Source organism: Dipodomys ordii, unplaced genomic scaffold, assembly GCF_000151885.1.
Source record: "Dipodomys ordii isolate 6190 unplaced genomic scaffold, Dord_2.0 Scaffold89, whole genome shotgun sequence".
Lineage (NCBI taxonomy): Eukaryota > Metazoa > Chordata > Mammalia > Rodentia > Heteromyidae > Dipodomys > Dipodomys ordii.
Window position 1 is genome coordinate 424,568 of NW_012267305.1, and position 144,179 is coordinate 568,746.

Genomic DNA, 144,179 nt, shown 5'->3' on the forward strand with positions numbered 1-144,179 from the left:
AAGGTTCACAATATGTCAAATTTTTCCTCTTCTATGGATAATGCTTATCTTCTAGTGAACAGAGGATACTTCAATGTGTATTTTACTTTTTATTTTATATAATAATGTTGTCTTCTTATGCATCCTAGTTTTCTCCTTCCAAATTATGGACATTTATTTCTGATCATTTTTGTCTATTCCTGTTTTGATGATTTGTTATTTCTTTCACATAGCTTAAGCATAGTTACAAATATCACACTTGAACATGATCTATGGATTTCTTTGCTCTGTAGCATGGCCATCTTTTTATATTTTTTAAATAAGTTTTTTTATTGTGAAAATACTGTACAGAGGGGTTACAATCACATGAGCAAGGTAATGAGTACTTTTCTTATCAAGCATTGTAGGCTCCTCCTTTGTTTTTCCCCTACCATCCCTTCTCTCCCACATCCTCAGCTATACTCCCCCCCCACTCCCTCCACCCACAGCCTAAATTGTAAAGTGTTTTTTTGACAAAGCATCTTGTTGCAATGGGTCAACCTATATCCCTATTTAAACAAGTTGTTTTTTTCCTTCCCTTCCACAAATTATAACAACATCAAATACAGTAAAAACAGGAGTTATACCGTGGGGGAGAGACATAAAAAGCAACAAAAAATCACGTGGTACCTTATAAATACATTAGAACAATAGCAAGAAAGAAGAAAACCACTGTGTCCTTATCTTGGGGTACATTTCGCTTAACATCATCTTATCTGACCTTTTCTGCTTGTCTCAGATATATTCTAGTTATTGAAAATAAAGGAAACCATGGGACCTATGCTTCTTTGGGCCTGGCTTATTTAACTTAATATAATTTTTTCCAAGTCTTTCCATTTCCTAACAAATGGGGCAATATCATTCTTTCTGATGGAGGCATAATAATTCCATCGTGTATATATACCACATTTTCTTGATCCATTCATCTATTGAGGGGCATCTGGGTTAGTTCCATAGCTTAGCTATGGTAAATAATGCTGCAAAAACATAGTTGTGCTGGTAGCTTTAATATGGTCTTATTTGTGATCATTTGGGTAAATGCCCAAAAGTGGGATTGCTGGGTCATAGGACAGCTCTATATGGAGTCTTTTGAGGAACCTCCATACTACTTTCCACAGTGGTTGAACAAGTTTACACTCCCACCAACAATGTAGTAAGGTTCCCTTCTGTCCACATCCCCTCCAGCATCTGTTGTTATTGGAGTTCTTGATTCTAACTATTGTAACTGGGGTGAGGTGGTATCTCAATGTTGTTTTGATTTGCATTTCTTTTATGGCTAGGGAGGTTGAGCATTTCTGCATGTGTCTATTGGCCATCCTTCTTTCCTCTTCAGAGAAGTTTCTCTTTAAGTCTTTAGCCCACTTATTTATTGGACAGTTGTTTCTTTGAGGATTTGTTGTTGGGGGATTTAATTTTTTGAGTTCCAGGTATATTTTAGATATGAGACCTTTGTCCGTTGTATGGCTAGTGAAGATCTTCTCCCTATCTGTGGGCTTTCTATTGATCTTGCTAGCTATGTCCTTTGCCATGCAGAAGCTCTGCAACTTCTAGCATGGCCATCTTTTTCACTCAGAATTGTCACTCATGCAGTCATGTTTCCTGAGCATGTATCATATCTATATTGTACATATATTTCTACAGTTTGGACTTAATATCCTTTCTTGGTGGTGCTAGGGCTTCAGTGCAAAGCCTCACCCTTGGTAAGCAGGCACTCTACAACTTGAGGCATACCTCCAGCCCATTAGTTTTTACTTTAGTTGTTTTCTGATAGGCTCTCATGTGGTTTCCTCATGTCAACTTTGGGCCATTATCCTTTTACCTACACCTGACACATTGCTGGAATTAGAAGTGCATGTGATCATACCCAGTTTATCCGTTAAGAAAATGTCTAACATTTTCCCCTGTGATGTTCTCAAACTCTACTCCTCCTATTTCTACTTCCAAAGTAACTAAGATTACAGACATGACCCACACTGGAGTTTTATATTATGTGCCAAGTTCCTCTGTTTCTATGGAGTAACCATGAATTCATATATAGTGATTATTTGAGAATTAATCTTTTCACTCCAGCATAAAACATTAAGGACTGTAAAGGCACTGTGGATAAAGAACATATATCATGTTTACTGCCCATTACTTATATTCAGAGTTCTCTGACTATATGCTGTATTTTCTTATTTGGTATGGCTTTCTGACCTTTACCATCGTTGTCCATTCCTATAAAATACCTAACAGCTCTTGTATAGCTCATGAATCAAGAATGTGGTACTACATACATTAGGTAAAGTCTGAGACTTTTCTGATTTTGTGAAACAAAACCTGTAGAATATGGGAAATTTCCCTGTGTGATGTGGACATCTCATGGTGTCAGAAGTCCATCTTCCCTAGTGTCATAGTGTTTTCATACATGCATGCCAGGTTCTTGAAGAAAGCCTATAATAGAATCTAGGAACTACTTTATGAGAACAGGATTCCTTTAGAAGGAATTTTCTTTTTAATATTTTCATCAATCAGAATCGTTTCTCAGACTGTATATACTTTACATTTTGCTCCCACATAAGTTTTCCTTTAAAAAGTTTTATATCTATGAGTCCCTCTAAAATTTAACCTACTGATAGGATTGAAAAAGAATATCAGTTGGCTGGAGTCAGTAATAGCTCAGATTCAAAGAAGTTACACAATGTAGAGGTAGGAAGGACATATATCTTCATTGGTTGATTTTTTTTTCACCCCATGACTTGGGTAACTTGATTGGTTGTTTTGTTCACCCTGTGACTTGGGTGAATCTGTAGCATTTTAGAGTCTATAAAACAGCTCAGCATATAGGTAATACCTAATCACTAATTTTAATATTGGTATAATTTGCTGACAGGATATTCTCTGCCAGGAGTTTAGCCTTGGATTTTTTCTTTATGTTTGGACTCCTGTCTAAAGGAGGTGAATTTGTTCTTGACTATTTCTTCATGGGGAAACATTGTATTCTTCATAACCCATACTGTATTATTCATTATTTTCTAACCCTCAGAAAATAGTCCATATACTCAGGTATTTTGCTCTCATGATGAGAAACAATCCCCAAAATTCTATAAAGAGACTCCAGGTCTAGAAATTTCTATCAGTTCATCAAGGCTAACTATTAAAGATCTAACAAAGAGTTTAGGGGGAAAACACACAAAAAGACATTGAGCAACCATTTTAAGATCTGAGATAACAGGAAGTAACAGGTTTAAAGGAGTTGCACAAGTTATGTGCTCTTACAGACTGTGCACCTTTTCTTGCTGCAGTCTTCAAAATGGATACATGATGGTAGTGAATTTTGGTGGCATTGATAAGCTGGGGAAAGGGGGCTTTCAATTAATAACAGTGATTACATAGTAGAGAAGTTAAATAGTTGACTAAATACAGTTGACTAAAATATTTTTTTACCTCTTCCTCTTCTTTCCATTTGTTTTTTTACCCCTTTGTCCTTCCCCTTTTCCTCTACTGTGTATCTCACAGGTCTTTCAAAGTTGGTACCTAAGAAGATGATAATCATACAAATGTTTCGCTTCTACACAATCAGACTGGGACTTCTCTTCCTGATTAATTTTCTTCCTGGAACTGCAGGCCAGGGAGAATCAAGACGTCAAGAACCCGGGGACTTTGTGAAGCAAGACATTGGCGGGTAAGAAGACTTCATCCATGGGTCTAACGGGTTCTGTGATAAATGCCTCATATAAGAATTTAAGATTGTTTTGCCCAGAGGAACCAGAGAACTCTGGTCTCTGATATTTACACATTATATTGTCATTAGGGGAAAAAAACCCATCCCTTCAGACTCTCCAAGTGAAAGAAAATCTCAAAATTCTTAGGCAACTTCTTAGCCTATGCTTGACTTTCTCTCTGTGATATTTTCATAGCAGGTCTTGCCGACCTATGGCAATCAATCTTATATCCAATCTCTTTACATCTCCAACGTGTCCATTCTTGTTGGCTCTGGATCATTAGTATTTAAATATGATTGAGAAATTATTATCTGGAACTTAAATGTATTCCCTTGACTTTATTTTCCTTACTTCTTGGAGTAATGGTCTTCTATATTGTCTGTACTTGCCTTTCATCCATTCCTATACCTACTGTGGCTCAGTTTCAACCCTGTGATTCTAAGGCTACTTCTGTGGCCGAGATAGCCAACATTAGTGTCTGCTAAAATAAACAATTGCCTATCCCTTTTTTAGTAGCACATAAGAGCATTCAATGTCACTGGGTTCTCCCTCACCTTTCTTATTTTATTAGTCATAAGGCTTGAAGTCAGGGCCTAGGCACTGTCCCTGAGCTCTTCAGTTCAAGGCTAGCACTTTACCACTTTGAGGCACAGGTCCACTCCTGGTTTTCTGGTGGTTTATTGGAGGTAAGACTCTCATGGACTTTCCTGCTCCAGCTGGCTTTGAACCCCAATCCTCAGATCTCAGCCTCCTGAGTAGCTAAGATTACAGGCATGAATTACTAAAGCCTGGCCTCAGCTTGATTTTATAATCGTTCATATAGTGAAATACACATATAATATATGTATATACTGTATGTCTCTCTTTGACCTCAAAGGAATGCTTCCCAAATACGTAGATTAGATTCTCTAAGAAGAGCATGACACAAGATTCCTGAGCAGATTACTTCATTATAATGAAATAAGGGCAGCAAAATAAGGAAACAGGGAAAGTAAAGCAAAGGAAACATTTTACTTGGGGTGAAGTCACGGTTTCATCCCATAGGGAAATAGCAAGCATAAATAGCCCGAGAGAATAGTCCTACCTAGAAACAAGGAACCCAGGCTTTGCATGTATCTCAGTTTCTCCTGTCCTTTTTGAAGCTACAGATTCAACATGGTTTCCCTGGGCCAGTAAAGAAGATCTACTTTACATTTCTTTATCTTCCTGCCACCAAACCTGGTGTTCCTCAGCATTCTTAAACTTCTTTTAAACAAAGGTCTTAGTTCATCTAGGGAATCAAATTGCTAGAATCGAACCCCTGGGCTTAGAATATTTCAGTATTATACATGATATTATATTTCTTGGGAGTGTCTTTTTTGTTTTAGATTTGGTTATTGTCTCATATCCCTAGAAGCATGTATCATGAAGCAAAATAAAATGGTTTGTTCTGATATTACAACTTGAACTTAGGGCTTTGTGCTCACAGCTCATGTTATACTACTTGAGGCACACCTTCAGTTTCAGCATTTTGCTGGTTAATTGGAGATAAGAGTCTCATGAGATCTCATGCCTGGGATGGCTTTGAGCTGTGATCCTCAGATCTCAGCCTATTGAGTAAACTAGGACTATAGGCATGAGCCACCAGCACTAATTCCAAGCAGAATTTATTCTGAATTATAAAAATACTCAATGTCCTAACTCCATTTTTATCAGTATTTTTACAATTATCTCCAAGATTGAGGTCTTCAGAACTAGACACATAGATTATTAGAATCTTGGCATATGCATCCCTTTTTGTTCTTTCTCCCACTGGAGAAAAATCAAACCAATTTTATGTTATTAATTCCTCATGTATCTGATTTCATGGGTCATGATAGATATGCCAAATAAGCTAGCACTTTTAAATAAATGAACCTTCATTCAAGGATTGCAGCTTTTTTATTTTAACTGTGAAAAAGTTTTCTAAAATACATTTATTTTCTTATAATTCTAAATGAGTATTTTGAACAGAATAGACTTTTCTCTTGATGCTTTTTGACTCAGAAAGAACATTCATTGTATTTATTTTACATCTGCTCTTTTATTTTTATCTCCATCCTCAGTGTTAGTTGTCACCTTTCCTGTTTACATTGTTTTTATTTTACATCCTGTTAGTGCTTAGAAAAACAGATAGATGAGCATGTTAGCAATTATGTTAAGAAGGAAGCCAAGAAAATCCTGCCTGCAAAAGCAGAGTGAACTATCTGGTTTTAGTACAAGGGCATAATGACTGCATACTTCTCAAATTAGAAACATTTTCTTCCAAGTTTTATAATTCATGCTTTGGAGCAATGAGATTACTAAAAAATTGGCTCAGAATGTGAGGATTGGCACTCTATTTGTATTTACTTGAAAATTAAGGGACAAATTTGACTCAAATTTATAGTGTATGAAAAGGATTTACTGGCTCTGAGGATAGTGGCTAGCAGTCTGTATTTTATGAAATGCTATGGATGATTCTAACGTAAACGTCTTTGGTCAGTACTTTGGAGACACAGTATAGTTAGAAATAAGAGACAGCCGGGTGCTGGTGGCTCACGCCTGTAATCCTAGCTACTCAGGAGGCTGAGATCTGAGGATCGCGGTTCAAAGCCAGCCCGGGCAGGAGAGACCGTGAGACTCCTATCTCCAATAAACCACCAGAAAACCGGAAGTGGCGCTGTAGCTCAAGTGGTAGAGTGCTCGCCTTGAGCTGAAGAGCTGAGGGACAGCGCCCAGGCCCAGAGTTCAAGCCCCACGACCTACAAAAAAAATGAAAGAAGAGACACTGGAACTTTAGAAGGCTATACCTAGAAAAACCCAAAGACAAGAACTCTGAGCTCTCATTTTGTATTTGTGAAAGAACTAAGGTCCAGAAGGCAAACTGATTTTCCTTTAACTTCCATTTCCTGCATTTCTCTTTTCTTTTCATTTTCCCCTACATTCTTCTGTTATACTAAAAGAAAGGATTTGGATCAGAAAATTAATAGCAGAGCTAGGTCTACAGTACCATTCTTTGATTTCTTGTCTTGTATTCTTGAGGAAATTCTACATTTCTTCCATTTCTGTTTCTCTGTCCTTTTTTGTTATAAAAAATACAAACTGTATATGTGAATAGTGCTTAAATTCAACTATAATGAAACTGTATTTTTCTGGATGCAAATGACTAGAGCTCAGCAATTTTCTAATGGATTGACACATAAATGTCAACGTGTCAAATAAGTGCCAAATGAATCCTTTACCAAGGTTCTGCGATTTGTTGCATCAGTAGGATTCTAAAATAATAGAAATGCTACGTTTCAATTAAGTTTGGTAATTTAAGAAGAGATCTACCATGAAGATATGGTGTAGGTATAGGGGACTCTCAAGAAATAGAGCAAAAACCTAAGGCAAGAATGTTTTTGTACTAGATGTTCAGACCTTTAGGGGAGGAAACAGCTAGGCAGAGGAAATTTTATATGTTGAGAGATCAGGAATTACATGCCTAGACTTTTCCCTCTTTCCTCTGAGTTTCAGCCAAGGTGGCCATCGTCAAGTTAAGGATAGATGTCATGGGAGTCCTGTGAATATAATTCACGCATTTCAGTCTTTTAAGAAAACACAGGATGGAGACCAGTAGAGAATGTATATGGAAGAGCAAATGAAACATTTAAGAATGAAATAAAAACTATGAGTTTGGGAGTTATAGGACTATGTTCCACTTTTTTGACATCAAATTTATTTGGTGGTAGCCAGGGTAGTAGCTAATGTTAACTGATGAGGAGATAGCTGAGGATTCCTTGCTTCTTTTTAATGTTGTTGTTGTTATTATAAAGGTGTAACAGTACATAAGTCTGGTAAAGAGTACATTTCTTTTTGATCCATATAACCCCTTCCCTCACTCTCTCCTAGTTCCTTCTTTCTTTGTCAGACCCACAGCATGACATGGTATCACTCTACCAAAAGGCTAAGATATTCATCTTGGAATTTATTTGCTTTGTCCTCTTTATCTCATAATAAACTGGTACCTATGCTATGCATGTATTAATTGCAATTTGAAGTCTAAGTATTAGAAACCTAAACACCTCTATTTCCATGCAATAATAATCAAATCAAAGCATTGTTACTGTTCACTTTGGAACGTCAAACTTTAATTTTCAGAATCAAATGTGGGACCTGAGAGACTGTGAGCTTCTAAGTTCCCACTAGGCAGTCGGAATCCCTGTTGGATTATGCTTAATCGTTAAGGGAAGAATTTGTAATAAACTGCATTTCTACCACAGAGCATAGCTTGAAGGGTGGGCTGAAGCCCAGTATGTCTTGTTTAAACTTTGTGTTTATATTGCTCTTGCTATGTGTGAAGCACTGTTCTAAGTGTTTTATATATGGTAATTAGTGTATAATCCTTATAAAATACCCACTAGCTCGGAGATACTATTATCTTTGTTTTAATGATAGAATATGGAGAAGTGTTTAACTCTTGTTTCCTGGATAAAGAGCAGGGAATGCTTCTCTACTTTTCCTTATTTCTCTTGTTGTACTAAAATAAATCCTGGTTAAAACTTAAAATAAAAGAAAGACTATGGAGGCATAGAGAGTCCAGGCAATATCCCAGACCTTCCATAGACAGGCAGTAGAAGAGCAAGGACTGAAACTCAGACTCTAGCAACAGTGTCCATGCTCTTAACCAGTGTAGTATAGCACCGTGTATATATTACTGCCAATAGTAGGGCTAAAAATCTCACTTGGCTTTGTTCCTAGTTGTGGGCTACAGGGTGTTTTAATTTTTTGTTTTATTTTTAGAGGCCACTTTTATTCCCGGCATATTAATCTCTTCAGCTTCAAAGCAGACACACAACATGAAGTTCCTCTCATGCTTTGGATCTCTTCTTTCCCTTTATGCTTTTAAGTCTCTGTCTTCTTTTGATTACATTTTATTATATTTAATTAATTCATTACTCTGTGTGTGTGTGTGTGTGTGTGTGTGTGTGTGTGTGTGTGTGTGTGTGTGTAAGTGTGGGTGCCAGTCCTACGGATTTAACGCAGGGCATTGGCGCTGTCCCTGACCTTTTTAGCTCAAGTCTAGTGCTCTACCACTTTGAGCAACAGCTCTACTTCTGTGATTAACTGGAAATAAGAGGTTACTTCCCTGGCTGGCTTCAAACCAGAATCCTCAGATGTCAGCCTATTGCAGTAGCTAGGATTCAAAGTGCAAGCCACAAGCATCCAGCTACTGTATTGGGTTTTGGAGCTCTGAATACTAACTGTATCAGTCAGCTGATTGGATAGCCTATGTTAAGATGGCCAAGCACAATTTTCTTGTAAGGCCTGGAAGAAGAAGAAATATGTTTACCCTTTTGAAGTTGGAAAGTAGAATTTACAATATAGGACAAGGCTTCACATATGAGGCCAGGATAAAGTCTGGGACTCATTGCACCATGTCAAGAGGCAAGGTTTATTACTTATTGTTCATGTCAAATTAGATCACTTGGTTCAGGTGACCACTTCCAGGACTCTCCATTGTAAGTACATTTGCCACCAGAATTGTTTCAGAGCCTTTGAACTGGTAGCTAGCTCACCACTTGGATCATACCTGGGGGTATGGAGCAAATAGCAAATAATGATAGAAGAGAGACTAGAATTGTAGTTCTTCATTTATTCTTTTATGTCAAAAATCTTCCCCCCCAAGACAGTATTATAAATGGTCCTCAGGCTCACTTATGTAAGCCCACTTAGCAGAAATATTTGTGATATAGGGCTCATAAATGAGTATTGTGGTTAAAAATCATTCAAATGCATTATGAAAAATAGACCTAGGTAGTCTTGCTTGGAAAACTAGGCAGGAAAGACTTCGTCTTTATTTTAACTCAGCAAATAAACTTAAATGTGAACAGGTGGGCAGCAGGATGAGTGGGTGTGTCTCAAGATGAGAAAAGAGCAGCTGTCCTTTTGGGATGGATTATGTGCTAGTCACTTTTTGTTGCTGTGAAAAAAAATACATGAGAAAACAAGTTTGAGAAGGAATGATTTATTTTGGCTCACACTTTCAGAGGTTTGAGTCTATAGGCACTTGGCTCTGTTTCTCCTGAGTCTGTTCATGATGAGACAAAATATGGTAGGGAGTGTGTAGTAGAGCAAAGAAAGGGAAGAGAGAGTCTTCATTAGTCCATCCTCATGATGCAGTCACCTCTCTGTATAGCTGCTAGCTGGCACAGAAGCCTTCAATAGATTAGTCCTTTGGGGATCAGACCCAAACCATTTATGAGAAAGACTGCACTTGGAGAATAAAAAACATGGGAAGTACTGGGCAATAGAGAAATCTCATTTGGCTCTGATACACAAGTGAAGCAGTTTAATTTTTAGCTGTAAAAAATGTATTTGTAACATATGCATGTTCTACTAAGGAGTTAGAATTTTATTTGGTAGGCCCTGAAGAGTTATGGATGGCTTTGGAGCAGAACAGAGATATGATCAGTCCAGTAATTTAGAATTTTCATTATGAAAAAATCTATTTCCCCCTACGAGATAGATATGCATTATTAGGGGAAATGGCTTCCTTTTAATGAAGTAAATTCCTCTTCTTTTCGGGTTGCTTATGAACTGCATCGGTGACTGTTTTCCCTCCACATAAACACACCAAGATCTTTCATGAGGTTGGCTTAAGGCTGTTATTGCTAGCATCCTATACTTAATCTTTACATGGTCAGTGAACTGTATTTTCAGATGTTTTGGGAGAAATTAGGGAAAAACCTCATTTGCAGAGCAATTTTGTGTTTTCTTAATTACATTTCTTCTGTAAGCTTTCTCAGGTAAGGTATTATTATGCCGACTTTATACGTAAGCAAATATATCACTCTCTAAGTAGCAGAGCTAGAACTAACGCTCTAGTCATTTGACTAAGCCTGTGAATTTACTACTAATCCATTTTGGGGGCTAGAAAAATGGCTAAACTTCCTCATTTTCACTTGTTTCTTTTATTAATGTGTATTAATTTTACAAAGAGTTTTCACAGTTGTATTTCACATTCGCACACATTGCACATTGTTCACATCAACTTCCTCTATTGTTCTTTGCTTTCCCTATTCTTTCACACCTGTATTTTTCAGCAGCTTTCAATAGTTTGCATTGTGTCATCTTCATAGACAATTTATTCATGAATAGACACAAGTTATTTTCATATTGGTTATCCCTCACTTCTGTCTCTCCTTCCTCTTGTACACACCCCCCAATAGTCAGTCACAGTCATGCATAGTGCCTGCATAAGAGAGAAAACATGGGAGATTTTCCTTCTGAACCTTAATTTACCACAATCATCTCTGGTTCCATCCATTTTCCTGTGAGGACATAATTCATTTGTCATCACGACTGGCTCAGTATTGTGGTATAACTATTCCATTCGTACGAATCTCATTAATGTAAGAAACATATGAATTGGAATGATTCCTTTCTCTCATTGGTATTCGTGTCTTAGACCTGTCATTTGTAAAAAAAAAAAAAAAAGAGAGAAAGAATCATGTGTGCTCTCTAATGTCCTCAATAATCCTGACATACTATATTTTTTTCTATTTTCCAAAATTCCCTTTGATAGGCACCGAGTATAGATAGGACTTATGCACTTTAGTTATTGCAAACTGGTTAAACTCACTTTCAGTTGTATAAAAACCATAGAAAAATGTATTAAGAATACCTTAGAAACAATATTTACCATTAGCTTCTTATGTGTCATCTGATTCTTATGTGTCAACAAAACTATAGGACATGGAAATATATTCTTATGGAAGTTAACACCAATAGCACAGTGTATTAATCTTATGCTTAGAGACCATTGATCTTAATTTTAGCTTTTTCCATTAACTTTTAGATTGATTACAGAATTATGTACACTGGCTTTGGATAAATCTACCCAAAACAGATTATCTCTAAATCTCTGTGGTTTTACATATTTCATAATATTCTAGTAATGCAATGTTTCCCACTCAATTCATAGACCTTTTACCCAGGAATTGAGTTAGACTAACAAGGTTCAAGATCCCTCATGATAAAAGTCAAGGAATGAGAAAAGGTTTGCACAAAATCAACTTATTTCCTTCAATTCTCAGCTCAAGCCATGTCATAGATTCCCAATACTGGTGGATTGAGTTCTCACTTGATACTGTGTCTGTGTTTTTCTCTTCAGTATACTGTCTAAGCTTTCCATATGGCTTTTGGGGAGTGGGATTGTCAAAATTTTTCTTGTTAGAATTTGTGCTTAAATAAAGTACTTGCACACAGAAACTATTTTTAAAATATGAGTACGACTTGAATTCTTCCAGATATAATGCACTAATTTTGGCAATTTCAAAAATAGTTTAGTATTATGATAGTGTATCAGTAGAGTTGAGCAGGATACATTGTACACATATGTGGAAATGTCACAATGAAATATCTCTTGTAGAACTAATGTATGCTAATAAAAATGTACCAAAAATAGATTCCTGGGAAACCCTACCAAGTACTTCTTTTTTTTTTTAAAGTATAAGATACATACCTGCGTCTAATAAGGTGATTACTAAAGAGTAGACTGTTCAGAAAGGCGTTTGGAAGGAATCCAAAACAGAGAAATAGAAGGTAGCTGAGGAATACTAGTAAACCAGAAATTGGGATTATAGTCCTATGCCTGTACTGGTGATATGACTGTGGCAGAGATTTTTGGCTTTGAGTTTGTTTTGTCAGATATAAAATGCAAGGGGTATTTCATTGGCCTGAACTATGGTTTGGAATCTCCATGAATTGATGTATTGAGTCATGTAATTATTTCCTATTAAGAATCATTTTCCTTTTATTTTCCATGGCTCACACCAGACTCTCTCCCAAGCATGCCCCAGATATTCCTGATGACAGCACTGACAACATCACTATCTTCACCAGAATCTTGGATCGCCTTCTGGATGGCTATGACAACAGACTGCGACCAGGGCTTGGAGGTCAGTTAGTCTCTTAACATCCTTTTCCTTGACATTTTCATCTAAAACTCGTGAGGTGCCCTCAGTAGTGTATTTGTCAACCACGAAGGTTTGAGTAGAGGTTTTCTTTTCCTTTATGAGCATTGGAAATTAGTTTTAATCCTTCATGGCAGTGGTAAACTTTCCAGTCCAGTTTTTGAAAGTTCTGGATTTCACCTAGAGAAGTGCATCTTTAAAGTTCAAGCAAATCCATTTCTAGATCAAAATACTTAATCCTAGCCTGGATAATAAGAGTGGTCCAGGGAGAGCAGGGAAATTTTTTTACTCTCAAAAGCATGGGCACTTGTCAGTTTGACACTGTAAGTGGAGCAATCTGCTGGGTAAGTGGGATCTTATTGACTATCAGCTTAGTATAAGCAGCAATATGATCAGAATCCAACAAATGCATTATAAAATGTTATGGCCTGTGTTGAAATTGAAAGTATGTAAACGTTTGTATGTGTTTATTTTCCCAAACCATTGGAGAATTAGGTACATATATTGTATGCTTTGTTCCTAAATAGGTCATTGTTTATCTCCACAAAATTATTTTATAAAATGATACAATTAGGAATGCATGAAATGGAACCTAATTTGTATTCCAAATTCAAATTTTTCTCACTCTCCCAAAAGTGTCCTTTGAGGCAAATTTACTTGATTTAGACTTCAAAAAAGTAGTATGCATTATATTTGTTCCCATGCCAATTTAACCTATAATCTCGTGTCTTTACTTAATATTTCTTTTCCCTCATCCTTCCTATCTTCCTCTCTTCCTTCCCTCCTTTCCTTCCTCCCTGTCCCTCACTCCTGTGTATATTCATTATATTTAGATACATGAATGCATATATTAAATATGTGGAAAAATATGCATCTTTACATGTATATATTTGTATGTGAAATCAGTCTCTATAGATACTGCAAATACCAACCCAACATAATAGTTTTCACTGATATATTTTTTAATCCTATACTACACCAAAATGTTTGAGATTACATTCATATCACTACAATAAATACATTTACTAAGTAAGTAAAGCGAAGGAAATATTTTTAGTTTTTTTTATTGTTTTAGAGCAATCCTATATGATGGTTGCTTTTATATAGATAATGGATTGGAATAGAGAAATATTGGAGGAAGAACCCAATCACAAATTAATTTAATTTGTAAAGAATGAAGATGTGGGCTGATGGAAAGGACAGAGTTTGGTGATTCATGAGCTTATAGTATTAGCGAAAGGACAAGAGGAAAGGATTACTTGTACTTCTGCACTGTGTGACTGCATGGTGCATTTTCTAATGTAGGGAACACCGTAGGAGGAATAGTGCTATTTTGTTTTGTTTCTTTTGCAGTTGTAATTGTGGTGAAATGTTAAAAGCAAGAGATGGAAATTAATTCATTTGTACATCTGTAGAAGTTCAGTACTTATGAAAACATGAGTGGAGACTTTTGCTTCTGGCTATCATGAAGTTATAGTCACCATGCTTATTGTCGTTTCCTAAATATCAACCAAGAAATAAACAAAGCTATTTTTTTAATATTTTATCAGAAACTGAACATAGTTTAGTGACCCTTAAAATAAATTAAACAAACAAAAGAAGGCATATAATTGCACATCATTTACTGCCTGCTAATAAAGAAAAAACCCTAGGAAGAGGTAATAATGCTCGATAGGAAATGTACTCATTATCTTACTCATGTGACTGTAACCCCTGTGTGCAGTATTTTTACAATAAAAATATATACAATAAAAGAAAAAACCCTATGAAAGTGGAATAGTGCAAATGCTAAACCCATAGAAAACAGAAAAGAGGAAACAGTAACAACATATTGACAACACAAATAAAACACTATGAGTAAGCTTGTAGGTGTAAATTCAACCATATACTCATCTTATTACATATAATCATTTTGCTATACTCCGGATCTGAAGTGTCCCCAAATGTGATTGGGAAATGGTGGAAACTTTGGAGGTGGAACCTTATGGAAAGATGTCATATCATTGGGTTAGTTTACCATTAGAGGGAATTGTGGGACCCCAATTATTTCCTATGTCCTCCTCTTTGCTTGCTGGCTCACTGTGAGGTGAATGCTTTGTTCTAGTATAAGCTCTTGCCATGATGTACTGCCTCACAATAGCCTCCTGAGCAAAATGAAACCAAGCCAAGTGACCATGAACTGAAACTTCGAACATGTGAGCCAAATTAGTGTTTCTTCCTTTTAGGTTGCTTTATCTCCAGCATTTATTACAGCAATTAAATGCTTACTTACATACCCATATCAAAAGGCAAAACTATTCAGACTGGATTTCAAATCCCATCAGGACAAAATTGCTCACTGAGAGAAATACATTTTAAAGATAAAGGCATAAGTATGTTAAAAGTAAATAAGGGGAAATATGTATCATGCTAATGTCAATCAGAAAGTATATACACAAGGATAAAGAATACTGTTGAGAGTAAAAATTATTCCATAATAATAAAAGGACCAACTCTTTTTTTACATTATTAGTAAGTTTTTTATTAGTAAGTTTTTTAAATTGTGAAAATACCATGCAGAGGGATTACAATTCCATGAGCAAGGTAATGAGTACATTTCTTATCAAGCATTGTTGCCTCCTCCAGGACCAACTCTTCAAGAAGACACAACAACCCTAAATGCTTACGCACCAATTGCCAGAGCGTGTAAACAAATAAAAACAGAACAAAAAGGGAAAGGAGTAATCTGCAATTGCAGTTACAGAATTCAGCAATCCTTCTCAGTAATAGAACAAGTAGAAAGGAAATAAAGGAAATAGAAAAATGAGCCACATTAATGACCAATTTGATCTACTTGGAATAGAATGTGTGTGTATGTGTGTGTGTGTGTGTGTGTGTGTGTGTGTGTGTGTGCGTATAAATGATTTTACCACCAACAGTGGAATACTCATCAAGTTGTACCTGGAGCATTTTCCAAGATGGATCATATTGTGGCTCAGAAGATAGCAAAAGAATTCATGAAGTACAAGATATGTTCTACAGCCGCAGCAACTAAATTACAAATCAATGTCAGAAATATAGTTAGATAATCTCCAAGTAGTTGAGGACTTAATAATATGCTTTTATGTGACCTATGAGTCAAAGAAGAAATCAAAAGGAAAATTTAAAACAATTTCCACTAAATGAAATAAGAAATAACATATAACACTAAATTGCCATACTAAAAATGATTAACCTCAAAATTAAATTAGTTAAGATATTGGTTTTGTTATTAATCTACACATTCAAATAAAATTTTTAACAACATTGTTTTTATTAACGTGGAGATTGGAATGCAAGGCCTCATACTTGCTCAGATGGTACTCTGCCACTTGAGCCATGTCCCCAGTCTAGCCTTTTTGCTTGTTAATAATATATATATAATAGATATAGATATATACCTATAAACATGTGTTCTATACACACATACGTGCATAAATGGATTGATAGATTGATATATATGGTTAATTGATTTTTCCACCAAGATTTTAATGGCAATTCATTGGTGAAAAATACTATTATAATGAATGATATTTTACTTAGATAAGGAAGTTCATTGGGGTAGAGGGAAAGTAGGAGAAAAATGAGGGAATGGGCAACAAGTTTGACAAGAATTGTATTTATTACCTTACTTATGTAACTGTAACCCCTCTATTCATCACCTTGGCAATAAAAAAAGAAATTTCAAACTTATATTCTTACCCCTCTAGCTGAAATATTCCTAGCTTTGTCTGCCTTTAAATATCCATTTTAGAATCTCTAAGTGGTTTTTTAAAATTATTTTTACTTTATTTATTTATATTAAATTCACTCAAAATTATCTACCTTTTTGATAGACCATGTGATCCTTCAAAACTTGTATACACAGTGTAATGTTTGGATGAGCACAAACTTATTCTTATTCTCAAATATTTGTCATTACTTTCTGCTGAAAACGCTCCAAATTCTTTCTTATACATTTTGGTAGTTACCCTGCTGTGCAACACCACAACCTCTATATCTGTCCTATATAACTATAACAATAGCCACTGATCAAACTTTCCCTGTACCTCCCTTCCCATGCCCTCTCAAAGTCCTAGTAACTTCTGTTCTCATTTTCTATGAGATTAACTGTTTTAGATTCCACTTGTGAGTAAGATCATGTGGCATTTGTAATTCTGTGCCTGACTTACTTCATTTAAGCTAAGGTTTTCCATTTCCATGCAAGTTTCTGAAAATCATAGGCTTTCATTTCCTTTATGACTGAATAGTATGTCATTGGGTATGTGTTCCACATATTATCTATTCATCATTGATGGACACAGGCTAATACAATTTCTTCACAAATGTGAATAGTGATGAAGTAAACATGGGTGTGCAGCATTTCTAAATGCTGATTTTTTTCTTTATATTCTGTATGATTATTGAATCACATGTCAGCCAGTTTTGAGGCTGTGCTAATTTACGTGTCTAGCAGCTGTTCAGGACAGAAGGGTTTTTCTTTCTCCATATCCTGGCCAGCGTGTGATCTATCTGTAGTCTTTTTAATAATAGCCATTCATTTTATGTGTGCACCAGTCCTGGGGCTTGAATTCAGGGCCTCGGTACTGTCCCTTAGGTTTTCATGCTCAAGGCTAGCACTCTATCAATTGAGCTACAGTTCCACTTCAGCTTTTTCATGCTTAATTGGAGATAAGTCTCACAGACTTTTCTTGCCCTGTTTGGCATGAAACCACAATCCTCAGATCTCAACCTCCTACACAGCTAGTTTTACAGGTGTGAACAATACTAATAGCCATTCTTTTTATGGTGAAGTGATATCTCATTGTGGTTTTGATTTGTATTTTCTTGATGATTAGTGGTGTTGAACCTTTCTTCATGTGCTTGTTGGACATTTGTTTCTTTTTAAGAGAATGTCTATATTGCCTATTTAAAAATTGTGTTATTTAGGTTTTTGCTATTAAGCTAGTCCCTTATATATTGTAGATGTTAATTCCTTGTCACATTTATTGTTTACAAATATTTTCTTCCATTCTATAAGGATTTTTCAGTTTTTTGGTGTGTTGAGGCTAATGGATTTATATAACCTCATTTTTAATGTTTTTCCTTTTGTTTCCTGTGCTTTGGGCTCTTGTCCAAAAAAAAAAAAACACCTTGTCTATTCCAATGTCCTGGAGCTTTATAGTTCTGTTCTTACATTTAAATCTTTGATTTTTGAGTTGTGTTTTATAACTGCTGAGAGAAGGAGTCAGATTTCATTCTTCACATGTGATTATCCCATTTTACCAGCAATGTTTATTGAAAAGACAGTCGTTCCTCCAGTGTGTGTTCTCTCAATTTTTGTTGCAAATCAGCTGGCGGTAGTTGCATAGGCTTACTAATGTGGCTCTGTGCTTCCACAAGTCTATGAGTCAGTTTTTCCAGAAAAACACTACTTAAAAACATAATATTTAAATATCATCTTATGGTAAAAACACTGAAATGAATTGAATATCCAAAAAATGTACCTTAATTTAATAAAGACCATAAAAAAACAAGACCCTAGTGAATGCCATACTAATTGAAGAAAAGCTGAAAGTTTCCTAAGCTCTGGCAAGCTTTTGCTTTCTAATGTACTTTGCTAGTATATTAGTATATTTCCTACTCAATGTACTTTACCAGTATATTTCATAGTCAATATACTAACTTTGATCAGTTTGTGTAAATTGTTTGGAGTACTCATGAGTTTTTGGTTTATATGAATTTTTTTTTGGGGGTCTGGTTGTGGAGCCTGAACTCTGGGCCTGGGCGCTGTCCCTCAGCTCTTCAGCTCAAGGCTAGTGCTCTACCACTTGAGCCACAGCGCCACTTCCGGCTTTTTTTGTTTTGCTTATGTGGTGCTGAGGAATCGAACCCAGGGCCTCTGGCATGCAAGGCAAGCGCTCTACCACTGAGCCACCTTCCCAGCCCCTGGTTTATATGAATTTTAGGACTTTTAAAAGTAGTTCTTTGAAAATGTGTGTGTGTGTGTGTGTGTGTGTGAGAGAGAGAGAGAGAGAGAGAGAGAGAGAGAGAGAGAGAGAGAGAAAGGAAAAGAGGAAGAGAGAGAGATCTTTTTTTCACTAACTACTCCCACATGGACTTCCATATTGAATAAAATTAGTGAAAGTGAAAGTGAACTTACTTAGCTCATTCCAGGTCTTTGAAAGTTTTTTAATTCTTTATGTTTTTTTATGTTAATGCACATTCCTTCTATGCCTAATTTGTTGAGACTTTGTATCATAACTTTGAGAAGATGTTGAATTTTATCAAATGCTTTTGCTTAGAAATGAAAGCTGATTGAAAAAATGCCAGCACACCTCAACCAAGTATTCAGCTAACATGACATTATCCCTCAGAGATAAGTGTGCCATGATTCCCTCCCCACAATGAGAAATGATCTATGATTTTAAGGAAATATTTTCTGGACTTCATGAGTATTAGGGAATCCATACCACTACATGACTCTGTCACTGTAATCTGGAGTTCCTCTCTGTTTCTTTTTCATGAGGGAATTACTCCAATCTGAATCCATCTGAAGGGGAATGAAAACACATTTGTGATGTTGAATTGGGTCTATAGAAAACAGATCACTTACTGAAGATGCTCATTAGAAAAGTGGGAAACCACTTTCCATCCCTTTGAGACACATTATTCTCTGTTTTTAAAAATTATTTTCCTTACCACACTTTATAAAACCTTTATAAGGCTAGCTCATAGAAATTATAATGCATCATGCCCTAGAGATCTTAAATTACAAAACTGATATCTCTGTAGGAGTTTGGCTAAGTGCTTTTTTTCTTCATTAGTTTGCTATTCCTGAAAAGTTCAGCTCCTTATATATTGTTGTTTTCCTGGTCTCACTGAATTTGCTAAGGACTAATAAGCATCACAAAAATCATATACAGGCAGTAAGTAATTCTAGATGCGTATTTTATGTTGACTTAGGAAAACATTAATCATCAACATGGAATTTTAAAGTTCTGAGAAGATAGGGTAGTTGTTGAGTAAAAGATGTATTGGCAATGGATATGCTTGCCTGTTTGCTATTTTTTCTATCATACTGTTATAAAGGTTCAGCTTAAATTATATACAGTCCAACCTGGATATTTGTTATGAGTGTTTGGAGAAGTGTATCATTGGTTGAGATAGAGTCTCATGGACTTCTCATTCTTGGGCTGGTCTCAAACTCTCATCCCTGCTCTCTGTTTTCTAAGTAGCTAGAGTCATTGCAAGCTTCAGCTAACATATTGAGCTTGTACTCTCTTAGCCAATTCAATAGTTTGTCTATTATTTATTTTGGCTCTTTAAACATACAGATTCACATTATCTTCATTTAGAATAGAAGAGGAAATAGGCATCTTTGCTTTTTCCCTAATTGCAGTAAAAAAAAAAAAGGTTTAATATTTTCTTGTCAACTTTGGTCAAATCCCAGAGTTGGGATTTCTATCCCTTTATTTAATGACCTACAATTGAACTTATTTTCCAATTCTTTCATGTTTCAGTTTAAAAGTTCCAAAAGGCTAAATGTATTGCCTTATTGCTGTACTTGGTGTCTTCGTATGCAATGGCCGAGTGCTCTGAAATGGAGCGGGGCACTTGAGGTTTACTTATCAAAAAGTACACTCTATATATCTCTGCGCAGATACCATCAGGTCGTGACTGCAGCACTCCCTGTATTGGAAGAACATTCCAGTTGAAGTGCTTACTAAATCATGAGATATCTTTGCCTACAATTTTAACTCCTGAAGGAAGTTCCAACTTTTTCTGGACCAGCCTCTTTCCTGAGGGAATAATCTATTAAACATCATTGATAACTATCTAGCTCCGGCTTGAACAACTATATAAAAGGTGTAGTGTTTCCACTTTAAGCCTTCCTAAAACAGCCTGACAGCTCTATCCATGCTTGGTCAGATTTAATTATAAAGGAATTGATTTATTTCGTTGCCCTTCTAACTTTAACTCTCCTACACAATGCACTTGCTGTTCAGTCTTTCACCCATGGTAGTTGTTTATCATATTTTTTAGAGATTTTACTTATAATAAGTGACAAAGACTGCGATGTTTGTATTCCTTCTTGACAGAAAACAGTTTGATTTAGTTTTATCTTGCTTTTGAGACCTGGTGTTGGCTCAGAACTGACTATGTAGCCTATCTTGACCTCACCTTTACAATTTTCCTGCTTCTGCCTTCCCAAAGCTGTAATTACATGTAATTACATGCCTGTAATTCCTGGTCAGTTATTTTAAAATTCTTTCTTTCTCATGTTTATTTCTCTTTTGTCTGTCCATCTCTCCCTTTCATTGTAACTCGAACTCAGGGCCTCGTGTTCTTGCTTAACTTGCTTGCTTATGGCTGGTGCTAACTTGAGGCATGTTTTCAGCCTGGCATGTTGATGATTAATTAGAGGTGGAATCTCCAGGATTTTTTTTAACCTGGGCTCATCTCAGCCTCCTGAGTAGCTAAGATTACAAGCTTGCTTTAATTTTGGTCAAATGGTTTTATAGTTGCTTCCCCATCACCTCCATTCAAAAGCAAGTATTTTGAAGATTACTGTCAGTTCTTACATTGATGATCCATGACAGATCCAGCAAGTCATGTTCACCCGTTCCTAACCACAAGACAGTGTCTCAGCATAGTGTTGTGTACCCCTCCCCAAACAGACTCATACCCCAGGCTTTTGTAGCCTCTTTTAAGGAGATCACCAACTTATTTCTAGTCTCTTTTTTTTAACTGAGAAAATTTAATTTGTTTGACTGTACATTTTTTTCAGACCCAGAACTCTAATTTCAATATTGTTTATACCTTTGCTTATGTTTCATAACATAAAATGTTGTTCAAAACAACTAAATACTTGCATTTGCTCAACAATATTGTGTGTTCGAAGTAGAGGGGATTTGAAATATGAAGTTGCCCATGCCATTTTATCACAATTTCCTAAAGGTTCTCAAGAATAACAGTCTTTCCTAATCGATTATGTCTCTGGAAAATGTATTTAAATCTTAGAATTATAAGAAAATCAACTCCCTTTTTCTACACATTAAAAAAAAACACAAACCAAAAGAAATAAAACCTAAGGCATGATTAACTTGAAGTATGGCTGGCTTATCCTAGAGTCTTCAAAGTTTTACAGTAGTGATATTTCCTCTAATTAATGTTAAGCTTAGGTGAAGAAATCAGTAGGCTCTGGAAAAATACTAGCACAGCCTTATAACCTTTTGGAATATTTCCGCTGTTTGAAGGTTTCATTGCGTATCTCCTGGCTCTTGGCTTGTTCGGCTTCAGTCATTGCTTCTTGAGTGGGGAAGACACTGCAGTAAGCCACCGAGTTATTTTTGGTAATTGCTTCTGCACTGCAACAACTTTCTTCTCTAATGATTAAAATAATGTTACACAGTTGCTCCAAGTAAATCCTATTAGCTTTTGGGAAGTCTGTATGTCTGCTCAAAAGGCTGTTCTTTGAGGTTTTTTATTTCCTACATACATGTTACTGACCTGTCTTTCTATATGATGGCTAATTCCACACATCTTCCCACTTTCTCTAGAGCTAAAAATCCAAATATTTCCTTTGCCATCTGGTGAGCATCAGTTTCACAAGGGAAAAAAAGGTCACTAGAAATGTATAAGGGCAAAACTACTTTAGGAAGTTGCTTCTATAGACCTATATTAATCTCACAGTGAGCATCAAGCATGCCAGCCATTTCTGAGAGAAATAAAAAAACTATTTGAGATATTTTCCCCATGTAATATGCCTTAATATTACTTTTCCACCTACTTATTTAGTACATTAGTGCTTATTTCTTGTTTCAGCCACAGAGTCATCTCTTTCTTATTTGGTGATTCTGGTCTACTCTGGATATATAGAATTTTTTTTGAATCGAGCTTTATAGAATTCTGTATCGAAATTCATCACATTCTAGATAAATAAGTTTCAAGGAGGCAAGTGAGTTTTTTTAGCGCATATTAATTGCACCAAACTAACAATTTAAAAAATGGACAAGTGAGTTGAACAAACCATTATCAAATAGAATAAACACAAATGGCCAGTAAATATGTGGAGAAATGTGCATCCTAGGTGACATTAGTGTTTTAATGAAGGCCACGGAGCTTGTCAATAGGCCTGTTATCACTTATACTAAGACTCTCCAAAATCAGATTCACTTATTTCTTTACTACATTCTGGCAGCATTGATTAAGGAGAGCATTAATAGTCATAGGGAAAAAGAAAAGGGACAGGTTGCAGTAAGAGAAAATCTAGACTAAATGAAAGAGAAATGATGTGCAGATTCAGCTGGTAAACAGTAGGTATTATTCAAGCCACTCCATTTTATTCATGTACACATTCAGCACACACATTATATTCTTATAAATACAATACTAGGGAGAAAGACCACAATCATGAAGACTCCAACTTTTGAACTCTACTATAGCTCAATTTTAGAAGGAATCATCGCTTTCAAGCTATAACAAATCCTCAAGTTATCTGAGTATTAATGAGACCTCATTAAGACTTGATTTTGTGAGAGGCATTGTGTTATAAGCATATAATAATTGTACTTTTCACTTGAAGTATTCAAAGGAAATGAGCTGCTTATTAGAGTTTTGCTGAATGTCCCAGGTCTTAGACTTTGGATATAATAGCATAATCAACACCATCCTAGAACTCAGGCTTACAAAATGCCAAAAGTTGTGAAGTGAATCCAAAGAGTCTACAAAAGAAAATGAAACCAGGACTTCTGGCCTACTCTTGTAATTTCTGTTTCCACAGCTATCTGTTTTTATTCTTCCAGTGAGTTTATACTATTTGGGAGGAGGAATCCATACATACACAGAATATCATATTCCCCAAGTATCCATGTACAAATGGAGTGGATATAAAGTCGAGAAAAGAATATGAATTCTCATTTCTGTAAGAGTTTGTCCAGAAGTCACAGCAGCCCATTTCCTAACTCTATGTAGCTGGCAGTCACATAACTAGTTACCTGAGAGCTCGTTTTCAGAAACCCAGCCCCACTCAATTCCAAATGAGAATGATAACCTATTCTCCCAAATTCCTCACAGTCATTTATTCCCAATCCTGGAAGTGAGAAGACATAAAAGTTACCCAGAGCCCTATTTCTCAAAGCATCACTATTCTGGGGAAAAATGGTACTGTAAGGTATTTAAATAGTCCACCATGGCTTATAGTGAAAGATATACAGTTGGCCTCTGTGTTATTAATTTCAAGATACTATGTCTTATAGAATTGTAGCACCCTTATCACAAAATGTATTTCAGATAGTACGAGACACGCATGAACCAGGGGACAGTGAATGGAAGGCAGGGAATGTAGTCAAAACCACATCAAAACAGTAGAGTCCTTGTTCACATATTTCAAGGTAAACTAAAATATATACTATACACACACACACACACACACACACACACACACACACACATGTACACCTTATATGACCAATAACATCAACACAACACACAATGATCACTTGCTAATTATCCCCTTTAGAATAATAAACAGAAATAATGCAGGCCTTGGTCCATATGCTGTCCATCAATAGGAGTCTCAATGAGAGCTAAGGATGTAGGTCCTCATACATATGTACACATAATGCATAGAGGACCTCTGAGGCCAAAAGACAGACAGAAAAACAAAGAAAGAACAGGCAGGAAAAAGAAAATACAGAAAAGTAAAACAAGACAAATATACAGAGAAAAAGAAAAACAGAAAGAAAAGAAACAGAAAGAGAAAAAGGGAGATAAGCTGGAAGAGTCACAGAGAGAAAGAAAAACAGAGGGAAAGACAAGGCATAGAGAATGAAAGGAACACAGAAGGAGGAAAGACAGAGATAGAAAGAAGTACAAAAAGACAGAGAGCGAAAGGAAGAAACATGGAGAAAAAGAAAAGGTAACTATCAGATGAAAGCCAGATGGGAAGAGAGACAGAAAAACAGAGAAAGAAAAAAAGACAGAAAAAGATGGGCAGAAAGAAAAACTAGAAATATAGAAAGAAAGACAGAAAAAGAAAGAATGACATGAAGAAAGCAATGCACAAAGAAACAGCAAGAGACACACACACAAAATGAAGAAAGACAATCAGAAGAGAAAGAAATGCATATTGAAAATAAAAAAAGACACAGAGACAGAAAGACAGAGAAATAAAAAGACAAAAGACTAAAAAGGCCACACAGAAATACACAGCAAGATATATAGAAATAAACAAATACACAAAGATACAAAGACAGGCTGAAAAGAAAACAAAACAAACAATGAAAGAAACAAAAGAATATGTAAGACAGAAAGACACAGAAAGACAAAAAAGAAAGTCACAAACAGAAAGTTACATAAAAAGAGAAAGATATACATGCATGCTTACATAAAAAGAAAAAATATACAGACAGAAAGAGAAGCCAAACAGCATACAGATAGACAGTGGGAAAAAACAAGCAAACACAGACATGCAGACAAAAAGACAAAAAGAGAGGGCACACAAATAAAAAGAGACACAAAGATATACATACAGATAGACAAATGACAGACACACTGACAAAAGACAAAAAGATGGATACGTGAAAAGACAACTAATAGAAAGAAAAAATAGAAAGACAAAAAGTCATACAGACAGGCAGAGATAATCAGAAAGAGACAGATACAGATAGAAACAGAAAGAAACATAAGATAAAAAGGCATGCAGGCACAGGTAGAAAAAAACAGAAAGAAAAATAAAATAAGAAGACATACAGACACACAGAAAGACAATGCCAGAAGGACAGAAAATTAGGAAGAATGATAAAAGTCAAGAAAGCAAACAGAAAGTCATGAAGAAGAAAGGAAGTAAGGAAAGTTGGAAGGAAAGAAGGAAGAAAGGAAGACTGAGGGAAAGACAGAACAACACATGGGCAGAAAAAGAGGAAGGCAGGAAAGACTGACAAAAGACAAAAATAAAGGAGCAATTGAAAGACAGCTAGCAAGATAGACAAGTAGAGAAACAGAAAAGCCAACAGAAGGACAGAAAGTAGGAAGACAGAAAGAATAGAAAGAAAAATGAATGGACAGAAAAACAAAAAGCCATATATGGAGTGCATACATAGAGAAACAGGAAAAAAAAAACCAAGGCCGAAAAGAAAGGAAAACATTCAAACAGAAAAGCATGAAACTAGGAAGAAAGAAATATAGAAACAATAACACAAAGCTAGAAGGAAAACCAACAGAAAGACATTTGCAAAAGGAAAAAAATTATTCACCTTTCCTTTCAGAGGGTTGCAATGGAAAGAAATTAAATTCCCAGAGCAAACATTCCAATGAGCACGTGCAGGCAATGGTGAGTGAAAGCGTGTGTTTCATTCATTTCTATCTATTGAAAAGGCTATGACCAAGGGCTAAACTTTGGATTATAGTGCTTGCTCATTTTAGTTGAATTCACTGAACTTCACATTAAAGTAAATGAAATTTCACATTTCCAATTATCCCTTAACACAAAGTAACTCGAGTGCTGAGTGTGTACTGTCCCGCAGCCCAGAACCTTAGATTGCCATGTGAATTCTGCTCCCTTGGTTTTAGGAGTGACTCTGGTAGTCTAGCCACTGAGGTCCTATTAAGTAGCAGCTATAGCTAATATCACTGGACACTGAACACTGAACCTGATCTATCATCATCCCCCCTTTAAATCCTGAGAATAGTTCTGATGTAGGTAGTAATTATCCCAATTTTCCAGATGAAAAAACATGCAGAGGAGTTAAGTAACCAAAAAAATACACAGAGAGTAGCAGCAGTGGGTACATCAAACTTAGTCATGATTTTAACCACTGGACTGTAGTTTTTCAGGGCACTACTGTGTATCTGTGTATGTGTTCAGGCACTTAAGGCTGCTAGATTTCTTAGCCAGAACATAAGCCTATACACTGAAGTAGTTCCAGTATAGACTTTAGAGAATTGTTAAACAGCCCAATGTTTACTTGTGCTTCTAGTAATAAGCCAGATGCCTAAGGATGGTTAACACAAATTCAGAACAGTCTCTTCCTTTTGCTGCCAGGATACAAGTACAAGCTCCTTCTCCAAACCTGATTTCAGGAACGATTTCTGGCTCATCTGCTGACAAGAGCACTACTGCCCTGTTTATCTTAGCATTACTCATTCTTGTTTTGCTAGTCCTTGTCATTCTTGCTTTTGGTTTTTTTTTTATAATTTATTCCTGCTGTTGTTATTGCTTGCTTTCTATGTCATTTCCTGTTATTACATCCCAAACTCAAGTCTTTCCATCTAACCCAGGACTCTGGTATAGCCACTTCTTTTTCTAGCTGCAATAATTCTATTTGTTCTCAGAATTAGAACAATTTCTTTCCACTATACTTTGAACTTGTATTGTCAGGATCTGGGCTCAGTATGACAATAGGAAATGGAGGGAATGTTGCAGGGAGGCGTCCGTGCTCACTACTCATTTAGTATTACCACAGTGCAAGCCTACCAGTTAACTCTCCTGCCCTACTATGTCCACCAATTTTCTAGACTTTCTTCACTAACTCTCTACCATTTCTTTTTCCTGCAGATGGTTGGAAATCTGTGGAACCATATTACAATAAGCAGTTCTATGTCTGAAATGTACTGCTTAGAATACTGGATCCCAGTGCAATGTTGTTCTCTTCCATTAATGGAACATTATGTGTATGCTGTTTTATGTACTTGGAGGTGGGACAGTTGCACATCATTATGCCATACTGTAGATATAAGGGCATTTGCTTCACCAGCTAATGCGCTTCACGGTGTGTGAGGGTGTACCAACTCAGGGATTATATTATGGGATGTGAAGGATATTCTCAGCTCACTGAAGGACCAAAACAGCTCCAAGGGACAGTAGTCTCTAGACAAGATCCTAGCTATTTAACATACATCTCTAATCTCAGAGACATGTTATTTGATGATTAACCTTGGGAGTAAATTGGGTCTTGGTGAAGTGATTATTAAATGAAACAGTCTCTTTTGAAAATGGAATGCTTATGAATGGCGGCAGTGGCTTGATTATATGGAACACATTAGCATATTAATAAGAGTATAATATAGTAGGCCCTAGGGATCATTCTGGAAGTTGGGAAATCAATGTTCACATGAGAAATTACCAAGAACATAGAATATATTTGAACTAGAATTCAGGGATAAGTATCATGACTATGTCATAGTGTGCAGTGTATAAAATATAGGTAAGTGTTCCCTACTTTTCCATGAATTAAAATACAGCAAATGCATCCTCACCAGACATCAAATCTGCTGGCAGCTTGATCTTGGACTTCACATCCTCCAGAACTGTTAGCAATAATTTCCTATTATTTCTGACATACCCAGGCTAAGGTATTTTGTTACAAGTACATATGGGTGAAATGTCAGTTTCCAACTTGGCAAATATGTGTTAAGATTCATCAATTAGTATAAAAAATGTTTAGTGAGCACCATTGGTGAACTCCAAGCCCCTGCTGTCTGGACTGAAGATGCACAGACACACAGACACAGAAGAACAAGGATGCCCTTTAGAGGCTTTTGTGTAAGGTAGGGAGTGAAACACGGAGACGTATAGGAAAATAATAGGACTGTTCAGCACGTGTTATCAGTTATCTCCAAATCTCAATCAATCCAACCAAAGTCTATTTCTCAGTCATATTAAGTCTCCTGAGGTTCTAGACAATTCTCAAGGGTACTTGTTCTCTCATCATTCTGGACTGAAAATATCACCCAATGAATGCTTTCATGATCACTAAGGCATAGAGAGTCTTGTAGTACACATGAATTGTTCCAGCCATGACTTCTTCCCACAAGGGTAACCAGTCACCCAAACCTTCTCTATTTTAGGTGGGTAGGGGAATGAGAACATTCTAGGTTCCAAGAAGTAGAAGACAGTTGGATTTCATATGTGTAACCCATTTAGTGCTTTTAAGAAGTCATTGTGAGAACACAGCAGGTGTGAGTGTCAGGCATGTCTAAATCTTGTTGCTTAGGGATTCTGCTGTCATTCTCCATGCTGTCTAAAAGGACAGAGCCAGGACTGGGAGGATGGCTAAAGTGGTGCAGTGCCTGTCTGGGAAGCAGAGGCCCTGAGTTCAAACCCTAGTACCACGGAAAATAAATTAGAAAAAAAAGATTTTATAGCTAGTCTTAGCACTCTCTGTGAAGGAATAGTACAGATGAGAAGTTTTTGAAGAGGTTTTCCTGTGACTCACCAGTAGCATGTGGGCTGAAATTTAGATTACTGCGTTGGACTCTCTGACCTATGGCAACATTCTTTCATGACACATTGCTTTTCTGCTTTATCCCACTCAGATACAGTGACTGAAGTGAAGACTGACATCTATGTGACCAGTTTTGGCCCCGTGTCAGACACAGACATGGTAAGTAGAAGGACTGTATTGGGATAAAACTGACCCACAAAGAAAGTTGGGGTTTTCTGCAGCAGAATCTTGTAGTTGTGTTCTAAGAAAACATTGTGTGCCGTATGAATTCCTTACTCCCACTACTTTATATTTGATAAGTGCATCTTGTCCTTGCTCTGCCAATCTGTAGTAATCACATACCCTCCCTTCCACAACACATCATTAAACCCTTAGCTTGGCTCCCTATCTGTTATTAAAGCCTGTTTGACCACTCCTTTCACACTTCACAAGCATCACACCGATAGGCCAAGAGAAGAAAGCATTGTGGTGGGGTTTCTTGCTCAAGTATCCAAGGGTGTTTTTATCCAAGAAGTCTGTTCATGGCAGTTGTGCTCCATTCACTGAGAATATAGACTGGCAAGAATGATGCAAAGAGTTCGCGTTGGAACTACTTCTGGAAGCTTGTCCATTATAAATATGTGCAGGGAGAGAGCTTCAGGCAAGACTGGAGCTTTGAGGCTATTTGCACAGATTATCCCTTCTCTCACTATTTTCTTTTGATTCCAAAGCAAAGAATGCAATGGAAAGTTGGGATAGGGATGTTCACCCTAGTAGAGCACCTATCAATAACTACTGAATATCAGATACTCGATGTAATCAGGTAGCAAAGCAAAGACGCTATTGTCTGCTTTGTATGTCTGGGACTTATTAGATGCTTAGCAATTTTTGGTTGAATTAGTTACTCTGTGTTGAGAATAAACTTCTCAATTTCTGGGAGAAGAAATTCAAAGAGTATGGAATGTGTTTGTTCATGACTTACGTCTTTTTTGGATGTCTGTTTTCAGTGGCCAGTGTATGGCTGGGAATGCGAATGGGATGATGAAAGTGCACAATTGTTGTTTTTAATTTTTTTTTAATTGTAAAGATACTGTACAGAGGGGTTACAGTTACATGAGTAAGGTAATGAGTACATTTCCTATCAAGCGTTATTACCTCCTCCTTTGTTTTACCCCTATCATCCCTTCCCTCTCCACCTCCCTAACGCTCCCCTATCCCCACACCACAGTTGTAAAGTTAGTTTTCAACATAGTATCTTGTACCTCTCATTGTTACAATGGGTCAACCTCTATGCTTCTTTCAGCATTTTGTTATTTCCCTTCCCCTCCCCAAATTAGAAAAATGTATATGTAAGATACAGGGCACTGATGTCAAATGCAGTGAAAACAAGGGGTATATGTGGGGGAAGAACATAGAAGAGAAACAAAATAATTACATAGTACAACTTTTTTTCTTGCTTGCTATTGGTTTTGTATCTAAAACACAATTGTTTTTTTAGAATGATTTAGCTAATGTTTTTTATGGATTTTTTTTTTTTTGGTCGGTCGTGGAGCTTGAACTCTGGGCCTGGGCGCTGTCCCTATGCTCTTCAGCTCAAGGCGAGAGCTCTACTGCTTGAGCCATAGCACCACTTCCTGTTTTCTAGTGGTGTATTTGAGATAAGCGTCTTACGGTCTCTCCTGCCCGGGCTGGCTTTGAACCATGATCCTCAGATCTCAGCCTCCTGAGTAGCTCGGATTACAAACATGAGCCACCGGGGCCCAGCTTAGCTAATGGTTTTTGAAGAATGGACAGGAAGGTGAGACATGGCAGCTGAAAGTTGATTTAGGCATGTTGATTTTACATTCAAGGTAAGGTTTAGTAGTCAGTGGAAGAAGAAAGCTATTTCTGAAGAAAAGGAAGTCATCAGTAGGTGAATGGTTGAAAGGCCTGGCAGGGGGAAGGGAGAGGGCTGAACTTTACTTTTAAGTGTAGAATAAATAGGATACAATAGATTCCCTGTGAACTCCTTGAGGGCAGGTAGGTACTAAGACTTCTCGGCTTGTCATGGCATGTAGGGAGAGCTCAGTAAGGGGCATTTTTGATGTATGAGAAATAGAAAGGTTTCTCTACTTCTCCTTCTCTCTCTGTCTCTTCAGTTGTACTGGAGATTAAACCCAAGGCCTCATGTTGCTAGGCAAATACTTTACCACTTGAGCTGTGCTTCTTAAGAGAGCCGGAAGAAAGCTCTTGTAAAGGCAGGAAGGAGGGCTGTATATCTGACTGTCTTCTTTAAACCTATCTACTGTTTCAAAGCCAGGCCTACATTACAGCTATGATTACTTCTTAGGAGGCCAGTGCTACACACACATGGCTCACAGACCCCGATATACAGACAGCTGACAGTCATGGAGAATAGTCAGTCATTAGAGATAATCAGCTCTTTCCTTATATTGCTGGGCATTAATGATGGATTAGGATTGTTATGCTACCAAAACTATATTCTTTGCACACACAGACACATACATATACACAAAACACACTCATTTTCACGGACCTACCAATATTTAGAAATATATTCAGACAAATGTACACATACTCAAGTGTATGTGGAGCGCACGCAGCCTGCATGCTATCTCGCATGTTCTTTGACACAGACACATGATTATGTCCCTAAACCCAAGGATACCAATGAAACACACAGTCCCTATCCCAACCAGCTCTTCTCCTTGCTCTGGAAGATGTTTTTCAGAATCTCAAATTTCTCTGTTTTTCTTGGAAGATTCATGTTTCACTTGCTTGTTTGTATATTATTCCCTCATGCTTAAGCAACAGAAAAGATCTTTCTTGATAGGGATAGAACATTTTTGTCAAATAACTTTCATGTTATTTTTAGCTGCATTTCTCTCCATTTGCAAGGCAGAATAGCTACAATTACCGTGGCTGAAAAACACATTTCTGGTGTTTTTAAGTTTCTTCCTCCTGTTCTTAGTAATTTGGAGCAATTGACCCCAGGGTCAGGGATGACTTTGGATGAAGACTCATTTGAGACATAGATTGCTTAGAAAAGTAGATGAAAATTAAGGCTTGCTGGGTATTGATTCATTTCTAACCAAAGTAGGAATTTTAGTGCAAAATACTTTTCTAAGAAAATAGTTTTTCTTTAACAAAGTAGGAAAAATGTAAGACCAGGTTGAGCAATGATTCAGGACTACCATAATCCTTTTCACTTGTTGCTTTCACTGGTGAAAAACTGACCCTCACAGACACAGCTCTTTGGTTGAACAAGAAAGAAAATCAAAATTATAAAGTAGATCTATGTTGTTCAATTTAGTACCAATTTTTGGCACATGATACATTCCCAAATATTGGTTAATTTCAAGAATGAGTGAAAGGAGGAGAAAACAATGCTTGTTAAGAAATGTACTCATTGTCTTGCCCATGTAATTGTAACCCCTCTATATGGTATTTTCACAATAAAAAAGAATGAGTGAGATATAATAAATTAAATGTCAGAGACAAATTGATTTACAGATCTTCAAAGGCAGAAAGCATGTCAGATACATCTCCACATCTCCAGCTCCTAGAGGCAAATCTGACACAGGCCTTTGCTCGGTCTGTATTTGTTGGGTGATGGGAAATGCTAGTGGCAACTCCTTCAGATATATTCCAGTTTGAGTGAATGGAGACCAAAGGGCCTTCTATAACTACTGACTTCTAAGTGAGCCAAGACAGTTTTTTGGTCAATGCATGAAATGCTAGTAGCGACATTTCAACAAGATGGAAGTTGTGAAAGATTTTGTATGAATGTAGTTTTGTTTCCATTTTCTAAATTTGGTCTCTTTGTCCATCCCTTACTAGTGAAAATAAGGCTGTTGGTGAGGGGGATTATTTTTTGTAGTCTTCCAAGAGCCATTGCGCTACCATGGGGGAAACTGGATGAGGACAGAAAACTAAGAAACTTTGAATGACAATTTTAGTTCTTGTTAACCCTGCCCTGTGTTTGGAAATACTTTAAGTGCTCCAGTTATGCCAAGGTATCAAGTGCCCCCCAGAAACTGTCAACAGAGAAACTTCCCAAGGAAAAGAGTGGACAACTAAGTACTGATACCAGCAGATAATGCAATAAAAGAATTAACTACCTAGCTTAATGAGAAGAATAAAATGGATACATGGGAAATGAGAACCCATAAAAGACATTATAGTCATAATTCTTTGTAACAGATTCAGGAACCGTACATTCTGGTCTGAAAATTGCTTATGAAAATCATGCAAAAACAGCCAAGCCCTATACACAAAAGTATGTGCTAATTAAAAAGGAAATACCACAGGGACCCCTCTCCTGGTGGCAATGTATTTAAAGCTATTCGATGTTTTCTCTCTAGGGCTGGGGAGAGTGTTTTTCTCAATGTGAAAGCCTCTGTTTCTGACTGTCTGGGGCATAGAATGGATTGGTATATTTTGAAATCTTCATAGGCTGTCAGGTTTCTCTTGTATTTCCAGTTGTAATATAGCAAGGGGTCCATATACATGGGTTTCTTCCAGATACTTTCATACAACAGAGAAAGGACATAGAAACAGTGTGAATAAGAGTAGCTGCATTTGAAAGAATGGTATGAATAATGATGAGTCTCCTAAATGAAGAATGATGGAGCTAAAGCAAAGGGCTGACAGAAGCAGAGATGCCCAAAACAGAGGGAGGGGCCTGCAAAAGAGAAAATCACGTGATAACACAGTTGTCAGTTATGCTGCCCCCCCCACTAAAACACTTAAGACTTGCATGTCTTTTCTGAGATTTCCTTTGACATACTTAGTATTGTTGGAGAGTTGAAGCCATTAAGCTCTAAGTCTAAGGCAGAAATACTTCACCACCAGCTAAGTGTCTTCTTTGCCCTGTGTTACAGATGTATTCAGTGCCTTTCCCAGGAGGCAGGCTTAGGCGTATTAACTGGAAGATTTGATTTAAATGCCTCACAAAACAACAGAATTCATTTGTCAAGTTAGAGGCAATCATCCTTGGAAAGTACACAAGGGCTCAATTTGCAAGGAAGGAATTGATTATATTTCTAGGATGGTCAGGTCAAAATCTGATTACATTTGGCCAAAGGTCATAGGATAATACTTATACACCAAATAGTCTCTGCAAGATTTTCTCTAGTAAATTTTTTTCTTTTTCTTTTTCTTTTTTTGTGCCCTAAGAATTGAACTCAGGGCTTGGGTGCTGTCCATGAACCTTTTGGCTCAAGGCTAGTGCTCTACCACTTGAGCCCCAGCTCCACTTCTGGCTTTTTTGGGTGGTTGATTGGAGATGAGTTTCCTAACCTTTCCTGCCCAATCTAGCTTATAGAATATAGTTGTATCATTAATCCTTAGCTATACAAGTAGCTGATTTTGAGTTTTCTCTCCTTTTTCATGCTGGGGCTTAATACATGCCATGCACATGTTCTATCACTGAGCTAACCCTGCCCCTTATGGGTTCCTTTCCCCCACTTCCCCCCACCATTTTCTTTTTTTTATTTCTTTTTTATTTTTATTTATTTATTTTTAAATTTTATTTATTTATTTATTTTTTTATTGTGAGAATACCGTACCGAGGAGTTACAATTGCATGGGCAAAATAATGAGTACATTTCTTTTTTTTTTTTGTCTTTTCTTTTTGTTACTGGGGATCGAACCCAGGACGTTGCACTTGCTAGGCAAGTGCTTTGCCACTGAGCTACATCCCAGCCCACGAGTACATTTCTTATCAAGCATTGTTGCCTCCTCTTTGTTTCCCCTTCCCATCCCTTCCCAAACTACCCCCCACCCGATCCTCCCTCCATCCCCCACCAAAGTTGTAAAGCTCGTTTTTCAACATAATGACTTGTACATCTCATTGTTGCAATGGGTCCACCTGTATCCCTAGTTAAACGATTTGTTTTTTCCCTTCCCCTCCACAAATTATACCAACATCAAATACAGTGAAAGCATGGAGGAGGGATGTACAAAGCAACAAAGAAATCATCTTATAAATATGTTAGAAACAGTTGCAAGCAAGAAAAAAAACATTTGAGTCCTTATCTTGGGCTTCATTTTGCCTAACACCAACTTATCCGACCTTTTCTGCTTGTCTCAGACATATACTAGTTATTGCAAATAAGGGAAACCATGGGACCTATGTTTCTTTGGGCCTGGCTTACCTCACTTAATATAATTTTTTTCTAAGTCTTTCCATTACTAACAACCCCCCCCCATTTTCTTACCTTTTATAAAGACACGTTTTATATGTTTCAATTTGCTTGTAATTATTTTGCTTTTTACATTCTTGTTCTATTATATTTTTCAGAGATTACCTTAATCGTTGTAATATACACTTGACCTTGTCTAATGCGACTTGGCACCTCCACACTAATTCCAAATAATACATGAATGCATTATGTATTATGTATCACTCAAATGTTCTTCCTCCGTCTTTCCATTTAGATCAGTCTAAGTACTTATTCCATATTATTTTTTAATTTGTAGAGACCCATTATCTGTTTAGTTGATCCATACCCGTGTTAGTAGTTACGCTTGCAAATACTTGCTAGCATCACTTTCAACTACATAAACAAATTTTCTTGCCAGTGCTTTTTTTGAGGAATCATTCAATCATTTACTTTTTCAGTAATGTCTGGAGAGGCTCTATTTCATATTTGGTAGCATTTTAAATACCAAAGTTATCACAATAAACAGAAAAAAGTCCATGCTCGGCTTCCAGGCTAGAGAAACAAAACCCCTCTGTGTGTGTGTGTGTGTGTGTGTGTGTGTGTGTGTGTGTATGTCTTATAAAGAAGAAAACCAATCCAGTGTTATGGGAGTAAGAAATATGATATAGTGATCAGACAGTGTCCCTTCATTTAGTGACTTTACAATGGAACCTAGCCATTTCGAGTGTCACCCAGCTAGCTATGAGGAAATTGAGGGTAAGAATCAGGAGACATTACTGGGAAATTATGTGTTTTTGTAGCACTTAAATGATCATCTATTTAGCTATAGAATTCTGAGTTGACAGTTATTTTCATCTTAACATTTTTGAGATGCATTCTCACTGGGTTTTTGGTTTCTATTGTTACTTTAAAGAAGTCTGCTATTAATCAGATTTATCCTACTTTTTTATATTTGTTCATAATCTTTCTCTTTGGTACTTTTGGGTCATCTCTATTCTGGCTTGGCTTAGACTTATTCTAATATGTTGAGCTTGCAAGTCATTATGGTTACTGAAGTTGAAATGCATATATTTCATAATTTCTGTTACAGTTCATCTATTGACACGTCTATTGTTGTTCCACCTCCACATTCTCTATTCTCTCACATTTAAAATCTTCATAGATGTATTCCAAAGCTTTTCCTGTCATCCTTCATAAAAGGATGAGACTTAGCTTCTCTCAAACTGTCTATCATTTACTTGTCTGAAATGTAAACTGAGCAATTTTTCCTTATGTTAGTATAGTCCAAGTAATTAATCTCTCTCTAGTAATGTCTAGTTCACTATCAATAATTTATTTCCAGTGGATCTCTTTTTTTCAGATGTGCTTTTTATGTCTGTTTTTAACTGTTGAGTTTTTAATTGCATGTTTTCCATCATCTCTATTTGATAATTGTGTTCCTGGCGGGAGTTTAATCTGACTGTATGTTGTGTCAGCTTTCTCCATAACAATTTCTTTTGTTATTGTGGATTGTGAGCCTATTTTCAGCAAGCATTTATTTGTGGTTATGGCCTTTCGGGGTGTTTCTGTGTTTGTTTTTGCAACTTAATTTTGTGATCTCCCCTGACAGAGACAGAATTTTTTATGTGAATTTCTTAGTTTGACAAATCAGGCAGACAAGGTACATTTGGACATCAATCTTCCATACAATAAGGCTCAGCTTTACTAAATCTTGTTAGAAATGTTTTCCCTTTCCTGACTCCCCCTTCCTTCTTGAACTTTTGTGTTGTGGGATGAGTTTGTCTAGTTAATTTTATCTAGTGCCCCTTTTTCCTGAGGCTGTACCCTTTCAGGATCTTGGCTTTATGTGGGAGTCTAGTTCCAGTCTCTCAGCTGGCAGTGACCTGGTTTACACCTGATGTCCTGGTTATTTATAAAGTCTTCTCTCTCTAAAGTATTCCACTTTAGACAATAAATTATAAGATCTTTCAATCTTTAGACATGAATTTTGTTGGTATGCTAGAGGAATAGGAAAGCCAGACTAGCTAATTTATAGTAGGAGAAGTGTTTGGAGAAGCTCTCATAAAAGAACACAAGAGATTATGACAGGAAAGAGTTTGTTCTGGATATGATCAGATGCCATTGGAGGATTTTAAACCAAATGATTTGAAGTAATTTCTGTCTACATCTTTATTTTTAATTATTTTTTATTATTTATAAGTAGTTGTACAAAGGGATTACCATTCAACATGTTAATTTATGAGTACAAAGTGATTTTGTTGTGATGTTTTCACATATGCATATAATTTGCTTCGGTAAAGTTTGCCCCCTCTATTAAGAATTTTTACCCCTTTTCTCCACATCCCTTGTATTTGGCAGTTCTTTGGAGGTTTCATTATTGGGTTGTTATACATACGCATAACATACTTTGATTATCTTCAGCTCTCCTTCACTTTCCTCTAATCACTCTCACTAATTCCTCCCTCCTCTAGACCCTTTTTTTACATTCATGTCTTTTTCCTTCTTCTCTTCCTCCTTCTTTACCTCCTTCTCCTCCTCTGGTCTAGATTCTACATAATGTATTTTCTTTTAGTGGACTACTGTTCTCTTCTTTGCACCTGCTTTTTCTGGACCCAAAGAGCTTTTCATTTTTGCATAATACAGTGGTCAGCAAGGATTTGAAGCAAGTCTATCAGTTCTATGATTCTAGGACTCTGTCCCTTAATATTGTAAGTTACATGTTAACTTGAGCCACTAAGGTTGTTATCCATATCAGAAAAATTCTAGGTTTGAGGATCATGTTTGGGAAAGAAAAGCCCCACACTCACAGTTTTAACCTATTGCTGCTGCCGCTTCCAAGTATAATCCCCAAGTTTCTGTCTGCTTTCAGTCACTTCCCTCTGCTTTCAAGTAATATACACAAAATGTTTCAGATTGTGTAGTTTATGGCGTCAGGACGATGTGCTATCACAGAAATGCAGATGTTATTTTTTCTAATTTATGTTTAGATTAGCAGTAAATATGAAAATTTTCTTTTTGTGAATAATTTTATCTAATTAATTTTATATTTATGTTTCTTTTCATCTAATGTATCAGTAAGATTTAATTACATATTGAGGACAATAAAATCTTACTTCAACAAACATTTGTGTAAAATGTAAGACATGTTTGCTGTTATATTGTCCTTTGATAGTCATGTGACATCATTGGGCATTAAAGACAAATCTCTTGTCTTTTCTTTTGTTGTTGTTGGTTGTGGGGTTTGAAGTCAGGGCCAGGTATCTGTCCCTGAGCTCTTTTGTTTAAGGCTAGTGCTATACCACTTGAGCCACAGTGCCACTTCCAGGTTTTGAATAGTTAATTGGAAATAAGAGTCACATGGGGACTTTTCTGCCTAGGCTGGTTGTGAACCATGATCCTCAGATCTCAGCCTCCTGAGTAGCTGGGATTACAGGCATGAGCCACTGGCACCCAGTGGGGTTTGTTATTAATAGATAATTCACAGCATTAAGAAGGGAGCTTCTGCTTTATGAAGCAAAATCTTGGGCTGTCTTGGATTATTTGTGGGGAAGTTTTGGCAGTGCCCTTTCTAATAATAGTGCTATCGAATATATTTTCTTCTTACTTATTATTAAGAAGGTGATTTTTTTCAGTTATAATCATTGCCCTTACTCATGTCCTTCTACATACCAATGTACTGCATGCTAATTAATACTTGCTAGGAGAACTGTGAAACATTAATAGAACCCTTCTGAACCATTATTCTCTCTATTTTGTCCCTAGGAGTATACCATTGATGTATTTTTTCGTCAGACATGGCATGATGAAAGACTGAAATTTGATGGACCCATGAAGATACTTCCACTCAACAATCTCCTGGCTAGCAAAATCTGGACTCCAGACACCTTCTTTCACAATGGCAAGAAATCGGTGGCTCATAATATGACCACACCTAATAAGCTTCTCAGACTTGTGGACAACGGGACTCTCCTCTACACAATGAGGTCAGAGATTGGTGGTCCCTATCTAGAGTATATTGAGGGCAGGACTATTATTTGAAGCAGCAAGTTTTATGGTAGCTGCTGACAATTCCTTTAAGTTTATATGATTATAAATTTTTGTGTAAGTTTGTACTTGTATACACACATATTTATGTACATACATACATTACTTCAATTCATATATTACTTCAATGCTTTATAATATTCTTTTAGGCTTATAGATTTGTACATTACATACATTTTTACATATAAATTATATAAATATAAAACATTGTTTTAAGTATAAATTTGTTTATGTATGCATTTATATATTATTTGCACTTATATATTATTTCAAGAGTACTTATATACATGCATATGAACATGTATACAATTACACACATATATACACTTAACACATTTTTACTCATATAGACATATTATGGAAATGCACACACATATTTATGAACAGATAGTTATACATTTGAACACTTTGTAACACCCACTGACATATATTCATGTTGTGTAAACATGTGCATACTCAAAGATACACATAGACCAATACAGTGGCACATACATTTTCAAGAATACTTAAAAATACAAACTTACAATGCTTTGTTCATCAAAATAGGATTTGAATTTTTATTTCAAAAGGTGAACTTTTAACATCATTTTGGGGCTTGGCGGCATGGCTCAGGTGGTATGATGCCTGCTAATGAGCGTAAAGCATGTTTGAATTTGAGTCCTGTCTCAGACTAAAAACAACAAGAATAAGAACAAAGGAACAGCGCAAATTTTGGAATTGTTAGTATGTACAGATAAATTGAAACCATAAGAATGAGTGTGAACAGTTCTAGAAAGGGTGGAATAAAAAGAAAATCCAGTCATGCATGCACTGCTATCATTAAGACAGAGGAGGACACAAAGGAACTAAAGAATGAAACAGAATATAAAACCAGGGAGATACAAAGGGGACTACTATTGCATGTCCCAGTTTACCTCCTTTTGGGCACATGCTTATATGGTACTTCTATAAAGTCTTAAAGTTATGCATGGACAGACTTGTTCGGTTAATCAAAGGTGAGCATAAATAGCATGTGTCAGTTATAAGGGAGGATGAGTCTTTAAGAGCCAGTATCTGATTTACCATGTTGCCTTCCTCTGGCCGTGACAATCCCATTGGCTATCAACTCAATTGACAAACACCAAGGGAATTAGCAAATCACACCTCTAAGGATGTATGTGAGGGCATTTACAGAAAATTTAACTAAGAAGAAAGGCTTACTGCGAATACTGTCCCAGAAGCTGGGAATCCGGGGAATGGAACACTCGCACAGCACAGGCATTCTCTCTCTCTGCTTCCTGGTAGCCATGATGTGACAAGATCTTTGATTCATCATTTCGTGACTCTTACTATGGTTACACAAAAATGAGCTCCCTGGCTCACCAAGTTCACATGGCAGATAATGTGCTGTAAGACATTGAGAATTTAGGATTATTTCTTACTGCATGCAAATTTAGGTTTAAAGATTCATATGTCATATGACTAATAAAAATCATTTGTCTTGATTGCTATACCAATGGATTAGTTTAAAAAATGAGAATGAGAAATAGTAATACTAATATAGCATAATTAGTACATAATTAACATCAACATAGTATTTACAATGTTCAAGACACTATTCAATTATTCTATTTTGTTGCCTTCATAACAAGTTCATGAGAAAGCTTACACAGTAAAAAAAAAAAAAGAAAAAGAAAAAGAAAAACCCTGTTTAATATAAAAGATCTATGGGCAAAAGTAAAGTTTGCCTTTGTTTTCAGGGAAGAGACTACTGTATATTTTCCAGATAGCAGAAAAGAGCAGCTAGTAGAAATATAAAGGTTAAATACATAAGCAGAAATATTGTTTGTTAACAGTAATTTTCCAGATTAAAAAAATAAATGATGACATCAAAATTTGTTAGAATTTTACTTATAAAGAAAGAGGGACATCTGTTATTGTGCTGCATGAAAGGAAGTAATGTGGAAAGTACATAATATAAAAAGGAAAATATGGAAAGAATAGAGCACTAGTAGGAGAATAATCAGAAGAGTACTATGCATTTATTTAAGTACTGACTGAAATAGAAGATGTGGAGAGGTGGCAGTTCACATAGTTGTGTAAAAAATAGACTAGACTAAGTTGAAACAGAAGAAAGGATTGTGGAATGAGATGGATGCAGGAACTGAATGATGAAGAAGTTATATTGGTGGTAAAAGACAGTAAGCAATGGTAAAGAAGTTAAGAGAGAGTGATGGGCAAGACAATTAATAGAAGAGAAAGAATAGAAGTTAAATAAGAGAAACAGTACATAGGGGAAACTGAGTAATAAAAGAGAAAAGGTAGAGGATAGGTTTGAGTTTGGGAGTAACATTACATAAAGGCGGGGAATGGGAGAGGATAGATGATACTGAAACATGAAAAAGAAGAGATGAACACACATGCCCAATGGGACAGAGGATGAAGCTGAGCAAATGATTAGTCATTTGAAAATACAGCTGAATGAATAGCAAGATGATAATAATTGAGCTCTATTTTTTAGTCTGAAGTTAAATGATGCAGGAGTCTATGTAGAATGCCCTTGTGCTTATTTTGCAAAATAACTATAGAGGAAGTACAGAAGTATAGAAGCTTGATGAAATCATTGTTTCCTCTGCACAATTAAGTTCATCTTGGATCCAAGAAGGTGGGTCATCAAAACTCCAGGATAAAAGCATGACTCTTATGGTACCACAAGTGTTACATCTAGTGACTTTTTCCAAATCACAGTTTCCCTTATCCATTGTGATAGTACTGTAGCTGTTTCTTCTCTTTCTGGAACCTGAAAAGGCACAAATTGGATAAAGTCTACAGAACACATAATTTTTCAGTAAGTGTCATTCTGTAACATCTCTATTATTACTTGGATCCTCAGATCTTATCTGGATCCAATGGAAAATTGCAAAACATTGCTGCCTAGAAAATTCTGACACTTACATGGGTATGTAACTAGGGTAGTTAAGAAAGGACAGAGGAAGCTTAATGCAACTATTGATCATTTTCAACTTTTTTGAAACTAATCAATTGATATAGCAATCATGTCATATGCAGTAAGAAACCATCCTAAATTCTCAATGTCTTACAGCAGTAAATATTATTTCTCCCTCACATTTTCTGGTATCTGAGCATGGAATAATGATGTCAAGACCATGTCACATCATGGCAATCAGGAAGTAGAGAAGGAGAGTGCCTGTGCTGGGGGCATGTCCTTTTCCCTGGCTCATAGTAAGTCTTTCTCCTTAGTTAACTAAGCCTGGTCTTGCCCCATCATGTGACCTCAGAATAGCCATAGAAATGCAGGCTAACACACATTACCTGTTGCTTGCCTCAGCAGTACAAATACTAAACTTGGAATACTACATGGCAGATTAAAAGAGCCCATCCCAAGACATAAAGTATGACAGTACTGATGGGAATATAGATAAACTTGTATTGTGTGTTTGATTTATTGTACATGAATGTTGAATGATATATGATATATAAAAGTCCCATTGACTATCTGACTAGGAGGAACAAATATTCATTAAATTTCATCACATTGACTCATTAAACACACAAGCAGTTATCATGTTTAAGATCCTGGGATGTGTGCTGAGCCTAGGAGATAAGACACAGCTCATCCTCTTAATGACCTATGACATGTGCAAATCACATGTAGCTGTTTAATAGTATAAAATACATTGAATTGAGGAAGGTGCAAAATATGATAGAATCACAAGCAGCAAGCAGAATTACAGAAGAGCATCCAAGAAAACTGCATATCTTATCTCTTGAATATTGATGGAAATGTTTGTAACTGTAAAACAAACAAGGGATGAGCTGACCAGGGATGTGGCTGAGATACAGCAGAATATTCCCAGCATAGGAAATGACGGGTATACAGATATGCATTCACAAATTGACTTAATCCATCAGAAAATTTCTGGCCCTTGTAAGCCATGATATAGGGATATCTGCCAGGGACCATGAAATGACCAATGCAGATATGCACAATAAATTCCAAAGGAAATCACCTTTAAACATAGACCTAATAGATGTATAGAAGTGAATTAGATTTCAAAAGAGGAAGAGAATAGGATAGCAGGAATGTACGCCTGAGGAATAAGGGAGGGAGGGTGTGATAACTCATGCAGGTTTAAATTAAGGCCAGTGTAATGACTAGAGAACAGTACAGGGAAGCAGTCTTACTCAAGGAGCATTTTTTAAAGCTATGTCAACATGGAAATGATGGGATTTGTTAAAGAGCTGATTTCCAAAAAAGGATGCAAATGTATTTGCAGTTTAGATCACACTGGGAGCAGTACATAGATCCTGTAGATGGAAGGAAAACTCTATATAAGGTGCCAAGACAAGAACTGGAATACTAAACAAATGCTAATCATATAATTAATTGCATATGTAACTACTATGTGCTGAACACCTTCCATGTGCCAGACATTTGTGTAAACCATCCATAATTTTTACAATAGCTAGATACAGGTGTATAATAGATACAGGTGTATAATATATACAGGTGTGTAATAGATACAGGTGTGTAATAGATGTAATAGATACAGGTGTGTAATAGATACAGGTGTATAATGCCTCTATCTATTGTCCTCATGGAACTGATCCAGAAGATGTAGAGTCACAAATAAAAATAGTTTACGATGAATAAGTACAAGTTGTTCTAACTTTAAGATCTTGGTGATTTTCCCTTAAATAAAATTTTGAAGAAGTATGGAATATATTCAAGAAATTGCATTGATGGTAGTTAGTTAGTTAGTGCCTGATTAGAAATTGGTGTGGTTCAGGATGTTTTCTGGTTGGGTCCTGTGTGAAAGATGACTCAAACGTTAACATTTACATTAAATGAGGAAGAGCACTAATAAGGAAAGCAGTGGAAATATCACTAAATAGCTTGCTTATTTGGAAGGATTTCTGTATGAAAAATTGTTGGTAATCTGGAAACCATCCAGAACACATTTATCTTGTAGCTACATGGAAGCGTTATTGCTCTTTAAAACTGAGCAAGTCGATGAGCTCCTCTTGTGCTAACACAAATGTCTGGGCTGTCAAAAGTCTAAGAGTTCAAATGTGATGGATGATTGTTGATTATTGCTCAGGCCTCCATTTTCCACACAGATGTTCTTCATTGACAAGTGTCGCATTTCCAAGTAGTTTTTTAAATGACTCAATCTCTTTTCATCCTGGGACTGTGTACTACTCAGCACATGGTTTCCAAGACCACTGTACTTGTGTGCATTGTGTGAGCAGAAGAGGAAGGAGGATTGGTCGAGGTGGAGGTTTTGATAGGGCAAGTTTTGGGGGTATACGCATTTTATTCACTTAGGTTTGACTAAATCAGGTTATATGTGTATGCTTTCTGACCAGGCAAGTTGGGAGAAAAACTATTGTTATATGTCAAGAAAAAAAAAGGGAAAATGGAGTCATTAGCAATTCCAGTTTTGTTTTGCATTGTTTTTAATTGAGTAGACAGTGTGGTTGTATTTTTGGTGGATCAGCTGAAGGAAGTATACAAGTTAGTGAACCACTGCATAGTTTGTGGAATAACAAGGGCCTGAGCAATGGTGCTGGAAACGTAGATTAGGGAAGGAAGAATCAGTGTGACAGAGGCTGTCAAATGTACTTGGTGTCCAACTAGATTAGCATTGAGAAAAGAGCATTGAAATCCAGGAGACATTAGCTCCTGTCTGTGTAATCCTAGCTGCTCAGGAGACAGATCTGAGGGTTATGGTCCTCAACCATCCTAGGCAGGAAAGTCCATGAGAGTTTTATATCCAAATAATTACTAAAAAAAAGCCAAAAGTGGTGCCATCATTCACGTGGTAGAGCACTAATTAGCCTTCAGTAAAATAGCTCAGGGTCAGTGCCTAGGTCTTGATTTCAAGCCCACCCCCTAAGTCCAAGCCTCAGGATTGGCACAAAGAAAGAAAGAAAAAAAGAGCATTGAGAACATTCTTGATACACATGAGTAGATTATGGTTCTTATTAACAAAAACTTTCTCTGCATTGGAGAATAGATATTTTTTGCTGAGGAAGAAGATGGTTAGAAAATTTGGCTTGAGGATTTGCAATGTGTCAGACACTGTATGAGGTGCATCACATGCATTTGTTTCATTGAATGTTCATATCACTGAAATCAGATGAATCAGGATCATTTGGTATTTCTGAAGATCTTTGTAGGGAAATAATGTGATAAAGTCTGGGAATTGCATGACATGTACTGGCACATCCTACTCTCTGGAGGTTTCTGTTTTGACCTTAATATATGCATGGTTCTTGTATATATATATATATATATATATACCAAAATTTCAATAGAACGTATCACACCACTAGTAGAAGAGTTTATCTGAGAACTAAATTTCAACTAAAGTCAACATTTTCTTTACACTACAGCACAACACTAGCTCTAAGGGGATGTTTGAGCTATTAACAGTTAAAATCAAGGCTAAAAGCTAGGTGCCAGTGGTTCACGTTGTAATCCTAGCTAATCAGGAGACTGAAATCTCAGAATCAGGGTTCAAAGCCAGCCGCCCAAGGCAAGACCATGAGCCTCTTATCTCCAGCAAACCATAGAAAACTGGAAATGGTGCTGTGGCTCAAGTGGTAGAGCACTTGCCTTGAGCTGAAGAGCTGAGGGACAGCGCCCAGGCTGTTCCTCAATCTCTATGACAGACAAAACAAACAAAAAACAACAACAAAAAAACAAGGCTAGAAACTAGGAGAATGTCGATGCATGAGGTTGTGTTAAACTGAATACCTGGCACCAAGTGTCTTCTACACATTGTGCTGCCAGGTGATAGTGTCCTCTATTTAGCTGAAAATCAAAAGAAATACATTGCATCCTTAAGAGGAAACTGATATTTTGGACCAATGAAGAGAAAGTTTTGATCAGATTGAGACTCTGATTTCTTCTTTTATTCTTTGATTGTATGATTGGATCAATTTTGCTAATGTACTTAGAGTGTTCCAAAGACAGATCATTTGCTAGATAAATTCTGCATGCTGCCTCCGTCCTCCCACCCCTCCCCTAACTTTCACAATAAAACGCCTCTCTTCTTAGTTTAGATGCAAAGAGCTTTCACTTGAGATTTGATTATAGAGAGTGCCCCTGAAATGACCAGGAACTGGAGAAAGCATTTGAACGAGATTGTTAGTTGTACAGAATTTAATGTAATGAGACCAACGGAGCATTGATAGCTTTCTTTCACAGTCCTTTTTGTTGTAATGGCTTTTTGCTGTAGGGGATTCTACCTGCATTTCTTCACTATTGAACTAGCGGGTGAGTCATACAGCCTGAAGTGCAGGAGGCTCTCTCTAATGAACAGAAGACTACAGAAGAAAGAGTAGCACATTTGGGGCTTTAGGGAAAGTCAGAATAAAGTGGCCAGGGAGAAATATAAGCCCTCAGTCAGTCACCAGTTCCTCTGTGTGCTCACAAGAGGACAGTAACCCCTTGGTTCCATTAGTTTACATCCCAGGACAAAAACCAGGACATACTATCCACTGTATTCTAAGGCATGATGGGAGTTTCACACAAAGCTAACAATGGAGTGTTCATAATTAAAGGATTCACTCACACACAACACCATGAACCTAGCATGGGAGGGCTTCACATACAAACAGACGTTTGAACTGGAGGAAGGAAAGGGGAAATTAGTCCTGGGAGATATTCTCATGTTTATTCCATTTTTATTCCAGTTTCAAGTGGGAAACAGTCTTGAAGTAATTAGTGCCTTTCTCCTCAAAAGCAAGAAGCTGCACTCTAGGCAGATCAAATCCGTTAAAAAGCCCATTTGAAGGTGATGAGGATATAGAGATCTATAGAACAGTCCTTCTTGTTACATAGCTCCCAACTACCAAAGAGGCTAATTCCAGACAGATTAGAGACTCTGCGCTGTGGTGCAATGAACATTAGAACTAGCCCCAGAGCTCACCGTCACGATTAGCAGTAGAACCCCGGGTAAGACATTTCCTTTCTGGATCTCAGTTTCTAAACGGGAGTGAAAATACTTCCTCTGTCCTGTCATAAGTTCATCGCAGTCCTCTGCGGAATGAAGATACTGAGATACTGTGTGGTAAGGACTAGGTAGGGTGTTTGTCCAAAGTGTGCTACATTCTGTGGCTTGGAGGAGCACATGGATGCTGCAAGACAGAAAGCATCATGGCGTAGGTTGCTATTGGGCAACACTGGAATTTGAGCTCAGGCTCCTTTGCTTTGTAGGTAGGTGCTCTTCCTACTATTTTAACCTCCAGCCCTTGTTTGCTTGAACTATTTTTTTTTGTCGGTCATGGGGCTCGAACTCTGGGCCTGGGCGCTGTCCCTCAGCTCTTCAGCTCAAGGCGAGCGCTCTACCACTTGAGCCACAGCACCACTTCCGATTTTCTAGTGGTTTATTGGAGATACGAGTTTCATGGACTTTCCTGGCCGGGCTGGCTTTGAACCATGATCCTCAGATCTCAGCCTCCTGAGTAGCTAGGATTACAGGCGTGAGCCACTGGCACCCAGCTTGAGCTATTTTTTAAGGTAAGGTTTCATATTTTTCACAAGTTTAGCCTTACACTTAGATTCTCCTACCTGCCTATAGCCTCCAAGATAGCTAGCATTATAGAATACCACCCCTGCCTTATTTGTTGAGATAATTCTTGCTAACTTTTGCCCATACTGGACTCAAACTGCAGTTCTCCCAATCTTCTGCCTCCTGAGGAGCTGCTATGGTAGGTATGAGCCATTATACCCAGCCAGCTTAGGCAATATTTTAACAAAGACTTGAAAGAAATGTGTTATGCCTTCAAAGAGGAAAGGAGTTTCAGATAGGTGGGGGCAGGGGGAGAGACAGACATATGAGAGCTTTCTTTTGTGAAAAGTATTTTTTGTAATAAGTCTTTACAGTATGGACTGAGAGTAGGAAAAAGTGCAAGTGTTAGAAATGTGCATGGGGCCACACCTCTGAGGTAATTGCTGAAATTCTGCCGTGCTCCCTCCAAAGGCTAAACTCAGCAGTAAATGGTGACCTTCCTTCCTGTGTACTGAACCTCTTGTCTATAGCTTGAGGATTTAATGGGAAGCGCTCAGACAACTGGGATTCCTGTGACTAATGCACAGATTGCTTGTGCTGTTTGGCAGTGGTGTATTTCAAATGACTCATCTTGTACTGATAATGGCTATTAGTGATTTATTATTCTTTCTTTTTCACTCTAAATCCCAGATCCTGACCTTTACTCTGTGATTATAGAAATAGCCTGCCTGGCAACTCAGCTGCCTCTGAAATAGTGTTGTCTGTACTTTGGACTTTAGAAAGAACATTCCTCAGAGTGCACAACAGATTATTCCATCTACAAAGTTTCAGGAGACAGGATATCCCCACCAGCAAAGTCCTAAAATGCTAAGCATGGTACAAATAAGAGTTTAGTAGGACTGCTATGATAAACTAGAAAAATGGTCAGGAAATAGTGTAGTAAGAATAATCCCTGGTAGGTGTGCTCATTCTGAAAATGGACTTAGGTATTTCCAAAGATGAGATGAGGGCATCATATATACAAGTCAGTAATTAGTCACTTGTCTTCATTATTAAGGAGATAGAAAAATTATTTACCCAGTGGCTTTCAGTTAATAGCAAGAATGCTTAACCCATTGTGATACTATAGCATACTCACTGGATTAAGTGTCTTAACCTATCATGTTCAGTCTATAATTTATCCCTCAGCCTCACATCTCCTTCCAGCTTTGAGATTCTGATACACATGCCTTCTGCACAGTATAGAAGCAGTATTCCCCATTGGTCATACAGGCTGGAGGAAAAGGATGAGATACTGAATGTCACTCATATCTTGGGAGTTTGTGGATAGACTGAATCACAGTCCTTAGATTCCTTATCTGATGAATCTACCATCACTCCCTTAATATCATTCAGTCTTGGGGCTTTAATTAACATCTCCTTAATCCTCCTAACTTGTATCATTCTACTCTTTGCATCTATGAGTTTGGCTTGTCTACACTCCACATATAGAACAGCATGTAGTATTTGTCTTCATGTGCATGGCTTATTTCAGTTAATCTGATTCTTCCAGTTTTCTTCCAGTTCCTATGTTATGACTGCTTAAGGTTCAACAGTGTACGTGGATAGCCTTTTTTTCTATTGTTAGTTGATGACAGTAATGTTGACTCCCTAGTGGTGCTAGTGGTGCATGTGTCCTTCTGGCTACTGATTTCATGTCCTTTTAGGTACACCTATCTCTGGGATTGCTAGATTATACAGCAGTTTTAGTTTGAATTTGTTGAGTAACTATTATTTTTCATAATGACTCTACCAATTTACATCTCCATCAACAGTATACAAACATTCTCTTTCTCTCCAACTTTGCAAATACTTGGTATATATTTCTTTTTGGTACTAGCCACTCTACATCCTGGTGCAACAATTTGAAGATCATATATCATACAAAATTTAAAAAGGAAATAGCCATCCCAACAGGCATGATGTGCTTGTTGTGGTGTTAATTTGCATAGTATTGATGATTAGTGTGGTTGAAAACTTTCTCATAGACCTGTTGGCCATTCATATGACTTTCTTGGAGCAATGTCTATTCAGGCCCTTTGCATGTTTTTAAATTTTGCTCTTTTCTGGCCATTGGATTGTTCGACTTCTTTGCCTATTTGAATATCAACTCCTTGTCAGTCGTATGATGTACAGATATTTTATCCCAATCTGCATGTTTTCTTTATGCTGTTGATAGTCTCCTTTCCTGCTTAGAAGCTTTTTAAATCAGTGTAATCCTATTTGTCTTTTATTGCTTCTACTTGCTTGTGCTTTTGGGATCATTTCAAAATCTTTTAACCTATAATTTCTTCCTATAGTTGCACAGTTTTAGGTATTAAAAGGTAGCTTTTGACCATTGTTGAGATAACTTTTGCATGTGGTATGAGGTAAGGACCTAGTTTCATGCTGTAGATGGAGATATACTTAGCTTTCAAACATTAATTGAAGAGATTGTCCTTTCCCTATTGTGTCTTCTTGGCATGGTTATAAAATTCTAATTGGCTATAAAACAGTGAATTTATTTCTGAGCTCTTTCTTCTGTTCATTTGGCCCCTATGTCTATTTTTATGCTAGTGATATGCTCTTTTATTACTACAATTTTGGTAGTATATTTGAAGCCAGGTAGTATGATGTCGCCAGCTTTGTTCTTTATTGAGACAAGATCTCACTTACTATTCAGCTTAGAAAAGCCTTGAAGTCACAATTTTCTACCTCTACCTCCTGAGAGCATATGCAATCAGCACTACATCCTACTCACGTTAAAAAACATGTTTGTTTTATTTTTTGTCAATTCTGAGTCTTGAACTGAGATCCTGGGTGCTGACCATGAGCATTTTTCATTCAAGGCGAGCATTTTTCCAGTTGAGCCACGGCTCCACTTTCAGTTTTCTGGTGATTCATTGGAGACAAGAGTCTCCATGGACTTTCCTGCCCAGGGTGGCTTCAAACTGCGATCCTCAGATCTCAGCCTCCTGAATAGCTAGGGTGACAGGCAAGAACCACTCGTGCCAGGATCCTACTCACCCTTTTAAAACATACAATTAAATGATTTTTAATGAATGCACAATTTTATAACCATCACCAAAATCTTATCTTGAAACATTCTAGTCAAAATCTCAAAAAATGCAGCTCCATGCCCATAGCAGTTACCCTTTTTTGCTTTCCTTTTTTGGGTTTGCTAAAATCTCTAATAAATGTTCCATACAGAGAGAAGATACCCTTGCCTTACCTTCAGGGTATGTCTCATTTGTGCCTATGATGCTACATGTGACATTTTTGTAGGCTTTTTATACCTTGAGAAAGTTACCATTTATTCCTAAAGTTTGGAATCATGATCATTGTTGACTTTTACCTCCCTATTTCTATCCTTGCACTCTTTTAATTTATTGTCTCCACAGCTGCCACAATAATTCTGAGGTATCAATCAAGTCATGCTTTTTTTTTTTTTTGTTGGTCATGGGACTTGAACTCTGGGCCTGGGTGCTGTCCCTCAGCTCTTCAGCTCAAGGTGAGCGCTCTACCACTTGAGCCACAGCACCACTTGCGGTTTTCTGAATGACTTATTGGAGATAAGAGTCTCACAGACTTTCCTGCCAGAGCTGGCTTTGAACCGCGATCTTCAGATCTCAGCTGAGGATTACAGGCATGAGCCACCAATGCTAGGATTCAAGTGATGTGCATAGTGAACCTTTTGCAAAACCTCCATACTTCACCCAGTGAAAGTTGAAATGTCCTACAAGACCTTTCACACTTGGTCCAGGTCCACATTTTCTTCTTATAGCTCCTTTTCTAGTTTTTTCTTTTTTGTTTAATATTATTTTTATTATTATTTTATATTGCAAGTTTACATATTTGTTCACTGAATAGGTACACAAATGTGTGTGGGAACATGACTGCTTACACACCATAGTGAACACGTACATATGTGTGTAAGCGTGCAAATGCATTCATGCTCATGCTGGTGAGCTAAGAGGACAAGGGGCCTGTATATTGTGCTATATATTATGCTGTGAATGGAGAGAGAAAAGTCTCAGGCCCAAGTGAAAGTCAATGGGGCTTGAGGATGTGGAGTCGTGAAGGTTTAAGAGTAAGAGATGCCCAAGTCTGGGGAATATGTAGAAGGCAGCTCTGAGGAATGGAACTGGAGAAGTCAGGGCTCATTGCTAAAGATGCAAACTAGGTCTCTTCAGTTCTGTTTACACATTTGCCTCCGGGCTTTTCCATTTGCTACTCCTTCTCCTTCCATGGTCTTTCTTCTGATTTCCCCAAAATTGATTTTCTTATATCTTCAAGCCATTGTTTAGCTATTACCTACTTAGTGCCATATTCCATGAATATCTTTTTTGAACATTTTAATTCCTTTCTCTTCTCTCCCTCTTAATATAGTTTACAATTCATTTGTTTAGTTCATTTTTGTCTTTCCCTAGCAAATGCAAGCTCTAAGTAGGCAACAATATTAGTTTCCCAATTTTCCCCATTGTTTAGAACAATACTTGGCTACATAGTAGGTTCTCAAGAAATACACATTGAATACAGCAGTGAGTCAAGCAACCTAGTCAGCTCTGTCCCAGACATGTTCAGTGACACTGGGAAAATGTCTTCCTTTCTCAGGAAAAATTAGAGGGGATAAAAGTACTTGCTTTCTGCAAGATTCACCCCACCCTAAAGGTGTATGAAGAAATTAGATTCCCACTAGGCATGGTGGTATACATTTGTAATCTCAGCACTCAGGAGGCTGAGACAGAAGGATAACGAGTTGAGGCCAGCTTGAGTTACATAGTGAGACCTCATCTGAGAAAAAAAGCAACAAAATGATTAAAAAAAAAAGTGGAAACCATATGTCTGAAGGGATAATTTAAGCTCTGTGCATTACTGAATTATATTAAAGTAGCATATTTCTTGGAACCCAGAAATACCTAACTGCTATCTATCCTAACCCACAGTTCCTCTATGTGAGCTTCTAGGAGATGTATGTGTCATCCTTCATTTGCTACTCACCGAGTAGTTCCACTGTGCTAGGTGTTTCACAAGCTCATGGGACACATCCTCAAGAACACAAGGTGAAAAGCTCAAATCTTATACTAAGGGAATGAAGACATTAGTTGGTGAATATTTTTTAAGTAGATGGTATCAGCAAGAGTATGACAAGGTTTCTTACCCACAGAGTGTGTAGGAAACTGAGGCAAGTTTCATTTGAAGATGCTAATGAGGCAGAGATTTGAAAGCAGTAAAGTATTAGTCATCCAGATATTTGGAAGAAGATCACTCTGGGCAGAGAACACAGCAAGCACAAAAGGCATGATGTCAGAGTGCTTGGCGTGTTGAAAACACTGCAATGGAGTGAGCATAGCCGGGAGGACACAGGAAGGAATCAGCAAGAGATGGACAGACCACAAGGTCAGGCAGATGCCAGAAGGATTTAGCCTTCTGTGTGAGACGGGGACATCAGTAGAAGGCTTTGTACACAGAATATACTCCCATCAGAGACCAAGTCACTAGGCTGTGAAAGTAATATACTACTAACTTGTTACTGTGGTGGGATTCAAAACAAGTACAACCATGTATTTAATAGCCACGGATAAGATGATGATTTTAAAAACATAAGATGATAGGGGTATGGCCTAGCATGGTAATAGTTACATTTCTATGTTTATGGAAATCTAATGTTTATATTTTATTCTAATATTTATTTTATATTTTAATATTTATGTTTCCATATAAAATGCGTCATATTTATTTCACATAAATATAAAACATTTCTTTCATATACTAGAATACATAAATTCATATAGATATGTAAATATCTAAAATATATAAATATAAAATTATATTTATATAAAAGTAAGATTCTAGATTTAAAAATAATACTTATATTGATATTTTTACATAAATATAACAATATAAGGTGACAAGGGTGTGACCTAGCATGGTAACTTTATGGTAATAAGGGAACAGTGTGTGAACAGGGCCAGAGAGGATTACCACATATATTACTGTCTGCATCTTCCTCCTCTAAGGAGAAGGTTTCCTGGATCATCTCTTGTTCTCTACCAGGTCTTCATTAGGAAGCAAAGTAAACAATTCTTGGATGGACTCAAGTACTGTCATCTAAATGTCATGTTTTGAGTGGTCGCCAATCTTGTTTAGGAAAGCACTCTGGTCATATTTTAGGAAAAATATAAACCTGGCTTAATAGAGATCCTGAAGGTTCTGATTCTGCCCAAGCTTTCTCTTACCCTCTGCCATTATTTTCTGCATACAAAAGCACAATTATAAATTACAATTTACTCTGGTAAATAAAGCAATTGACTTATTTTTTTTCTGATTTGTGCCTCCCACCCTGTAAATCATGTTAGTTGTTAGATGAATACATTTTTAAATTGTATTTCTCTTTAAGTCATTGTGAACAGGGTTATCATTCCATGTGTCAGTTGATGAGTATAATGTATCTTGATCGAGGTCATCCCTTCCATTGTTCTCCCCATCTTTCCTAGCTCCACCAACCTCTTCTCTGGTTTCATATGTTATACATTGAGTATTACAACTGTATTCTATCCCTTCCTCACTCCATCCAGCTACCCCTCCTTCCCTTGAACCCCTCATTTCACAATACCACTTTCCTGGCGTTCATTTGATTAGACTTTATGTTAGTCTTTCTAAGAAATTATACCATTTGAATGCTCCCCTGAAAATACCGTAGTGTGGTTACTACGTCTCTGTACACATGCATACAACACTGTATGTGGTTACTTGTGTATTTATAAATTAGATCTAGCATCTGTATATGAGAGAAAACATGTGTGTTTTGTCTCTCTGGACCTGACATCTGCACTCAACCTGTTTTTGCAGATACATTGATTTTGCAAATAATGCAAGATCGTTCTTCAGATGGATCAGTAAAATTCCATTAAATATATACATATATATAATGGATATATAGATAGCTATATACATACATGCGTATATATCACATTTTCTTGATCCAAGAATAAATAAAAGCTGAATGGATGGATGGATGGGTTATGGGAGACAGGGCTTATTATCTGTTTTTGTGCTACCATTGTGGATTAAACTCAAGGCATGACACTCTGGCTCAGCTTTTGTACTCCTAGCTGACACTCTGCTCCTTCATCCACACCTCCAGTTCCAATTTATGCTCTTTATTTTTGAGATGATAGCTCAGGTGGTAAAGTGCTAGCTGTGAGCAGTAAAACTTAGCAAGTGCAAATCTCTGACTTTAAATCCCAGAAATGGCCAAAAGAGATATTTATGACTGTAGTATTCATAGCTTTGTGAGATCTGGCTTCAGCTTCATTTCCCATCACTTCCTTGAAGTCTTTTGCCCAGCCTTTATTTATGTCTTTTCTCTGAATCACAAAATGTTATAGTAGGCCATCCTTGTGCATACCTTTGTGTTTTTGCACATGTCATATTCTTTTCAATAAGTTTCTTTGCTGTATCCTGCATACCCTTTCACTTTCTATGATAACCTCAATCATAATGCTTCCCCATTCTGTGTTCTGTATTGACACAAGAGCTTAACTTGGTTCAGATTGTGTGTGTGTGTGTACATGTGCTTTATTCCTCCTAGACAGAACACTCATCCAAGTGTGTGCCCTTCAGCAAACGCTTACCCATCTCTTGTTTTCAGGACGCCCAGCTAAGCAATAAAGAGGTTAGAGCTACACGATAAGTGTCCTTGAAGCATTAATCTCTTACAAAAATTCCCAGATGCCATAGATAAAAGCTCCATTCTGAAATCAGCCTGCAATCGCCCACCAATATGACCTTTATTCTTAAAGCATAAATGAGGTTTCATCATACAGAGAACCAGACATAAGAGAAGTGTATTTCACAGAGAAACCTGCTTCTTGTGTTGGATTCTGAAAAGATTCCATGAGGGTTTAATAAAGAAAATTGTGTTCCCTCCATCCACTTGCATTATTATTTCCAAGATACTGCCTCTTATGAGTAATGTCAAGGGGAAATTACTTTATGTCTATCTAGTAGTCTTTGAAGCATGTGGAGAATAAGACCACAACAGATAGATTATAAAGGCAGGATACAAAAGTAGTGATTTCTGATTATGAATTGAGTCATAATAACTTTGTTATCTGCCTTTCCAGCCACTTCTTGCCCATCCCACCTAAGCACAGAGCAGAGAGGACAAAGCAGATGTGTATGAGGGCAGGGTACTTTATGGACCAATTGTGCTGTGCTCTTCCATTGTTTTTTTAGATGCTACTGCTCTCTGACCTCCTGTTACACTGACTTACTTGTTTTTAACTTCCCTTTATCCTTTAACTTTATTTTGATTTTTAAAACACCTTCAAGCATCTTCTGCAACAGAAAACATCCCGATGGTATCCAAGCTAATATACTCAACCTACTGCTGTGCATTGAGACATTGCTGAATTTATAAACGTTACATTTCCCCTCCTAGAATAGTAATCCCTGCTCTCACAGGGATTATGGCTCATGTGAGTATAGATATTTCTTCTCAGTATTTTCTCACAACTACCTTAGGCATAGGAAATAGTCAGTGATAATCATAGATAATTAAAGCATCTTGAACACAGCTAAAAGATTCTCAAGGAGCTGAAGAGAGAGTTACATTCCCATGAATTGCAGATAGCTGTTCTAGCAAGAACTTTGCATTTGCCCTGCAGTCTTCTAGGCTGTATGCCTCTGAGCAAATCACTTTAACTGTGGATCCTTGTATCTGAAATAGGAATGATAAGTATGCTTGAAATGTGTTCCTCACAGAGTCACCATGGGGAGCAAATTGAGTAAATAGCACACCTTTAGTTCCAGGCAAGGAAGATCTCCATATCATAAATGTTAGGAGCAGATCTGAAAGCGATTAGTGAATATGAATGTACTGTAGAAGATGTAACATGCTGTGAACATCTCATGGGTGGTTAGCAATGATCATTGTAATATTAGTTATTGCACATTGAAAGTCCTCTGTCCTAGACACATGGATATCTGTAATCTGATTTTGACAATGAATATCTCCTGGTACATCACATATATCAACCAGACAGTAGCACTGTTAGTGGAAGTGGAAGTGTGACTCAAGTGGCACAGCACCAGCCTTGAGTGGAAAAAGCTAATCAAGTGTATGAAGTTCAGCCGGTTGCCAGTGGCTCACGCCTGTTATCCTAGCTACTCCGAAGGCTGAGATCTGAGGATCATGGTTCAAAGCTAGCCTTGGCAGGAAAGTCTGTGAGACCCTTATCTCCAATAAGCCACTCAGAAAACAGCAAGTGGTGCTGTGGCTCAAGTAGTAGAGCACTTGCCTTGAGCTGAAGAGCTGAGGGACAGTGCCCAGGCCCAGAGTTCAAGCCCTATGGCCGACAAAAAAGAGTATGAAGTTCAAGGCCAGGACTGTCACACTGCCTAAGAGTGCAGCAGTGGTTTTTGCAGTATTTAGCTGTTAAGAAAATGGTGATGCTGCACACGGGACTCCTAAGAAGCCTTTATGTGTTTATTGCCTCAACATGAAGTGCGACATAGTCTACCTGATATTCTGTCACAGTACAATTTCTGATCTCTATTAATTACTTGGGTCCTAAAAAGGTTCAAGGTGTGGCAAATCATGTCCTTTCCAGATTTCTGTTGATGAATCCATGCCTAATCTTTCCTACTTGTTGCTTATATATAGAATGTAGGAGTTCTTCAGATTTGATCTTTGAGGTTGCTGGTACCCTGCATTTCCTTTGTGATTTGTAGTGGTTAGGTAGCTGAGAGAATGGGGAGAGAGACAGAAAAAGACAGAGAGAGACAGAGACAGAGACACAGAGAGACACAGAGGGAGACAGAGAAAGAATTTTCTCCAAAAGACAGCTCTTTCAACAAAGCTGTAGCTGTAGTTTCTGTGAGGAGCAGAGTCATCTTTTGTGTTTGTTCATTATCAAGGTAAAGATACTCATCCTACATATCTCTCCCTCTTCGGTTTAGTCCTTAAATTGGTTAACTCACATAATAGCCTGCTGAGAAGAATACTTTCAGAATTAATTAAACCGTGATCAGGAGTGAATGAGTCAGAACCTGGTGCTTCCAGGCTTCCTGGAGGGTGGCTAAGAAGTACCATTAGTCTACATAAATTATATTTGCTTTTTGAAAAATGGTAAGGTGGAGTTCATATCTGATTTGAAAGTATGATTGCTGAATGTTTCTTTCAAAGGTTGTCCAGTTCATTTTACCCTTTCTTTGTGTTCATAGAGACTTGACTCACAATAAAATAAATCAAACAAGATTTCATGTTATTCTTAGGATAACTCTATTGCTGCTGAGTCAGAACTGACCCTCCTGTTCAATAACACTTTCTTTTGGCTTAATTTTACTTTCTACTCTCCTTTCTTCTAGGTTGACAATACATGCCGAGTGTCCAATGCATTTGGAGGATTTTCCCATGGATGTGCATGCCTGCCCACTGAAGTTTGGAAGCTGTATGTATATTTTCCAGTATTGTTTGATGATCCCCCAAAACAACAGATATATATATATATATATATATATATATATATATATATACTGTATATACGATTATATAACATATATATAATTTATACATATAAATATATATAGATATAGATTCCCAGAGGTTTCTAAAGTTGCAAGCTTTAATCTCAGCTAGTATAATAGTGAGGCAGAGGAATGAGAGGGAAACTTACCCTTTAGTTGAGTTATTTTTCTAAGCAGAAAACTTATTTCGTGGTTTCAGATTAATTTCTCTTTCATTAAATTTCTCTGTCATTAGTCTGATGAGGATAGAAAAAGATGAACTGGTAGACTGTACCATATGAATTTCTTAAGGACATATCTCTTAAAGAGAATAAGTTTACATTTTTGAGCTGTCCATCTTACATAAATCTTTTTTTGGGGGGGGGTCCGGTTGTGGGGCCTGAACTTTGGGACTGGGCGCTGTCCCTCAGCTCTTCAGCTCAAGGCTAGTGCTCTACCACTTGAGCCACAGCACCACTTCCAGCTTTTTTCTTTTTGCTTATGTGGTGCTGAGGAATCGAACCCAGGGCCTTGAGCGTGCAAGGCAAGCACTCTACCACTGAGCCACCTTCCCAGCCCCAATAAATCTTAACATACTTCTCAACAGTAGGTGGTAGACAGAACGAGAGTCTAGATTTGCACATTTTTAGAGCATTGTTTTTCCCAATTGCTGAGAGAAGAGAGTAGATTTGTAGTCCATCTTCAAATGACTTTAGAAAAATCAGAATTGAGTAGAATTTGAGAGTTTATGACGATAAGAAGTTCATAATAGGTTATATAGTGAGTCACTCATAAGAGAAGTGTATCAAGATCTATGTTGATAACATCTTTAGGTTTAAGTTTGTACTTTGAAACAGAACGTACACTTGAAAAGTTTCAAATAATTATGTGAGGTATATTTATTTAATAGTTTGTCAGATATTTACAAACCATCTCGACTGTGCCAACTCCTACAGCAGTAGCTTGGAATACACCATCAATAAAACAAAATTTTTTTGCACCTGATGGGCTTTTATTGTACAGAAGAAAGCAGTGGTGAAAGACAAAATGAAAAATAAAGTATAGATTATAAAGTGAGAAGTACATTGGGAAAGGAATAAAATACTGAGGAAAAAGAAGAATCTGTGGGTTGGGAATGTTAGTTAGTGGTAGAGTGCTTGCCTAGAATGCATGAGGCTCTAGGCTCAATTCCTTGGTACCACATAAAAAATCAATCAATCAATCAATCAATCAATATTTTTAAAAAGAATAAGTCATGCATGGTCAGAGGCTATACATTGCCATTAGAATTGAAAAAATGGAAGGACGAAGGATACCCTATTTATTAGAAAAGAGATAGGGATGAGTATCATAGGGAGATAGGTACATAACATTACCAAAATATAGTTAGATAAGAATGCATTTTTGTGCTGTTGCATACTAGTGTGACTATAGTTAATACATTAAAGATAATTGCAACCGAAAATTGATATCTACAAAGAAGAAAATATCTTATTGAAAATATCTTATGAAAAAGATAATATCTAAATTTTATATTTCACAGATAATAACAAGAAAGAGGCAGGATTAGCTACCTGAATAGGTAAATAGATAATAGCATAACTGAAGCACAGGAGACAAAATACAGAAAAGAGTAAGAAACAGGTGGAACACATGAGAAGAGATTATCATGGGTAATTTTGCAGGAGAACAGGCTGTGAATGGAGGTAAAGCTATCATTAGCAAAGTAAGGGCAGTCCTTTTGAAAGTAAGTAATGAAAATTATTAATCCAAAGCCACATGAAAAACACAAATACCAAACAGGATAAATACAAAGCAAACAATGCTCATTCTACAGTATGGAAATATTAAGGTACCGTCTTGAAGAATAATAAAGCTAGAAAATTAACAAGCAAATCATATCCATTATCAGTTATCCACACTGATTTTGAAAGCTATAGTAATTCAGGCAAGATAATATTGTGGTATAATGTTGGACTTAACTGAAGGGAGGAAGAGAGAGAAAGGGATAGAAGAAGAGAGGGGGAGAGAAATAGAAAGATTGCTTATATCACACACAAAAAATAAATTCTACATCGAAACAATAAAACTTTTACAAGAAAATATAAAACGTATCTTCACAGTCTTAGAAGAGGTAGAGATCACTTGATCAGATTATAGAATATCACTAACCACAATGTTAAAAAAAAGAAAAGTTCTAGTATTATCTATAAAACCTCTTAAAAATTCAGAAGAACTACTCAGAAAACATAACAGAAAAAGGGCTACAGTCTTAAAGATATAATGTATAAAATAGTTTCCTAACCCTATGTGTGTTTGTTTGTGTTTATATCTTTCTGTCTTTCTCTCTCTCATGCAATCACTGCAAACACATCGCTGACTGATTACAATAGTAAACAAATGCAAATTAAAATACAAAGTGTACCATTAGAACACACCAAAATGCAAACTATAGAAAATGTTCATAAAGACTACAGATTTGTACAAAATTGGGGGGGGGAGGAATTGTTTGTTGCCACCTATGAATAGTGAACATATGCATGACGTATGTTTATCTTCTAACTACAGTCTTGAGTATATACTCAAATGTAAGTGTTTATTATTTACCAAAACACAAATGATGTCTTTTGCAGAGCAAGCTGTCATAGGCCTATACTGAAACTACCCAAATGGTAGGACAGTTTAAAAATGTGTGACATGTTCCCACAATTAAATTTCATACCACAGTGACAATAATACTCAGCAACTACCAGAACGAGATCACACTGATGATGCTGAGCAAAAGCCAGATATCTAAGTATATATAGAACGTGATTCAACTTCTCTCACATGTGAAAGCAGGCAAAATTAACCTGTGGTGTTAGAAGTCTACTAATTTATGCATCAGAGCAATTGGTCCTGAAATTCTCCATATATTAAATTACAGAATTTATAAATAAGGCGTTGAGATTCCCAGGTATTATTATCTTTTCTAAATTTCCAAAGATTGTACAAGAGGTTAAAATTTCACATGTCCATCTACATGTCCAGTACTTCTTAATCAGTTACCCCTTCCATCATTTTCTCCATGCTGTGTGTTTGTTTTCCCTGGACTCATTTTACATTTCCCACTTCCTTTACCACACAGGGACATTGAGTATGCTAGCTATATTCCTCCTCTGTTACCTTTCATTCATTTATCTCCTTCCACTCCCTTGCTCCCTTGTCAAACTTGTTTTTGGCTTCTTGATACTGTATTCATTTTGTTACACTATAAATTGTTTGAAAGGCTTAATCCATGGAGATTCACTTCTGCAATACACAGGTCACAGATCAAAATTAGAAGTGTAAACATTTTATTTTACTTCCAAAACCTGTTACTACTTTGAAGGATATTCTTAGGGTTTATATATGACATACTGTATGGACATAGTCTATGTATAATTCCATTTTATATTATGCATAGACTTATTCATATAGATCTTCCAAAAATGATTTATCATTAGAACATAAGGGTAAATCAGCACAAACTTACTTTAAGCAAAATGAACTGCTGTGATTGTCACCAGTTAAATCTCACGTATTCTCTTCTTTTGATACCTGAACATTTCTAAACTTTTGACCCAGTATGACAATTTTTCTGCTATTGCTGTCAGCTTGACATCATTAGATTCCTTTAAATTACTAACATCTATCTATCTATCTGCCTATCTATTTATCTATCTATCTATTGCCAAAATTTAATTCTTGTAAGCCAAATAACATGTTTTTATTCCTTTTGCTTATTTTGCAATTACTTTTCTCAAGACTTGCTGCTTAAGAATATATTGTAAATGTAAATTTCCCAATGTAATATCAGGGAGGAATTTATGCATAAAATTCCCATAAGGAATTCAGTCAAGAATACAATGTATATTTTATAAAACTAAGAAGCATAACAGAAGGGATGGGTATGAATGTTGAAAGGGGTAGCATTGATCAAAGATGCATTGCATTCACCAACTGTTTTGTTAAATGGCAACTCCTTTTTACAATTACTTGATGATGATGATGATGATGATGATAACGAAATGCTACTTACGGTGTGGTTACCATTGGGAAAATATGGTTATTGGAGTTGGTTACATGGAGTGTAAGAGTGATGTTCAAAAAGAGACCTACGCTGGATATTTAATGTAACTAGCCTTTGTATAGATGGTATTTAAAGCCATAAGCCTGGATGAGATCACAAAGGAAATGACTGTACATGTAGAAGAGGACCAGAGAGGCTACAGAAAAGAGAAAAATTCAATAAATGGAAGGATAAGGCAGGTGAATTTAAGGGAACACTGTCTCAGAAACCAAATTTAGTACACCAAGAAAAACACAATCGAAATAATTTTGTGGACAGTTAATGTGAACCTTAAAATATCCAACAAGAAGTAATTCTGATGCTGTTGTAGGACATCTGAAAATTTACTCCTGTATAAAAATAATGAGATGGTTTCCAAAAATTGTCACAATAAACTTGTTTAAAGCTCTGGACACCAACCACAGAATCAAAACAATCTGAGGCCTACCATTCAAGGAAGTAAAACTGCACAGTCTTTTACACATGCTCCTTTTCTTCATTCTGTGGAAGCTTTGAATGTTTGTAATGATTAAGAGTAAATCTTGGGGCTGGGAAGGTGGCTCAGTGGTACAGTGCTTGCCTTGCATGCATGAAGCCCTGGGTTCAATTCCTTAACACCACATAAGCAGAAAAAACCAGAAGTGTTGTTGTGACTTAAGTGGTAGAGCTTGAGCCGAAGAGCTGAGGGACAGTGCCTAGGCCCAGAGTTCAATCCCCATGACCGACAATAAAAAGAATTAATCTTTCAAGAAAGTATGACAATTAAGAAGTTATATTTACCTTAATAGGGGTCCCCAAACCTGTGAAGGAAGAATGATATAACCAAAACAAGAAAGAGGAGAAGAGGGGAAGTATGCAGTCAAGAATCCAGTGTGTATCCTACAAAATTAAGACAAGTGAGGCAAGGCATAGGCTTAGGAGAGATGAGTGAGAATGTTGGAAAGAGTGATATTGATCAAGATGTAGTCTATTCATAAACTGTAGTCTATTCATAAATGACCACTCCTTTGTACAACTACTGAAAGATATTTTGTAGCAAAAGAAAAGAAACAAGCAAGTCAACAATTGTAATTTCAATATTCTACTTTCTATAATGGATGCTAGAACTAGGTGGACAATCAACACTGAAAAAGAAGACTTGATCAACTCTATGAAGTAATTAAAGCTAACAGACACCCATACAGCACTCCACCCAATGACATCAGAGTGAACATTATTCTCAAGGTCATATAGAACATTTTCTGTATGGATCATGTATTAGTCTTAATTGTCTTTGACTCTATATTCATTAAGTGTGAGTCAACTAATCTGGTAAAAATGTAACCCATTGCTGACAATATAAAATCAAAGATAATGCTTACAGGTGGATGCTATTGTAGCTGAATTATGCTTACTTCAGATTTTCCTGAGGTTTATCATATACCAAGGCCCAGGAAATGGAGTCATTTGACAACACAACTAAAGACAAGGACATATTTGTAGCTTTATTGTATAGTATCTATTCAAGGAGCTTTTACTGGATGGATGGATGGATAGATGGATGGATGGTTGGATAGAACACTTCAGTTAAATATAGATGTGAACCCAGAACTCTTTGGGAATTAGAAGTTGTATTTAAATTTCATTCAAGTTTGGTATCATGGGTGATCAACCTTCCTTCTTGACTTTTCTCTACCTTAGATGCCTATACAACAGCTGAAGTGCTTTACTCTTGGACTCTTGGAAAGAATAAGTCTGTGGAAGTGGCACAGGATGGCTCTCGCCTGAATCAGTATGACCTGTTGGGCCACGTTGTTGGGACAGAGATAATCCGGTCCAGTACAGGTATTTATTGACTTTATTTATCAAACATTTATGGAACCTCTACTCCATGCCAATCACTGCTCTGAGTGTTTGTAACTTATTTAATCTGCAAAACATGGTTTGTGACAAATGATTATTCTAATGAGGAAAGGGAGACATACAGAAGGACATTGATATGGTCCTCCAGCCCATCGTAGTTCTGCAATTATAGAGGCAAAATACGAACTCAGGAAGATTAGCTCCGAGTCCCTCTTAACTAGTGTCCTGCTGCCTCCTGAAGAATGAGGAAGAAGGTCAAGGGGGGAAAACAGAGAGGCCACAGTGGTAGGAAAGCTCAGCTTTGATCATAAAGGTTTCATTCCTTAGTTCCTCCAGAGTTGAATGTAGCAAATTAATGACTCCAGTAGAGTCAAACAGCTAGGAGGTCAAGAGAATAGTTGTGGAATTATTTTCCTAAATACATCACTTACCGCAGGACAAACATCATTGGGCAAAACTCCAGGTTTTCTGGGGGTTACAGTTACATGAGTAAGGTAATGAGTACATTTCCTATCGAGCATTGTTACCCCCTCCTTTGTTTTTCCCCTACTATCCCTTCCCTCCCCACCTCCTCAACTCCTCCCCCCACCCAAGTTGTAAAGTTCGTTTTCAACATAGTGTCTTGTACATCTACAAAACTGCAGGTTTTCTTAATAAGCAATTCTTGGATAGTGAACGAATGGAATTAGAAACAAATGAAGTAAAACAAATGGACTGGAAACTATGTTCTGTAGCCCTAAGTTTTGTCTACTTACTAACTACCAGTTCCAGGAGCCTGAGGAAAGAAGTACCTTGAAATCTCAACTAAGTGTGATGCACATTTGGCAAAAATGGAATACACACTTAGTTGGCTATTGTTGGAAACTTATTTTCAGGCATCACTCGTTTCTGTGAATTCACAATTAGAAATAAAATAGGACACTCTAATTTTTTGTTTCATTCTTTCGACATTGGTTGTTATTTCAGAACGTCACTACCTATTGTCTTGTCTGCCCTGTGCTCCTCGACTCCAGGACCAAAGGGTGTAGCTTAAAAAGGTAGTATTTGGCAGACAAAAAGGATTTCAAAATCTGGAATTAGATAAGGTAAAAGACTCCTCTTGTCAAAGACCAGGTGTGAGAGAGAACATGACCCAAAATGGCACAGTGTAATAGCACAGCCAGAGAGGGCTTGGCCACGGCTCAATTCACTTGTGTCCCTTTCACATGCACAAACTGCCATCCACTTTTGAGATGACTCATGAGTTGTCCAAGCAGCCCTAGACCCCGCTTCCTTTGGTTAAACCACGATTCCAGCTTTTGTAAGGGTAAATGCACATTCATAACAAGAAAATTAAAAGGACACATAGAGCTCAATATTGCAAATTCAAATACGGTCAACCCTCTGTATCTGTGAGCTCTGTAGTCACAAATTTTCTTGTAGCTTAAAAATAGTAAGTTTTGCTGGATGCTGGTGGCTCACACCTATAATCCTAACTACTCTGGAGGCAAAGATCTGAGAATCGCGGTTCAAAGTCACACTGGTCAGGAAAGTCTGTGAGACTCTTATCTCCAATTAACCACTAGAAAACCACAAGTGGCACTGTGGGTCAATTGGTAGAGCGCTAGCCTTGAGCTGAAGAGTGCAGGCACAGTGCCCAAGCCGAGTTCAAACCCCACAACTGACCAAAAATAAAAAAGTAGGGCTGCGAAGGTAGCTCAGTAGTAGAGCGCTTACCTTTCATGCCTAAGGCTCTGGGTTCGATTCCTCAGCACCACATAAGCAAAAAGGAAAAAAAAGCCGGAAGTGGCACTGTGGCTCAAGTGGTAGAGCGCTTGCCTTGAGCTGAAGAGCTGAGGGACAGCGCCCAGGCCCAGAGTTCAAGCCCCACGACCGACCAAAAATAAATAAATAAATAAAATAAAAAAGTAAGCTTTATCTCTATTGACCATATAAAGACACTTTTGTCACTTTTCTAAACAATATTGCATGAGAATATTTACACAACACTACATTATAAATTATAATATATTGTTATATGTTATAATATTATTATTATAAATAATGTAGTATTATTATAAATAATGTAGTAATTATTTAAAATATAGGGAAGATGTGCATAGATTCTCTGCAAATATTGCACAATTTTACCCATGGGATCTGAGTATCCACACTTTCTAAAATGTTTTTCTTAGGATTTCAGTGTATTAACTAATTGTTGTACTGTTTGGTATGTAAGAAGATTCCTTTTGCATTTTGTATAAGTATTTTATATAAATGCAGCCATACCATCAATACAGTTTTTTGTTTTCTTGTCTTTTTTTTCTTTTCTTTTTTTTTCTTTTTTTGGTCGTGAGGCTTGAACTCTGGGCCTGGGCATTGTTCCTTAGCTCTTTAGCTCAAGGTGAGCACTCTACCACTAGAGCCACAGCACCACTTCCAGTTTTCTGGTGGTTAGTTGGAGATAAGAGTCTCATGGACTTTCCTTCCCTGGCTGGCTTTGAGCTGTGATCCTCAGATCTCAGCCTCCTGAGTAACTAGGATTCCAAGCCTGAGCCACCAGCACTGGGCTATCAATACAGTTTTACACATTGATTTTTACTTACATTACATACATATTTTCATGTGACTAACATGATCCAAATAAGATATTCAAAAAATCTAGCAACATGGTTAACAATTACCATAAAGACATTCTTTATTATCTATTTTGATTTTTTAAAGTAGAAGTAGAAAAATGATGATCCCATTTCCAAGGCCAGAGAATTTTTGACAATAACATTTCATATGCCGTCAGTGAAAACTGTTTTTCATTGTGAAACTCAACAAAATAATATTTTCATATTTAATGGCCTCATGTACATAGATTCAAATATATTTAAACAATTATCTAACATATATCATATATGTTAATGCTATAAATGGTACCGTGATGTCCCATTTTCTTTTTTTTAATTATCTTTAAGTAGTAGTACAGAGTAGTTGTCACTCAACAATTCAGTAATAACACAGTGAATCTTGATCAATGTCACCCATTTCAACATTCTCACCCACCCCTCAACCCACCTCTTCCCTCACTTTTCTTAATTATTTAGGATATGCATTGAGGTTTTAGATTTAACAAAGCAGTTTATGTATATAATGCATCTTGATCTGTATCATCCTTTCAACACATTAACCTTTGATTTAGCCTTTCTCTACTATTTTGGTCCTCTGTAATTATCAGCCTGTGATACAGACAGGATAATTGAGATTGCTCTTTCAGAATATTGATACATTTTAATAAAGTTAACACATGTTAACAAACTGATAATCTGTAAAGCTGAACAAGTCACATTCCCATTGTTAGTGTAGGAGCATGCCAGTTTCCACTTGCTTTGGTAATGCTGGTAATATGAATAGGATTGCATTTCCATGGAAGAGATGTAGAAATTTTAACCCAAGTTCCTTAGAATATGACCTTCTTTGGAAATGGCATCAGTATAAATACTGGTGAAGATGAGGTCATATGAAGTAAGGTGATCGCCTAACTCAATATGAACACTGTTCTTATGAAAAGGGAAACTTTGAAAGAAAGATACAGAAGCAAACAGATACAAAAATAGAGACAGAGTCAGAGACACAGAAAAAGAGAGACACAGAGACAAAGACACAGACAGTCAGAGAAGGATTTTCCTGCATATTATACAAGGAGCCTAGAACTGTTGAAACCACAGTTTCAGACTTCTGATCACCAAACACCTGAGGTAATTATTATTGTGTTGCCCCATCCAATTACTTCGTTATGGCAGTACTTTGCTGTGCTATGTTATGATTGTTAGCAAACCACAGTATCAGGATATTGTAATTTTAAAACTTTATGATAAGGCAATTAATCTATGTACATGGTGTGAAATGAATAGTGATCAGTTTTTGAGCATTTCATAGGTCCTAAGCTGTATTGTATGGACATGAGTCAAGTCAGGTTTATTGATAAAGAAATAATGGATAAAACAGATTACCTCAGGTGATTGACCCTATACTTATACAATTGTGGTTGTACTGATTTTTTCCCTTAAGGCGTCACTTAAATTCTCCCTATTCTGAATAACAGTGCACAACTCATTTCATTTACCTCTTACCTTTTCTCTCTCCACTAGGCTCATGTGAAGTCTTCCTAGCACCATATCATAGTTACCTGTCAATTCTTTTGCTTCCAATCTTCATCTCCTTCTTGCTTCTGATATCTAAGGGCTAAAAGTTTGTTTTCCACTAACAAAACAGATTAAAATGTATGTTTTGTTCTTGGGAGAGCTAGAATAATGGCTCTTCAAAGATGTCCACATCCTTAATCCTAGAACCTCTTGGTGTGTAAGTTTATATGGCAGAGGCGGATTGAGGTCACAGATGGAATCAGTTCCTTATCGGCTGACTTCAACTTGTAGTACTTAGCCTGGATTTTCCTGGTAAGCCCAGTGTAATCATACAGGGGAAGCAGGAAGATAAGAGCCAGAGAGTAAGTGATTAGAAGGTACTTTGCTACTAGCTTCAAAGAAGAGAAATGGAGTCTAAGCCATAAAATGCAAGAGCCTGCCTGCTCCCTAAACTTACTAGGAAAAAATGCAGCTTTGTCACCGATGTACTCAGGTGTCAAAGCCTCATACTACAAAATTAGTATGCATGATTTCTTTAGGTATCATTTAATTTTTTTTTCTGTGCTAGTTAGTATTTGGGTTGGAACTCAGAGCCTCTCAGTTTTGCTTGGCTTTTTCACTCAAGGCTGTGCTGTACTGTTTTACTTACTCATTAAAAATTGTAATATAGAACCTTAGTTTTACCACATTGAATCTCATTTTAAGTCTGCTAACCTACAGAAGAGTAAGGGTTTAGCTTTGTTTAAAGTAGCATCTTTTTTTAAAAAAATTTTTTGTGAACATACTGTACAGAGGGGTTACAATTACATGGGCAAGATAATGAGTACATATCTTATCAAGCATTGCAGCCTCCTCCTTTGTTTCCCCTTCCCATCCCTTCCCAGCCCCCCCTCCCCCGCACCAAAGTTGTGAAGTTCATTTTCAACATGACAACCTGTACTTCTCATTGTTGCAACAGGTCCACCTGTATCCTTAAACGACTTGTTTTTCCCCATCTCTTCCACAAATTATACTGACATCAAATATAGTGAAAGCAGGGGTTATACTGTGTGGGAGGGACATACAAAGCAACAAAGAAATAATCTTATAAATGCGTTAGAAACAAATGCATGAAAGAAAAAAACATTTAAATACATATCTAAGGGTTCATTTTCCTAACATCACATTATCTGATCTTTCTGCTTGACTCATACATATACTAGATATTGCAAATAAGGGAAACCATGGGACCTATGTTGCTTTGGGCTTGGCTTACTTCACTTAATATAATTTTTTCCAAGCCTTTCCATTTCCTAACAAATGGGGCAATGTCATTCTTTCTGATGGAGGCATAGAATTCCATTGTGTATATATACCACATTTTCTTGATCCATTCATCTACTGAGGGGCATCTGGGTTGGTTCCATATCTTAGTAAACAAAACAAAACAAGAAACTGTTTGGCAGTATCAATTAAATGCCAGCCAATCTATAACTAATAATTAATGTCACCCAGGATGACATAGGGTTTAAAAATGAATATATATGTTAAATGGTGAAAAACATTAAAGTAGATCCAAAATGAAAACAAAATATAAGAATGGATGGTAGGTCATCATTTATTTATCCCTAGAATATCTTATAGCAATAAAAACAAACAAAATACTTCTATATACAAGAAACATGAACATTATAGACAAAATATTTTGTAAAATGCGATAGACATGGAAGATTTTATCAATAAATTTACCAAGCAATAATAACCAAAATTTACTTCTGAGTGGATAGAATAACAATTAAAGAGAAAATAGTTGTGCTGAGAGTGCTGAATGTTGTGGCTCTTTGCATTTTTTATCTAAATAGTGGATGAATGAGCGTTTTCACATTAACAAAGTTTATTGAAGTGCATATACATAATGAGCATACTGTTCTCTATGTTTACCATTATTAAATACAAGAGTATTAGTAAGTAAAAACCTGGAGAGATACATCAACAAAGCCTTTAAAGTTTTCAGGAACTTACTGAACAAATAAAACCATTTCAATAAAAAAAGTAATAAAGTAACATCTTTACAATAAAATAAAAAGTACCTCAAAGAAACTACTATAGTTCTATACTCAAATTTAAGACTCTAAACTTTTTCTGTAGATGGATTTTAAAAGTTGAAATCAGAAGGGAACATTTCTGTTAGTTTGAATATGTTTTGTCCTTTGTTGGGATTATATTTCTTTCCTAGGCACCCAACTTGCAACTTATAATTTCCTAGTATCTTATAGAAAGACCCCCTGGCTTGCTATCTTTGGCCAGGAAAGTACAAATGTCACTATGGTCATTAGTGTGGAGGTAAGGATAGCGACTGCTTCATGTGCACACCTTCAGCTACCTTCAGTTCCAGTCTCACCTCAAGTTTTGAGACTCGCTCAATTTGCAGCCTCCAATCTGGGTTCTCTTTGAGTTGTATCAACAAGATTCTTTCTGTTCCCAGCACCCTGTCTGTCTCCAATCTGTGCTGGCATGGAGGCCAAGGCCTGGAGTTTCCTCATTGTCTTCCTCCAGGACACCATGTACATTCAGTCGAAGGTTCTATGGAGAACTTTCTGTGCGGGCAACTCTCCTGATTTCTTCTCTTATAACTTCATATTCTCACAATCCCTAATTGGAGTCTCAACAGGAAACAGAGCTAAATGTGTGTGCTTCGTCTACTGTCATGCACAGGAACAACTCCTGCCATTTTTTTTGGTTAGTCATGGGGTTTGAACTCTAGGCTTGGGTGCTGTTCCTCAGCTCTTTAGCTCAAGGAGAGCACTCTACCACTTGAGCCACAGCACTACTTCTGGTTTTCTGGTGGTTTATTGGGGATAAGAGTCTCATGGACTTTCCTGCCCCGGCTGGCTTTAAACCACGATCCTCAGATCTCAGCCTCCTGAGTAGCTAAGATTACAGGAATGAGTCACCAGTGCCCACCTCCTCCTGCCATTTTGCCTGTAAATTTTTTACTACTAGGTTGTCTCTATTTTTTTAAATACTTTATTAGCATCTATTAGTTATACAAAGGTTCATTGTGATATTTACTAACATATATGCAATGTAACCTTGATCAAGCTCACCCTCTCTAATAGTCGTCCTTTTTCTCCTCTCCTACTTTTTTTTTTACAAGATTTGTTCTATTTTCATGCATGTATTAAAAATACTTCCACCATATTCATCCTCTTTATTTTCTGGTTATTTATATTTGGTACATATTAATTGTCCATAGGAGTTTCACAATAACATTTCACACATACATGTGTTATATTTTATTCACCTTAATCCCCTCATCTGCTTTTTGTTTCCTGTTCCCAGCCACTCCTATTAGTCAACAGCTTTCAGTGATTTTCTTTATACCATCTTCATACATAGGCACAAAATATAACATATTCCTCCATCATTCTTTTTCTCTATCTCTTGCCTCCACATCCTCCTGATCATCGTACAGATACAATTATGTGTTTGTGTGTGTGCATGCATGTATATATAATAACTAAAGCAAGAGTAAGTGGGAGCATGGCACAAGTGATACAGCCCTTGATGAGCAAGTATCAGGATTTGACTTCAAATTCCAATGCCAACAAAAAGAAAGAGATCTAGGAAGAAAGGAAAGAAAAAAGAGAAAAAGACATAGAAAAGAAGAAAGAGAAAGATTTTCTTCAAAATTGGTGGGGAGCTATTGACACCACTCCGTCTTTTCAACGTTGTCTCCATTTTTCCTCATTAGATAAATTATTGCATTAATCTTCAGCAAAGATCATTTATATCTAGTATCTTAACATTTGTCTTTGGTAGAAATTTGATAATTTGCTGAAGCAGCAGCTTTATTATAATTGCCTTTGTATGGAAAGCAGAGGCAAGAAAAGACAAAGCACAAAATGGGAGACAGAGATGAAAGCAACATAAAGAAAAACCACAGAGGTAGAAACAAAAATGGTACAAAAGGCATCATGAGAAAATAACAGAGAGATGGACAAATACTCAAAAATGGATTTAAGAAACTATATTCACTTATTTAGCATAATGAGTTAATTTATGAAGCTACTTAAAAAATCCTCTTGGGGTTTCACAACCCTAGAAACTAGTTGAGAATGTTTTACATAGTATACTCAAATATTTCACACTTGACACAGATGGAGCTTAATAGGCTGGAGAGCAAAAGCAATAGGAAAATTCCCCAAACCACTTAAAAGGTTGTCTTTCATAAGAAGAAGCAGCACAAAAGGAGACAGAAATGGAGGAAAGGAGGGAGGGAATATAACAGTCCACTTTAGAAAAGCATATTCACTTATAAAATATTAATTTGCTAAACTATTCTGCATTTGTGTGACCCATAGATAATGACTAATTTGTGAATCCATATACATTCTGTTTGATATGGTACCCTTGAATGTTTCACACACAACACAGATGGTCCTTAACAAGTTTAATAAGCTGGAACACATGGGTAGAAATAGGACAGGAAAAGTTGGGGAAAAATCGTTCAATCTCATTAAATCTTCTCACTTTAGCAGAGAAGGTGTGGAGAGGCAGAAGATATTAGCATTATATTTTCAAATACCTCCTATTCACCTAATTGATTTTGTTAAGCTTTTCAACTACATAGACAGTTGTGGGAGGTATGGCTCAAGTAGTAGAACACCTGCCTAGCAAGCACAGGGCCCAGTACCACACAAAAGAGACTCTCTAGAGTATGAAGATGAAAAGGTGGCAGTTCATTGTCCTTTTTACACTTTTCATTGGACCCAGTAAAAAGGAATGGAACATCCCCCTCAACATGGTGAAAAGGCTTCAGCTCTCACTGTGTAGAATTTCCTTTGCCTCTTTGAAAGAGAAGCAGCAGCACAGAGAGAGAAGGAAAGGCTGGCAAGGGAGAGGATTGAAGAACATATAATTGGTTATTTTAAAATGATTGATTTCATAACTTTTCGAAAAGTACATTTTCTTTCCTTTTTAGATTCACAGACTGTAGCTGATTCACAAATAATATTTTAAATACTTAATATCCCACATAATCAGAGATAGGTTTGGTAATAATGAGTTCATGAGTATGACACTAAAATAGAGAAGGGTGAATATTGCCCAAGCTAATCACATTCTGGTTCTCAGGAAAAATCAATCTTAAAATCTTCAATTCTTTATCAGTGTGAAGAGAAAGTTGAAAAAAGGAAAAGGACAGAAGTAAAAATAGATATAGATGAGAGAGAAAAGAGGTATAGGGGAGAGAGAAGGAGAAATGGAATGAGGAAGGAAGAAAGAGAGAAAGAGAAGAAAAGATGATGCTGTGTATTTAGAATTTTGGAGATTTAAAACAGGATACTGGTGGCTCACTCCGATAATACTAGTGAATTTCGAAGCTGAGACCTGGAAGAGTGGTTTGAAGGTACCCCAGGCAGAAAAGGTCTCCAGAATTCTTGTTTCTAATTGACTAGCAAAACGCCAGGCTTGGAGATATGAGTCAAGTGGTTGAGTGACAGCCATGGACAAGCAAGCTGAACAAGACTATGAAGCACGGAAAGCATTTTGAACATAATAATTATAGTTCAGGCAATCTAGAGCTCATTCTTTTGGTTGGTTGTGGGGCTTGAACTCTGAGCCTGGGCACTGTCCCTCATCTCTTTAGTTCAAGGCGAGAGCTCTCCCACTTGAGCCACAGTGCCACTTTTGGTTTTTCTGATGGTTAAGTGGAGATCAGAGTCTCACAAACTTTCCTGCCTGGGCTGGCTTTGAACCACGATCCTCAGATCTCAGCCTCCTGAGTAGCTAGGATTACAGGTGTGTGCCACTAGCACCTGCATAGAGCTATTTTGTTTTAATGTTTGGATTTTTTTGGGTCCGGTCCTGGGGCCTGAACTCTGGGCCTGGGCGCTGTCCCTCAGCTCTTCAGCTCAAGGCTAGCGCTCTACGACTTGAGCCACTGCGCTACTTCCTGCTTTTTTCTTTTTTGCTTATGTGGTGCTGAGGAATCGAACTCAGGGCCTCATGCATGCAAAGCAAGCGCCCTATCACTGAGCCACCTTCCCAGCCCTAAAATGTTTTTTTTTTTATTGTAAAAATAGCAAACAGAGGGGTTACAGTTCCATGAGCAAGGTAATGAGCACATTTCCTATGGAGCATTGTTACCTCCTCCTTTGCTTTTCCCCTACCATCCCTTCCCTCCCCATCTCCCCAACTCCTCCCTCCCCCACCCCACGTCTGAAGTTGTAAAGTTTGTTTTCAACATAACATCTTGTACATCTCATTGTTACAGTGGGTCAACCTGTATCTCTGTTTAAGCTTCTTTTGAAATGGAAAAATCTATTAGCTTTGGAGAATATAAAGTGGGAAGAGAAAAGCCTTAATCCAGACATGTTTGGGGATGTGCTATTCTATCCCCAGGTAGTGATGTTCAATAGGTAGTTGAGTATATATATCTACAGGTGAGTAGAGAATTCCAGGGCAATATAACAAATTACTACAAGTTGGGTAGCTGAAATCAATGGAACTTTATTGTTCTGGAAGCTAGAAATCTGACGTCAACACATGGCAAGTGTTATTTCTGTCTAGAACTCTGAGAATCTGTTTATGATTCTTCCCAGCTTGGTGGTGGCTAGCAATCCTTAGTGATACTTGGCTTGGAGGTACCTCGTGAGTCTGTGCCTCTGCTATCCATAGTGTTGTCCCTCTGTATGTCTCTCTCAACTTAGAAGACTATCAACCATATTGATTTTCTTTTTTTCTTTTTTTAAAATTTATTTATTTATTTTTTATTTGTGAACATACTGTACAGAGGGGTTACAATTACATGGGCAGGATAATGCGTAAATTTCTTACCAAGCATTGCAGCCTCCTCCTTTGGTTTACCCTTCACATCCCTTCCCAGCCTCCCCCCTCCCCCCCAATCCCAACCCTTCTCCTTCCCCCCCTTTCCCCCTCCCCGACCGACGTTGTAAAGCTCGTTTTGGACATGACAACTTATACTTCTCATTGTTGCATCAGGTCCACCTGTATCCTTAAACAACTGTTTTTTCCCCCTCTCCTCCACAAGTTATACTGACATCAAATATAGTGAAAGCAGGGGTTATACAAAGAGATAGTCTTATAAATGCGTTAAAAACACATGCATGAAAGAAAAAACATTAAAATACATGTCTAAGGGTTCATTTTCCTGACATCACATTATCTGACCTTTTCAACTTGACTCATACATATACTAGATATTGCAAATAAGGGAAACCATGGGACCTATGTTTCTTTGGTCCTGGCTTACTTCACTTAATATAATTTTTTCCAAGTTTTTCCATTTCCTAACAAATGGGGCAATGTCATTCTTTCTGATGGAGGCATAGTATTCCATTGTGTATATATACCACATTTTCTTGATCCATTCATCTACTGAGGGGCATCTGGGTTGGTTCCATATCTTAAATATGGTAAATAATGCTGCAATGAACATAGTTGTGCTGGTAGCTTTAGTGTGGTCTTGTTTGTAAACATTTGGGTAAATGCCCAAGAGTGGGATTGCTGGGTCATAGGGGAGCTCTATGTGGAGTCTTTTGAGGAACCTCCATACTGCAAATGGGACTGCATAAAGTTGCAGAGCTTCTGCAGGGCAAATGACATAGCTAGCAAGATCAATAGAAAGCCCACGGATTGGGAGAAGATCTTTACTAGCCATACAACAGACAAGGGTCTCATATCTAAAATATACTTGGAACTCAAAAAATTAAACCCCCCAACAACAAATCCTCAAAGAAACAACTGCCCAATAAACAAGTGGGCGAAAGACTTAAAGAGAAACTTCTCTGAAGAAGAAAGAAGGATGGCCAATAGACACATGAAGAAATGTTCAACATCCCTAGCCATAAAAGAAATGCAAATCAAAACAACATTGAGATACCACCTCACTCCAGTTAGAACGGCAAAAAATCAAGAACTCTAACAACAACAGATGCTGGAGGGGATGTGGACAAAAAGGAACCTTACTTCATTGTTGGTGGGAATGTAAACTTGTTCAACCACTTTGGAAAGCAGTATGGAGGTTCCTCATATTGATTTTCTGTTCACCTTGTTTTAGTAAGGTTTCTGTTAACTATATCTGAAACAACCCTATTTTCAAATGAAATCTACGGTATCTTTTGAAGAGACACAGTTTAACCCATAGCAGTCAGAAAGACCAGGCAGAAGGTACAGATTAGGGAACCATCAAAGTTTAAGATATTGAAGACTGGGGCTTGATTGGAATACCGAGAGAAGGGAGGGAGGGAGAGAGGAAAGGAGGAAGTGAGAGAGAAGTATAAATCCTATATCCTGATGTGTGTCAAGTTTTCGAAATTCAAGGAACCATAACTGGAGACCAGAGAGGTCAGGGAGTTAGAAGGGGTAATTTTGGTTCCAACCAAAGAAGTCTAGTGGAATAAAAGGTAAGGGGATAAAGAAGCAGCCATGGAGCCCAACCTGTCTGGTTTGAATTTGAGAAACAACTTCCTTCCTGGGCAACCTAGCCCTGTGAAAGCTGTGAAGTCTCTCTGAATATCAATTTCTTCCCCTCTCTTATGAGGTTGTTGTGAGAATCAAGTTATCTTGAATATTTTTATTATCTTTAAATAGTTGTACAAAGGAGTTGCCATTTAACCAAGCAGTTTATCAATTCAGTCCTTCTTCGTCCATGTCACCCCTTTCCACATTCTCACCCATCCCTCCGATCCCACCCCTTCCCTCACTTTTCTTAATTTTGGTGTTAGGTATTGAATTTCTTCTTACCATTTAACAAAGCAGTTTATGCCTACAACACATCTATCTTGATCTGCGTCAGCCTTTCAATATATTCCTCCCCGAACCACCCCTTGTTTTTCTCAGTTCTGTAGCTTATAGTATGCATTTTTGCCTGCGATCTCTCCCCTTCCCCCTTCATTCTTCTACCCATCTCCTGTTGGCCCTGCCCTCTCCTCTTACAAGTACCCACTTCCTGGTTTTTATTTTGTTGGGCTTTGACTAAGTCTTTCTAAAGAATTATACCACTAAAGCATTCCGAACAGTCTATTCTACTTCAGTTAATTCATTTGTAACTTGGATACCTCCCAGAGTATTTATTTATACAAATGAAATATATATTTTTAATTTCATAACCTATAACAGTGTTTTAGAAGACAATAATTTCTCATTGTTTACAGGAAGAATGTGAATTTATTTGAATAAACTTGTATCAAACTTGCTCTAAGAAAGCTGTACTTGTACATCATCAGCTTGTTTTTTCACAATGAAAACATACCATTTTATGATGGTTAAAGACTTCTAGTTACTTGGGCTTGGGAGGCACTGGGGTGTTATATATTGACTACAAAATTGAAGAGCTTTGTTAACTGAATTGGGGCCCAATTTGTTTGAATGATACATATGTGACTATATGCCATCTAATTTTACTTTGTCTTAAGGAGAATATGTCGTCATGACAACTCACTTTCATCTGAAGCGAAAAATTGGCTACTTTGTGATCCAGACCTATTTGCCATGCATCATGACTGTCATTCTTTCACAAGTATCTTTCTGGCTCAACCGAGAATCTGTCCCTGCCCGCACGGTCTTTGGTAAGTATTGCTTCATATAGCATGGAGAGAGACATTTTCCAATTTTATTGTTGGCAGTGGCCACCTTTCTTATGAAAGAAAGACCATTGAGTTCTCCTCCTCTTCCTCCTGCTCTTCTTTTCTTTCTTCTTCTTGGAAGTATTGGGCTTTCAACTGAGGGCCTCATAATTGCTTAGCAGATGGTCTGCCACTTGAGCCATGTTTCCGTACCCTCTTAATTTATATTTCTCAATAATATTGTGGATTTATGCCTAGGCTAGCTTGCACTGCAATCCTCCTATTTAGGCATCCTGATTAGCTGGAACGACAGTTGTGCATCACCATGTTTAACGTTTTAATTGGTTAAGATGAGGTCTTGTGAATATTTTGCCTTCTTGGCTTCTAAGTAGGATTTCTACTGTAGTCACACTGATCTTTGCCTCCAGAGCAGCTAGGATTTGAGGTACAAACCATCAATGACCAGAAGCAACTCAATTCCTAGCAAGCAGGTCAGAAGTAGTGAGATTACTGAAAATGCTGCAGGAACTGGGGAGTGAACAGAAATGTTCAGTGGCAAAGAAAATGAAGTTAATGCACAGACTAGGCAAAGTAAAGGGTAAGAAACCGAGCTAACAAAAGAGAAGAAACTGGGGACTTTGTAAGGAGCCAATGAACATCGGACTTTGCTTTTTGTCCTCTACTCATTTTGAAGGCCTGAAGAAGGGTAGTTTCCTCAATCATATCTACAACTAGAGGAATTTACTTCACCATATGTTTACTTATGGCTAGGCAGAAGTTCACTTGTCATTAACACATTTTCTTTTTTTTTAATTTTAATTTTTTGTGAACATATTGTACAGAGGGGTTACAATTACATGGGCAAGATAATGAGTACACTTCTTATCAAGCATTGCAGCCTCCTCCTTTGTTTACCCTTCACATCCCTTCCTAGCCTCCCCCTGCTCCCCCATCCAACCCTCCCCCGCGCCCCCACATCCCCCCCCCGCACCAAAGTTGTAAAGTTCATTTTCAATATGACAACTTGTACTTCTCATTGTTGCAACAGGTCCACGTGTATCCTTAAACGACTTGTTTTTCCCCATCTCCTCCACAAATTATACTGACATCAAATATAGTGAAAGCAGGGGTTATACTGTGGGGGAGGGACATACAAAGCAACAAAGAGATAATCTTATAAATGCGTTAGAAACAAATGCATGAAAGAAAAAAGCATTAAAATATATATCTAAGGGTTCATTTTCCTAACATCACCTTATCTGACCTTTTCTGCTTGACTCATACCTATACTAGATATTGCAAATAAGGGAAACCATGGGACCTATGTTTCTTTGGGCCTGGCTTACTTCACTTAATATAATTTTTTCCAAGTCTTTCCATTTCCTAACAAATGGGGCAATGTCATTCTTTCTGATGGAGGCATAGAATTGCATTGTGTATATATACCACATTTTCTTGATCCATTCATCTACTGAGGGGCATCTGGGTTGGTTCCATATCATAGCTATGGTAAATAATGCTGCAATAAACATACAAACAACTGCCCAATAAATGAGTGGGCTAAAGACTTAAAGAGAAACTTCTCTGAAGAAGAAAGAAAGAAGGATGGCCAATAGACACATGAAGAAATGTTCAACACCCCTAGCCATAAAAGAAATGCAAATCAAAACAACATTGACATACCACCTCACCCCTGTTAGAATGGCAAAAATCAAGATCTCTAACAACAACAGATGATGGAGGAGATGTGGACAGAAGGGAACCTTACTTCATTGTTGCTGGGAGTTTAAACTTTTATGGAGGTTCCTCAAAAGACTCCACATAGAGCTCCCCTATGACCCAGCAATCCCACTTTTGGGCATTTACCCAAATGTTTACAAACAAGACCACACTATAGCACATTTTCTTTAGAGTCTATCCATCTGTCTGTCTGTCTGTCTGTCTATTTCCCACTACACTACAAGACTTTTCAGTGTACATGTAAGATATACATTTAGTTTTCTACACACAAGGCATTTCTACCACTGTCTTGAAGCTGTACTATGTCATTAAATAAATAGAAAATGATGTTCTAGATGGAAATAGTGTTTTAGGTCAGGTCTGGGATAAAGAGAGCAATGGAGAAAGAGAAAGAATAACCTGCAAAATATGAAAAACAATAAAAGTCAATAAGAATGCCATGATACCATGGAAGTCAAGAGAGGAAAAGATGCAAGAGGCAGAACATTGTCATGGAGGTGAATTCTACTGGGAATTGTGATCTTTTGGGTGCAAGAAATCTGGAAAAGAACAAGTCTAGTGATACAAAGGGAACAGCAGCTACATGGGAGTGCCTGGTTGTTGTCCAGTATTTGAGACAGAACAAAGTAGATACTTGAAATATATTCCTGTACAAAATCCTAAAAAGCCCAATCAGAAAACATTTTTAAATTAAAATCTGACCTCCTAAAACATTAGAGGTTCTACTGAGAGGCCCAAATAGTAGAAAGAAGTGCAAATGGGAGTATTGATCATAGGAATTGATAGTATTGTAGCAGCAGGATAGGTGGAAGCATTCCTGGTTTTAGTCAACAAGAATGTGGTTTTTAAGATTATGTAAGAAAACAGTGAACCTGAATAAGGTTGTGTTATAACTAAGACTATGATATATTGAATAGTAGCTTCGAGTGATATGTATGTCCAAGTGGCTGTAACTTGGAAATGTGATCTTATATGGTAACAGTAATTATAGAGCTGGGCAGGGTGGTGTGCACATGTAATCCCAGCTACTTGGGAAGTACAGACAGGATAATAGCAGTCCAGGGCCAGACAAAGGACAAAGGAAAAAAAATTCAATAACATCTTGTCTCAAAAACAAACTTGGAGTGGTCACAAACATCTATTATCTCTGTTACTCAAGAGGCAAAGGAAAACTGGTCTGAGGCTGGCCTCGGAACAAGTGCAAGACTATGGGGGAAAAAAAAACTACAAGCAAAGATGCTGGGAGGGGCTGGGAAGGTGGCTCAGTGGTAGAGTGCTTGCCTTGCATGCATGAGGCCCTGGGTTCAATTCTTTAGCATCACATATGCAGAAAAAACAAAACTGGAAGTGGCGCTGTGGCTCAAGTGGTAGAGCGCTAGCCTTGAGCTGAAGAGCTGAGGGACAGCGCCCAGGCCCAGAGTTCAGGCCCCACGACCGGACCCCCCCCAGAAAAACGATTCTGGGAATGTGGTTCAAGGGGTAAAGTGATTGTTTAAGCAAGAGACCTTGACTTTAAGCCCCACTTACACATTCACAAACACGCACACACACATGCACACAGTCACACACACAGTAAATATAGATGTGATAAGTTTAAAACCTTAATATGGAATTTGGCATGATCAGGATGGACCTTAAATGCAATACCAAGTGTTATTCTGAGAGTGCAGAAGAGCATTCACTATGGAGGAGAAAGCAGAGTGATAATGTAAACAGAAAACTGGAAGATGCTCCTGTGTTGACTTTAAAATGAGAGGAAGTGGCCCATGCACTCAGGAGGGAAATCAGTGTGTGTTTGGAAGTCAGGGAAGTCAATGGAGTATTCCTCTAGCACTTCTGGAGAGACTGTGTGTACATGCACACATTGATCTTAATCCAGTGAACTGATTTCTCATGTCTGCTGTCTAGATCTGCAATAATAGATTTATGCTCTTTTAAGTCACTAAGGTCGTGGTAATTTGTTACATAAGCCATACAAAATTAATAGGTACTCTTCCCATAAATCTAGTAGCATGGAGGAGTTGTGCCCTCAGTGGAAGAGAATGTTAAGAAAACACTCCACAGTGAAGGAGCACAAGAAGAAAGCATTTCGATTTTGGCCTTGATTCTGTGTGAAATATGAGCTTTCTTGAAAATTAATTTTTTAATTCAAACTTGACCTCCCACTAATTTAGAATTCTTAGTTACAGTAACTGTATCGATGCAAAAACCTCCAAGTTGAAATGTTAATTTAAAAAATGATTGCAGAGATTTTATTTAAGAACATAGAGCCAAGAATAGCCAATATTCTCCTGAAGAAGAGCAAGGCCAAGAGACTTGCCTAACAGGATGTCAGAATGATTGAAAAGCTGGAGTAATTAAGCAGTATGTTATTGGCATAAAGGAAAGAAAAATAAAGACACACTGGAGAGAGTCCACATATATGAAAACTGATTTATCACAAAGATGGCATTTTAGACATTTAATCTGATATTGATTAAGGAGACTTAAACATAAAAAGAAAAATATTATCCTTCTAGAAGAACATATAAAACAATATCTTTGCAAATGTTGATAAAAATTCTTAGAGTAGGGCTGGGAAGGTGGCTCAGTGTAGAGCGCTTGCCTTGCATGCCTGAGGCCCTGGGTTCGATTCCTCAGCACCACATAAGCAAAAAAAAAAAGAAAAAAGCTGGAAGTGGCACTGTGGCTCAAGTGGTAGAGCACTAGCCTTGAGCTGAAGAGCTGAGGGATAGCGCTCAGGCCCAGAGTTCAGGCCCCACAACCAGACCCCCCCAAAAAAATTCTTAAGAGTATAAAAGAAATGTTAAACTGAAGTTCATACAAATTTTAAATTTCTGATTATCAAAGAGGAACTTTAGGAGTAAAGAAGATCTCAAGTCTACAATATTAACTTCTTACAAAGTTGAGATATGAAGATCATTTCAACTGGGCAGAAAAGTCTATGAGATTCTTATCCCTAATCAATCACCAAAAAAACAGGAGTGGAGGTATAGCTCAAGTGTACAGCACCAGCCTTGAGCAGAAAAAGTTAAGGACCACTACCGAGGACTTAAGTTCAAGCCTCAGTACTGGTGTATACACACACACACACACACACACACACACACACATACACACACACATGAATATCAAAACTATGTGTATATATGTATATATAAAAACATCTACGTGTGTTTTGTATATATATACATATATATGTATTTTGTGTGTATATGTATATTTAATGATAGGAGAATATATGAAACTTTGAAAATTAGAGAGGGGTACAGGAATATAGTTGAGGGGTAAACTTGTTTAAACTATATAACTATGAAATTATTACAATGAAATTTCCTTCTATTATTTATGTCTGCTAATTAAAAATAAAATAGAAATCATTAAAAGAAAAAATGAAGTGGTAATCCACAGACTGGGATATAATATTGCATACATGTGTAAGCCTGACAAAAGAACTATATTCCAAATATGTCAAGAACTCTGAGATTTCAATAAGCGTCATTTTATATGGTCATATGCACATAGCTATTGAGCTGTTGTGATCCTCTCCTAGGAATATCCTCCTTTGTTTTCTCTATGCAATGCTTTGAGTGCTTTTAATTAATCATGTCCATGTGTAATTATTTGTCTTTTACCATCCATCGGATTAACTTCTAGATTTGTAGTCATATTCTAGTTATTACAAATGAAGGAAACCATGCAGCCCATGTATCTTTGGATCTGGCTGACTTCACAGATTTTTATTGTACTGTTGGCAGTTATTTTTCTTTCTTTCTTTCTTTTTCTTTTGATTTATTTTCTATTGACAGTGGGTTTTTTTCTGTAACCTTTGTCTTATTTGTAAGTTTATCTGATTCTGGGATGGGAAGGGGAATCAGAAATGGTGGGACAGTTGATGAACCAGTTCAACAGGGATATGCACTAGACAATATGTTGGAAATGAACTTCACAATTTATGGGGAGAGGAGTTGATCCCGTGGGTAGGGCTGGGGGAAGTGAGTGGGATAAAATGAGGGAGGGGGTAACACTGTTAAAAAACAAATGTACTCATTACCTTACTTATGTAACTGTAAGGTCTCTATACATTTCCTTTACAATAAAATTTAAATTAAAAAAGAGCTCTTACAATGGATGAACAAATATTTTCCAGAGAATATAAAAATACCTCTAAGCATACAAATAGATCCATAGCAGCATTTTTTTTGTCAGTTGTGGGGCTTGAACTCTGGGCCTGGATGTTGTTCCTCAGCTCTTCAACTCAATGCTAGTGCTCTACTATTTGAGCCAAAGTGCCAATTCCAGTTTTTTGGTGGCTAATTGGAGATGAGTCCATGCCAGGGCTGGCTTTGAACCACGATCCTCAGATCTCAGCTTCCTGAGTATCTAGGATTACAAGCATGAGCCACCAGTGCCTAGCTCCCTTAAGCACCATAAAAATTTTTATGTTATATTCTTTTAAAAAATTGTCAGGGTGATATACACAGGGATTACAGTTATATAAGAAAGGTAGTGAGTGCATTTCCTGTCGAACTTATTACCCCCTCCATTTTTCTTGACTTTCCCTCCCTCAACACCCCCCCACAAGTTGTACAGATAATTTCCAACATATTGTCTTGTGAATATCACTATTGCATTGATTCCTCTTTTGTCCTTTATCTCACCGTTTTGTTGTTCTCCTTCCATTCCCTAATTCTTGTAAACATATATACAATTCCAGGGCACCAAAATCAAATACAGTGACAATAGGGGATAAACCATAGTGGGGAAAACACAAAAGAAAAAAGAAGCCATGTAATACATTAAAAACCACAACAACAAAGAAAAATCTCTTGTGTCCATAGCAGCATTTTAATGAAGGAAATGTACACTAAAATCTCAAGATGACATCTGCTCTTAATTCTAGAATAATGAGTTAATAGTTATATTATCAGATACTGGATATCTTGAGGAAGAATTTGAGATCTCATAAACTGCTGGTAGGGATGTAAAATGACACCACCTCTTTGGAAATCAATTTAATTGATTCTTATAAAGTTAAAAATATGGCCGGGCGCTGGTGGCTCATGCCTGTAATCCTAGCTACTCAGGAGGCTGAGATCTGAGGACTGCAGTTCAAAGCCAGCCCGGGCAGGAGAGACCATGAGACTCCTATCTCCAATAAAAACCACCAGAAAACCGGAAGTGGCGCTGTAGCTCGAGTGGTAGAGCACTCGCCTTGAGCTGAAGAGCTGAGGGACAGCGCCCAGGCCCAGAGTTCAAGTCCCATGACCGACAAAAAAAAACAGTTAAAAATATGTTTCCTATAATCTAGATATTGCTTTCCTAGGTATATACACAAGTAAAATTAAAATCTCCAAAAAAATTTTAAAAATTTCTGGAAAGAATTTTACTCATAACAGCCCCAAACTAGAACACATACAAATGTAAATGCATAGATAAATGAATGGGCGCTCACACACACACACACACACACACACACACACACACACACACACACACACACACACACCCATATATGGTACGTGTGTATGTGTAGTGTATAGATAACATATATTGATTATTGACTAATACAATGTTTTAGATGAGTCTCAAAGGCATATTAATCTGAAATATCTAGGCATAAAATATTATAGTCTGTATAACGTTATTTATATAAAACAATTCCATTATAATAGCAAGTTCCCTTTTGCCCACTCTCAGTCAATCCATCGCCCTAAAGAAGCCAAAGCTTTCTCTATAACATCATAACTTAGCCCTCCATGTTTTATATCCTGATTTGGGTAGTAGTTGTACAACTCCATACACTTGTCCAAAGACTTAAAAATGTACAAACTATTTTTCTAGTGTATATAAATTCTACCCCAATTTAAAATACAAATCTACTGAGACTCCAGATGTTTGAATTATTGGATAGACTTTCAAACATCCATAGTGAATATATTTAAGTGAGCTTAAGTAATGTGAAAATTTTGGATGGTAAATAGAAATATATTTCATAAAATAGGGAGAGGGAGAGAGAGAGAAGAGAAATGACATTGGAAATTGTAGAACTGGAAAGTACAGATAAAAATTCAGTGATTTCTATATAAATAAAAGAAAATCTATGAACTGGACAATAGGTCAGATTACCTAAAAAGCAAGTTAAGATGTAAACAAAAATGCATGAGAGAAACAGGCATGCAATTTACTGAAAAACAGTAATAAAAATGTAATTGGAAACCTAAAGAAAATATAACTTTCATTAGAATAAATCAAAATATATGTCAATAAGGATCCATTATGGTGAAACATCTGAAAACAAAAGACAAAGAGAAGACCTTAAAGAGCTTCTTGGAAAAATTATGTTGCTTTTCCAATTCTATCCAATATACTGGAAACTGACTTTCATAGAAACAAAGAAGATATTTTTGAACACTAATAATAGCATAATGCTAAAAGTTATGATTATCATTAGACTTTCACTAAAGGAAATGCTTAATTTTATTCTTCAAATGAAAGGAAATATATCTTGGAAGGAAGACTGAAAACGTATTTTATAAAGAATGACTATAATATATAATATATATAGGAATGGTAAACAGACACCAAATGTATGAAATAATAACAGTGGCTCATAGGGCAAAAATACACGTAGAATAAAAATTAGAGTATAACATAATCTATGTTGAAATGGAGATACGCAGAGATCAAATGTTCTGTAGATTTTCAGTTTGAGGGGGGAAGCATAAGAGATCAACTAAAATGACAAATTAAGGTACACACTAACTGAATGTTTTCATCTCTTCTAGGAATGCAAAATGATATAAGTACTTTAAAATTGAGTTTTAAAGTGTTATACAAATCTATTCATATGCTTTACCATACAGTCTGGGATTTCTATTGCTAGATATTTACCAGACACATGAAAACAGATGCTCACACAAATACATAAATGAAATAATTCAAGTACCCCCCCTTTTGTGTTTTACAGCACTTAAACTTTAGAAATAACTTTAGTGCCCATGAATATGTGAATACATGAACTAACTTGTTACATCAATACAATGTAATACTACTCTGAAAATAAAAGAAATACAATAAAGATACATGGAAAAGCATGGACCAATGTAATATTGAGTTGAATGTAGGAAGACAGACACAAATTAATGCATACTATATGATACTTACATAAAATATGGAACTGTAGGGAAGAATGTAACCCATAATGAAAGAAAGCAGATCAGTGGTAACTTGGGATCAAGGAGAAGAAGTTGTAAATAATAGGACCTGAGAAAAGCAGTGGTGTCATGACACAGCAGATATCTCAAAGGAGCCTAAATTTGCACAAAACTATGGTCACGAAGTGATCGAAGGATACTAGAGATCAAGAAATATGGACTTCAGCCTTTATTCTCTTGGCTTTAAATTATTAAGAAAAGGAACATTTACATGCCGTGAGGAGATTAAAAATATAGGCGAACTCATCAGTCATAGAGCAGCAGAAAAAATGGCACTGTGGCTCAAGTGGTAGAGAGCTATCCTTAAGCCCAACGAGGCTCAGGGACAACAGCCAGGATATGAGTTCAAGCTCTACAACCAACAAAAAATAATAGAGCAGCAAAATTGGACAGAAAGGGTTTGTAAAGAATGAATGGGCTGCAGGATCAGATTCAACAACGTAGTTTGTTAACACCCCACCCATGAGAATGAAACGAATAGGTGTGTGAAGTATAATTAATATGGATCATCTAATGGGTGCAGATGGGGGCTCATTTTGAACAGTGTGGTCTGAAATGTTTTAAATTTTGTATCACAAAATGTGCCATAAGGCACATACTAGGCAAATGGTAATGTTTCAAAATAAAAAGAGGCAATATGTCCCTATATTTGACAACACTAACAACAGAATTAGTAGAAAAAGCAAATGCACCATGATTTCTGCAGAGTGAGACCTGCAGATCAAAATTAATTCCACTCAGCACACATGTAGTTTAGTTAGACAAATACATGTTATCTGTTATATTTCTTTGGGCAGTGTGGGATATAACACTAGAAGTGTTCAAAGAAAGGCTTTCTAGAAGGATCTTGAAGAAACAGCAGTAGAAGACAGGCTGAATCTTTCTAAGTGCTGAGATTCTCTTTGTCTGTCCATGAGGTGTACCAAATGCTTGATTGAGTGTTCTACTGGCTCTGAGTAGCTAAGAGCTCTCATAAGATGACAGCTCTAATTAAGCACAAGAGGCTGGAGCTCTAAAAATCTCTGCTGAAATAGAGCACCGAAGCACTAGTGTCATAGTACAGTTTTCCAGCCAACCACTAGCACACTGCTAAGGATGCATAGGGTGCATAACTGCATTTAATAATCACGAGTGAGATAACTTGTTTTTCTCATAAATCAGCCTTTCCTTGGAATGATCTGAGGATTACTAAGCCTTGTGTCTGTTCTCAGAATTTATGATATTACCAATTCAGATCATTCCTTTGCAATGATTTAACTTTTTGGTTCATTCTTGATATAGTGTAAAGTGTGTTTTTGTTTTATATATATATATCTATAATTATATAATATATATAACTGTAAAGATACTGTACAGAGGAGTTACAGTTACATGTGCAAGGTAATGAGTCCATTTCCTATTGAGCATTGTTACCTCCTCCTTTGTTTTTCCCCTACCATCCCTTCCCTCCCCACCTCCCTACCTCCCCGCCCCACAAAGTTGTAAAGTTAGTTTTTGACGTAGTGTCTTGTACATCTCATTGTTACAATGGGTCATCCTGTATCCTTATTTCAGCATTTTGTTCTTCATGTTTGATTATTTCCTGCCTATTTGGTACAAAGGTACTCCTTGAGGGTTTACTTAAATCGCACTGAGCTTTGTCTAGTCTAGATTTTCACATCCACAACAAATATACAAGAACTTAAAGGAGCAAGATAAGACAGGAAAGGAAGCCCCAGAGGCTACCACACACATACTTAACTTGGGGTCATTAGCATCAATGCTAATTAGCATTAGGATTTCATTCTTTGCTCTACTTGACCAGGCTTCATGAAGCTCCCATTCTCATCCTTTTCAGCCTGGTAACACTCAGCATGAGATTCTAAGCATTCTTCCTGCAGTGCCTTATCAAAATGCTGCTATATAGAAATAGTAGGTAATGCTCATACATGGAGAGAGTACAGGCATAGAAAGATTAAAATAATTGCCAAGATACAAAACAAGTAAGTACCTAGGACTTCTAAATTCTAGTGTGGTGCTCATGGAAACTATATAATTACTACAAACAAGTATCAAATTATGGTTATGTTATTGTTACTAATGTTAATTATTCTAACTATAAAATTGTGATAGTATTACTGTAAACAGAAAATAATAGTAATGTTAATTGTAGAGGGCACTACATATAGAGTAATTATTTATGTCATGTATTATGATATAGATTTTATAAATAAATATCTCATTTAATTTTGCAACAAATTTGTATCATCTTGTACTACTATGCTCACTTTACACATTGATAAAAATGAGTATTGGTAGAATTAAACATCTTGAGTTCATATTATTAGCAGGGGGATTGTCCAGAATTCTGTTGAGCTTAGTCTGTCTATGCAGCTTATGCTGCTAAGCACAACAAAATGTCATTTCTATGCATATTTAAATTTTGAAAAGATTTTAAAAGTTTAAGTACAAGTTAGAAGTGAATTTTAAAAGAACTAAAAAGAATCAATTGAGTTAAAATCAGGCCCTTGTTCTATAAAATCCAACAAGATATATACTGGAACGGTTTTGATTGCCATGAAGCTCATTAGGAACTGAGAGTGTAATGCCACTACAAACATTTTCCACAATAATTTGTTGTATTATGAGAAGTGAGCCCAGAATTAAACATGTGATCACCCTACTGAACTTAGAGTTTCCCCCCGAACTTGAGCCTTAGTTCTGAGTTATTGGATGAGAGCTACCAGGTTGGGAGGAGGGTTGAACAAGAGACAGAGGTCATGAGGAATCCACAGATTTCTATGGTCGTGCGGGAAATGGGTAGTCACAACAAATTGCAGCCCACCTGTGAGGTCTGTAAAAGCCCGTAACAGAGAGCAGGAGTCAGATATTTCTTTCCTGTGCTGTAAGGAAAGTAGCAGTGACATCGATGAGTGGGCGAATAGTTAGAAAATGCAGATTTGGCTCAACGGTGACCTCTCCTCATCTGCAAGCTCTCTTATAATGACATAAGCTACTTATTCTTCAAGAGAAAAGTGTAGGCAGAGGCCAGAGGACAACTATGACAAAGGCTACACTAAAGATGTCTATCACTGTGCCAACTGGGCTCTGGTAGTTACTAGGTCGTGACCTTTACAAAAATAATAAAAGCAACTTAAAAATAACAACTAAATACATAAATAAAGGAGACATCCTGAGTGGGGCAAAATAAAGCTGTTCCTCTTGAGTAGGAAGTCAGTGATCTCATTAAATACATGCTGAATGTCTTTTAGTCACATTTGGTTGTCATCTTTTCTCTCCCAGGTGTCACCACTGTTCTTACCATGACCACCCTGAGTATCAGTGCCAGAAACTCCTTACCTAAAGTGGCATATGCGACGGCCATGGACTGGTTCATAGCCGTCTGTTATGCCTTTGTGTTTTCTGCGCTGATTGAATTTGCCACTGTGAACTACTTCACTAAGAGGAGCTGGGCTTGGGAAGGCAAGAAGGCGCCAGAGGCCCTGGAGATGAAGGTGAGACGCAGCAAAGGGGGGACTGAGAAGCCCTTTTTCACAGACTGTATTGGGACCAGGAGTGAACAGCCTGCAGCCCGCAGCAACTCAGCAGGGCTGTGTGCTATTCACTGAGTCATCAATCCAGCTCTTGACAGGGGTGCTTCTTGGCAACCTAGAATTTTGACAGAGCAAAGGAAAGAGGGAAAGTGGCATGGAGAGCTTCCCGTCTTGTGGTCTGAGATCAAATATGTGTGATGCTTCTAGACTCCAGGGAAACCCATTGATACAAAGGAACATAGAAGCTTGGACTCTTGTAAATGGAGATAACACTAACTGCTCCAGGGCCAGCTCCCCCCTCACTTTCCATTATATTCACCTTAGGAGCAAACCCAGTGACTATCATTCCTTCTCTGTTTAGCTTATGTGGTAATGAAATGCTAGTTCATTTTCCCCCTGCCCATTGAAGAATTCATTCTTCAATATGCAAGTGGAATGCTACTTTCTCCATAGAAAGTGTCTAGAATCCCCTAGGCTCATTTAGCTATCTGTGGGCTGGCATTCTTAGTAGTAGGGCTTATTTGTACTAAGGTTATTTGCCTCCCTCATTACTAGACTAACCATTTTGAGGGCAAAGGTTCATCTGTGTCCCTACACAGTATTTTGTTGCTTAAATTTATGGATCAATGAGGAAGGAGAAACAAAAAATTCAACAAATGAGATTGGTAGGAGTTAATGATAAATGAAGTTTGATCAATAGTGTCTCCCTTGGATACTTAAAATTAGTCTAGGTATCTAGTAGATCTAGATGAAGATTATCCAAATTGATAAAGACAAAAAAAATCTGGCAGCCCTGATCCCTGATTCTAAGATCCTTCAAAGGATCATAGGGAAGAGAAATGGTAATAAATATTTGGCAAGCATACATGAAAGATCTATTCCAAACATACAGAATGGTGAGTTGGCAAGATTGGAAATATATGGTAACCACTTATTGGAGCACAACTTTGCTATAAGTTATTAAGGAAAAAGTGTTTTATTATAGTCTAGTTGCTACTTTTTGGCCTTCAAATGTATTTACTGTTCTATATCTTGAGTTATCAACTGTGACCAGAATCAGTTGATGCGTCTACTTGTACTAAAAGATAAAGGGAAATTGGTATATTTATCCTATGTCCCACCTTCTTTCTTTACCAGCAATATTTTGTTATGTTGCTATTTGTCTTGCCAAGTTGTGTAACATTTATGTTTCCTGTTCTCTTTTTTGCTACCATAATGCCTATAGCTGTTTTCATACTTTTAAATTTAAATGGGTTCTTGTCTCAAAATAGTCCTTTTATTCAATTTTCCATTCATTGCTTAGCTACCTTAAGGTGATCTTCTAAAAGTTTCTTTAAGAAAGTCTCATGGGAATCTCATATTTCTTACTTTTCTGCACATGTAAAATGTCTGGTCATTGTGTTGATATTTGAACTATAGTTGAGCTACTGTATAATTTGTGGGCCACATTCTCTTTCTGATGACTGAAGCATTGATTTGCATATTCGGTTCTGTCAGTGAATGTCATCAAGAAATATAAGACCAACTTGAGGACTTTGGACATCATATGAAATTTTGTTTGATGATGTGAAAATCTACCTAATATACATTTCATTTCTAAATTCCAGTTACTTTTATCCTGATCACTCTATGTAGATTTTGTTCCTAGGATATATGCATTCATGGCCTTGTATGCTGGAAGAAAGTTTTCTTGAAAATTTGTGTTTGTTCTGTCCTCTTCCTAGAAGCACAGATTATGTGTTTTTTAATTTTTAGTCTCCCATATGTGCTCTTTCTTCTCTAATAATGTTTAACTCTTTATTTTCCATTTTCTTTTCACTCAATTTTCTCAAGCTTATCTCTTGTGTCCCTCATCATGTTCAACGCTGTCTCTGGTACTAGTATCATGTGTTATGTTTATATTATCTCTCACAGTGCATTTTTATGTGTTCCATGTTCTTTTATGGGTTCTCTGATAATCTTTTGGTGACCATTTTCCTCCTCTATGCCACATCTTTTGCATCCCTCCCATGATCTGTTTTCTTTGGTTATTACCCGAAGTTGCACGGAGGATTTCTTTCCTAGCCCTATGGTGTGCATTTATTCACAAGCATCATTTTAGGAACTGAGTGAGAGAGTGAGCAGGACAGTGGTGAGTACTTGAAAGTGACTAGAACACAGTGCGTCAGTTAACCTCATGTGCTGTCTCTGTCAACTCTTCTGAAAACTCCCTGTACTTATTCTGCTTCTAACCAGTAAGAAGTTTTCCTTATGCATAGGAAAGCACTCCGTGTGTGGTAGAGGTGTGTGTGCATGTGCCTCTGTTGCATGTTTGCTGTTAGAGCCCTTAACTCTCCAGTTCTACCTTGTCTGCCATTATATTGGGTTCAAACAGAATCAAAGATGCTCTCACTGCCAGAATTAAACAAGGATCATTTGTTGGTTCTCTTCAGCTACTTTACTTATTGAAATTCTGTTCTTGCTGTGAAAGACAGAAAAGCAGGATTCTCAGTGCCTCCTTCACCTTGACCTCATTTTCAATTATTCAGAAGCCCTTACTCTGGGGCATTATAAAAGAATATAAAAGAATTCTAGTTTCATCAGAAATAAAGTTTTGGGGCTGGGGGTGTAGTTCAGTGATAGCATGCTTGCCTAGCATATGCAGAGCCCTGCATTTAAAGCCCAGCAACATGAAACCAAACCAAACCAACCCCAAAACTTCATCTGTTATTGTTTTTGATTACTTCCAAAAAGAAGGGAGCAAAGATGTCCTAAGTGTGCAATAGTTTCCCTTTACTGAAAGATTTCTAGAATAGAGCATTTAAACAGAGAATTTTTTTAAGGCAATGATCAACAATATCTAACACACAGGCTGAGTTTTCTAAGGAAAAAAACCATGCCAAACCAACCGCATAAACTTTTTATAAAAGTTCAATGAACTAGTATCCCAAGTATTGTCATAGCTTTTTCAAGACATTTTGATATAATCTTTATCATGCCCCCTCCAGAATGAATAGAAAGCAGATGAAATAATGTATTGAATCTAATGTGCTTGGTTTCCCAATTGAAGTCAAATAGAATTTGCTAATAGATTGACATCAACTTCACTGGAGTTCTCTGGAAATAATTTATGTTATTTCACCCTAACCCCTGAAAATGTTGTCATCAATGACTCAGTTAAAGCCATATGAGAAAGAAGATTCAAATGTGTAATCTAGTAGCAATTAATGCTAGTTAGGAGAAGAGTATTTTTAGAATTCGGAATCAAAAAGAATTTCTGAAGTTGGAAAGGACAGGCTGAAATTAAAAGATTAATACTTGGTAGGTCAAATAGAAATTCTTAAGTATAGTTATAACATTAAATTCTGCGGTATAAAAGCATAAGAGTTCCCCTCCCTTCTTTCTTCCTTCTCTCCCTCCCTTCCTTCTTTCCTTCCCTTCTTCCTTCCTTCTCTCCCTCCCTTCCTTCTCTCCATCCCTTCCTTCCTCTCTCCCTTCCTCCCTCCCTCTCCCCCTCTCTACCTCCCTTCCTTCCTTCCTTCCTTCCTCTTCCTCCCTCCCTCTCCCCCTCTCTACCTCCCTTTCCTTCCTTCCTTCCTTCCTTCCTTCCTTCCTTCCTTCCTTCCTTCCTTCCTTCCTTCCTTCCTTCCTTCGTTCCATTATTTTTTTATCTACTGGAGTTTGAAATCAGGGCATCTTGCTTGCTTAGTTTTCTTATTTATGATCTAGCGTTGTACCAGTTGAACCCTGCCTCTGGCGTGGCTTAATTTGCTAGTTATTTTGATTGTGAGTTTCTTACATCCTCCCTCAGGTTGGCATCAACTTGTGATTATCCAGAGCTCAGCCTCCTGAGTAGCTAAGATTACTGGTGTGAGCTACCAGCACTTGACTCTTATTTGTAATGTTTTGGGAATGCAGCATATCATTTTCTATACCAGTTGTGCTATTATGCATTTCTAACTGTGAACAAAGATTCCAATTTGTCCACATCCTTGCCAACTCTTTTTATTCATGGATTTTTGTGTAGTAATTAGAGTTGAACTGAAGACCACACACATGCTGGGCAAGCAGTCTACCACTGGAGCCATCTATCCAGTCCTTTTGTTTGCATGTTGCCTTTGAGAAAGGGTCTCACCACTAATTTTACCTGGGTAGTTGCCAGACCCACTATCCTCTTGCCTCTACATCTTCAGTAGCTATAATTACATTTTTGCACCATAACACCTCACCTTAATGTTTTTAATAGTAGGTATCTTAAAAGATTTGAGGTTGTATGCCATTCTGATTTTGATTTACATTTTCCTAATGACTAGTGGTGTTGAGCATCTTTTTATATGCCTGTTGACCATTTGTGTTAATATTTTCTTTGGAAGATTTCTATTCAAGTCCTTTGTCTATTTTTAAAATTGGGTTGCTTTTTGTTGTTATTGATTTGGTTCATCTTTGAATCTCACATACCACATATACTCCTTTGCTTTATACATCTCTGAAAATTGAGGTTTAAAACATGTGAGTGCCTATAAAGGGACTTAACAGAAGAGGCACCACATGATGTAAGTCTTTATTGGGTTTCAGATACATTTAGGGTCTAAAATAACTGTCTAATTAGCACTTTTGGAAAAGAAAATGACAGATGTGCATCTGAAGAGGACTCTTGAGTTGTGTATACATTTGTCTATAAAAATTGTTATCACCTAAGCTTAAAGTGGCTTTTAGAAGAGGAAGGTATTCTGGTTCTGAAATCAGACTGTTTGAGAAATTTTTAAGAGTACATTTTGGCCTTTTAGCATAGAAATTACCTTACGACCAACATAGATATGTTTCCTGTGTAGCACAGGTTTAGACTCAATCACCTTGAGAATCTCTAGAGAGAGTCATTTTTCATTTAGTGAATAACCATTGCAGCTCTGAGCCAGACTGCTGACAAAGGATGTAATAATAAAATGCCAACTTGGTCAAAGTCAATGTGTATTTACCAAATTTCTGAGCAAGGAGAGGCTAATATATTAGGTGCAGAAATGAGAAGCTGTTCACCCTTATTCTCTACCTCCTGTTCCTCTCTTGTCACTATCACAGTTTTTACTCTGACTTGCTTCTTTGGCAATGCAGGTACAAATTATAGAAGCCAATTAAAGCATGTTTTGTTGGAAATAGTGAGAGAAATTAAAAAAGAATTTTCTTTTACTGTCTAAAACTACCTGTGATGAAATCAATTGTTTTTTTTATTCTCACCTGTAGAACACAAAATACCTGCAGAGCTAAAGAAGGTATTTATTGTTTCAAATGATTTTTTTGAGACCTGGTTATGAAAGGCTTATGAGATGATTAAATGAAATAACATGAAATCTAACAAACCCAGGGTAGTGCTTTCCTTGTTTTTTTTTAACTTTATTTTTTTTCTTCTTTTTTGTTTACCCATGGGGGAAAAAAGAAATTACTAAGCAAATTAATAAGTAAGTAGGCAAACAAGTAAAGTACTATTTTATTTAATAGCAGGAACATTTTAACAGCAGGGCTCTATTCACACAATGACATTGGTAATTATAAATGAGTCTCATGTAGTATTTAAAGCATTTACAAGGTTCTTAGAAACCATACAGTTGTATCCTCCTACTTGTAGTAATGTGACTGCAATCCTCAAAGACAAAGATTAGTACTGTTGTTTTTAAATGTCTTATTAGTCACCACTGTTTATTTACTTAAAGCAACACTCCCTCCTCTTGCACACTTCTGCCTGGCAGAAAACACTAAAGCCTGCTACAGCAGGCAGAGCAGGAGCATGGCATACAAAGCCTTTCTAGAATTTTCCTGTGCCTGTGTACTCCATCATCCCACCACAGCAAACTTCTTCACAAACTGTGACTTGGGCCTATGGAATGGCCTTTGCTGCTCTTCAGCATGACCTCAGCCAAGAATCTTCATTCATTCTCTGAGCAACTTTCCCTAAAACCTGTAAGTACTTTGTCTGTTCCACTACGGAATCCCCATAGATATTTGCTCAGAGCTGTTAAAGCTCTACAAATACATCATAAGACCAAGATGTATTCACAGGCTCTTTCCCACAATAATCTGGGAGCTTCTAGGAAACAGAGGCTGAAGCTGACCTCATCATTTATTTATTTATATTTTATTTATTTTATATTTTCTTTTTCTTTTATTTTTAAGTTATCTTTAAGTGGTTTTACACAGGGGTTTCAATTCAGCGTGTCAGTTTATGAATACAATGCCTCTTCATCAGCATCATCCCTTGACACATGTTTAATTCTAAATCGCTCTTGGCCCAGTAGATAATTAGAAAATATTGAGCCAAATTTATTATTAGGTTCATGAATAGAAAAATGGAGTGATGTTTAAAGGAGAAAGATCAAAAGATGTCAAGTCTGAAGTAAAGAAGAAAAACAATAGGAAGGCATTCAAACAGACAATAAAGGAGAAGAGGAACAGAAGAACCTAAGAAAGAAGGGAATAGGACTTACTTCCCTTGATACTGGGAAGCAAAACATCACTAGGAAAGGAGATATAAGGAGTCTGAAATTGTGGCATTAGTGAGTTCACCTATATCCTCTTTTCCTTAGAGCCGCCAAAGACTAGTGACAGCAAGTAGTCTGTAGACTATGATCTAGTAGCCACCTGCTAAAAATTCCCTTCTCTTCTCCCTTCTGCAAAATGGGAGCCACAGTGATACTCCATATGTTCAATAAATACATATATGTGAGAACAGATGGACATGTGTGTGTACTGCCTTTCTACTGTGTGTTTGTGGTATTTTTAGTCGGAAAAATAAGCGCAACATCATAGCAAGCCCAGAGTTGTCTTGGCCTGTTTGGTTGTGTGTGAAAGGGTCATTTGCTTAGCTCTGTGGAGAGAGTGTGGCTCCTACATATGGCCTTGTAAGAATAGAAACTTGGTGTGTCCCTAAGCTTGCTAAACAGATTTACAGTGCATGAAGGATGGAATGTCATTATAATGATGCATGGTAAACACAGTGAATATAACACAAAATGGTTCTTCAGACTTACCGTGCTCTTTTCCTCACAGGAGGTGGTGGTTACAGCCTTTTGAAATTATTACTTGTGTAACCAAAAGATGGCTCAAGCTTCTAGAAACAGCAGAGTACAACCCTGGATGAAATCCAAGAGCCCAGATTACCAGTGTGGGCTTTGCCATTTAGTCTGAGGCTGAGTTTTCTCATCTGTCAAATGGGAATAGTCTCAACTAGCATCCTCAACGGGTTGCTGTGAGGATGAAGTCAAGTGATGTGCACGATGAATGCCCCATAGTTCTTCAGGGCTTCCTATTGCTATTCTGTCATCCTATCCTCTCAACATCCTGCCAATTAGTTTGATCTTCATTTTACAGATAAACAGATTGATGCACCTGCAGAAAAAAATGACTTAGCCAAAGCCACATACCTAGAAAGCCAGGATAGACACAAGGCTTCCATTTTCAAATTAGTATCACTAGACACAAACTTGGATACTTAGTGGCTTCCTAAGCCTTGCTTCTGAGCTTTGTCTGGTGGCTCTTTCTCCCTGTGGCCACTGAAGGCACTGTGGAACGATTAACTAGCTTTTGTTTTGTTCTCCCCTTCTCCCTCTTTTTCCTGGTCTCTAGAAGAAAACACCCGCAGCCCCAACAAAGAAAACGAGCACTGCTTTCAACATCGTGGGGACCACCTATCCCATCAACCTGGCCAAGGACACGGAATTCTCTACCATCTCCAAGGGAGCCACTCCCAGTGCCTCCTCCACGCCAACTATCATCGCCTCCCCCAAGGCCACGTATGTGCAGGACAGCCCAACGGAGACTAAGACCTACAACAGTGTCAGCAAGGTTGACAAAATTTCCCGCATCATCTTCCCTGTGCTCTTTGCCATATTCAATCTGGTCTATTGGGCCACCTATGTAAACCGGGAGTCAGCTATCAAGGGCATGATCCGCAAGCAGTAGGTTGTAATGGCAGTGCTGTATACCCCATGACGCATCCAGGCTCCCAAACCCCAGAGCTCCTCTTCATAGGTTTCAGGATTCTTTTTAACCCTCTTCCAAGCTGTGAAACTCAATTCGTATTTATCAATCTCAATGAAAACAACAACAACAACAACAAAAATTTCCTTGTCCCTGGAACGTTGCTTAGTATACTGTCAAAGTTAAACACTGCCAGTTGCTCATCCTAGTCTGCCAGTGTCCCCCACCTGAGGGTACTGCATGTATTTTCTTGCACTCTGACCACTGCAGAAAGAACAGGAAGACTCTACTCCCTATAGTGGAGGCCTTGGATGTTTGAGAGCTGCAGGATGATGTTTTGATTGTCCAAATCAGGTGATTTAAACTCAGTACAGAGCCAGGCTGGGCTATCCCATATGGTCCTGTCCACTGCCATGTATGCCCATCTATAGTAGTACCTACCAGGCACAAGAACAGATAGCACAATAAGCCGGTGTTAACCTCTCAACATGGCCCCAACCCATCTTGGCTTGGCACTTATCAGTGACAATTGAGGTTCACCATTATCAACCATGTATAGCCCAAACAAATAGAACTAATTGAGCCAACTTGGCACCAATATAGCCAGTGCTCGGACAATCCTGGCCCATCAGAAAAGAAGTACCCTCCTTGATATATCTCTCCTTCAAGAAAGTCCTCTTCCTCCAATTCCTTTGACCCCCTTTGCAACCAGCTTGAACACTGTGTAGCTTGGGTGCATTACTGCCTACAATCAACTATTTTAACTAAAACTATACAGACAAGAAAAAAAGATCTGGTCGATGTTCAACACAAGAATTCTTAAACGATGGGGGAAAGAGAGAACAGCTTCATCTCCCTACCAACACAACTAGTCAAATACTGGACTGGAAAAGAGAGGGAGTAGTAAATGAAGATTGAAATGTGAGTCTAAAGAAAGGGCCACTGGGAGGTGAAAGTCAAACTCCTTCTTCCATGTCCTTCACATTCCATACCCTCTCCCTCACCAACACCCAAGTATCTTGATCTGTCCATATCCACGATCTCTGACCCTCTGCTGATGCCAATTCTTACAAGGAGCGAATTGCAGATTCATATAAGTATCTTTAGTCATTTTGACTTAACTAAACCATTATCTTTATTACCAGTTTTATAATGTATTATTTAGAGGCCATTTGATCTCAGTGTGAGTAAAAGGGACAGGAATAAATACAAAATTTTTATAAGGTAGATTAACCGAGTCCCAGAAGTTTGAATAATTTATCTGGGCTCATTACAAGTGTCTTCAATAAAGAGCTGTCACACACCCCTTTCCAAAGCCAAAATGAAGAAAAGACTGAGAAGCCAGGTCTATGTTGACCTCAGAATCAGCACAATGTCAGCAGGCCTTCTTGGTCATGAGGGAGGTTTGGATACCACAAAGGTCTTAAGCAGGTTATGCTGTGTCACCCAAGACCATATCTAGTAGTCCTGGCTGAAGGGAATGAGACTGTTTAAGACAGCAGCCCCAGCCACTTTGGATGTGAATACTTGTGGAAGTCCAGAGTATCCTAGAAGTCCAAGGCAAAGGCACAGATGGCACCACAAGCAAATCTCCCTTTCCACCCTCTGAACAAAATGCATCTCCTCTCCTCTCCTAAGGGGTATATCATTAGCTGCTGGTTGCCTTTCCATCCATCTTTCCCCTATGCCCTGCTTCCTTGCCATTGCTGGGATATTGCATGCCGGTCCCATTATTCCTAAGACTGTGTCTGTAGATAAATTTATGACTAGAAGAGTGTACTTTTGTGGATCTGTGGGGATGGGGGGTGGGGTGGGTGGGGCTGTTCATGATTGTCTTATGAGATTTAGAATGGAAGCCTGACCTTTGCCTCTCTGTAGAAATTGTGTTTCTAAATGCTTTGGTGCAATGTAGCGGCTGTTTATTAAACCCTTTCTGAATTGTATTTGGGTTGGAAGACTTATTGATTACTCCTTGCCTAACACAGACCTAACCAGTTCTGTGTTCTTGACTTGCACTGACCCCTCCTCCCCCACCCCCACTATTGCCATCTCTACATTCCCTTTATTATCTTTAACTAGTTGTACAAAGGACTTACCATTCAACAAATCAGGTTATGAATGCACTGCATCTTGGTTGATATCATCCCTTACTTTCTACTTCTTTTTAAACTTCAACTGATGGTACAAGAGGGTTACAATCAATTTCACATGTCCCTCGAAGTGTCCACGGCTTCTGAATCACTCCTTCCATCTCTCTCCCATTCCTCTCGCCTCTTCCCCCAGAGTCCTTTCATGTTTTCTACTTCCTTGATCACATGTGTACAGTGAGTATTCTAATAAAGCTGCATGAAGAACAAGACCACTTGCACACAAGATCTAGTACAATGGTCCCAAATGTGACCTATGTGAAAACTGATTTGATTGAGTCAAGAGTCTTATCATAAAATACGAAAGGGAAAGAAACAGATGCATTGGGTGCCCTGCTATATTCATTTAATCCTGGGAAACAGAAATATACATTCACTGTAATTCTATAGAATTTCTTTCCCTCGCCTTTTGAGGACTATTTCCCTTAGGTGACAGTTCTCTAGGGTAATAATTACCAGGCAGAGTAAAGATTGTTGAACTATGAGTGGAGATATGGATGATAATGCATCCTGCGATTAGAACAAATCTGAAATCTAATCTCATAAGACATGCTTGAGAAATTACCTGGCTTCTGCATGATGGAAAAATATCTTTGGGAGAATATTTTATATCATAAAAATATTTTCTTGTCCAAAACAAAAGGAAGGACTTGGACATCCTGACCTTACGTGCATGTTCCAGTCCTGAGATCACCTGAAGGATATCCTACTAATGCCGCAATCCTACAGTTCCTGGCTCATTTAATCACATACCCAGGACACAGAAGTCAACCACCTTGATAAAATTCCCTGCTGCCAATATTTAAGTGTTGTCATCTCCTTAAGAACCTTCTGGAGCCACTTGGCTTCTAAAAACATATCTTCTGGTTTTAGTGAAACATCTCTAGTTTTTCCAGTCTTTATGTCTGTTACTCAGTACCCTTAAATTTGAAACCCTTCCCCTGCCGGAGTCTGGTACTAGTATCCTTGACTACTTTGTAGCATAGAAGAGACAGACATAGAAAAGGCAGAGAGAGGGGGGAGGGAGGAAGAGAGGGAGAGAGAGAAGGAGAGGGAGAGAGGTAGAAAACCCTAGTTCCAGTAGATCATTACGGTACTAGCCTAAACTAGAATACTGTCTAACACAGAGTTGATGATAATTACTTATTGAATAACTGAATGCTAATCTAGATGAGAGATATTTGGACTTGGATTTCTTCAGGGTGATGTTGGTGAGGAAACCAGTGACACCATGAACAGAGACAGTAATCGAATCAAGCAAAGAAAATCTGCAGCCTTCTGAAGCATGTCCAATGCCATCCTCATACTGAGGAATGTGCTCTATTTAGTGCCACTTTAGTTTTTCCTAATTAAATAATTGTTTGGGCCTTTAAGCTTTTAAATCTAGGAGTTCAATGATCCGTGAGTTCCCTTTGCCAGAATACTGATGAAAGAAGATGAAGGCATAAATTTATGAGCGCCAGATCCTATTGAAAACTTCAAGGATACCAACTGGCTAATCCAGGATGAATCTCTGTTACAACTCCCTTCAGAGGGTGGCAGGTTGGGCTTAAGAGGGAGATACCCCATAACTGTGATACATCATGGAAATAATAGGAAATATACAATTGGGGGAGGTTGTGTCAAAGGAATCCCAGAACTGGAGGCCAGTATATGTCCTCTTCAGCTTCAATAGCTTCTAAGTATACAGGCTCCCTTTAGTCCAAGAGCACTAACCATGTAACCACCGGCTGCACTTGTTGATGGGAAATCTGCCTTCTGGGCCTTCTGCCTTTCTTTAAAAAAATAAAACTAAAATCCAATCTTACACTGTATGCATTTAAAATATACAATATACTGTTCTGATTAACATATGTCTATGTATATGAAGCTGAGGGTTATTTAGATTCTTTTTATTCTTCTGCCTTTTATAATTTACATATTAATGAGATTATAGACCATTTGTTCTTCCTTGGCTTATTTCACTTAACATAATGTCCTTCGGACCCACCTACATTGTCACAAATGGGCAACCTACACCTATTCTGCCTTCCCTCTCCCTCAGTCTAATAATTTGTTGTGGCAAGAGCAGTGACATTGATGCCCGGGAACAATCCCATTACAGTCACTGTGTAAAGTTGGTCAAGTCCTCCTCTGAACAGATACATCGGTTCCCAGATTATGATCAGAACACAGTGTCCTTTCCAGAAGCCTACTTGGATATACACTCTGCCTCCAAGTGTCATCAAACGCAAACTTGTCCTATCCTGACTGTTGTCTGCCCTCACGCCAGCTCACTTTAGGACCACAAACTCTGTCTTTGACTTCTGTGTGACACAATGAAGATATTTTGGAGGCTTGGATTAAGCACCAAGTAAGAATACTTTGGAAGCTAAACCTATGGATACAAGCTTCTTATAGATGAAACAGTGAGCTTTCCAGCTCTACCCTGCCCCACCCCACCTTAAACCACAACATTACATCCATGCCCTGAGATCTAGGAAGAAGAGTCTTGTGTGTATGTGTGATGAGATGCAGGACAATTACTGGTTCAGCTCCAGCCCAAGCATGGAAATCCAAATCTTAGCTCAGAAGACACTAGAAATCCTGAGACACATTATAACCAAATAGACTTCTTGGAAACTGTATACCACTTCTTCCATCTTCTCTGTCATAGGTAAAAGGTAGTCTCTGGTCTGTTCATTAATTCCAGCCCCTCCTCTGTTCTTCATCTCTTCTCTTGCCTTCTCAAACCCTTCCGATTTTGTTATTTGCTCTCAGAGGAGCTGCTCTCGCTGAGTCACCAGTGCCCTTGCTATTGAAACCTAAAGGCATTTCCAGTTATGTCACCTGACCTGTCAGCAGCATTTGACACTGTCGACAACTTCTTTATCCTTGAAAATTACTCTTTGGTTTCCATGACACCAGTCTCCTGATAACCCCTTTCCCGCCCTACTATCTTTGTTTCTACTGTTTTCTGTACTCAACTTCTTTTCCTTAAAGGCCGAGGTTCCTGACAATATTTAACCAGGTCTTATTTCCTTTGCCACACTTTTCCAGAGTGACCAGATCAATCCTGATAACTTTAGCTAATGCACACTCCAACTGTCTCTTATTGTGCATGAAAGTACTCCAACAGAACACACCTCTTTTTTTAAATCTTTCCCAAATATCAAGAAAGTTGAGTTGACTTAAGCAGGTAGAGGGCAATGTTATTGACTAGAATATCTGGGGGCGAATGAGCTATTCCCTTGCTCTATGTGACAAGTTGTCTTGTAGCAAATTACACACACATTAGTTGTCTAGCTTCATTCTTGTTTCTAAAGGCAAAAGTTGAGTCCAAAATAAGAAGATGAAAAAGATTCCAGGTGATTGACTAGGGAATGGGTACCTCAACTCACCCATCTGACAAATGGGCTGTAAAGGCTAAAGAGCAAGTTCATCTGGGACTATTGACTCCAGCATTGATGCATGGCCTTTCCTTATTTAGGGCTCATCCCTCATTTCTGACCTAAAAAGTCACAGTTCTCATACCTTTGTCCTTCCACACTAGATGCCTTGTCATACTGTGTGCTTACATTCCATTTTGTCTTGATCTCACTAATCCAATATTGCAATCTCCCACCAGATCAAGCAGTGTAGGGGAGAACTGTCATGGTATAACTCAGTGTAAGGCCAAAGCATAGTCCAAGCTCAGAAAATACCAAATAAAATCACTTCTCAGCTGGGCCTTAATGGATGATTCAAACTGTCAAAAGAAGAAAGAGACATTAAAGACAGTTGGCAAAAAGCCCAGATGTGCGAGAGATCCTAATGAAATACATAGCCAGTTTTATGTATCTGAACTGTCTATGCACTCTACCCATTTGGTGAGTGGTGAGTGCAGTGGCTTTGGCCAAACAGGCAAAGTAAGAGAGGCATGTTCTCAGGTAGAGAACATATCTGCATGTCATTATATGCAATGACCTGTTACATGTTGTTCAGTTTATTCACAGTGTCAGGATGACCCTGAAAGCTGTACCAAGCTGAGATCTTCATCTGCATTCCAAAAAATTAAGGTGCCATGCATGTATGCTGTTGAGTTTCCAATCTAGTTCTATTTCTTAAAAAATGTAGATGTAACCTACTACTAGTTGATGTCTTTCCTGCCTCTTCATGGGAGGAGATCTGGGGAAATTTAATGAATGTTGACTGGAAAAGTAAAGTTAATGAATCCCTTTTAGAAATAGTATCAGCTAGTGAAACCCAAGTCTTAGTCACTATATTTCACCTACACTGGTGTCAGGAAAATTGGTACTGTATCTGGAGGTTTCAAGAATATGTTGGGAAGTCACTAATTCATGGCTCTTTGAGCCATGTCCATGCTGTGCTAATGCCATATGATGAGTTACAGCCAACCTTTCCAGGCTAAAGTAAGTGGTTCTGGTAAATGGGGAGTTATGCCCAACTCTAGTATTCTGGCCAGTGGTTGCCTTAGCTGGGAATTACTTCCAGACTTTGAACATGACCATCATACTATGACTTGGATAGAATAATCAGCATGTCCCTGTCCAAAATGGGATAAAAATAATAAAGAAGGAATAGAGAGGGGGGAAGGATAAAAGAAGGGGCAGGCAGAAAGAGAAAGAGAGGGAGGAGAAGAGGAAAAGATAGAGAAGGGAGAGGTGGGAGTGATCAAACAAAAGAAAATATGTCCAAGGATTAAAACTAAAAACACTAAAGAAGCTGAAAGAGGAAGAAATATTAGATGACGAGAAAGAGAGAGAGAGAGAGAGAGAGAGAGAGAGAGAGAGAGAGAGAGAGAGAGAGAGAATAGACACACAGGTCACATATAAAACATCCCTATAATTTCAGAGGAAAGTTTTTACACTTGGTCCTCCAAGCAATGGAGAGATACTATAGAATGTTTATCAGCAGAGTGTAGGAATGATAATGGTGGGGAAGCCACTAGTTTTCATGTCAGATGATGAGCTCAGCACTGGACATATGAAGATGGAGGTATTTTTGTGGTATACTTGATATAAGTGTGCTGGAGGCAATTGGTTATCTAGGTCTGAAGCTTGGGGATAAGATCTGAACTCAAGACAACTATCAAGGATCAAGCTCCATCAGTTTGTAAAACATGGTAACCGAAGTGTTAGGTTCTCCTAAACTTCCTCTGCCTATACCTCACATGTCCAGCCATGGGAAGGAGTTCAGACAGAGAAGAAAACATGGCTCAGACAGATACTTAAGAAAAGCAGTCCCAGGAACAATTGAGGGATGTTTTTCTGGAACAAGGTAAGGGAGACTGAGAATGGTACAAAAAAGTACAAGGGAGGGTGGAAAGAGGTGCTGCTGTGGTTGGATGGTGAGAGATGGAAGAGATCATTTCTACAAGATAGAAGAATGATCAGTGCGGCCAGTTGCTGCTGCTGATTTAGGAAATTCAAGAACTGAAAATTCTTTAGATGTATGGACAAAAATCTTTGGCTAATTTTTCCAGAACACTTTTTGGGGATGATACAAAAACAGGCGACATACCATCAGCTGATTCTAAAGTAAGAGATAACTGAAAAGGACAAAGACATAGCTGTAGCAAAGACGCAAGTGTAACTCAATGTGAGGATTTATAATAGATTAGTCTATTTTATGTGGGAGAAGCTTATATGTTTTATAGGATGATTAGGAGAAAGTAAGAGAAAAAGAGGAGAAAAGAACAAAGGGGTGAGAAATAAAGGGAAGGACAGGAGAAAGGAGGGAAGGGAAAAGGAAATGACAAAAACTGTGCAAGAGGCGGGGTGTAGAGCGCAAGGATGCTCACAGGCAAGGATAGTGGTCAATCAGGAATATGTTGGGACTGTGGGGCCTAGAATCCTTCTGGTTGTAGGCAGAGCAATTGTACCTTCAAATATGTCTCCATTTTAATCATTAGAATATATACTCTACCTAGAAAGGGAAGATTGAAGTTACTAATTCACCTGCATCAAATCAGAAAATTATTAGACTGCGTGTAGGGTGAGAAAGACCCATCCCACAAAGTTTGTTCACTTTGTTTTACATTTTTCTTCTTTTCCCTTTTTCTTTTTTGGAACAAGGCTTAAACTCAGGGGTCTTATGCTCTTAATGAGCTTTCTTGCTCACGGATAGTACTCTACCACTTCAGTCATGCCTCTGGTATAGCTTTTTGCTCTTAGCTGGAAACTGAGTGTTTCACACTTTTCTGCCCAGACTAGCTTTGAATTGAAATTCTCCAAGCCTCACATTTCTGAGTAGCTAGGATTACAGGCAAGAGCCACCTTCACCTTGCATTCTGTTTTGCTTTTTGACACATTATTACAATATGTAGTCTAAGCTGGCTTCAAACTCAAGGCCAGCTCAGGCTGGCCTTGAACTCGTATTCTTCCTGTTTCTTCTTCCCTAGTTGTGGACAATGTTCTCCTTTTGAAGTTGGAGGAAGGAGGTCCAGGCCAAGAAATGTAAATAAATATTAGAAGGTAAAGAAGGGCAAGGAAGCATATTCTTCCACATGGCTTCCAGCACAGCCCAGTGAGATTCACTTCAGACTTCTGACCTCCAAAATTGTATCCTGATGAGTTCAAGTTGTACTAAATAGCTAAGTTTAATTTGTTAATATAGCCATGGAAACTAATCCATATCCTACTTTTATTTATTCATTTTCAAAGTTCTAATAGTTGGGACAATAACCAAGGCCCACTAATTGAGACTTGAGTGTTACTTTATTAAATTGGGGAACATTTAAAGCCCCCAGAATACAATTCACATTCATTCAGAATATGCTTGCACATATAGCTCTTTGGAAGCTGCTAGAAATAAAGCCACTGAGAAAACATACAAGGTTGAACAGCACTGCTATAAAAGGAAGGTTTCTAGTCAACAATTATTTTACCTTCACCACAGGTGTCTATTCCTTACCCTTGTTCCTTTATTAAGATCCTAACATGGTTCAACAATATTTGCTAGCAATGATATTGTACTCATGGGTGAACAAAGAGTACATTTAAGATACATACTGAAAGACTGGTTTACTGAGAAGACCATGTTAGAACAGAGAGAGGTCACGCAAGTTGGGGTCCTAATAAATATAAAGGCCAATGCATAAGGGCAAGCACATTTAGAAAAGAAGTCATAGGGGGAACTATGGACCTAGAGCGCAATGCTGCCTAGAAGGAAACACCACACTGGAAGGAAATGAAAGGATTGAGGGGCTGTGCCCAGTCCAGGTCCCCCCCCCGCCACACACACATACATCTAGGGCAGCCATGTGTTTAAAGTGCTAGGTCACTTGGATCTCCCTCACCCCCATGAGACCAAGTACCTTGAAGGGAGTGACCTTGCCATATCTCCGTGGCGCTGTAAATGACAGACAGATACTAGTCTGTGTCTCCCTGCTTCTGACTTGAGTGAGGCAATGGATTTCACAGGAAGTTTAATCACCAGTAGAAGCTGCAGAGAACTCCGGAAGTGGTGAGCAAAGATGGAAAGCAAGGATCATGCTTTTTGACCTTTTGCTGTTTTTCTCCGACATCCACACTTCCTCCGTTATTGATCTTTTCTTTCTCACAGCCATCACCTCTTGAAGGGAGTGACAGCTAAATGAAACTCACTTGAAAGATGTCTATAACGAACCATCAAAGGAAAAAATATCCCAACAATTAAGGATGTGGGAACAGGGACAATTCTGTTTAAGGCCCTAGTGATGGGCCTTGAAGCAGCCCCTGATGTTTCCTTTGCTGGATTCTCACTTCTTAAATAATCATCTAGGGTCTCACATTCCTATTTTCCAGCAGACCCAAGAATGAAGAAGAAGAAGAAATAGCTAGATTTAGAGGCTTCAGTCACTGCATCCAGCCACAGAATGGATTTTTGTTTCTTGTAGAGAGATAAAATCAGCAAATCAGCCAAAGTTTCTGTATTAACATTTCGTTTCCATCAACCAATGAATAAGACAAGGGAAAAACTCCCCCAGTCCTCCCAGCAGCTCACTGCCCTTTCCTTCCCATCGTGGATCTTAGACTGTAGGTTAGTAGAAGTTTCACTGTATTCCCTACGGGCTCCAGGCTAGCAAGAGTAGTTGTATTCTTAATAAGCAGGAGAAAGATGACTGGTACAGCGTCTTTCAGGGGCCATGGGGCAATATCTTCATCCGGGAGTATGTCCTAGGCACTGACAGGTTATTTCCCACAGAAGCCACCTTTCAAGTGGATTTCATTTAGTTCTCAATCATCTGAGAAGGTGGTCATAATGAAAATAGGGGAGGATGTTTGGGGGCTGGATGAGGTCATGAGAAAGATCAAGGAAGATGACCCTTCTGTGTGCCCTTTAAGACTATCTAGGCATGTCCACTGTCTTCCATTTGCAGAACTATAAACTCAAGGTAACAAGTGAGTTGATTTTTCTCAAAATGTGGCTCATTTCCTCTCCTTCCCCCAGTCTCTGAAGTTAATAGGAAGATAAACAGCTATTCATACAGGAAACAGTATGTGTAACATGACACTGAGAAGTAAGTACATATTCAGGAACTATGATGAGTTACATGTACCTCCTACGAAGAGCACCTGGTAAGAAAGCAGAGTATAGGAATATATGCTAGAGATTTGGATGTAGAGTCCAGTAGAAAGTGGCAGTGATAGAGAAGCAGGTACAGAGTTCGGTGTTTATGTGACAGTGGATGAAGTACATTGAGGGACATTATGTATGAGAACAACATGCTCAAATGAGAAGTGGAAGGACCTCTTTGTTTCTGCTAGAACAGAATAGTAAAGAGTCAGAATTGTAGCAGGGAGGCCATGCAGGAGGCTATTGAAGCAACTGAGATGACAGATTGTGAAAATAGACAGTCCACTCAAGGACAACCAGGAGACATTCATGATACATAAAATACCTAGGACCTGTTCTAGTTCTGAATAGGATAGCTTAAGAGAACAAGCCCAATAGCTGGGAAATTAAAATCCTAGTTTAGATGTTTGAGTTGATGGCTGTGATATTTTATTAGCTATGTTATAGTATTGGTAGTGTAAATATTTTTAAAGACCATTCTTGCTGAATTTGTAGTGGATATAGGGGATCTGCAGCTAGAGACCAAAGAAGTGGTTTAAAGTGATCAAAAAAGTTTTCAAGGGCTCAGTGGTAGAGTGCTTGCCTTGCATGCTTGAGGCCCTGGGTTCGATTCCTCAGCACCACATAAGCAGAAAACAAAAGCAGGAAGTGGCACTGTGGCTCAAGTGATAGAGTGCTAGCTTTGAGCTGAAGAGCTGAGGGACAGCGCCCAGGCCCAGAGTTCAGGCCCCACGACCGGACCCCCCCCAAAAAAAGTTTTCAAATTGGAGCAATCAACAAGCCAGTTGAACTTGAAATGCATGTTCATGGAACCCAATCTGCCAACTGCTGAAATTTTCACTCATACCCAATTCTCACCAAGCTAAGTAAGTAAGTTTAACTGAGTAATGAGTGTTTCAATAAATAGGACACGAAGGCAATAGGGAAAAGAAGTTAGTAGTAGAAAGTGGATAGAACCAAAGTTCTTAAAGTGTTTGAAAAACAGGTACTTTAAATATAGATGAATGACTGCAACAGTAATATAAATAGAGAAATTGAGTGCTTGGTTAAAGTACTAAAGTGTGCCAATTTAAAGTATAACCAGTAGAAATGACAAGTAAGTTGTCATTCCAACTGGGAAGGAAAAAGTCATTAATGCAAGGGAGGTCAAAAATGTTATATTAAATCTCCACATGGATAGTGTACATACTCAGAAGGCTGACAGCTTGGATCCAAGAGAATAACTGTGAGCCTGGAGCTATGATTTTCAGTGAAGAAGAGATTAAAATCATCAGTGTTGAGGGGAAGTTAATATTACCAAGAGCTTCAACTCATTAGGGTATAATCACTGGTTAGCCCAAAGTTTTGCCCAGAGTCACCTGAGTTGATGAATGAATGAATGAACTAATGATGCATCAATGAGTCAATTTAGAAAAATGTGACCTGCTCAAAACAATTCTGGTTTTAGAATCATTTTAGACTCCATATGATGGAGAGAGGGGCCTCTCAGAATTTCCAAAGACCTTGAAGATAGAGATCAAGTCCCAGGGATTTCTTCGATTAGCCTTGAGATTGGTCAGTGTTCTGAAATCTGTTCCATTGGACCCCACCCACCGTCACTGAGCAGTGCTTGGTATATTCCCCTTAGAGAAGAGCTGTTGAAGTGGACCTGTCCCTTCATAGGTCTCATTCTTTACAGGGTAAGGTTCTTGCCTGGAGAGCAGGCCTTTGACACACTTTAAGTCTTTATTTGACAGCTTGTGAGCACTTCAAATCCTAAACATAAAAACTGTGGCCTAGTGGTAGAGTGCTTGCCTAGTATGCATGAAGCCCTGGGTTCGATTCCTCAGTACCACATACATAGAAAAAGTCGGAAGTAGCACTGTGGCTCAAATAGTAGTGTTCACCTTGAGCAAAAACAAGCTCAAGGACAGTGCCCAGTCCCTGAGTTCAAGCCTCAGGACTGGAAAAAAAAACAAAACTATATTTCATAGGATAGCTGTCTGTTTACTGATTACTTCCTATTGTTCTGAAGTCACTTGGTGTAAGGGTTATAGACATCCATAATTGGACTGAAATTATCAAGAGTAAATGTTATTGTGGTAGATTGAAAATACAAAACAAACAGAAATAACTCCATTTTGGGTGGGAAAAATGGTATTAGGCTATATAATGTTTTTCTCCCTATGGTAATTGTAGAATGCAAAGGTAATAAATAAACATTACAGGTGAGCATTGGTTTGGACAGAGAGAAAACTGAGTCGTGATTGTGAAAAACTTTCTTCCCACTCAAGTTGCCTTTGCCAGCAAAGACTGCAAATGAGTGTTGGATTTCAAATGGGAAAGTACTGGAAAGTGTCTGTGAATCCCCTGGGATCTTGACAAAATGCAGATTCTCACTCAGAAGGTCTAAGGCCGACCTGAGAACTCCTATTTCCAAGGTACTCCAGGTGATGGAAAGCATGGTGGTCCTTCAGCCACAGCTGGGATATCCACTGGAAACTAAGGCTAAATCATAAGTAGGTCGGCCAGGATGATAGCCCAGTGCCTGATAGGAAATGCTCTAGTGGATGCTGAATTCCCAGGCCCCACAGAAATAAGGGTCACAATAATGATCTCAATACTAGCCCACAGCTGGCATTCCAAGGCCTTGAGGTATGGTGCCTTGATGTATAGCACTTCACTTATGGTAGGCTGTCAGACGCTCTCCCTGTTTCCATTTCACCAGATGAGAGCCACCAGGCATCAGTACAGCTGGTCAACCTCCAGAGGCTTTAGACTTTCTCCTGAGGGCCAGGATTGTTTCTGCTCTGTGATAGCAGCTGCTGATTCCCTGTGTCTTGCACGCAGACATGGAGGTCTGCAGAACAGAGATGGCAGAGGGGATTCATTAGACTCTGCGTTTTGATGACATTGGCAATCTTGAGCCAAAGGACTGGGAAGATATTGGAGAATGTTCCTTGGGATTTGTCTGAAAGACACAGAGGTTAAGTGTCATTTTCATCACATCACATTTCATTCTTTAACCTGATATTTGTGACTCTGCTGTGACAAATTGTAATGATTTTCAGATATTTATGTGTGAAAACTTGCATACTTCTCTTAATATGTGTAATACGTCAATCTGAATACCTTAAAATGGGAACATAAGATGGTAATGAGGAAAATAATTCATAGATATCACCCATAGCCTTGTGACCTGTTCCAAAATGCACATGAATGAAGATTTCTGTATTGTCTGCTGACTTCTTATATAGCTCTGTAAGTAGAAGGTGATTGAAAGGGACAAATATGGACAAGAAATAAGGATTTGGCTTCTTTCTTGAGAAACACTGTAGCAATGTTTCTTCTCCTAGGCAGGGAAAACTCCTTCCATTAGAAGCAGTTGAACTGTTTGCAGAACTGGTTTCATGGAGCCCCCATTAGCTTAGAGAAACCTAGTCAACCACTGGTCACTGTTCAAAAGGCTGGATCTCAGGTTCACAGGTTCCTCCTTCAAACACACACACATCCATACATTTGTGTCATCTGAAGTATGACATTCACCTCCACAAAGTCCCCCCTTTCAGTACCTGTTTTTTTAAATGTTTAATAATTGTAACCTCTTTCCGTTGTTTCATCAACACTACTACTTCCTGTGGGTCCTACACCCACGAATTTTTAGAGCTCTATTATTTTTATCCGTAAGTTTTTGTAGTCCATCATGTTTTATACTAACTTGCCTTACCCATGGGAGTTTTATTCCAAGATTCCATGTAGACTCCTCAAAGCATAGGGCCCAAATCTGTATATATCCTCTCTGCTTTTACTGTACATAACACATCTTTGATTAAGATTAGTTTATAAATTAGGCACAGAGGGGCTGGGAAGGTGGCTCAGTGGTAGAGTGCTTGCCTTGCATGCATGAGGCCCTGGGTTCAATTCCTCTGCACCACACAAGCAGAAAAAGCCAGAAATGGCACTGTGGCCCAAGTGGTAGAGGTAGACTTGAGCTGAAGATCTGAGGGACAGCACCCAGGCCCAGTGTTCAAGCCCCACGACCGACAAAATTAATTAACTAATTAATTAATTAAGCACAGAAGTAGACTAACAACAATAACTAATAATAACAGACGAATTGTAACAATGTAGTGCAATAAAAAGTATTGTGCATGTTATCCCTTGCATCAAGATATCGTGGCATGCTGTGTTTGAGGACTGTGAGCACAGGTGGGACTAGGAACCCAAGTAAATGAAAATGTGCAGAGTGAACCTGTGAATGACGGATGCTGTGGGGAGGAAAAAATCCTTATACAACATTTCCACGAGTGCCAAGTCAGTGCAAACTGGGACAGTAGTAAGCCATGGATTGCCTTTTATTGATTGGGGTGAGATGCTTGTTGACAGATGTGCTGTGGAGCCCAAACCACCACCATACTTAATGCTATGAGAGTAAATAGGACTCCACAGCTTGTAGGGCTGCATGAATTCTTTTTTTACAGAATGAAAATGCTAAGTTCATGTCTATAAACTTTCCTTTCTAATCATTCAGAGAATCAGTGAGTTGATATCATGGCCTTAAAATAATTTATTCCTTGTATCCTAGTGCTCCAAACTGCTAAAAATAAAACACTATAATTAGAAGTAAAATGGAATAGTCTCTATGATTTCAGGACCATGATAGCTTTCAAATTGCCATTTAATACTTTTGGCTTATCCTAAATATGAATATGGCTTGGAAGATAATTGTAGATTATTATGATGACTTCAATTCCGGTTGCTCTTCCTGATAAAGTATATTTACTGGAACAGGGCAACACAGTGATCTTGCGTTTTATATTTATCTACTGACCTTTTCAGTGTTTTCTCCTACATCAATTTGTAAAGAAGTTTCCTTTATTTGAAAGGGTCAATAAAATTTTTCATAATTTTTCATTGGGAACCACATCAATTCTTCTCTCTTGGATAACACACAGTTTGAAAATTTTGATTGCCTTGACATTCCATGCTGCACAGTAGTCTACTACATTTACAACATTAGACTGGTTATGAATCATGATCAGTGAGTGCAGCATGTATTTAAGATATCTTGAACTTCTCTCCAAGGGGAAAACAAATCACTGTTCTTTTACCACCTACAAGTCAATGAGAATCATTGTTTTATTTTATATTATTTTTCTATGGTAAAATATACATTTGAATATGCTGACTATACCATTTACCCATAAGGTTCTTGGTACTGATTGAGCACTAGAACCACACAAGGCTGCGCAGCAGGGCCAAGTTACTGTTCCATTTGGCCTTGTAATACTAGAATGTTATACAAAACTCATGAGAAGCACCAGTATAACTTACTAGTCTGCCCTCTAGGTTTTGTTAATATAATTTCACTTTTGAGAAATGCTTTGTGGATTGCTTGAAGGCCTTACAATATGCTATGCTTTGAATGTGAAATGTCCCCTCAGCTCATGTGTTGAAGGCTTAGTCCACAACTAGTGGCACTGACTGTTTTGTTAGGGGATGGACCTTTAAGGAGATTAACTCTAGTTAGAGCAAAAAGGTCATTAGGGGGTGTACCTTTGAAGGGAGTCTTGTTCTATGCCCTTTCTGTTTCTCTGCTTCCTGCCTGCCATGAAGTAAACAACTCTCTTCTACCACCTTTCCCAGTATGATGGTCTACCTCACTGCAGACCCAGAAACAATGGAGTTTGTAACTATAGATTAAATTTCTGAAACCATGGCCCAAAATAAGTCCTTTCTCCTTTTAAATTGTTTCGCCCAGTTGTTTGTCACAGTATAAACTGAATATTCAATCATAGGTGATAAAACGACCGGGTACCACATTTTCTATATGGACTAGTTATTATCTAGTTAGGTATATGCAGAGTACTAATTTATGGTCCAGTGTAGTAGGTAAACCAGGAGTAGGTCTGTTAAACATGTAATTGATGTGAACAAAGGGTTCAGGATCCAGTACAGCAAGATCCTGTACTGTATCCTCTCAGTTTATTCATCATATATACTATTGGAATCACACAAGCTAACAACATAAGATTCTATTTCACTTGCTATTAAATATATATTTTGAATTACAGCCCAGTTGTCTTCGTCTACTTAGGATACCCTAATCAAATACTACAGACTGGGAAGTTAAAATAACAGCAATTTATTTATCCACAGTTCTTGTTGCTATAATGCCAAAAAGCAAGGTTCTATCTAGATTCAGTTTCCAATAAGAGCCTACTTCTAGCCTGCTAGAAGTTCAACTCTTACTGTGTCTTCAGGGGTCATAGAAAGCTCTCTGGCAGATATTCTTATATATATATATATATATATATATATATATATATATATATATATATATATATATATATATATATATATATATATCAGTCCAATTAGCTCAGAGCTTCTCCTTTATGGGCTTCATTTAAATGTACTCACCTCCTTAAAGACTCATGAGTGTTCATGCATACCTTTTGAAATTATGTAATTTGGTTCATAGTATGAGTGTATGACATTGACTGGCCTGTCTGCAGAACACAGGTATGTGTAAGTCAAGAATGGAAGTGGGAGGATGTTCCGTGTCACTCATCTACCTATAACCCACTTGTAGAATTTTTTTTAATTTTTGCTTACTGATCTCCACAACTAAAAGCATTTCTGGTTTGGAAGTCTTCGTTTTCCATGGAAAAATTCTTTCATGAAAGAATATAACAATAAACACAATAATAATGATTAAATAATCCCACTGAATTGTAACATTATAACAATAACCTGACCCTTTGGTGTTCTCATTCTACTGCACTGAGAGAAAAGTATGGGGATTATGAATGTGGCAGTACTGACTGGTCTTTCTTCTAAAGGGGAATGGGGTTGATGCCATGCAATGAGTATTACTGGAACTCACATGATTCTGTGATACTTTGAAAAATTACTTTCATGTCCCCATATGAAAGTTAACAGTAAGTTATTGCAACTCTCCAAAAGGACCACTAAGATCTCAAAATGATGGTTAGAGCTATATTACCAGATAAACAACCCCAACCAATTCAAGACATAGCTGAGAAATAGAGAAATATCCCATAAGACGTTGAAGAAATTTAAAATATCCCCGATTGTCCACAGACAAGAATGTGCACCATAGCAGCTATCCAGACGTTTTTCTTTCTCTTCTCTTGTCTCACATTAGTCAATAAAAATTAAATTGGGAGTTAATTTAAATTTTACATAAAATTATCTTCTTTATTGTGATCGAAAGATGATCATGTAATTGTTTCACACTAATAGATGCAATCATATATGCAGTGGCGGGGGCGGGGGGGGGAGAGTCTTGCTATGTCCCAGATTTGAAAGAAGAGTATGAATGTTGTCTTTTGTATAAAATGGTGTTGGTTGTTTTGTTGCTATATGGAGGTTTAGAAGTACAGGATTGTTGAAGGGTATGAGTGAATGGGAGGTAGCGGTAACCTGTACCAGGTACAAATTGTCTCACAACTGCAAACTCACACCTCTACATTCCTATTATATGATGGCTGATTTGGGACACTGAAAAAACTCCACATTTCTACCTTGCCAATGAAGCTTACTAGTCTGAAAAAGGAAAATGAGGCTTGCTCTTTCTTTCCTGACTCCTCTGGATTTCTGTTCTGCCGTGTCATCTATGAGCATCACCCTAGCAACGCTCCGTCACTGGCTACAGTTGCTTTCTATAGTAATAGTTGAATCCGGATTGCAGCAATTCAAGCACTTGTACATGCAGCATTATCATATCTTCTTATATACACCACAGTCAGCCTCCTGACACGTCTCGCTAGTGTTTGGATTGTGTCTCCACACCCTCTTTTTGAGCTCACACATGCCAGCAGTAGCCATAGCACCTTCCTAGAGGTCTGGATCTTCAGTCCTAGGTCTCTGCTCTGAGATTTGAGACAGCAGATCAGCCAGATGAAGCAACAACCACTTAGAAATCCAACTTTCAGCAACAGTGATTTCTGGGTCCTGAAGTAGAGAAATTTAATACATTGCCACTCATATAAAAACAGCACATAAAAATACATACAGAATGTACCACCAGGTAATGATAAACAACTTTATTAATAATGTGTATATTTATTATACTATCTTTTTGTCATTAAAGTATACTTCTAATTATAAAGGAAATCTACTCTAAAATAGAATGTACTGTTATACAAGCAGCAGCCTCATGTATCATGTGTTCACAGGATCTCTTGATTGCATTAACAGGCCATGCCAAGTGATTAAACTTGGGTAAACACTGCGGTGTTTGCATAGTGATGGAATCTCCAAAGAAAACATTTCTCTTAAGAGACTATATTAATACAGGATCCTGATGAGACGAAGGGAGAAATGGATATCACCTGGAAATCTTAGATTTGGAACTAGATACTTATATTGATGAGCCTTTGCATTTATACATTTTGGGGAGAGTCATTTCAACTATAAAAGTATTAAATAGAAGAGTGTTTTAAGGGAAAATTAAATATGTATGTGTATGTTGAAAGATTGGCATTTAAAAGTCAAAATGGTGAAATTCAATGGACATTTGTCATTCATTTTCACTACTCAGACTCTAATTCTGAGATAAGAAAGGAGAAGATGCAGTAACTGCACAGAATATACCACATTGAAGTAGTGGCAGTAGAGCTAGGCGACTTATTTCTTGAAATCACAATGGGTAGCATAGTTTGAGTATCTGCATTTCACTTCCTGTGTTAATGGTGCAAGATGCCACATTTTGCCCCTCCATATTTCAGCCAATACTTACAGACTGCCAATTATTCTTATTTGTGGAATACTTGCCAAACATAAGTGACCATAGTTTAGTGTATAATAAAGAATTAATTTTCATACAGAATGAACAGTTAACACAAAAAAGTAAAGTAAGAAGCTAACAAGAAGATACTCACACAGGACCATATACTTAGAAATTTCACTACATACTTTCAAATAAGTCAGAAATTGTAATGTAAGTGCACCTTCAACTTCTTAATGCAAACAATATTTTGAAGGCATAAGAAGACAACCAGCTTTGTGCCAGTGGCTCACACCTGTTATCCTAGCTACTCAGGAGGCTGAGATCTCAGGATCGTGGTTCAAAGCCAGCTTGGGCAGGAAAGTTTGTGAGACTCTTATCTTCAATTAACCACCAGAAAACCAGAAGTGGTGCTGTGGCTCAAGTAGTAGAGCACTAGCCTTGAGCTGAAGAGCTGAGGGACAATGCCCAGGCTCAAAGTTCAAGCTCCATGACTGACAAAAATAATACAAGTAATTCAGGGCATTATTTTAACAGTGCTGTGAGGCAAATCAACACACATGGAACTATGCATGTTTAAAGCATATGATATTATTAATTTTATATTTATATATGCTTCTGAAATCATTACCACCACGAAGATAATGAACATACCTATCAAGCATATGATATTATTAATTTTATATTTATATATGCTTCTGAAATCATTACCACCACGAAGATAATGAACATACCTATCACAGTCTAAAGTTTGCTCTACTCTTCCTCATTGCCTCCCCTGATGTAATCCTTGTCAGAGGATATCCTTGATCTAACTTCTGTCACTTCAGTTAGTTTGTGTCTTGTAAAATCTTTTTGGAATATCATTTAGAGTAACCAGCCATTCAGCTTTGCCTGAGACTGAGGAATTTCTCAAGATGTGGGCCTTCCAGAGCATTCAGTGGGTGGGTAATAGCACATTATTGCGGTTTATTTGGCATTTGCCTGACAATTAATGATGTGCTGTTTCATATGCTTATGTGATCTTGACATCTTTGATAAAGTGTCTGTTCAAATATTTCCCCTTTTTATGGGATGATTCATCTCTTTTATTGTGGAGTCGAAGAGTTATTTATATAATCTCCATAAAAATCTTTTATGAGATATTTGATTTGCAAGTATTTTCTCCAGATCTCGTCCTTGTTTTTTTAAAAATTCTTTTAACAATGTCTTTTGAAGATTATAAAATTTAATTTCAGTGGTCTAATTATAACTGTATTTTTCTTTTAAGGATTAAAGCTTTGTGTAATGTCTAAGAAATAACCATGCACTAAACTGTTTCGTCTAGAAAAATTTTAATTTGAGGTTTTATATCCTCTTGCATCACTCTGCAAAGTTTTTATACAGAGTGTGATATACAGATCAAAGTTCACACCACATATTGATACAACAGTCAATTTTAAATAAATTTAAATAAATTTAAATTTTAAATAAATTTAAAAATTTATTGGAAAGGCTGTATTTTCTCTATAGCCTTACTTTTGTATGTGTGTTAAACATCGTGTGTGTGTGTGTGTGTGTGTGTGTGTGTGTATGTGTATGTTCATGTATCTGTTTCTAGACTCTGATCCGTTGACATCTTTCTCGACGTTTGTGTTATATCCTGCTGTCTTGATTACTGTACTTTTAGAGTAAATTGTGAGATTATAAAATGATAGTTTTTCAACTTGATTTCTTTTTTCAAATGTGCTTTGGCAATCTCTGGTAATCTACATTTCCATATGAATTTTAGAATCATTATACCTAGTGTGCCAAAGTAACAACAAAAGTGGCACTGTGGCTCAAGCGGTAGAGTGCTTGCCTTGAGTTGAAGAGCTCAGGGACAGCGCCCAGGCCCAGAGTTCAAGCCCCACGACTGACAAAACAAAAAACAAACAACAAAACAAAAAAAAACACAAGGTTACAGGTGGGTTTGGCTGGGATTGTAGAAAATTGGCAGAAAAATTGGGAAAGAATTAATTTTTCTTTTTTATCTTTGTGATAGTTTTGCTTTAATTATTTTTATTCGAGTTGGTTATCATTAATCATAATTAGCAATGGCAATATTTAAGATATTTGAGTATCTTTTAGCGTAAAAATTTGTTTTAATCTGGAGTTTCAACTTGGGTTCTCACACTTGCTAAGCAGGTTCTCTTACCTCTGGGACACATATCTAGCCCTGATTTTATTTTATTTTTGAGTTAGTTCTTACCTTTTTCATGATGGACTGCCATCCATACATGTTAGGCTGCCTGGTAGCTAGGATAAAAGGCATGTCCAACTCTTCCATTAAAGGAGTCTCAGGAACTTCCTTCTCCCTTTGCTGGCCTCAAACCATGAATCTCAGCCCTCCAAATAGTTGGGATTACAGCTGTGAGCCACTGGAACCTGCTGGTCATAAAAATCTTATTAGTCACCTATACAAAAGAATATGAAATAAAACTGCTGTCCACCTTGGAAGATTATTCCACTGGAGGTTCAGGCAAACAATTATATATTCACTTTGAAAACAAGACCTGAGAATTCTGAGGTGTAAGCAATCAGCATACATCTAGGCGACAGAAGCCTATGTTTATCCTGTTGTGGAAGAACTGATCAATTAATTCATTGCTAATACAACCAGATAAATTATTTATCTTGATCTATATTCTGTAAAATCACAAACCTTGGAGATTAGTGGTAGTAGCATTAAAAGAATTCTATGAGACTTTGTGAATAGATAATTACATGTTGTAATTAAAAATTTTATTGTTTTCTTTAAAACATGGATGCTTTAAATAATAATGTCAGAAATGAAAGGGTGTTCATCACTACTTGTCATTAGAAGGCTAATATTGGAGTACTAAGATAAAGTATATTACCAAATAGTTAAAAACGTAGATGGAATAGACTAACTGAAAATGAAAATAAACATCAACTCACATAAGTGGAAAGAGATGACCAATCAATTAATAACATTCTGAAATAGAAAGTACCAACCCACGATGGTAAGTTGAGTTCTACCAGATATGTAAGAGATATACTATCTTTAATATCTTCCATAAATAGAAGCGAATACCTCTTCACTGATTCCATATAGTCAGCATAACCCTAAGTCTAAAATCATAAGAAAAAGGGAAACAACACACAGATCAATATCTTTAATGAGCATAGATTTTAAAAAATTCTTATCAAATCAAATCTGAGAATGTGTAAGCAGAATTATTCAAAAGGAGTATATGGGATTCATTTTGGATATGCAATGCTAACTTAACCCAGTTAAATATTCCATTGAGTCAGTGGGCTAAAGAAATATTCTTCTAATACCAACAGATGAAGTGGAAATATCCTATAAAATCTAATATCCATTCATAATAAAAAATTTCTTAGCAATCTAGAAATAGAAGTGGATAAAGTCTACTTAATAAAGAATATCTAAAATGTCTTAAAGCTAAAATCATGCTTGAAAGTATATTTTAATTGTTCCGGTTTAGTGGTGCACACTAGTAATCTGAGAACTTGGAAAACTGAAGCCGGAGAATCTCAATTTTAGGCCAGCCTAGGTTACATAGTGAATTCCAGGCTAGTTTGGACTACTTGGCAGAATCTATGTCAATAACACACATACATCTCCCTCCCCCTTCCCCGCCCCCTGTCCATCTCAGTCTCTCTCCCTTTCCCTCCCCCCCTCTCTCTCTCTCTCTCTCTCTCTCGTATATATACATCTATTATTAAATAATAGTTTGTATAGTTATGGGGTACAATATGGTATTTTGTTGTATGTATACACTGCCAATAGGATGTCAAGCTAATTAATATACTCATCACTTTGCTAAATCACTTTTTGCAAATAACATTAAAAACACATTCTTAACTTGTACTAATGGCAAAAAAATTAAAATTAAAATGCATTCTTAAGCAACTAATACCATGGTAAGAAATAATCAGCTTCCGGCCTAAGATTGGGGGAAAAAGGCAAATTTGATCCTCCTAATCACTCTTTAAGCATCCTATCCACAGCTATAGTAATGCAGTAAGTTGAGAAAAGGAAAGGAGATCAAGTGTGATGGCTCACACATATTATCCAATTTACTTGGGAGGTGGATATTGGGATAATCAAAGTCCAAGACCAGCCTGGGCAAAGTTAATGAGGCACTACCCATCTTAACCAACAAACGAGTAATTGTGGTGCATTTCTGTAATTCCAGCTATGCAAGAAGCATCAGTAGGTGGATCATAGGGAAGAAGCATGACACCTTACCTAAAAAAAATAAAAATAAAAATACCAAAAAGATAACTCCCTGACAATTTGCCTAACAAATACAAAGACCTATGTCAAACCATAGCATCGCCAAAAAGAGAAAAAAGGAAATAAAATATGTTAAAATTAGGAAAAAATGGCATGGTCATATTTCCTCATAGATAACATGACTGTTCATGTAGAGAATCTTTAAAAACTTCAACTTAGCAAAAGGTAATTGAGTTTTTTAATATATCTTCAATGAATGAGTAGATTCCAAAACCCAAAATGTAACACTATTTATATTATGCATAAACTGCTTTGACAAGTGGCATCTCCTTTGCACAACTACTTAAAAGACAATAATGAAAAAAGTAAATGAAATTCTAAGGGATACATATAACATATGATGTACAACCATACTATGAACATAAACTAGAGAAGTCTAAAAAAGAAAATTGAAGAAGATCCAAGTGGAAAAAGACTTCAAGTTTATGAATAGTAAGACTAACTATAGTTATGTTGTCAGCTCTCCCCAATGTGATGTAGATCTACTGTGCTCTCCATCAAAATTCCAGTAAGTTGGTTTCTTAGGCTGAAGGTAAATTTTATATGGTGAAGCAAAAGCCCAAGATATCCAATAGGATATTGAGGGAGAACAAAGGGAGAGGGCTGACATTGTCTGATGCCAAAGCTTATTAAACAGCTACAATAATTATGACAGAAGAACTGACAAGTAGATTAAATTAACAGAATAGAGAATCTATAAATATATCTACTCAAATGTACTCAGCTGATGTATGTCAAAGGAGCACAGGAAATTGAGTGGAAGAACAATGGACTTTCAACAACTGATACTGCAACACTTGGCCATCCACACGCAAAATCTACCAAGAATCCTTTCACAGTTCTTACAAATGCAAAATATACCAGAGACCTAGATGTAAACGGTAAAATTATAAAACTTCCAGAAGATCTCACAGGTGACGACATAGAGGAGCTTGGGTTTGGGATTCTATCTTAACCATATTCAATTGTCAAAACTCAAGTTATGTGCTTAAAATGAATAATCTTTATTACACATACATTATTAATTAACTGATTTATTAAAAACAACTTACAATCTAATTATTACAAATGAGGAAAACCATGCACCCTATCTTTCTTTTGGACCTGGCTTACTTAGCTTAATATAATTTTTTTCAGTTCTTTCCATTTCCTTTAGACTGTGCCTATAAATCTACAAGTAAACACAATGGTTGGTAAAAGACAACAAATACACTTGGAGATAAAGGATGATCTAATGTAACAATGATAGTCACCTGACACTGTGTTAGAAATGAGCTGTTCAATTTGGGGGAGAGGAGGAGGGAATGGTAAGAAAATGAGGGAGGGAGTAACAGTATTTAAAAAGAAATGTACTCATTACCTTACTTATGTAACTGTAACCCCACTGTTCATCACTTTTACAAAAAGATGTAAAAAATAAAGACATATTCTATAATTTCATAAAAAATTATACTTGGACATGATAAACAGGATTCTCAATATTCACACAAAAGAAACCGAAGGAGGATACTCTTAGAAGAGGATCACAAGGTCTCAATAGCTATGTGCACATGATCATAAAAAATTGTGTTTATCAAAATGAATTCCAAGAAATAGAAACAATAGTTTTTTTATTTTGTTTTTCCACGTTTGTCACTATTTCTGATCTCTTTACTTTTTGTCTTGTATGTAAGTTTATCTGATTTGGGGAGATTCAGGGGAAGCACAGAAATAGTGGGAGAGAGTGTGAACTAATTCAGCAGTGATAATCACTGGACACTATGTTGGAAAAAACTATACAACTTGGAGGGGAGGGGTTTTGAGAGGGAACTAGGAGAAAACAAAGGAAGAGGTGACACTTTTCAAAAAGAAATGTACTCATTACCTGACCTATGTAACTATAACCCCTCTGTACATCACCTTTACAATAAAAATAAATTGAAAAACAACTTACAAAACCCATTGTAATTTACATGGTAATATTGGTCCAAGATATAGACAAGGAGACAAATGTAAGAGAAATAATGTGAACGTGGACCCTATTTGGAGAATTTATTTCTTACAATGCTGGTAATCAGGGAAAACCAGACTGGTTTCATTGGATATATTTGTTTAAAAATGAAGCTTGACTCAGCCAAAATTAATGACCCTATGTGTATTATAAGTCTAAATGAGAAGAGTAAGACAATTCAGTTAATCAGAGAATATTTTCAGGACCCTGGAGTAGGAGAAGATTTTAAAGCCATAAAGTAAATGATATGCAAATTGGCCTACATAAAAAAAACAGAGCTTTTGTCCTTCAGAAGAGACCATTAAGAGAATTTAAAGATAAGTCACAGGTTTTTTCACTAAAAGGAACTATTTAGACATTGCTGCCTCCCTGGCATTATCTTTGTGCATTCCCCGCAGAATGGCAGAGTTGATGAGAGTCCAGTCTTTGAACTTGTCTAAGCTAGAGCTGGATGTGGATCTCTAAGCAGATGACAAACAAAGGTTCTTTTTGTATGTATTTTTAATGTAAAAATACTGTTCTGAGGGGTCACAGTTCCATGAGTAAGGTAATGAGTACATTTCCTATTGAGCATAGTTAGCCCCTCCTTTGTTTTCCCCCTACCATCCCTTTGCTCCCCACCTCCCCAACTCCCCCACATCTCCCCCTCCTCACCCTGCCTGAAGTTGTAAAGTTCGTTTTCAATATAGTGTCTTGTACATCTCATTGTTACAATGGGTCATCCTGTATCCTTATTTCAGCATTTTGTTATTTCCCTTCCCCTCCCCAAATTAGAAAAAAGTATATACAAGATGCAGGACACTGGAATCAAATACAGTGAAAACAGAATTTTTGAAAGCAGCATTCAGGTACAGTGCCACTTCCCCTCCCACCTGAAAAGTCAACATCTAAAGTATCAAGAAAGCAAGGCAGGAAAGACATGGAGTAGGTTACAATGCTTTTATCATGAGATTTAATTTAGGGAATGTTAGCCAAATTCTCATTCCCTTGGGTGCCCCATTCTTCCCTAGTAGATTCATAATCTTCATTGGTGTTCCCAAATTTCAGCATTCCAAGCAGCAAAGATTATGTGAGGGGCTCATATTTTTGTGTACATCCATAAACATGGCCAGTTAGTGTTCATATGGGCTTTCATTAAGAAATAATTAGGCAAGGAGATGGTAACAGCCAGGCATTTTCAAAGATGAGTTTGGAGCGGGGCACTGGTGGCTCACACCTGTAATCCTAGCTACTCAGAGGCTGAGATCTGAGAATCGCAGTTCGAAGCCAAGCCCCCAGGCAGGAATTACTCAAAGCCAGAAGTGGCACTGATGCTCAAGTGGTAGAACCCAGAGAGGCTCAGGGACAGCATCTAGGCCCTGAGTTCAAGCCCCAACACTGGCAAAAAAATGAGTTTGGAAGAACTATGACAGAATCCAGGAAAAGTCTTTCCAGGCATTAATGTGTTCTCAAGGTAATCCAGTATTGTCAGGAAAACGTAGTGATTGGATAAAGATGAAGTTAAAGATACGAATATAAAATACTTAAGAATATTTAAGGTAGAAAAAATGCTTCGTAAGAATCTTAAGGCATGTAAATTATAGCACTGCCTCTTCAACAGTAGGATGTCTAAGAATTTTGAAGACATTGTCATAATTTGACTGGATCACAATGCACTCAAGTTAAGGAAGGGAACATCTCCTGAAGAGATGTGTGAGCTTCGCATTTCTCCAAAGGAGTTGCTTATACATTGGCATCAGGACCAGAATCTCAACTGATGCTGTTAATTTTAAAAAGTGGGACAAGGGCTGGGACGGTGGCTCAGTGGTACAGCGCTTGCCTTGCATGCCTGAGGCCCTGGGTTTGATTCCTCAGCACCACATAAGCAAAAAGAAAAAGCCGGAAGTGGTGCTGTGGCTCAAGTGGTAGAGTGCTAGCCTTGAGCTGAAGAGCTGAGGGACAGCGCCCAGGCCTAGAGTTCACGCCCATAAACCAACCAAAAAAAACTAAAAAACAAAAATCAAATTGGGACAAAAAGATATTGAACAAGCTGTAACTGACATCTGGACTTGGTTTAGATGACAAAATTCTGGTCCTGATATCATAAATGGGAGGTGTGGGTAGTGTGGAGCTGAGGGTCTTGAGAGAAACAAAACATGTTTGTATTTGGAAGTTGGAAATACGTATATCCAGAGGGCAGGCTCAATGGATTCATTCAAACATGGCAATCCTCCCATCCCTGGATGCTAACTCCCTTCTCATGAATCTGAGAAGGCTTGGAAATACTGTAAGCAGGGACAAAATGGGAACGATGTGATGATTCTTGTCAAGCTATGCCATAGAAGACAAAGCAAGTTCTGTCCTTTGTTGCTAGAATAATACTCACTGATATCATACCTATTGATAACATATAAGAAATCCAGCATTCCTACGGCACTGCTATTGGAAGGAAGTCTAAAATGACATGAAAAGGCCATGAACAAGTGCTCCACATGACAGAAGCAGACTATGGCTCCCGTCATGACATCATGACATCTGTCATCCTTCACGAGAGACATGTAAGTGAAGAAGCCCTTGAATGATTCCAGAAATTCAAGATATTCCTGTCATTCCACTGTTTGTAGCTGAGAGCTCAGGCATTGGGTGATGGAGCCAAGCCATACTCAGTTTGCCTGATCAAAATTTCTGACCCATGGAATCAGTGACCATAATAAATATAGATTTTGTTTATGCTTGTTTATGCTGGGGTAACTTGTTATATAAAATTAGTAACTAGAATATTCTTCTTATCCTGCATTTATAAGCAATGCAAAAATTACTAACAAAATAAGACAAAAGCCCAACAGAAAAATGGGCAAGGAAATTGAAATGAGCATTATCCAAAAGAGGATATCAAACATATTCACATGAAAAGGTACTCAACCTTATTAGTCATCAGGGAAATGCAAATTAAGACATAATGAGATACCACTTCACACCCACCAAAATGACTAAAAATAAAAATACAGACAACAAATGTATGTATACTTAAGAGAACTCTCATAAACTGTTAGTGATAATATAAGTTGATTCAAGTACTTTGGAAAATTGTTTGGCAGTAATTTCTCCAGTTAAAAACATGCAAATTGTGAACAGTAACATCATTCCTACCTTTATATTTAGCAGACATTCATGTACATGTGTACTGAAAGAGTTGTAAAACTGTTCCATGAAGTACTCTTTACTAAAGCCAAAGAATGAGACCAACCCACATGTCCATTAAAAATTGATTCGGTAAATTAAAGACCTAATATTGTGCAGCAATTAAAATGAATGATCCTCAGCTATATCTAACAAATGTTTTCAGATATCCCTGAAATATATATATATATATATATATATATATATATATGGTTTAGCTAAACATGAATGATAATACTGTTGTGTTCTAGTTATATACAGTTTAATCCCCAATAGACAAAAGAGAATTGAGGGGAGGTGGAAAGAGAAGTTAATCATTGTAAAGGAGCATGACATCATTCTAGGTATTAGAAATGCTGTTTCTTAATCTAAGGTGTTATTACAGCAGTGTATTCACTCTGTAATAATTCATTGACTAATGGGTATGCAATTTTGGTAAGTAGGTTACACATTCACTGAAATAAATTGCAAAATGAAGTGAAATGGAGATTTTAGGATGGCAGCTGAAATGAAGTAGAGAGAGGGTCATGTAGGGTCGGGTCGTGTGTTGACTCTGAATAGAGGCTGCGTGAGTAAGAAGGCTGTTGTTAGTGGCCACACTGAATGAAGTCCTCTCATCAGATGTGAAGTTCTCCTGTGTGTGAGGGGGAAAGGTTGGGAAATGAACAAAGAAATTAACAAAATGATCAATCCGAAATAGTTGATTAAATGTATTCAAAAACCTGTTAAGGTAGTGAGTTTGTTTCTGAAGAAGGGTGAAAAATGAAAGGCAGGATATTGTGCAATATATATCCTCCCAATACCACAGTACAATGAAGTTTAATACATGATATTATAAGTAGCTGTCTGCTGAATCATGAAGAATGATACGACCTGCATCATATGCATGCTCAGAGGGTGGAAGAACCCAGAGGAAGGAAGATCTAAGGCAGCAGATGCTGAGCTTGCAAGCCTGTGAGCTTTTATTATCATCCATCATGTGTGTGATTGATAGCACGGAACACCAGCTGAGACAAGTTATGTAAAAATGCTTCACTTCTTTCACCCATTCACTAACTACTGTCTGTGAGTTCACTAGATTCTAGGGATTATAGTCATTTCTCACAGGCCCACAAACTAGGTAGAGGCGAGGAGACCACTGAGCATTGCACAGAACAGCACAGAATGGCAGTCTCGTTGAGAAGCACATCTGAAGCACTGAAAATCATTCTGGGACATGCTATGAAATCAAGCAAAAGAGATGGAGAGATAAACAGAGGATGGTACTTTTGGCTAAAGCTTCACAGGTCATCTGAAGGAAAAGGAAGTTCAGTGAGGAAATGGTATGAACGGAGCAATGGCAATACTGTTTCCTGGAGAAAGAGCAAGGGTTTGGCCTTGGCCATTATGATGTCAGGAATGGTACAGTGTTTGAATTGCATCATGCTTTCCAGTGAGCACATTTGTCTGCCATAGTCTCACAGATGAATCCTGGGCTAACACAAAATAATCTACCATTAGGGCTATGGCAAGAAGCAGGAATTGGAGCTGTGATCTTTTCCACCTAGAAGAAGGGGGGAACATTGAATTGGACAGGAAGGCAGCACAGATGGAATATACTCTTTTTTTTGGGGGGGGGTCCGGTCATGGGGCCTGAACTCTGGGCCTGGGCGCTATCCCTCAGCTCTTCGGCTCAAGGCTAACACTCTACCACGTGAGCCACAGAGCCACTTCCAGTTTTCTAATAGTTAATTGGAGATTAAAGTCTCATGAACTTTCCTTCCCAGGCTGGCTTTGAACTGTGACACTCAGATCTCAGCCTCCTGAATAGCTAGGATTACAGGCATGAGCCACCAGTGCACGGCTAAGAGCACGTTTCTTTTTTCTTGTTTTTTTGGGTCCGGTCATGGGGCCTGAACTCTGGGCCTGGGCGCTGTCCCTCAGCTCTTCAGCTCAAGGCTAGCGCTCTACCACTTGGGCCACAGCGCCACTTCTGGTTTTTTCTGCTTATGTGGTGCTGAGGAATGGAACCCAGGGCCTCAGGCATGCAAGGCAAGCACTCTACCACTGAGCCACCTTCCCAGTCTGGAATATACTCTTTTTAAGTTATAGTGCAATGATTTTTTTCTTTCTCCATCAAATTAATGCAGTTTGGTGATTGACAGCTCTTCAGTTGGTTTGTTTGTCCCTTTGACATATTCACATGGGTGTAACATCATTTTTTTTTGCTGGTACTAGGTCTTGAACTTACAAGTCTTATACTTTTACTGGGCTCTCTTTCTCATGGTGCTTGACCACTTGAGCCATGACTCCAGCCATTCTTTTTGCTAGTTAATTAGATATGGAGTCTCACAGATTTTTCTGCCCAGGGTTGGCTTTGCCCTCCACCCTTCAGGTCTAGGCCTCCTGGCTTTCTAAGATTCCAGATATCCAGCTGCATTTCTTTTTTTAAACCATTTCATGATTTCCTTGCACTACACGACTCTCAGACACATTGTATATATCGTTTGCCTTACTTGTGGAACCATTTCTCCAAGGCCTCCTTTCTATTGAATAGTTTTCCAAACTTAAATGTGACTGCTACGAATAATCTGTGCTACTGGCAATTCCTTGCTTGTAGGACTCTTTGTTGATGAAATAAGAACATACACGTGATACATGAGCTGGATACTTAAACATATCAACAAACAATTAATATAGAAAATAATCAGTATATTAAGCTGCACCTAAGTTCAAAGCAGTGCCTTCGATTTTAACTCACTACCGCAAGGATCATGTTAATTTCCTTCATTTTCTTATCTATAACCTCCTACTCAAGGACTCAGAAATCTGGCTTTCTCATCTGCCATTTTTGCTTAATTAATTGTTCACTCCAAGTAGACTTGTCTCGTCATATCAGAATTTCTAAACTGTACCTATACAGGCAGCAATTTTGTCAACAACACTACTATGCTCATGTGCAGTCCACGTGCCTGTAATCCCCCAGATTCTTTTCGTTTCCTTGACATGTGCCACTCCTGCAACTCCTTCTCTAAGATTCCTTCAGAACACTTAGGATGCATTTATCCTATATCTTTTCATACTGGCTTTCTTCACTTAAAAGGGGAATATATATATTTAAAAATCCAGGTCCCTTTATAGGTTAACTAATTTGTTTTCATAATTAAATAAGTTACATATTTGGTGTGATATAATTTATTTTTTCTACTGAAAGACATCATTTGCTTCCAATTTCTGATTCTTATGAACAAAGCTTCTACATACATTCATGTGCAGGTTACTGTGTGAATATGAAGTTTTATATAAATTGGGGGAGTAAAGAGCATGATTTCGAGTCATATATATTTAGGCTTATAATGCTATGATAGCTTCTTAAGGAACTGTCAAACCATCTTTTAAAGTGGCTGTTCCATTTTCCATTTTCATAAATAACGAATGACATTTTTGTGCTATTTGCAGTTCCCCAGTGACAAATGATACTGACCATTTCTTTTCATATAGTTATCTCATATCTGAAAATGTTCTTTGGTGAAATATTTGCTTAGAGCCTTTCTCTATTTTTTATTGAGTTCTATGTTTTCTTAAATGTTCATTTGAATATTTTGGATACAATTTCATTACCATATGTGTGTTTAGAAAATGTTTTCTCCTACTCTGTGTCTTGTTCTTCCATTCTTTTCACAGTGTATTTCACACAGCAGATTATATTCATTTTAATTAAGTCTAACTCATTTTTCTATTGATAATCATGTTTTTGATGTTGAATGTAAAATCTCATTGTAAAAAGAAAGGTCACTTCAAGCCTTATCGTAAAATTACAAGAATTAAGCCAGTGTGATACTATTTTCAGCAAAATAAACCAATTGAGTTCGGTCACATACATACATGCATACACACACACACACATACACACACAAACATACACACACAATCACACAGATGAGCACAGGGAGAGACAGACAGACAGACAGACAGAGAGACAGAGAGAGGGAAAGAAAGAAGAGAAAGAAAAAATTATATGTGTAGCTAAACATTTTATGAACAAGATGGACAAGGTGGTAGATGTTTCATTCAACAGATCTTACTGGGACAAATAGAAACCAATGTGGAAAAAGAATTTGACCTTTACATCCCACCCCAACCCCCCCAAAAAAAAACAAATCCAACAAGGAACAAAAAACCAAAAGAAAAAAACAAAACAAAAAAAAAAAAATTCTAGGGGATAATGGACATGAATATTTTTGTGAGTATAGAGGTGATAATGACTAAACAAAATAAATGCTAAAGGAATAATAATAAATGAAAATATTGATGCAAGCACATTAAAATGAAGAGCTTGGGTTATGATTTTGAAAGTAATAAAAAGGCAAGGCAAGCTGGTAGAAGATATTTGCAGCACATCAACTGAACCAAAACTCCCATCTAGGATGTATAAATAAGTCCTACAGATCAGTAATAAAATCATAATGACAGCATGATACAAAAATGTTCAAGACTCATGCAGATCTTTCATGAAAGATGTATGAATAGCCAGTAAGTACATAAAACGCTTGTTAAACATTGTAATATAAATTCATTCCATTGGAAGACATGAAAACATACCCACAAGAGCTGATAAAATTAAGACCATTTTCTAAACTAAGTGTTGAGTACAATGTGACATAAATGCTGAATACTTACACAAGAGTGTTGCTATACTACCCAGAAAAACAAGAGATCACTATTCATTGTATTTGAATAAATGTTTGTACTATATCCCAGCAATTGTTCTAGGATAGGTAACATGAATTTTCATGGAAGAATTATGCATAATAGCCCTATCTTAGTCTCTTTGTGCTGCTAGAACAGGATACTTAAAATTGGGTCATTTCTAAAGAAAAGAAATTTATGTCTTACATTTCTGGAGGCTTAGAAGTGTAATCTTGAAATTTAGCCATCTGGCAAGCATCTTCTTACTGGGCCACTTTGTGGCAGACGGTGAACAGGTGACAAAGAAAGAGCAAGACATTCAACTTGAAGCCTCAAGTATTTTTACAGTCGACATGAATCCAATCTGCATAATAAACATCTCATAGAAGGCCTTGCTTCTAACACTGTCACACTAGGGATCAAATTTCTGACACTGGATTTTATGGAAACATTCCAACAGTAGCAAGGTCCAAACTGAAAAAAAAATACTAAATAAATTTTGGAATGAGTTATTTACTCAGTGGAATAATATACAGTGATGTGAATACACAAATAAATGTTAAATCAGCAACATGGATTGACCCTCCCAAACATAAATCCAAATTAAAGAAATCATATAAAAGAACATATGCATTGTATAAGATCCAATGAGATATGAGGGGGGGGGATGAGAAGGTGGAGTGCATGGTAGAAGTACTGTATATATATATATATATATATACATATATATATATGAAAAGGTAATAATAAAACTCATCATAATAGGTTGGAAGAAAATAAAAATAAGCAAAATTAGAATATTACTTAATGACAAAGAAATAAACAACTAATATGTGGGAAAATGTGCTGAACCATAAAAATATTATGGTTGAAGAGGAAATCACAGCCAGGAATTGGTGGCTCACACCTGTAATTCTAACTTTTCAGGAGGATGAGATCTGAGGACCAAGGTTCAAAGTCAGACTGGGAAGAAAAATTCCCAAGAATCTTATCTCTAACCAGTAGCAAGCAGTAAGTTAAAAGTGGAGGTATGGCTCAAGTGGTAGAACACCAAGAGGTCAAGACCTTGAGTTCCAGCCCCAGTACCAGGAATAAAAATCAAATATGAAAAGGGCTGAATATGATAGAGCACCTTCCTAGGAAATGAGAGAGTCTGAATTAAAATTCTATCCTGTGACCCCCAATGAGTATCAGTTAATACTAACAAAATACTGGCTTACTAAGTGTGATAAAGAACATCATATAAAATGTTAACAGTAAAGAAAGATAGTGTGGAGTATATGGGAATAGTATTATCTTTATAACTTTTCTATAAATCTGAAATTTTTGTAAATAAAATTTTATTTAAGAATAAACTCTAGAAAGTTTGAGAAAAACAATTGTACCTCAAAAACAAATCAGTATAGTAATGAGAATTTCTAGTGCTATTTTTAAGTCTTATATCTTCCAGTTTGGACTTAAATATAATCCAGACATTGTACCCAAGGTGTGCATAGAAAAACCTCTAAGAAAATGCCTCTGCTATTAGTCCAAGTACTATGAGGTTGACATACTTCAGGATACAGATAATGATTAAAATCCCTCGTTGGGTAGATCCAAGTGTTATACAGGAACTTGATCAGCAAGATACAAAGACGTCACACTTTAAGAGGTTGAATCAGGAGTGTTTATTAGAAAGTCAGTGACTGCAAGTGGACTAGCATCTCAAAGAACCTGTGGTGTTGAATGTTGTTAGCATTAAGCTTATAAAGGCAAAAACCACATCAAGGAAGGTGCTGCATGCTATGGAGAGTAGCAAGATGTGTTTAAATAAGCAAAACAAGCCAGTTATGGGTTAGCTAATGGCGGCAATTAGGATTTCTTAGCAGTTAACTAGTGGTGACAAACAGGGTAGAAATTTACTATAATACAACAATGTTATCAATCAGGGGTAAAGGCTTGGGATTTCCTGGAGTCTAATAATCCATGACATAGCTGCAGTTCTCAGAATGACCTATACCGCATCTGTAGTTCTCGGAATAGAGTGAAGTGTCCCTATTACCTATTAAGGCATTAAGATGGCAGTGGGGACAAAATGGCATGGCTTAGGCCCAATATTCATATTTCAGAAGATAGTGAACTACAGACAAGGTAATACCATAGCTCTGTTTGCTTAACCAGGAATACAAAGCTCCAATCTGGAAATTCAACCCAAAAGTGGACACCAGGGAATGGTGAGCAGTCAGAACCTAGCACCAATCAAGAAACTTCAAACTTATAACTCAAAATGAGGAGAAAAATCAACAAAACAAGCCCCTTTAAGCAAGTCCCATTGCAGCCTATCAGGCCATGGCCCACAGGTCATGTGGATCACACCTTAGCATGACCATCTGCTCAGCGAAGAGCCTTACTCAGATTGAAACCACATTCAGTGCAGACCTCAGCTTTCAGAAGCCTGAAATATGGAGTAGCCCTCAACTTGGGCAGATATCTGACCAGCCCTTGGCTCAGTGGTGATCTTCACCCAACTTCGCCATTGTAGCAGCTGCAGTGACTTCACAGGCAAAACCCTGAAAGGAGACTACATGGACACCAAACACCATGAGTCATGTGTAGGCCACATGTGGGTGGCCAGTGAGAAGGAATGGGGAGGACTTCAACCCCTGGCTTAGAAGCACGTGAGGAACATAGGAAGGTGAGGGACGTAGGAAGGTGGGGGAGGGAGCATAAACAGGAGACAAAATTTTGACTTCACAACACAAAGACATCATAGATCTCAGCCTGCCACAAGCAAAGTTGAGGATTTAACCTTCTCCAGATGTATCAGGAATTTGCATTAGGGAGACTTTGAGAGTAGGGACCAAGTTTGGTGATAAACACTCAGAGAAGGCAACAGTGTCAGCACCAGGCAAAAGAGCCTTTGGCCAGGATTGGATGTAGGTGAACCTAGGACAAATGGCAAAGCCTGAGGCTCCAATTCAGACACTACACCAGTCTTTGCCCACACCTGTGCCTGAGGATTGAACATCCTGCTGGCCTAGGACCAAGGGCATGGCTAAGGGTTCCAGCCAAACCCACCTCAAATACAGATAGGAACTATCCCCCTGCTGAGGAACCAGTACAAAGAAGGACAGATGGGCAGTGCTCCAAACTGGAGTCCCAGACATGAGCTCAGCCCTCATGGCTGAAGGAAAAGCCAGCCTCCACCCAGTTCTACCTAGAACCAGAGACCTAGCCAGAATATTCCAATCTCAGAGTTCTGCCAACCCAGGCACCAGGGCTGAGTTAAAAGCAGGGATTTTAACCCTGGTATTGGTCTCAGTGGGGGCTCTAATCCCAGTAAAGGTCCTGGAGGTCTCAGCATCTGAACAAACATGGGGGACCCTCTAACACTCATGAAGACACAATCTAGCCTCTGAATCTGGGAAAGACCTCAGTGAGAATTTAATACCAGCTAGTGAACACAGATGGGGGTATCTAAAAGCCTACTTGTGAATCCCCAAATGTGATTCACCCAAAATTCCAGTGGGAGAGGGTTGACACTGACTTTCCCATCAGTGCACTCACAAGAGGACCACTGTTGGCTGCCCACATAATCAGGAGGCAGTGCCCACTGAAGCTTGATCTTATACCCCTGAGCAGGACAGTGCTGGCCTCAGTGTGGGGAATCTGCATCCAGCTGGACCTAAAGCCTGTAGATGACCCCCTTGTGTGAGAAGCTGCTTCCCACAGCTTTGAGGATTTCACCCACACTGAATAGCCCCCAAATCAGCTGTAGCATACACATGTGGAACATCCCAACCCATAGCACCAGGGGTCAGCAACTAGCTGAAGCCAAAAACCCATCTGTGCTTTACCTTAAAAAATGCTCTCACCCAAAACACTGGGGTTCACACCTAACTGGCACAAAAGGCTTTTCTGTGTTCCTGTGTACAACACCCTCAGATACAATGGGGTGAGAGACAACACTCAGCTAGACCAAAGCCTTCTCAAATGTCTCTGGGTAACACCAACTGCACAGAACCCACAAGAAAACCAGAAAACCACAGCATATTACCACTAAATCCAACAGCTAATCTTAACAATCTCTACAAACCCTGAACCCAAATGTGTAAATCACAGCAAAACATCACAAAATTCACAAGCAATCAAGACAACGTGCCACTCTCAAAACCCAACAAGTCAGGGAAGGACTCTAGTGAGATTGAAAAAGTAGAGAGCAAAACAACCATTAAAGCAAGGATGAGAGAATTCACTGATGAAATAAACGGCAGTTCCTAAAACAAATACAAGCATAAAGGAAGAAATGACCAACAAAATGCAAGACATGGATATGTAGATAGAAACTTTATACCCTCTATGATGGAAATGAAAGTTGAATTAACACCCTGAGAATTAACATTAACAAAGACCTATGAGACATGAAAGGCTCTATCTCCCTATTACAAAACACTATTGAAAGCTTAGACAACAGAACAAAACTAGAAATAGGATATGAAGAGTTGAAGACAAAGCAGAAGAATTACAACAAAGAATCAAAGACATGGAAAAAACAGAGCGTAGCAAAGGGAGATTAAAGAATTGGCATATTCAGCCAAATGATCATAGCTATGATAGTTGGGAAAGACAAGGGAAAAGAATTCAAAGGCAAAGGCATTGAATATTCATTTAACAAAATAATAGAAAATTTCCTTCATCTCTATGGGGAGAATCTCATGCACATGGTACAGGCATATGGAACTCCTATCAGAAAGGATCTGAGCTGAAATACCTCTAGACACATTGTAGTGAAAAGTTTGGACTTTAAAAGCAAGGAATTAAAGCCAGGCACTGGTGGCTCATGCCTGTAATCCTAGGCTGGGATTTGTGGTTTGTGGTTTGAATCCAACTCAGGCAGAAAAGTCCCCATTAATTCTTGTCTCCAATTAACCAAAAAACCATTAGTGAAGCTGTGGTTCAAGGTGGTAGAGTATTAGCCTTGAACAACATGGTTCAGGAGAAGAGCCCAGGCCCTGAGTTCAAACCCCATGAATGACAAAATAAAAAAGTCAAAAGCAAGGAAGTAATTTTAAATGCAGTAAAATCAAAGAAGGAACTTTATTACAATGGAAAGAAAATTAAAGTTACTGCAGATTTATTCACACAAAATCTGAACACAAGGAGACCCTGGAGAGGTATAATTCAAGCTCAGAATGACAATTACCATGCCAAACTGGTGTAAAGAGTGGAGCTAAGATTCAAAACCCATGGTGAAACTAAAAGTGTTCATGAAAAACAAAAATAAAATAATTCATGAACATGAAATCAGCACTACAAAGGATACCAAGGAAAGCTTACAAAATCTGGGGGAAAAAAAGAAAGTCAAGGAAATAGCATTGAATAAAAACCACTGCAAGACTAGTTTAGTAAACACAAGAGGAGGAAAGAAGGACACTATAGGAAAATAACAAATTGGCAGGAAACACAATATATTTCTCTATAGTGATGTTAACATCAGCAGGCTCAACTCCCCAACCAAAAGACACAGAGCAGCAGATTGGATCAAAAACAATATCCAACCACTTGTTTTCTCCAAGAAACACATCTCAAAGTCAAAGATAAACACAAATTCCAAGTGAAGCAATGGAAAAATATTTTTCATGCAAATGCATCTTGCAAGAAGGCCAGACTAGCAATATGGGTACCTGTTAAAATAGACTTCTATGCCTGTAATCCTAGCAACTCAGGAGGCTGAGAGGATCATTGTTCAAAGCCATCCAGGCAGAAAACTCTCCATGACTCTTCAATTAATCACTCTAAAACTGAAAGCGTAGTTGTAGCTCAAAAAAGTAGAGGGCTAGGCTTGAACAAAATTGCTCATATGTGCTCATAAAATACCTAAGCCCTAAGTTCAAGCCTCACCACTGACAAAAAAAATCACTTCTCATTAAAATCGACAAAGTATGTCATTACATATTAATAAAGAGAATGATCCACGAATAGGAAATAAAAGTGATTAATATTGATGCACAAAACAATGAAGCAACTAAACACATGAAACCAACACTTTTAGACTTACAGAACATCATAGAACTCAATCCAAAAAAGTGGGAGACTTTAACACTCCACTCTCACTAAAGGATACACCAACCAAACCAAAGATCAGCAAAGAAGCTTCTGAATGAAGTGACACCAAAATCCAAAGGGACATAATAAACATCTACAGAATATTCGCTCTACAACCACATAATTCATTCTTCTCAGCAGCCCATGAAATATTCTCCAAAATTGGCCATATCCTAGGACATGCAACAAGTCTGAACAAATATAAAAAGAATCAAGAAAATTACTTGCATCCTATCTAATCACAGTGGAATTAAACTAGTTTTCAACAAGAAAATGTACAGCACAAAACCCTCAAACACATGAAGACTGAACAGCACAGTGATGAACATGTGGCTCACTAAAGAAATAAAGGAGGAAATCAGAAATTTCTTACAATTCAATGAAAATGAAAACACATCATACCAGAACCACGGGGATAATGCAAAAGCACTGTTGAGAGGAAGGTTCATAGTTCTAAGTGCACAAATAAAGAAAACAGAAACAGATAAGTAAATAACCTCATGATGCAACTAAAGCTGGTTAAAAACAACCCAGGAACAACCCAAAGCCAAAAGTACTAGACAGAGAGAGAGATTGTAAAGATTAGGGTTGAAATCAATGTAATCGTTAAAGAAATATACAAAAGATCAACAAAACAAAAAGTTGTGTTTTTTTAAATCACTAAAATTGACAGAGCACTGGCGAAATTGAAGAAGAAGAGACTCAGATACACAAAATCAGAGATGCCAAAGGAAGCATTACAACAAGCATCCAAGAAATCAAAAAAAATTTGAAGGACTACTTTCAAAACCTATTCTCAAGATGGAAAGTCTACTAGAAATGAAAAAAATTCCTAGAGACATACAAACTACCTAAGCCAAGTCAAAAGATATAAACCACTTGAACATGTCTATAACACTCAATGAGATAGAAGTAATCAGCAGTCTTGCAACAAGGAAAAACCCAGGTCCCAAAGTATTCACAGCTGAATTCTACAAGACTTTTAACGTTGAACTAACACCATTACGCATCCAACTTTTCTGTGAAATAGAAAAAGAAGGATCAATTCCAAACTGTTTTATGAAGCTAGCATCACTCTTATCCCAAAACTAGGTAGGGATCCAATGAATAAAAAGAACTATAGACAAATCTCTCTGATGAACACAGATGCAAACCTCTTCAATAAAATACTAGTTAAATGAATTCAGCAAGTTATCAAAATTATCATACACTATAATCAAGTTTCATTCCAGAGAGGCAAGGCTGGTTTAGCATATGTAAATCATTAAATTTAATACATCATATCTATAGAGCCAAGGACAAGAGCCACATGATCATCTTAATAGATGCAGGAAAAGCCTTTGACAAAATCCAACATCCATTCATGTTAAAAGCTCTGGAGATGCTAGGAATGAAAGGAACATAATTCAAAATAATAAAGTCTATATGTGACAGACCAACAGCCAACATGATACTGAACAGTGAGTGAATAACTAAAACCATTCCCTCTAAAATCAGGAACAAGGCAAGGATGCCTACTCTCTTTACTCCTATGTAATATAATTCTGGAATTCTGAGGCTGAGCAATGTGTCGAGAAAAAGGCTTATAGGGATTTACGTAGGGAAAGAAGACATCAAACTATCCATATTTGCAGATGATAGGATCATATATCTAAAAAACCCAAAACACACCATCTTCCTGCTCCTAGAGCTTATTGATAACTTTGTCAAAGTAGCAGGATACAAAATTAATCTACAAAAATCAGTAGCCTTTCTGTACACCAACAATGTCCAAGCAGACAGGGAACTCAGGAAAAGAACACCATTTTCAGTAGCTTCAAAAATAAATATCTAGGAGTAAACCTAACCAAAGAAGCAAAAGACTTATATAGCGAAAACTATAAAAATTTGAAGAAAGAAATCAAAGATGACATCAGGAAAAGGAAAGATCTTCATGGATACATAGAATTAATATTATAAAAATGGCATACTGCCAAAAATGATCTACAAATTAAATGCAATCCCCATCAAAATACCAAAGAAATTCTTACTGACTTAGAGAAAACAATCCAAAAAAATCATATAGGACAACAAAAAAACCTAGAATAGCCAAAGCAATTTTAGGCAAAAAATGTAATTCTCAAAGTCTCCTACAGAACTGTAATAACAAAACAAGCTTGGTATTGGCACAAAAATAGACCTGAAGATCAATGGAATGGACTAGAAGACCTAGAAATAAAACCTATACTTAGAATTATCTGATACTTGAGAAGAGAGCCAAAGATGTACAATGGAAAAATAATAACCTCTTCAATAAGTGCTGTTGGGAAAACTGGGCATCCATATGCAGAAAGCAAACAGTGGACCAGGGGTACATCAGATAGGAGAGAGTCTTGACAAATGGGATTATATCAAATGAAAATGTTTCTATACAGCGAAGGATGTAGTTACTAACTAGAAAGACAACCAACAGACTGGGAGAGAAGATCTTCACCACCATTATATCAAAGGCCTGAGATCAAAAATATACAAGGAGCTCAAGAAATTAACCCCTCCCAAAGCTAATAAACCAATTAATAAATAGGCAAAGGAGCTAAGGAAAGACTTCTCAGAAGAAGTAAGCATGGCAAAGAAATACGTGAGGAAATGCTGATCAGCCCTAGCCCTAAAAGAAATGCAAATTGAATTCTGTGAGTCCATCTCACTCCACTTAGATTGGCTAACATTGTGATTTCATACGGCAATAAATGTAGGCAGAGATATGTGGAAAAATGTATCGTACTGCACTGTTGGTGGGAATGTAAATTGTTACAACCACTCTGGAAAGCAGTCGGGATGTTCCTCAAAAAATTAAGCATAGACCTTCTCTACAACCCAGGCATACCACTCCTGGGCATCTTCCCTGAACATCATGAGCCAGGATATGATAGGGGTACCTGCACATCCATGTTCACTGCCACACTATTCACAATAGCCAAGATAGGAAACAACCCAGATGCCCCACAATAGATGAATGGATCCAAAAACTGTAGTACCTACATACAATGAAATTTTACACAGCCATTAGAAAGAATAAAATAATGCCATTTGTAGGGAAGTGGATGAAACTAGAACAAATCGTGTTAAATTAGGTAAGAAGCTCAGAGAGACAAAGGGCACATATTTTCTCTCATATTCAGAAGCTGGATCTAAAATACCAGGATGTAATAAATTATATAACTCTCTAGGTATTCATACACAGTGACATGAAAGAAGGATATTTTTAGGAGAGGAGCAAAAAGGCACAATGTCCATGTGCATATGATCATGCAAAATACTATTTCTTGAAATGAATTTCATGAAATGGAAAAAAGAGGGTTGTTTTTCTTTCTTGATATTTTTGTGTTGGTTTTTCCCCTTTTTGTTCAGTATGTTCATTTATAAGTTTTTGGGAGTATAAGAGGAGATACAGAAATGGACGGACAAAGGTTGAACAAATGCAGCAGTTGTACTCACTGGATACTAAGTTGAAAATGAGGTATACAGCCTGTGTGTGGGATGGGAGGGCAAAACTGAGAGAAAAAGAAAGGGTAACATTATACAAAAAGAAATGTACTCTTTACCTGACTTATGTAACTGTAACCACTTTATATATCACCATTATGATAAGAATAAAAAAAGTTAAAGAAAAGAAATCGCTTGTTTTTCTCTGGTCCTGACTCTGACTCCATGATGACACTAGAAAATGCTGCGAATGTAAAACTCTAAAAGGAAATCTTCTCTGACAAGAAAATTTATCACTAGAGACTCTGAGAAAAATCTCCTTTGTTATTGTTCTCTCTGTATTCTCTTGTGCTTGGTTAAGGAAAATTCATTGCATGGAAGTATAAAACGGAAGAGCTAGGTAGAAACCCGCACTGTGTACAGGTACCTTGGTGGCATGGAGTGTGGTAGAGATCACCAAGAGGAGAAAACGTGTGAACAGGATTCCATCAGGGTATGTATCAAGTACTGAGATGCCTATACAGGAATCTTACACTAAGCAGGGTTCTAAAAGCTTAGAGAACTATGTATTAGAAGGCCATTTTCTAGTCTCAGGGCTCTGTTTGGCTTATGAAAACTTATTTTTAAAGTGCATGTAGGAACACCACAATGGGGGTGACTGGAAACTGTGGATATCAGGGTATAAATTAGATCCATCACTTGGGGGGGGAGGGGGAGAAGGGAAGACCAGAATTCCCTTGAATTGTGTTTTCAGATGCAATATAAATATAAGGATCACCTTGTATTCTCTTTGCTTTCTAAAAGCCATTATTCAGTTAGAAGAGGAAGAAATTTCAGGTACAGAATATGTGTTCTAATAGCCTAAATGATGGTGCTTGGTGAATCTTGGTTCTAAAGGTACCAAAAAAGGAAGCCAAAGTTGTCAAACTGCTGCATACTTTGACAAGGAATCTATTTTTGTCTTCTGATCTACATGTGTAACCTAAGTCAGGTAAATTACACCTGGTTTACTTTAACGTTTTTGTATGCAGACAGTCTGTTATGCACTGTGGTTTTAGATGTGCAATAATTTGTACGATGGTTTATTCCCAAGTATTCCTAAAGCAGATCAAATGTGTTTTTTCTATATAGTTCCTTGCCCTAATAAGTAGGTAATATAAATTTAAGCAAACTTCTATTTTGTATATTTGTAAACTACAAAGTAAAAAACATTGAACATTTTGTGGAGTTTGTATTTTGCATACTCAATGTGAGAATTAAGTTTTAAATAAACATAAAATATTTTATCTGAAAAAATAAAGTGCAGGTAGGACATTCATCAACTTATATCTTCAACTGATAAGAAATTATTGAAAAGTTTGAATCATCTGAAGTATATTGTTTGAGCATAATAAAATCAAGTTAGCAATTTAACAATAATGGAATAAAGGTGGACTTGGAAACATTTGGGAGTTAAAGAATACCTTTAAAAAGTATCTTTTCAAGGCTGGGAAGGTGGCTCAGTAGTAGAGTGCTTGCCCTGCATGCATGAGGCCCTGGGTTCGATTCCTCAGCACCACATCAGCAGAAAAGGCAGGAAATGGTGCTGTGGCCCCACAATTGACAAAAAAAGGAACCTTTTCAAAAGTGGATTAGAGCAAGGGAAAGGGTGGAACATTGTCCCAAAACAAATGTACTCTTTACCTGACTTATGTGACTGTTATCTCTCGATACATCTCATCACCTTTATCATAACAATAAAAATACTATCAAAAAAGGATTCTTTCATATCAGCGACACTAGAAATGGGCTGAGGAGAATGTCTTAAGGAAATAAATTTATGCAATGAACTGAATTAAATTATTTTAGATACTTTGAATGTAACTACAACATCATTGAAGAGAAAAATTAGACCAAGTAGTACTTAGATTAAGAAAAAATGCAGCTCTCAATGTAAAAGTCTAAGCTTTTAGTCTAATGAAATAAAAGGTAAAAAAAAAAAAAACCAAAATCAGATGGGATAAAGGACAAAAGATGAAAGCAGAAAGAAATAAAATGAGAAAATAAAGGAAACTGAGGAATTCAAAAGCTGGTTATTTGAGATCAACAAATAGGGTGGACATAGTAGTACATGCCTATCATCAAAGCTGTATGGGAGGCAGAGACATGATGATAGTATTTTAAGGCCAAACCAGAGAAAACTTAGCCAAGATTATTATTTCAGAAATAGTTAGAGCATGGAAATACATAGCTGTAAAATCTTAACTACTTGGGACGCAGACATAAGACATTGCTTTCAAGGTCTGCCCAGGCTAGAGTCAGACTCTACCTGCAAAACAAATGAAAGCAAAATAACTAGGTGTGATGCTCAAGTGGTAGAATCCTTGCCTACCAAGTGTATGGCTCTATTCCAGGATTTTTTTACGAACCAAAGAGGTTAGCATTGTGGCAGGATAGAAGGCCAATACCCAAACTAACAATATTTCTATATAATAACCAAGTATACAAATCAAAAATTTTAAAAAGGGGCTGGGATGTAGCTCAGTGGCAAAGCGCTTGCCAAGCAAGCACACCGTCCTGGGTTCGATCCCCAGTACCAAAAAAGAAAAGACAAAAAAAAATTTAAAAAAGATCTTTTCAATAGTATCCCCCAAAGAAATGTCTAGGTATTACTTTTATTAATGACCAAAACAAACTGATGGAAGAAATCAAATAACACCCCAAATAAACTTTGTCACACACTTAAAGATTTAACTTAATTGTTCAGTTACCACTAAATTGATATTTGAATTAAAAACAATGTCAAGCTGCACACTGGTGCCCCATGCCTATAATGCTAGCTACTCGAGGGGCTGAGATCTAAGGATCATAGTTCAAAGCCAGACTAAGCAGGAAAGTCCATGAGGTTCTTATAT

At 37.5% G+C, this 144,179-nt stretch overlaps 1 protein-coding gene across 1 annotated transcript; it reads left to right on the plus strand.

Moving 5' to 3' along the window:
- Positions 1-3,498: 3,498 nt before the first annotated feature.
- Gabra3 (gamma-aminobutyric acid (GABA) A receptor, alpha 3) lies at positions 3,499-98,239 on the plus strand. Its single transcript, XM_013025954.1, has 9 exons — positions 3,499-3,682; positions 12,543-12,664; positions 28,997-29,064; positions 38,814-39,034; positions 58,010-58,092; positions 63,918-64,061; positions 77,611-77,763; positions 90,000-90,211; positions 97,844-98,239. Exons 1-9 carry the CDS (start codon positions 3,543-3,545, stop codon positions 98,177-98,179), a joined length of 1,479 nt encoding a protein of 492 aa, XP_012881408.1. The 5' UTR covers positions 3,499-3,542; the 3' UTR covers positions 98,180-98,239.
- Positions 98,240-144,179: the final 45,940 nt, after the last annotated feature.

Excerpts from the sequence above, each read along its gene's own strand:
- Gabra3 (XM_013025954.1), top strand. The coding sequence starts at position 3,543 with ATGATAATCATACAAATGTTTCGCTTCTACACAATCAGACTGGGACTT. Across the intron at positions 39,035-58,009 it reads ACTCTCCTCTACACAATGAG|GTTGACAATACATGCCGAGT; the intron begins GTCAGAGATTGG and ends CCTTTCTTCTAG. Across the intron at positions 58,093-63,917 it reads CCCACTGAAGTTTGGAAGCT|ATGCCTATACAACAGCTGAA; the intron begins GTATGTATATTT and ends TCTCTACCTTAG.